Source organism: Mustela erminea, chromosome 11 (genome assembly GCF_009829155.1).
Source record: "Mustela erminea isolate mMusErm1 chromosome 11, mMusErm1.Pri, whole genome shotgun sequence".
NCBI classification, from domain to species: domain Eukaryota; kingdom Metazoa; phylum Chordata; class Mammalia; order Carnivora; family Mustelidae; genus Mustela; species Mustela erminea.
This window is the reverse complement of record NC_045624.1, coordinates 28899607-29033096: the sequence shown is the minus strand read 5'-3', so window position 1 is coordinate 29033096 and position 133490 is coordinate 28899607. Positions and strand designations below refer to the sequence as shown.

The 133490-nt window shown below is 40.5% G+C and overlaps 3 protein-coding genes across 4 annotated transcripts; 2 read left to right on the top strand and 1 right to left on the bottom strand.

The window, feature by feature from the left end:
• The first annotated feature begins 18541 nt into the window (after positions 1-18541).
• WNT16 (Wnt family member 16) lies at positions 18542-29187 on the top strand. Its single transcript, XM_032305516.1, has 4 exons — positions 18542-18759; positions 18951-19192; positions 21140-21426; positions 28374-29187. Exons 1-4 carry the CDS (start codon positions 18665-18667, stop codon positions 28836-28838), a joined length of 1089 nt encoding a protein of 362 aa, XP_032161407.1. The 5' UTR covers positions 18542-18664; the 3' UTR covers positions 28839-29187.
• Positions 29188-37978: 8791 nt separating this feature from the next.
• Positions 37979-91677, bottom strand: FAM3C (FAM3 metabolism regulating signaling molecule C). Of its 2 annotated transcripts, none has more exons than XM_032304451.1 (10): positions 91386-91677; positions 78829-78883; positions 74723-74827; positions 66223-66252; positions 64931-65054; positions 55808-55866; positions 54649-54699; positions 52301-52385; positions 40964-41090; positions 37979-40355 (listed from the first exon to the last, which is right to left on the bottom strand). In XM_032304451.1, the coding sequence occupies exons 2-10, from the start codon at positions 78839-78841 to the stop codon at positions 40266-40268; spliced, it is 684 nt and encodes a 227-aa protein (XP_032160342.1). In that variant the 5' UTR covers positions 78842-78883; positions 91386-91677; the 3' UTR covers positions 37979-40265. The 2 variants fall into 2 exon arrangements, with proteins under 2 accessions (XP_032160342.1, XP_032160343.1); XM_032304452.1 differs by lacking the exon at positions 91386-91677 and adding an exon at positions 90880-91054 and having other exon boundaries at positions 37982-40355.
• On the top strand, positions 87258-94479 carry LOC116568739 (translation initiation factor IF-2-like). Its single transcript, XM_032304410.1, has 3 exons — positions 87258-87301; positions 90935-91302; positions 94121-94479. Exons 1-3 carry the CDS (start codon positions 87258-87260, stop codon positions 94144-94146), a joined length of 438 nt encoding a protein of 145 aa, XP_032160301.1. The 3' UTR covers positions 94147-94479.
• The last annotated feature ends 39011 nt before the right edge of the window (positions 94480-133490 follow it).

Below are 133490 nucleotides of genomic sequence, written 5' to 3'. Positions count from 1 at the left end.
TCATCAGGCTCCCTGCTCTGTGGGGAGCCTGCTTCTCCCTCTCCCTCTGTCTGCCGCTCTGCCTACTTGCGCTGTCAATAAATAAATGAATGAATAAATAAATAAATAAATAAAATCTTAAAAAATAAAATGAACATAAATTTGAGTCAGCTCATAGGGGCTGATAACTTCAAAAACGTATGTCCAAGTGCGAAATGATACTACAGCCAATTCCACCATTTTGACTGGATCCGGGAGTCCTTGCTCCACAAATACTACTGTAGCCTTTTTCCTTTCTTAATGCGTACTTAAAGTTCAAATGATTTTGATTGCTCTTGGAAACTAAGGCATTTTGATAGATCACTTTAACTTAGGGGGATTAACCAGAAGTTGTCAAAAGACCCGAAGACCTCCTAAAGCCAGCAGGATCGTGCCAGGGCCTCCAAACTCGATTTTGCATTTGGCAAGGCTTCCAAGGTTTCAAACTGTCAAAGAACCTTTTATCATGTTTTTATTGCTGTAGTAACTGCTATTATCAACTTCCATATTTCTTTTATGATTCTGTCACTTGGTGTAGGGAGCAGTAGAACTCGTTTTTTCTAACTGATACAGAACATGCAGTCCTCCTAAAATGGGGCTCCATTTGTTTTCTTTATGCTCATCGAAATATAAAGAATTGGTTTTACAGCTCTATCAAATGTTGGATCTCTATGCTTTAACACACCCAAGACACAATCAGAACACTAATTCTTAAACATATCAAGAATATTTACGATTTTTAAGCATATTTGCAATGTAAATGAAGATAATTGCTTAAACCCAACTAAGAGAAAGAACAAAATTAAACAACTGCCTTTAAAGAAAGCAACAATAAGGGGGCTTTCTATGCCTACGAGGTCGTCGTATTTAGGTAGATTAGGTTTTGAATTTGATCTATGCCGACGGGCTGGTTATGAGACATGTAATATATCTAACCAAGACATTCTTCTTAGGAAATTTATGTATAGGGTCATATCATTATTTTTATTACATGAAAAAGTAATTCTTATAAAACTTATTAAAATGTTTTGATATTTTTAAAAAGCAGAGTAATTATAATTGATTATTCACACATCAGAATTCAGAAGTAATGTGGTGTCATAAATATCAAATGAGTTCAATTGATTCTTAGCTATTTAGTGAAAAATTTCCTTGTTTTATGGTTAGCTGGTGAAATATATCAATTTGATGCAGGTTTTAGTGGCAGGCTAAATGACGTAATGATGATGGTGTACGATTTATGTATTTATATATTTTGTTCAATTGGATTTCCATTTTTTCCCTGTAATTAAAACTGTTCCAAATATAGACTGAAATCTCAGTGTATGGCATCAAGGTCCACATTTTTAATTTTCTTTTCACTCTACGATCTGATTTTTTTATTTGATCTATAATTTATATGCTTTTAAAATTAAATAATGAATTTGAATATCAGGAGAAACTAAGAACATTCGAGTAAAATGAACATATGTTGTAACATCTCATCTTGCCTAGACATAAGAAGTGGTTTGGTCTCCAGGAGAGCTGACATTAATAGCTGGGCTTCAGAATCCTTGACATCCCTCCACAGTGAACACATTGAGCTAAGAGGATTGGTATAAAATGCCAACACTGAAGCAAACGTGGCTTAGGTTAATTCATTGGGCCCATCGCAATCAGAGCACCTTCTCCAGCTGCCTTTGACAGGTCTTGCTCATCTCTTCAAACCTCTCCTTAGAGACACAAGTCTTCATTCCTAAGGAAAAAAAATAATAATAATTTTCAAAATTCAATGGACCAAAAATCATCACCTAGATTAACCAAAGAACAGTGCAGTGTATCTTTAATGATGCTTTCTTATTTATAGTCAGGAAAAAGAGAAAATGACCTCTAACCTTCAGGACTGTATATCCTCTGGAGAACTTGAATAGCGATTCATTTTGGCCCTGGATTCGTTCACCCACCATGACGTTTTCTGCTTGTCTTTAGCCTTGTCCTTGAGGTGAAACTCGCGCAGTGTTTTCTGTGTGTATTTAATGCGTAATACAATATACATTTTTAGACTTACGTTTTTATGTTTTCCTCCTTGCCTAAATTATATGTAACCTGAAGCGTAGGTTTTAATGCGCATGAGCTCTCCAGCTTTACAGTATCATAAAAAGAGTTTTATGAGCCTTTTGTTAAAAATCTGTGCTTATGTCATTGGCAGGGCATGAAATCATTTGCAGCTACCTCTTCTACTTATAAGATAAAATTTGGTCTGAATTAGGAATTGTACAGAGGGAAAATAAAACAATTCCTTTGTGGACTAAAATGAGTATGATCATCAAATGGCACAGATTTGGGTTCATCAGTTCCTACCACATGTGCACACCCCCCAGGGAAAACCTGGTCTCTGTTCATACTTGTCTCTAAGGACTCTCCCCATTTCAACGTTCATATTAGTTATGCAAAATCAATGGCATGTTTTTAAAAGGGTGTGGATACAACCCTTAGCACAAGTATTCCTGCCAAGAACAGGAATCCTTTCACTAGGATGAAGTTCCAGGGCCATGTTATTGGTAAACATCTGGAACTCTCTCTTGGCCACCTGTCCTATAAATAAATTGATATTTTCCATGAATTATTTATGGACTCTGAGATGAGCCTGATAGGGACATTGAATCTCAGGTTCCTGTTTCCCAGAAGAATGGGCAGTTCCCAAGTGGGCGATTGGCCTAACTGGTATTTTTCTCTTCCCCTGGGGTCATGGTAAGTCTTTGAAGTACTGAGTTTCTGAAAGTCAATTTCTCTTCTGATGGAAGCCTCCCTGGGCATCATCTTCAGTAAACTGTTATCAGATACAGTGAAAATAAATGCCTTTCCCTCACTGAGTTGTTATGTTGCCTCTGTGGACATGAAAGCTTGGGGAGCCAAAACCAAACCTTCCTTCATTTGTGTATAGGGAAGAGTGGGTATCAATAAAGGACTCAGAAAATGGGAATTCTAGATTATTTTAAACAAAACTCACAATGGATAAAATACATACACACTTCTGGTGTAAGTATATGTGTTTGTACACACACACACACACACACACACACACACACAATGTAATAAATAATAGAGAAGTACCAAATGCATTCATTTCTTTAAAATGCATTCATTCTTTAAAACATTCTTCCAATGCATTCATTTCTTTAAAACATTCTTCTTATTTTTAAATTTATAGCAGCATGTGAAACCTTTAGAATAACAGGTTCTCTGGATGCCTTAAGCAGGCGCTCGTCTGGGCCTGTGGGGAATGTGGTCGGAGACCTCTGCCAAGCAGAGCCAGGAGAGATGAGTTAGAGGAGGTGTCTGGCAGATGCTTCTCTTGAGAGGTGACAAGCCACCAAACTGCCAGAAGTCATCAGAATGGGAAGATGCTAGCAGTTTCAACTACAAGGAGAATATGCTGGAAGAAGGACTTGGCAGCTCCGTGCGCTACTGGAAAACACATGGGTCACTGGGGCTCTCTTGGGGGACTTCCTCTGGGCCGGGCTTCCTGGCTTGCGCTCTGCCTCTCGGCGCACCCCTGCTGTCGGAGCTTTCCTGGGCGGCTCTGACGTCACAAGGCTGCCCCATGGGTCAATGCCGACATGGGTGAGAAGCAGGAAGGCTATGCCGGTAAGGGAACCCTCTAGGCACTGACTGGGGGCGCCACTGGGTGGAAGGACTTGGCAAGATGGTCCATGAGGTGAAACCGGAACTGCCCACCACAAGGTCTGAGTTTTTACTCAACCTTCGCCTCCTGGACAGGATTTGTTTCCCCTTTTTGTTATTTCTGCAGCCCCTGGGCCCATCTCTGTTGTTGTGTGACCACATTACGTAATAGTTACCTGTAATTACCTCCTTCTATGCCACCCACTAGCCTTAGCCCATCAAGGTCTAGCACTGAGTCTTCATCTTTCGATTTCTCGCCGTCTCTTTTCTCTGTCTCCCTTCTCAGCTCAGATGTCATCTCCTCTAGGAATTTCTCTCTGATTCCTCAGATACCAAAGTGTCCTTTCTTTGTGCTCTAAGTACCCCCGCACCAGCCTTTGGCTTTCTTTGTTTCATACTTTGCAACCCCTGGAATCTCAATTCCAGGAGGAAAAGACTTGCTGTTTGGTTGGTTGTGTGTATTTATTATTTCTTTTTAACTGTGCTCTGGAGATACAATTTACATGCTATAAAGTTCACTTATTTAAAGTCTACAGTTCAGTGGGTTTTTTAGTATATTGACACAGGTTTGCAGTCCTCACCGTAATCTAACTCTAGAACATTTTTGTCACCCCCAAAAGAAAGAAAGCAGTCACTTCCCACAGTGCCCCTCCTCTGCCACGGCAGTAAGCAACTGCTGATCTACTTGGTGTTTCTATAGATTTGCTTATCCTGAACATTTCATATAAATAGGATTATACAATATGCAGTCTTTTGCCGCTGGCTTCTTTCACTCGGTATTTTAATCTCTGCATTTTCAGTTTGGAAATATATTGCCTAGCAAAGAAAAGACACTCAATGAATTTTTGTAGCAAGAAAAAATAAATGCCCTAACATAACTCTAGCATCTTCTGGAGATAGAAATTGTTCTCAAAATAGAACTTGTCTAAGAGGCTTTGAGAAAGTTAGAGATCACATTGTCACTTCCTCAAACCCTCTCTAGCAAGTGCCAATTCTTTGTTTATTCCTCTTGTGCCCCGAGGGCTGAGGTGGGGCACAGAGAGGTGGCTGGAGAAGGTGTGAGCCACACTCGAAAGCTGCCTGCCTGGATTCTGGGGAGGATGTCTGGCTCTGGGGGCGCCGCGGACAGCAGGAGCAGGGCCCGAAGACTTGGGGTCCACACGGATGTCAGGTGCTTCAGACTTCGTCTTCACTGTACCCCGTCATCACTCATCTCAACACTTGCTGACGCTCGCTGCCCTGCCCCTGTCGGAACTGGAAAGGGTGTCATGCCACGTCAGGCCCAGGGCTGGTGAATCAACAGGCCTTCGACCTCAAGCCCTCACAAGGGTAAACGGAAGCTTTCAAAGAAGACAAAGGAAAACATTTTTTAGTTGTGAAATTTCGGACAGCAGCAATCCAGAAATGGGGCCATCGAAGGAAGCAGGGAGTATCCCATAACTTATCCCGAAGGTTCTGTCATTCCCAAGAACAGAGGAGACAAGAGAGAAGCAGAGTGATGGCCAAAGGCTGTAGTTAACCAAATCCTAGAATGTGTGACAAGAAGTCCGCACAGGCCCTGCTCTTCAGGCATGCATACCAATGGGGCATGACTTCTGATCTGTAGAAACATTCTATTAACTTTCTTTTTCTACCGTACTATTGTCAAATGCAATATTAATGTAGCATCAAAATTCATCATTTTTATGTCATAAATCTTCCTATAATTTTATATATAATAAGTGCTTACAGATGCAAATCATGTTTAAGTGGAAGGAGGCAATGGTTAAAAGAAGTATTGGCCATATTGTAGTAATTTTGCAAACAGCTGTTTCAAGTTAACATGTGTGTATTCCCAGTCTTGTGTATATGAGATACAAGTGAATGTCAACAGTACATTAACAATGCAACTGAATTTAATTACAGAACTGAAAATGCTATGGGTAGAGGATCACATTTTCACTGAAAAGCATAGGTAGGGAGACATCTGTTTCTGGTGCGTTTCAAATAGGTACTTGCAGCCTTTACACACTCTGATTCCATAATTTTTTTTTTCTTTTTTTTGCAACAGAGAATTAGCTAAATGATTTCCTTGCATATTTTTTTCCTAAAACAAGATAGCAGATATGTTCATCAGCAACTTAATTTTGCAAGTGGTATAATATATGCCTTTTAAATATGACTCTGGGACATGTAAAGAGATCTGTAAGCCATGAGAAAGATACTCTTTCTTTAAACACTAAGTTAGGACTGGAATAAAGAGCAAAAAGAAAGCTTCCTTACTTTCTTACCAGATGGCTCCCCACCGTGTCCACAGTTCTTTATTTTACTAGATTCTTCTGTTTGAAATCCTTTCAATTAGTGAAATCACTTAACGTTAACCTCCAGGGTCTTTTAACATGCTAATGTCCTTGGAAAGTTGGGGCTATTAGACATTTGCAGTATGAGTGAATTTAATCACAGTTTTCTCCAAGCAGTTAGCAAATTCAATGCACTGAGTAAATACAAAGATGCTGTACAACTCTGAAGGGAACACTCTTGCAAAGAACATTCCTCACAGAGAAAGGGGGCCTGAGAAGCAGAGGAGACATTGGTTGCCAAATGGTCATTATGACCTGCCACCATGCTCACCTCTAGAGGGTAAACTTGAAAATCACAGTCAGGGTGTGGCCTTGGAATATAGCACTTGCTTGGAATTGCTAGAGGAATCTAAATTATTCACCTGGAGTGGTGACCTGATGGGTCACTCCCATTACCCATGGTTTTGCATTTTACCCATTCCGCTCCGTTAGAAGACCTAATAAACATCATTTGTTTTCCCCTCTCTCTCCATTTGCTGGTTCCACTACTGCCCAGAGCAGCAAAAGATTGTAGGTTACTGCACTGCGTGTAAAAACAAGCTTCTTTGAGGGTTGCCAAGGATGTCAAGCATCCTTAAAGTGAGAACAATCAGTCATCTGCTTAACTCTCGATGGAAACAGAGTATCTGCTATCTGTCCTTAAATCATTCAGAGGATTTGAATACAAGTGCAACCTGGCTGCTATGCCAGCCGTCTCAAGGATTGCCAGGATCAGCGTGGCAGTGCTGGGGTGTTGGGCATCCTCACCCTCTTGCTCATTCTCAGGGCTCTGTGCAAGTGCATTTTTCAGAAATAGGAGTTATTCAATCAAGTGTGTAAGTGATCCTTTCCCTCTGGAGCCTCCACACAAACTATTACAGGTCATTTACATGAGAACGTACGTTCATCAAGCTTCTAAGATGTGAATGGTCCCTGAAAAATGAGGAAGGTTAAAAAAAATTTGTAGTGAAAAATTCTACATTTTAAAGAATTTTACAGGATTTTGAAATGTTGCTTAGATACGCCGATGGTCTCTGGCCTCCAGAGAGGTCAGGTAGGTCAGGTATCGTTTGCAGGCAAACGATGAAAACTTCTTTTCTTCTGTTCCTTTCATGGACATAAACAGCCTAACTCTTACCTAAGCAGACGGTGGTCTACCTTGTAGCTTTGGTGTCCCTGCAGTGCTTAAAGTCGACCCCTGGCATATGTCTCCTTAGGGAACAGGATTCAAACACTTACACCACCCATTCTTATCACCCATTCTTATGATTTCAGAAACAACAGCTGTTTGTGTGCTTTGTTTTTGATCTAGAATGCCAGTTGGGAAGGCAAGCCAGCCAGTTTTGTCCATCAGGTTAAAGGAAGAAAAGAAGAAGGAAAAAGGGTGGGGGGGGGGGGGGTAGGGAAGGGACAGCACATGAGAAGAATACAGAAATCGAAGAAACGAGAGCAAGAGGAATCAAGGGAGGGGAGAAAGAGGAGGCTCAGAAACCTTAAGAAATGGTGGTGAATGTCAGATGGTATCATGATTATCTCTCAGCTAGCACAGGCTACAATTTAACTGCAGAGTCAGTACGGACATCTTAGAGGACACGCCACAAACAAACAACGAAAGGTCATCGTCTCCGGCTGAAAACCAAAATTTTCAACTATCCAGCTGGGTGTTTGTTTTCACGGCCATTAAATTACTACATAGCTGATGGAATACAAAAATGTTCTTAATCAGAGAGAGGATAATTGTAGTCACAATAGGAAAATGTCTGATTTTGTACTGACTAATCTGATTAGCGCTACTTTTGAAACTGCTGTTTGAAAAGGACTAATCCTTTTTTTAGCTCAGTCTTCGGAATCATGAGTTTTCTTGTTTTCGGAATAAAACTAGCCACTGTTGCTCACTTGCTAATTGTGTTTCTCACATTTCCCAATAATAAATATTGTCCTTTATTCTGATTCAAGTGTTCCAGTGAAAAAACTTAACTCTTGAAGTAAGGAAGTTATTTCGGTGAGGCCTACATTGGATTTTCGGTATAAGGCTGTCTATACTAAAACAAAAACAAAAATAAAAACAAAAGTTTGACTTAGATAGCAATTACTACAACCTCTCAAGCCCCCGCCCTACCCCTACCCCTGCCACTAGACTGGAGAACATTCCCCAGTATCGTCAAAATGGGAGACTGGAATATTCTTCTCTGGGGAATGTGACCAGCCTAAGAGATAAGACATAAATATACCTTTATTAAAGATCCACCAATAAGATGACCCCTTGAGATTCCCCTAAAGTAAAACTCAAATCAGGAGTTCCTACCCATATACTCAGAGCTTCTAACTGGTTTTAAGTACTTCATGCATAATCATAAGCAACATCTGAGGCAGACATCTGAGGCAAATAGAGACAAATAGAGACCAGGCAAACAGAATAAAGCAGATTGGAAGAAGTGGGGGGAAGAAAATTGCAAAAAAATATCATTCATATACTATGTGAAACAGAATAACCCCCCCCAATATGTGCATATCTGTACTGGTTTTCTAGGGTGGTCATACCAAAGTCTCACAGACAAGGCAGCTTACAACAACAGAATTATATTCTCTAACATTCTGGAGGCCGGAAATCCGGAAGGCGTCACGGGGCTGCACTTGGAAAGGCTCTAGGGAAGAACATTTCCTTCTTCCAGCTTCTGACAGCTCCCAGCATTCCTTGGGGCCTCGCTCCGCTCTCTGCCTCCACCTTCACATGGCCTTCGTCTCCTTCTCTGTCTTCTCCTCTTCTGTCTCTCACAAGGACTCTTGTCGTTGGGTTTAGGGCCCACTCAGATAATCTAGGGTGATACTTAAGAGTCTTCATTTAATGACACTTATAAAGATATATAATTTGGAAAAATCCAAATAAGATCACATGCACAGGATCTAGGTATTAAGATGTGGACATATCTTCTGGGAGGGCCATCACTCAACCTACCACAAGGTCCTAGTCCTCAGAACCTATGCATCTGTTACCTTTCAGAGCGAAAGAGGTGTTGCAGGTGGGATTAAGTGAAGGATCTTGAGATGGGAAGATTTTCCTGGATTATCTAAGGGGACCCAATACAATCACTAGGGCCCTCCTAAGAAGGAAGCAGAAGGGTCAAGGTCGCCGAAGGAGATATGACAATAGAAGCAGAGGTAAGAATGACAACAAGAGCCGAGGATGGCAGGCAGCCTCCAGAAGCTGGAAATGGCAACAAAATAGACTTTGTGTTTCTTCTACAGATGCAAGAAAAATGTGACCGCTGGGGTGATGGTGAACCAGATCCCAGATGACATGGGCAACAGATGTGGAGCTCCCCATCCCAGACTGGAATAGTTCAGGGGACACTGGGGGACACTGGGTCAAAAGCTGATATTAATAGAACTTCTAGTGCCCATGGGGAGATTCAGGAACTGGTAAGAATTGAAGCCGGACTTGTGATAACCACACAGCATCCAGACAAACAGGGGGGAAATGCAAATGAGAAAAAGGAGAAGAATCACAGTATATTTCATAGCTTAGCATGAATAACATGATGTGTCAGAACAAAATAAAAACTGACAGCTGATCTAACCACAGTTCGAGACTTCCATTCTGGGAGCATAAAGGATACCAGAGTACACCATGTGCAAGGGGAGGGGGAGAGGGGTGAACAGAGCAAATCCTCAACTTCCACAGCGGAAAGGGGCAGATGATGCCTAAAATTTTAAAAATTCAGAAGTAGCGGTGTAAGTATGATATTTAGCAAATTTGTGCAGAATACCAAAAGAATTCAGCTGAAAGTTATTACTTCTGGGGCTGGGTAAATGGCCAGTGTGCAAGTGGGGAAGTGCTGTTTTTCATTACAAGACTTACACAATTGTTTAATTCATATATATGATTTTTCAAAAGCCTATGGTTTCGTGAGAATTTTAGTTGGAGCGCCATTTTATTTAAGTTGTTTTGCAAATTTCCATTGATTCACTGTTGTACCCCTTTGATTAGATTACTGAGCTGGACATTTAAATATTAGGAAAGGGGGCACAGAAGGATCCCAAGACTTGCGAGGGCTATTACACAGAACTAAGCCAGAAAGATAAATGCTGCATGAGCTTAATCTTTTTAAGTGGTTCTTCTGATTTCTCCAGCTGTGAAATATATTTATGACTTTTGAATTCCAAGTCAAGATGCACCTTAAAGCAAGCAATTAACAAAAATAACCCTCCATCACAGGTGCTATCAAATGAATTACGTTATCCTGAAAAATTACAGCCTATTTCTTTATAAGCAATCACAAGCAGCTATAACATGTTTTGTCTGGTCTGAAAATGTAGGCAATGTATCAACAAATAATTGGGCATATTATATATATAAAATATTTTTTCAGCACTTTTACCCATATCTCTATACATCAATATTACAGTATATTTCTCAAATGTAGCCTATGAGTTTCAAGCCACCTGTTGATTATTTTGTGATTCAACCTCATCCACCTTTCTAAGCTCATATTGATTACTCCGGGACACCCAACCTGCTTCTGGGCCACTTGCCTTGAGATGACAATGTGTGAGAGAAGATGCATTCATTTTAATGTTATCAAGGGAAACCACAAGCAGAAAAATAAGACAAATAATGTGTTCCAAGGTACAAGAAGTGGAAGAAGACATTGTTTGGGGATACTGATTTTTGGGGGGCGAAATCATCCCTCTGCCCCTCTGGGTTAATGAGTAGAGTCAAGAGTGATTGATAAGGAGACACGAATCTTGTCTTACCATGGCTTCCATGGGCAGAAGTGGATAGCGTCCCAGTGAGCCCCATGTGCCCTCTACAGAACCCTCCCTACACTGCTGTGTCACTGCCTGACTTGCTTTGCCTCAGAATAGATAGTCCAGAGCATTTGTGTCATATGTATCCTGCCTAGAGCTTCCATGGAGGTTCTTAACTGGCTGGCACATCTGTTTTGAGGGTTTGTGACACTACGTTTTACAATTGATGAAAGATTGATGAACTTGCTCTCTTTGCCCAAGGAAGCCAGGACCCCCTTCAACATGTCTGTGTTCTCATTTCTTGGCTCTATGATGAGGAAATCTCTCCCCTGGGGAGAAAGAGCAGCCCATCCATGGGTGCCCATCACCGGCGGCGGGTGCTCCAAAAGCAGGAGAGCCCCGCCTCCCTCCCCTCTTCCTAGAGCTGGACGTCTTCGAGCAGCATGAACTCCCTTCTAACTTCCTGCGGCCTCATCCTAGCCGCCTCTCTCAGGTCCAGCTTCTCAGCCTGCGACTAGGTGACAGTATTGGATCCGGATCCGCCTCACTTTGTCAAGCTTGCGGTCTTCCATTCAGGGGGAAGGAAGAGGAAGCTTCACTTGGCATATCTAGCTCGGTAGGAAGCCTTACGCTTCATGAAGCCGATCCTTTGCCCAAACTGGTTCAGTTCTCTCTGTGCATGCTTTATTCATCAGAACCCCTGGGGCAGGGAGGGGAGCGGAGTACGAAGGGTAAGATTCCAGGACCGAACCCCACCCTAGGCTGCCAACAATTCCTATAAGATTAAGATACGCTGAGGGCCAAATCAGTTCCTGAAGGAAAACTCCTTCCAGCCGAAACCGGCCATAACTCAGTCACCCTATAAGGCAAATATTAGTTCTCTCCCCAAAACAGCATTAAAAAGTGGCTCCACTGTATTTATCTGGTGCTGCTTTCATGAGTGTGCCCCGGGGACTGCAGACAATACGCTGGTGCTAAAGTAGCAACTGGAATCTTTTACCCCGTCGGCTGGACTCAGGCTCTGTTCTGGCACGTGGCCCAGTATATCAATATTGTGGTTTTCAGCCCATTCTGGAAGCTGCTTCCCTAAGCCATGTGACAGCCCCCAAAATTGGTCTGGCACCAGAAGACTTCATCAGATTGCGAACTTGAGAGCCTCCAGTCGGCTGTTTTTGTAGTGATGCCTCCCTTCGTAATCATTAACAGAAGTGAGAGGCTGCGGTTGTAGCACACCTCACACCTAGTGTGCAGTTTGTGTTTATGTCTCTGAGCCCTCGTAAATCTCCTCGGCTTGGAGCCCTTGCAAACTCAAATGCAAGTATTCTCCGGAGGGAGACTCCAGGAAGAGTCTGAGTTATTAGCCCGGCTCCACAAACTTACCTGGAAGGAGCACATGGCACACTTACAGATGTGTCAGAAAGATTTAAGAGTATCCGTCTATTTACTGATTTTAACGCTCGCAGAGACTGAAGCTGTGAGTGCTCTAGACGGAACCATCTGGTGGTCGCGGCAGAACTGGTGCGAATCACGTGGCACAGGCGAACGCAACGTGCTAGGTACAAGTCTTGGCAAATTTCCAATTGAAAAGTGGTGAATTAGTAGATTATGTCAATGCTGACAGCTCTTAACGTAATGCTTTATTGATTCCACTGTTATGAGAAATTCCTTGTCTGTTAAAACAGCAACCACACAACCATTATTGAATGCCCAGTACATACTCAGCCTTGTAAGCAAGGGTGGGGCGGGGTGGGGGAAGGCCACAACAAAATTACTCATACACTTGGATTTGAAGACATTTACAGCCTATCTGGTGACTTACAATTAAAGCACATAAAAATATCTGAGCGCAAAAGTAAGTCATGTGACAAATTTCCTGGTAGGCTCCTCAGATGATATAGGAACCAGTCAGAGAGGGGCATCAATACTGTTCACTGTGGAAGGCTTCCTGAAGAAGAGGTAGGTGGGTTTAGGGAACTGAAAAAGGGAAGAGAAGAAAATTCTAGGCATGGAGGCAGTGCTTCTCAGGAAACTGAAGTAGGAATATGCAGGCCCCGCTTATGGGAAAGGGGAGGAAGAAGTTGGGCTGCCTACGAAGACTGAATGTGCCGAAATCAAGTGAATTTAATCAGAAACGACTGCTCTGGTCAAATCCTGAGTGAAGGATTTAGAACTCAAACCAAAGGATTTGAAACTTAAGTGAGAGTAACTAGGAAATCGTGAAGGATTTCAGTCATGAGAGTGAAAAACCAAAGGTCAGGTTTAAATGTGATACACCTCTGTGCGGACAAGGACCCGAGTGAACCCCAAACACTGTTAGTTGCTTGGCCAGACTTAACCGCCACTCGAACACGTGACCCACCCACAAGGAGGCCGGTAGCCAGTGGTGGAACGTGAGCAGCAACCTTGAATACAAAAGCAACTTTGGCACGGGCTGATTTTTAACTGGTCTTTTACCGGCAGGGATATTTATTACGTCAGATCAAGTTTAATCATTTGACCCAGCAGTAAGAATAAGATAGACACAGGCAAATCTTTCTAAAGGACTCTTCCCTCCAAAGTTTTCTCCCTTAAAAGTCAAGGTTGCTCAATTTTACTAAAAAGGAAAAGAAGAGACAATTTGTTTTTTCCATTATAGACAACCCAGGGATCGCTCGTATCAATAGTAATTTAAAAATGTAAATTCCGGATTTTTTTTTTAAGATTTTATTTATTTTTTTGACAGAGAGAGATCACAAGTCGGCAGAGAGGCAGGCAGAGAGAGAGAAGAAGGGAAGCAGACTCCCTGCTGAGCAGAGAGCCCGATGTGGGGCTCTATCCCACGACCCTGAGTCCATGACCTGAGCCGAAGGCAGAGTCTTAACCTACTGAGCCACCCAGGCGCCCCAAATTCTGGAATTTTGAAGTAGTTTTCCTGACAACTTATTAAAATCAATAATAACTCACTCGAGTTGCTTTGTTTTACAAAATTCAAAAAAAAATTTTTTTTTTTTTTTTGAAAAGAGAGGTTGAGAGAATCAATATTCTCCAGGTCTTTCAGTTTTGTGTGTTTTGCTTCCCTGTGCCCTCTGGCAATAGTGACCTCTCTCTCTCTCTCTCTCTCTCTCATTCGTCAGGGATGGTCTTTTATTTCCTCATTCCGAAAAGATAGCGTCAATCATACAAATACCACTAGAGATAGGTCACTTCTCTTCTTCAGCCTCAATTCTTAGGACAAGTAGACAAAAAAATGTTGGCTTTCATACTTGGGAAGATTTAAACAGAAGACAACATCCTTTTCAACTTCCGCTCTTCCTACTGATTCTGCCCCTGGTGTCACCTCTGCAACTCCAAGTCCGTCACTGTTGCTGGCTTTTCAGGCCACCAAAGGACAACAGGACATCCAGAATGCCATTCTCTGCCCCCCCCGCACCCCCCCGCCCACAGCCACAGTCACAAGCCTGTGCTCTGTTCCACACACTGATAGCCTCCAGGTGAAATTTAAAATAGAATGGATGGGGACCCAGTTATGTAAAAAGTCACCTCTGGTCTTCTGTTCTATCGTGGGAGTTAAGACCAGCTGGGGTGCTTCTGGTATCAGTTTCCAGAACATAAGTCTCTGTGATCTGCAGCAGAAATTCTTACAACGGGGCCCTTAGAAGTCTCGTTCTCTGATGGATTGCCAGAGGCAGAGTCCAAGGCATATCTGTGCAGGCAGACTTTTTTGCTGAGTTTCCCAGGGACGGAGAGAAGACTACCAGAAGGAACAGGCTCCTCTGGGTTCTACAACTAATAATCTACAACTGCACTGAGTGGGCAGTAGGATTTATTACCAGCCAACGCCTTATCAGTGGGCCCAGCTCGTCAAAGATGACTCCGGTCACGACAGATTCAGTCCCTTAAGAGAGCCCTTTGGGATGAATGAATGAGCTTGAGATCTGGCTTTCTCCTCCTAAATATCCTTTTCCAGAATACAGCTCAAAACTCCTTACCCTGCTAGGAAAACAGGTTCAAATACACAATCTCCTTGTGGAATCAAGAAGCTGTAGAATCTCCGGTGACCTGTGCAAACTTGGAGTCCCATGGTGCTTTTCTTAGCATTGATCAAATTTTAGGTAGCTGGGATCAGATCATGAGATGACATAGTATCAGTTGGTATTTTGAAGGATGAATGGTATGATCTTTGCAATGTTTTATAGAGATGGGTACCTGAAGCTTGGAAATGCGCAGAACACAGTAAACCATCAGGTCATATTCTATTGGCTGGTTAATATTTTGTCCTCCCTCCAAATTATGAAATTGAAAATAATAAATAGGAAAGAAGGCTCCTGCCTGCTACTTAAAAAATTAAAAATTTGAAATGTGCATTTATGCATATGTTTGGATTTCACCCATCGTTTACTTTCTCTCTGAGTAGTATAAACCTCACTCATGATAGTAGAAATGAAACACTTTATATTAGAGATATAAATTAGATTATGAAAGACCCCTCACTTTCTTGTCCCAGAATAAATAAAATATCTGTGACTTCCTTTATCCTTTAATAAAATTTCGTATAACCTGACAAGATTATAACGTAAAGTTCAACTGTTTAAAAAGATTTCTGCAATTAAGAGAATTCATTTTCACTGAAATTCAGAAAGAAAATTTGAACTGAAGCCAAAAACTGGGGGTTTAAAAACTCTAGCTTGTGCCATCCTGGAAACTGGGCCATCACTCAGGTGGACATGCCTTGTCAATGACTAAGGTTTCTTCCTTCTGGGAGTGCAAATCCACCAGCAAATCCACCAGTCACCTCCCCCCATTACCACACACCCACACAACACAAACACACACACATTGAACCACACACACACCACCTCCCTCCCTCCAGCCCTACTGGAACCTAGTAGGAGATTGAGATCTGAAAGAGAGTTTGTTGTCCTCTTAAAGGTGAGAAAACCGAGGCTCAATGGTGACATTAATTGCCTAAGATTGTAACTGGCTGACAGGTGGGCACCCAATTCACCCATTGCTGTCTGCACGGCTCCTACTGGCCCCACAGAAACCAGAGAGCGAAGAGAGGGCAAAGGGCAGAAGTCTGTGTGGACTGACATCTGTCTCAGTGAGACCCACATAATAGAGACCCACTGTGGGGTTTATCTTCAGAGAACAGAATTTCTCTCTTTTCTTTTTTTTTTTTTTAAGATTTTATTTATCCATTTGACAGAGAGAGAGATCACAAGTAGACAGAGTGGTGGACAGAGATAAGGAAGCAGGCTCCCTGCCGAGCAGAGAGCCCGATGCGGGGCTCCATCCCAGGACCCTGGGATCATGACCTGAGCCAAAGGCAGAGGCTTTAACCCACTGAGCGACCCAGGCACCCCCAGAACATCTCTTTTGATGGAGATATCTGTAAACTGTGATGTAAAGAACCATGGGGCACAAAAGAGAAATTTAGATCCCGAGGCCTAGTGATGTGGGATTTAATCAGGGAAAAAAAAAATTGTGAGTCAGATTAGGCAGCAGTCTATGGTGGTAGAAAGAACAAAGGCCTCTAAAATAAGAGTGAATTTTGATTCTCCAACTTCTTAGCTGAGTGACCTTGAGAAAGTGTTTAACCTTTCCAAATTCATTTTTTTAATCTATAAAATAGTACCAGTGGGGTGGGGTAGGGTTGAAATTTTATGTGGAGAGAAAAAGAAGGAGATTGAATGTTGGAGGCACTTGTGAGGGTTTCAGTGCATGAGTTCACAATGCCTGGCAGGGGAAAAAAAAAAAAAAGCCCCCAAATGTCTGTTCATTGAATGAAAAGGGTATTTCTTCAACTCTACCCACTCCTGGAAATAAGTATCCTTTGCTTTAGAAGTATGGACAGAATAATCCCCAAGTATTAATGGTCTCCCCTCCCCCATCTCCCCAAAGAGGAAGTCACTTCTCTTGTTTCATTGTTTAGCCCACTTAGCTATGTGCCCAGGGCGTTCCTCGTCACATTAATCCACTCAATAAATTGTGTTCAAAACCAAGATTTCATGCACTGGGCCCAATGGCGGGGATACAGCACAGAGTGCTCCATGATCCCCCCCTGGAGAGACTCACAGAATAAAGTGAGCTTGGATGAAAGTTCTGATTTTGAGCGAGGCCACTAGCCATTAGCCAAAATATTTCTGGATCAGTAACTACACCCTATCATCAACTTGACTCTCTAAAAATTACAATGTGGCTTTAGGACCTGGTACATGGTGTTCACTCAACAAATGTTTGTTGGATAAAGGAATGAATGGGATAGGATGGGAATTTCAGTGCGCTTTTCCTGCTCTGGACTTCTATAGGAGCTGTGCAGCCAATAAAATCCTTTATTTGAGGATAATGCAAGCAAAGACAATCTTTTATTTGAATAAGTTTGGATTATGGCACCCACTAAGCTGGTATGTCTAAACTGAGAATTGACTGCCATTTCAGAAGTCCTGTAGGGAGCAGGTGACCACTCTCAGAAAAGTTCTGTGTCACCGACAAGGAGAGCAAGGCTTCCGGATACCACAGCTAAGTGACACTTGCCGTCACAGTTCTGGCAGAGGTCTTCTATCCTGAAAAACACTGGTTAGCTAACCTTCCTAAACCGCCAGCCACCAGACATTCTCTGGCTTCTGAACTCTCTTTGGCTCCAAAGAGTACCTCACTGGATTCTATCCTCTCCTGCACTGAAATCTCAAATTCTTTCGTTTTAGACTTGTCTCTGTGGCTGGCTTGTGAACTTAAGGGAAGGGATATGGTCCTTATAAATTCCACCCACCCCCAGCACTGGGCACACGTAGGCATTTAGTAAGTCAGTTTCTAAAACGTGCCTTCAGTGTGTAGCCCTGTCCAAGGTCTCCACGTGAGCCATCATGTGGACTCGAGATAAGGATAAGGACGCAAGCCTCATCTCTTCGAAAGCTCTCCGAGAAGCTCTCTCACGCATTCCTTCTCTGCCCTCCATCTTCTGACAGTGCTCTCAAAGAAGACTGCCGAAAATAAGACAAACCGGGAAAACGAAATCCCGTAACACAATTTAAATATGGTAGATTAGACACTAGGCCAGAACCTTCTCTTTCGCTAAAAATAACTATTTAAACGACGACAACCCCAAGCTCGACAGCATTTCCCCCGTCTCAAGTCTCCTGACACATGGAGACCTCAAGCAGAGTGTGGGAAGGTCAACTTGTTTGTATCTGACTCAAAACGATTCCTCTCCAGCGAGGTGAAGGAGAGGAAAGAAACGGGGGCAGTGAGATTTTCCAGCCACTCCACCCAGAGGGTAATTAATCCGAAGGCGAGCAGGGTGGGTGGAACGCAAACATCTCCCATTCGACCCACGCCTTCCCCCAGGGTTGCTAAGACAGAAGCGGCCCTAGCCGTCTTCTGGTTGAATCCATACCCCTCCCGCAGGGCCCCGCTCGCGGAAGACCGTGACAGGAGGAAAGGTCGAGAACACACCCGGGTCTGGACGCGCCGTCCGGGAGCCGCGGGCCCGGGCGCCCCCCGCGGAGCCCGCTCGCAGCCAATGGGAGCCTGAGGTCCGGGGATGATGAGATGCGGGGCCGAGGCTGGGCCAATCAGGCTCCAGGCGCGGCCGGGGGGAGGAGATGGGAGGAGAGGCCGGGGGCGATGGAGACAGAGCTACATCAACACAAGTTTCTCACCTACTCCGGCGAGGGACGCTCCCGCACCTCCTGCACACCTCCAGCTAGTCGCAGGAGGAGGGCCCCAGGCTCCTTTCTCCACCTCCTCTCACTGCTCCCTGCGAGCCAGGGGAAGGCTGCGGAGAGCCCCTACCACCGCTGGCCTTCTTTTTATGTTGTCTGCAGGGGGAAAGAGGGCGACGGACAACTCGGTGCTGGGGAACTGACCTCTGGCTCGGCGGGCCTCTGGGGAGGGAGAGCAGAGGAGTGGCTGAGGCTGGGGGACTCCATGCGGGGGCCATGGACAGAGCGGCGCTCCTGGGACTGTCGCGCCTGTGCGCGCTGTGGGCAGCCCTGCTCGCGCTGTTCCCCTGCGGAGCCCAAGGAAATTGGATGTGAGTATGGGGGCAGTAGGGGCGCACGCGGGTTGTGGCAAAAGGGGGGCCCAGCTTCAGGGAACTTTCAGTTGAAGAGGGGGAGCAAGATGGGGGTTCCTAGGGCGGATGACCCAGTTTTCGGAAAAACATCTGGGATTGGAGAGGAGAGCTGGGGAGCGGCTCACGCTAGGGACGGCGGTGTCTTACAGGTGGTTGGGCATCGCCTCCTTTGGGGTTCCGGAGAAGCTGGGCTGCGCCAACTTGCCGCTGAACAGCCGCCAGAAGGAGCTGTGCAAGAAGAAACCGTACCTGCTGCCGAGCATCGGAGAGGGCGCGCGGCTGGGCATTCAGGAGTGCAGGAGCCAGTTCAGACACGAGAGGTGGAACTGCCTGGTCACCGCCGCCGCCCCGCCGGGCACCAGCCCCCTTTTTGGCTACGAGCTGAGCAGCGGTAAGTCCCGGGACCCTCCGGGATGGCGCGGGATGGAGGGCGACAACTCCTCCAAGTTACAGTAAACAGAGTAGCGCTTGCGTGGTCCGTCGCTCTCTAAATCCCAAAAGAGGTCCTTTCGTGGACGAGAACTGGGGGTGACGGAAGCCAGGCCCGGGTGCAGGTGCGGTCCTGGAGGGGGGTGACCCCCCGGGTCCGGAGCCGGGCGCTAGGAGCTGTAGCTCTTCCTCCTTCCCGCGGCGCCGGGCGGGAGTTACAGAAAAACTGACACTCCACCCGGCCGACCCCTCGGACCCCGTAGCGCCCCCCTACGTGGGTGACCAGCTGGAGAAACATGATGTCGGCAGCGGGGAATGCTGCCGCCGCATCTGCTTTGATTTAAGCAGCGCCGCTGCGCACCGAGCCCTGGACAAGGGGCTAATTGCAGCGAAGCCTCGCGTTTGTTGGCACCTCGGAGCGCGGGGTGGACAGAATAATGCTGGTTTCTAAAGGGAGTGTCCTGGGCAACTCAACGTGCGGCTCTCCCGAGCACGACTACTTTGGCTCTCCCCCTCTGTTCTCTTTCCCTTCTCTATCTTCCCTCCTCGTTGCACACCCGCGGCGCGGGAAGCTGCAGTAAAAGTTCCGCTTCCACGTGCCTGGTTACTCGGTAGGGATAAAGGCACAGGGAACCAGGATTGTTCTAGGAATCTCAGCAGATTCAGAGAGTTCTAGAACCTGGGAGCCGAAAGATTCGTTGTTGTTTTTCGCATTCGTTTCCGTTCTCCCTCCTCCTTGGACCCTTCTCCACGCGTCCCCTGCACACATCGCCGCCAAAGCATTGCGCTTGCCCCGCTGCGTTTTGGGCGGCACGCCCTTCCGAAGGAGCCCTGACCCCCGCGGCAGAAAAAAGAAGTGAAGAAGGAAGAAGGGGGGAAAAAAGGAGGAGGAAGAAGGAAGAGAGATAAGGAGGAGGAAGAGGAGAAGGAAAAGGAGGGAGAACAGGAGGGGGAGGAGGAGGAGAAAAAGAAGAAAAAAGTTTCAGTTGCTGAAATGCAGAACATCAGCTGTTGAAAAGGTTTATTGGACAACGGGCATGCAACTCTACTCTAATCTTAACATCTCAAAAGAAAAAAGGTCACCTGCTGAGCCTCTTCTAGTCCATTTTGCTAATGTTTTGATGGGACTTTAATTTGCAAAGAGTTTAGCTCTCTTTATTGTAGGTGTGCTAAATATGTATTCAGTGATTGTCTATAATAATTCTTTTTTATTTTTCTGGTGACATTTCAATCCTTTCATTGTCTTTCAGCCTGTAAAAGGATGAGCTAGTAATATATAAGATATTTAACTGTTTAATATTAATATTTGTGATTGTTATTTATAATATCTTCCTTTAAAAAAAAACGGTCTTTGATATGAAAGTAAACTGTAACATCTACTGATTGCTTTGGCCTTTGCTTAATCCTAATTTGCATACCAGCGTACAACATACAAACAAAACTCACACCAAATTTTTCAGCGTGTGTTTCATGAGAACACATTCAAAATGATAAATTTTTAAAAAGTAATCTGGACTCTTTTGGGCATTGTATTACCATTTGCGGTATCCATGTAGAGAATTTTAAATTCGACACATATTTATTGAACTTTTATTGTCTATTAAGCACAGAGCTAGCTGTTGGCATATTTTTTAATTTTAAAAATAAACAGATGATTCTAAGGTGTGAAGACAATTTATGATACACAATATATAACCCCCCCAAGTGAAATACTGAAAATTAATGTTGCTTTTTTGAAAGATTGAAACACTATGAAATCGTCCCTCCTAAATATGTCCTCATTAAAAGTATCCATTGAAAGCAATTGAAAAACAGCTTCCCTGCTAAGAGGATGAACAGGAAGCTTTGTTGTGAACATAAACAGACAGAGGTTTGGCTCTTTCATTCAGCAATTTATGTTTTGTTCTAGGCACCAAGGAAACAGCATTTATTTATGCTGTGATGGCAGCAGGCCTGGTGCATTCTGTGACCAGGTCTTGCAGTGCAGGCAACATGACCGAGTGCTCCTGTGACACCACCTTACAGAACGGCGGTTCAGCAAGCGAAGGCTGGCACTGGGGGGGCTGCTCCGATGATGTCCAGTATGGCATGTGGTTCAGCAGAAAGTTCCTAGATTTCCCCATCAGAAACACTACAGGAAAAGAAAGCAAAGTACTTTTAGCAATGAACCTGCATAACAACGAAGCTGGAAGGCAGGTACGTATCAGAAAATGGAATGAAATCTAGTGCCTTTAAGTAAATAACACTAGTATTACACTTCTGAATGCATCTGTCCAAATGACTTGAAAAACATACAGTTGTAGTCTGAGAAATACATATGTCATATATATGTATAATATGTATGTGTGTTTATTATATATGGATAACTTCTACATTGATTTAGTTTCAGTTCTCCATCTGATAGGAGTTGAATCTGATTATAGAATGTATTGGTGATTTTGTAATTTGTACACCCAGAACACTAATTATAAAATAATAGGCGTAGACGTGCCTTTGGGGTCATTTTGTTCCATTTGTGAGAGAGCCAGACTAACGTCTATAGAATCTGCCTTTCTAATGGGACTGAATCAAATTCCACCTCAAATTTGCATTTTGATTTTTTAAATCTATTTTTAGTGAGCAATGACTCCCAAACATGTTATTGATATGTCCTTACATTCTCTAGCAAGCATTCTTGAATACATCCGGGAATATATAACTCTTAACTAACATTTTGGTAAAACAAAGTTTTTAAAAAGATAATTTGTTATTTTATTATAAAGTGATATAGATACATTGTAAAAATGATAACTGCAGATAAGAATCTAAGATATATTATATGTATGAATACTTAAATATATGTAAGACTGAAGGGTAGGCAAATTTGAAGAACCACCATCTAATTAAACTTTTTTATGAATTCTGATTTTTCATATTAAGTTTTCTCAAAATGGAATCAATTTGTAACTTAATTTACCTTTTACATATTTATTTAAATGACTATTGACACCATAAAGTTTGAGCTCTACAACATAGCTGAATTACTTGGCAATTCATAGCGATTTTCCTAAAACAGTCCAAACTTTCTTATGAATATACATTTTCTATGTTGTAATAATCTTTTCAAGACAAGGAATATCAGCACATGTCCTACATTATTGTAATATCCAATAACCTGTAAAAGTCCCAAAGTAGTCATTGCAATCCTCCACAATCTCCTGAAATAAATTAAAACAAGTTGCCGTGTCTGTCAGGAATATTTAAAATACATGTTGCATTTGTTTTACATTTTTGGAATAAATGGAACCCACTTAGAATAGGTGCAAGTTTCAACCAGCTTTCTTTGCTTAACCACTCTGGTTTATAATACAAAAACAGAAAACTCCATAAATGTTATTATCACCATAACACTTCAAATTCAAATCTGAATTTTCAATTCGATTTGAATATTGATATAAAATAGCAAAATAGAAAGTAGGAAAGTCAGTAAATATCTAGGTAGGTTTTTCATATTTTTATTTAGAAGCTTTAAAAGTTAGCTGATCACACTAGAGTAACTCTTGTTTAACATGTAGTTATGCACGTATCTCTTCTCCTTAAGGTTTTGCATGAAAAAAAATTTGATGAATGGGGTCTGCTTCAATTTAAATATTCTCCAATAAAGGATTTTTAAAATTATTTCTAACATATGACTATAAAAGAGGGTTAAATATATGTTTACATTTTTTAATGTATGTTCTTTAAAACTTTAGAATTAAAATGAGAAAAATACTAAAATAAGTCAAATTAATATATTTTAAAAACAAAAAATGAATATTGATTATCGATTTAGATCTTAAATCTTCTTTAGCCGTTCTTTAAACAATTTGGTAGAGCTTTTTAAAAATTTAACTAGAAAACAAAACTTGGAAATTGATGTCATAATTAATTCCCTTGAATAAAGATTATCCCCATACTTGTGAGAAGGTCGGAAATATTCTGTGTTTTTATTAGTATCATTAGGCAGCTATTTAGTTTTATTCTGTCTCATGTGTTGTTTCAAATTAGGTAGCAGTATTTGCCTCTGTAACTATTTGATCTTAAACTATTATTTATATTCTGAGTTTATTAAAAACATACAACCGTTTAGCATCAATTTTAATCCACTGTGTTTGTTGGCAAAAAACAATCTTCTCACATTACCGGGATTTCTGCCATTTTAATTATGCAGAAAACAATTCAGCCTAAACATATACATTCAGTTTTTGTCAATTTCAGGGTTCTCCCTACTGAATCTTTTTGTTCCCCATTGGTCTAGATGGAATCTTAAAATATTACAAAATATTACCTGGACTGCTGTTTTTGTTGGTCTTTTTTCAGGAAGTATTACAACTCAAACATTTTTGTATTTTTCTTTCCACTGGTGGCCCAAAAAAAAAAAAAACCCGCCACCACCACCAGCACCAGCACCACAGCAACAACAAAAACCAACCAAGTTTGCAGGCTATTATCTAACAAGGAAGAACAACCAACTCCATTTTTAAGATTGGCAATTAAGATTTTAATCTAATAGGCATATTCTTCTGGGTAAAGTTCAAGGTCTGCATTCAATTGAGTTGATTTTCTTGGTCTCAAAATCCCAAACTCAAAATGTAGGAAAGCGTTCAGAGAAATGTGGGTACTGGCGCTTAGTAGTGCTGTGAGCAGGATAGATGATTTTCTAACCGCTGACCTTAAGTACTCTGATTCCCACTTGGTTTCTGACACCATTCCTAAAGTTATGACTCCAAGAATAATGTTGCTGACTGGTGATTGGCTAACAGAATGATGTGATGTCTTCCAGGGGCAGAACTTCTGGGAATAATGTGACTTGGAATATTTATGGGTATTTCTTTTGGTGTGCTGAAAATATTCCCATTCTTCCCCTGTCCACCTCATAAACTTTTAAGTTTCCCTACCCCATAATTTGTTTTATGATGAGTAACTCCAAAAAGTGGGAGGGGCCCAACCCCAAATGTTCATTGACCTGTTTCAAGAATATTTATAAGCACTTGAACAACACATAAGTGTTTTGCCTTTCAGCAGGTTCAAATATATTTTTGGACTGAAAGAGACAACATGGGTCAGAGGAATAGGAATTCTACATATAACCATCCAACCTTATGTCACCGTTTTCCTAAAAACTTAACCAGATCATCTGATAGTTGACAAAATGAACTGCTTATAACAAAATGTTCTGCAGCAGTTTTTTGGGGTCATTTCTGTAAAGTTTGGATAAAACAATCATTGCCTGCTGGGTTACCTCGGAGTTAAAATGGTGGGGCCAGCAGTTCCGCAGCCCATTTTTCAAGCAGTTTCTATTTTTACATTAATATTAATGATACATCTTTCCTATTTCAGTTCATTAGAAGTTTATCAAACCAAAACTTAACGCAAAGAGCCCAGTAAATTAAATGCTACCCTGCTAATTGCTCTCCCATAGTTTAAAAATATTCCACCAAAATGTGCACATCTGTTTGCAATAGTTCACAAAACATTCCTCTGTTAATATCGTTATAAACCCTAACAACTCAACTAGAGTAGAGAAAAGAATTTTCTCATAACCACATGCTACTCAGATGGTTGCTAGCCTTTTACTTTTCTTGTTAGCAGGAAAGGACTGCTATCACTACAGCCCAGAAGGGCTATTTGACATTAATTAAGAATCCTAGCTAAAAAGCTCAGAATATACCTTTTTGTGGAGTGTTCGTGCAAGTTCCTTAAACATACTCCATTTTCCACTTTCACTTTTCTCTGTTCTACTAAAATTCTCCTGTTGGATACAAAGACTTTAGATCATATATCGCCACCTGTACATTTTATCTTTTTTTTTAAGATTTTATTTATTTATTTGACAGACAGAGATCACAAGTAGGCAGAGAGGCAGGCAGAGAGAAACAGAGAGAGAGGAGGAAGCAGGCTCCCTGCAGAGCAGAGAGCCCGATGTGGGGCTCGATCCCAGGACCCTGGGATCATGACCTGAGCCGAAGGCAGAGTCTTTAACCCACTGAGCCACCCAGGCGCCCCCACCTGTACATTTTAATGTAAAAGGCAAGTGTCTTAACCATGCTGTTTATTGTTGGTAAAACTGGAATAATATGTAAGTACATATTCACTAATGACCTACTGTGTGCAAGGCATTTCTTCCCACAAAACTAAATCAAGTAAAACAATTTATGAAGAGGTGCTCTGAGAAACAGCCAAATTCTACAGTGTGTGTGTGTGTGTGTGTGTGTGTGTGTGTGTGTGTGTGTGTGTGAGATCTGCCCTAGAACTCTGCATTTCATCAAATTCTCCTAGTGGTAATTACATTGCTTTATTTTAATCCCTATTTGTCCAAGTTTCTTCCTTAGAGTGTTTTGGGTCTATAATCATTTAAATTGCATGTCAAGTTATTGGAATTCCTCTCCTTGAAGTTTATTTGGCTTTCTGTCCCATATATATATATAATATATATGGTAAACTATATGTAATATAAAATATATATGATAAAATGTAAGATATGTAGATGATGAAAATGCCATTTTTATACTTACTGTTAAGGACAAAAAGATAATGGAACTGAAAGGTAATAGAATAAAACTTCAAAATATCATCCCTGAAAAGTTACAACCAACTCCAGGTATTTAAAAGATCCTAGTTTTCCTCTGGCAGGAAAATCTTCCCAAAATTCTGATACACATTCAGCAGGTGGTGTACCATTAGATCTGAAAATCAGTCTCTCTTTTTATCTTTCAAACCAAGTAATATGTCACTCTGGGGATTGACACAGTTGTGGACTGAGGAATGGCAGGAGAACCCAGCAGGATCAAGGTCTCCCCATACCATTGATTCTCCTGGCAGTGACTCTTTTGCTAAAGGTGGTTTTCAATTCTTCCTTCCAATTCATATGACCAACAGAGAATGAGTTAAAACTTGTTCCAGTGAGCTGGACTAACCATTCCATGAGTATTTGGTGAGCATCTACTCTGTCTTCCGTGCTTTGCAAATTGGCAACACCATACGTGATGTCTGAACTGGTTAATGAAAGAAAAAGTCCGCCCCTCAGTAAGATTCTGAGCAAGAGCCGGCTTTAAATCACCAAGTGATGACTGGAAGGAATGCTGATCAGGTTTAAATACATAAACAGACATTCTTCGATTTTTGGCTTCCTTTGGACAATTTGTTTTGTTATTACCTAGCATTAACTGAGCTCTCTTATTCTCATAGCCTTCAAGCCTTTAAAATCTGAACACAGATTGCGTTCATTTGAACATTTATTTGCCTGGAGCCATTTGAAAAAATTGAAGTCTTTGTGGCTATCGAATGCCATAAATTTAAGCAAATAAGCGTTTGCGCCATACTTTATTTTTTGTGTGTGCCATACTTTATAAATTGCTCTCATTATCATTGAGAGGTATCTTTTGCCCTGCGTTAATAAGAAATAGACATAGCTACTTGCTTCTCCGTTTTGTGAATTCACAAAAAGCATATGTGCTCTCTTCTGTAAAGGACAGGGTTTAAATATTATTCTGTTTATTATTTTAAACACTAATAAGAAGTATCAAATATTACACAAATCAATACCATATGCTCTCACTCAAGGTTGCAACTATGATAAATTGTCCGAAATATTCTGTCTCATTAGATAGTTCAGAAACTCTAATTTGTTAGGAAACATAACATTCCACAAACATGTCAGTGTCGGGTTTAGCATAAAATAGCCAAGCATAAACCCTTGTCATTTTATAGTTTTGATAAGAAGTGTAAGTGGAATTTAAGCCGTGAAGTTTTTCCTTTCTTTGGTGTGATTACACACATAATTTCCACGTTATGGAACAGACAGATCACTTTTTCATTTTACCCAGCATGTTGACAGACCGTCAACACGAGAGCTAGCCCTGGCGATTTATTAATCTGCTCTGCCATCCTCTGGGGACTGAAGGAAGCTGTGCTGACTAGCCCAGTGGTGTAAGACAGCAGAACCCTAAAGTTCTTGAAATCTCTACATTGCCTTTGCCCTGTTAGCCCCTTTTCACATTTTTCTCTCAACTCTTCCTGTACTACCTTCTTCTTCCGGAGAGGGGATATTTATTTAGATTCTAATGTGGGCCAGGCAGTGGGCTCTTATGGATATATGTAATTTCATTGAATTCCTTAGTCTGAATAAACCAAACTCTGCACTTTGAATTGAAAAGTTACATACATATATTACCCCTCTGCTACGAGGGGATGGTGCTACCGATCCATCAGGAATAGGACATATGTTTTGAGTTAATTTTCCAGAAGAGGGGAGGAATGTGCTGGGAGCAACCACATTGTCCAGCCCCTTCTCCTTATGACCAACTTAAGTTGATTAGTCAGGGTTTCTCATGTGGTCTGTGACCAGAGGATAACGCGGTTCCCACCCCCCACGCCCACGTGAACGTAAGGACTTTTACAGTAATCGAACCGGGGAGCTCTCAGTTCCGTAGATCTCATGCTTAGATGCCCGTTAGGATCATCTGAGCAGTTTTATGGAAGTGCCGCTGCCCAGACGGCACCTCCGCGGGTTAAGTCAGAATCTCAGAGATTAGAGCCCCGGTCATTAGTTAAATTCCCCTGATGCTTCTGTGCACGTGCGCGCCCACGACACCTGCCCTCTCAGTGCTTCTCCAACCTTAATGCGTGTAGGAGTCACCGGAGAATCTTATTAAAATGCAGATTCTGGTGCTGTGGGTCTGCAGTGGGGCCTGGGAGTCTGCATTTCCCACGAATGTCGGTGCTGCAGGTCCACGAACCGCGCACTCTTAGTTGCAAGGTGATTGGTGTCGAACAGGGAAGTATGCGTGGGCATCATCTCCCACCCAGAATTCTACAAAGATATGGAAATAGAAGTGGTTTCCCTCTATTGTCTCAGATCGCCCCCCGTAACAGTAGCAGCCCGGACCACCACTTCAAGACTTGGGAGTGTTTGCTTGGCAGGGTCAAGAGAAGAACAGAACACCTGACCCCTGAAGCAACTGTAATGAGCCTTCGCATTCAAAGCGATCACCTTTAGGCAGGACTAAGCAGACCCAGAAAGGGAGGGGATGAGGTCAAGTCGAGCTTCGGGTGCGGGGGCCGGGGGCGGGGTGGCGGGGGAACCCTTCACGAATGCTATTTAATACCATTACGGTTGGTTTCAGGCTGTCGCCAAGTTGATGTCCGTGGATTGCCGATGTCACGGAGTTTCCGGCTCCTGCGCTGTGAAAACGTGCTGGAAAACTATGTCTTCTTTCGAAAAGATTGGCCACTTGTTGAAGGATAAGTACGAAAACAGTGTCCAAATCTCGGACAAAATAAAGAGGAAAATGCGCAGAAGAGACAAAGATCAGAGGAAAATACCCATTCGCAAGGATGATCTCCTCTACGTTAATAAGTCTCCCAATTACTGTGTCGAGGATAAGAAACTAGGGATCCCCGGGACCCAAGGCAGAGAATGCAACCGCACGTCGGAGGGCGCGGACGGCTGCAACCTCCTTTGCTGCGGCCGAGGCTACAACACCCACGTGGTCAGGCACGTGGAGAGGTGCGAGTGCAAGTTTATTTGGTGCTGCTACGTCCGCTGCAGGAGGTGTGAAAGCATGACTGACGTCCACACTTGCAAGTAGCCCCTCCAGCCAGCCTCTCACCGTGCAGGCCTGGTGAAGCTGACCCCTGCCTCCTCTAAGTCCCAGACCCTGGCGCTTGGCGCTGAGCTCCCTTTACCCAACGGATAGCCGATCACACACAGAGCGTGTGGATTTGGGGGGAGGAAGGAGCAGAGTTGACAAGGATTAGGTTCATTTTTTGCTGGTTTAGAAATATATATTGACACACCAGGAAGATAATCTGACTCCTGAACAGGAAAGAACAGGAAGGAGCCTTCACGCGGGAAGACCTGGTCCATATTCAGGATAAGATCCTGGATTGTGGAACTCAGCTGTGGAACTCAGCAGTAGTGGGGGAATATGAGGCATTAAGGAACAGTAAACAGGATCTCCTTTATCCTCTCACCATTTTAGATGAAGAAATCATACAGTTTGCGCCTAGAAACAGATGCTGGAAAGTTAACAGAAGTACTGGGTGCTTAGTTTCCCTTTCATGCATTTCAAAAGGAGGGCAATTAAAACGAATTTCCCTTAGTGATACTGTGTGCCTAGAAAGTGTTTGCTAGAGATGTTTAGTGACAAAAGGGAAGAATCTAAACGTAAAAAGTAAAATGTATGGTTTGGATTTTAAGTGCCTTTTAACTAGGAGAATTTATCTAGAAAAATTTCAGTCAGATATACAGCACTTTTTCTATCCTTGGCTTCATTTTTTTAAAAATTTAAATTCAAGTTAGTTAACATATGGTGCTGTTGGTTTTGTTCTTTAATGATAGACCTGTTGCTACTCTTAAAACCCCAGCTCAGAAATAATGGGGAAGAGAGGGATCTTAAGAGCAGGTGGGAAAATTAAAGGTAAAAACATAAAGGGCTCTCATACATTGTAAGGGGAAGCACCCTTTAAATGTGTAAAAACAGTATTTTGTATAGTATTTTGCTAAAAAAAAGTTATATATTTTGTAAATACAGTATTTAAGTTATATGATATATATTGAAACTTAAGACACTTATTGCCAAAGCCCAAGAGCAAGGGCAATAAAATTATCTCAGAAATAAGATTAGCTTCTGTTTCTTTCCATACCTTTTTTAAACGTTGAAAAGAAGTTAATTGAGTAGTTAGTTATATGGATGTGTTTTTCCTGTCAAAATGACAATTTTAGATGTTATAGGTTAAAATATGCTGCAAAATACTGAGAATTGTGTTATTTCAGCAGATTAGTTAAGTTCTGCTTTTAATTAGTTATGTTTAACTTGTAAGGTTATTATAATAAATTATGCAGTAAAAGTGTTAACTGGTAAGAGAATCTAAATCAAAATAATGATCAATTTGTGGATTTGATATCCTGGATATTTATTATATTGTATGTAATGCTGCATTTCCACGTGAATGTTGAATGGTCTCTCTAAGTTTAGGATCCACGCATGTATATTCATCATATTTTACAAGGTTCCTGGTAGATATTACAGGGCTATATTTAAGGTTGTGTTTAAATGTAGATGCTTATGTTTTTTATGAATTGTTAAACATTTCAGTATTATATAGGGAAAAATTTCTAAATTCAGAAAGGACAAAGAAAGAATATTCTTTTTCTTATTATAAAGAAATGTTTCCTTGTCCACAGGTCTCATTCTTTTGCCTTTTCATTTTATTTACCAAGGCAGAGCAATTATTAGTGAAAAAAGAGAAAACCCATGGAAAACATCTCAGGCATGCGTAATATTAAATTCAAGGCAAACCATTTAATTGTGGCCCTTAAAGTCTAACAAAAAAAAAATTATTTATAAATGAGAAATTCAGAAATGATAATTGAATAATTATAGTACTTATTTAAAAGAGTGGTTTACCAATCTAGCGTCCACTGAGAGACACTTATTCTCATGTCTTTTATTTTATTTTATTTTTTTGGCACAGCAAATCTATTTTGTCTGCATTGAAAATAAGCAATCTCTCTCTCTTTTTTTAAGATAAAGAATAGTTCCCATTAACAACCGATTTCTTCTATTAACTAGACATCTTTTTTGTAATTACCTTACCAACCAATTGGAAGAACCAGACAGATGCTAATTCCCAAATACCCAATTACTGTTGAGCTGTTGCTGAAGAAGACAGTGATGCCAACTCAGACTCTCCTCTCTGGGATGCCTGAGCAGGAACTCCTAAGACCCAAGCTGTGTCTCTCACTTTTTTTCTTTTACTTCTCCTCCCTGGCTTCAACACGGAAGCCATCCTTGGATGTCTCCCCCGTTTTACTGACCGACAGCCTGGGCTTGGCTCATTTTCCTCCCACTCCCCATCATGGTTGAGGTAGCACCATGGAGCTCTGGGGGATACAAGTTGTGGAGCCCAAGTGTTCCTATCCATTCTGGATGATTTTGCCTGTGTTACTTAGGTCTCTTCATGTGGCAAGTCACAGAAAATGCAACTCAGACTGACAAACATTGAAGGAAATACACTGACTCCGTAACTGAAAGTCCAGAGTTGTGCCTGGTTCCTGTGAAGCTTGATCAAAAATCTCAATGCTGTACTCCCCATGGTTCAGGTCTTTCCAGCTCTAGCTGAAACAGCCTGGCTTCTGCAGTGTTGTCTTCTACTTCAGGCCCCACACGGTGGGGTGGACGCTTCCCACCCCCAGTGGCCCCAGGCTCTCCTCTTTTCTTAGCAACATGGCTGCCACATGCCCCCCAGACCTCGCCTTCTCCTACCACTCATTCCAAGGAAAGAGAGAGGTTCTTTTTTGGTTGCTCCCATAGGAGAGATGGAAAACTTTGTTTTTTCCTTCTTCACAGAATGCCCAGCAAAGGTCATTCTGTGTCCCATTGGCTCCAGTTGGTTAATATGTCCATCCCTGAACCAATCAGAATGGCCATTGGAAGCTGGGGTTCGGGGATAAATTCACTGATCATCTTAAGGTAATGGAGACCCAGGCTGGCACCTGGCAGTGAGGCCACTTCTAACTAAACCCACATAGCTTGAGAATAGGGAAGTGGTGAATCCACAGAGGAAAACCAGGGTTGATGTTACCATTAAAGTACCCGGGTGCTGGGCAGCGAAGACATTAGATGTCCTCAGCTCTAGTGATGTGTTTCGAAAGCAGCTTTCTGGCAGCACGTGGGTCAGGCTTAGAGTGGCACAAAGCAAGCTGTGGATACATGTATAGGATACAAAGTATCTTCATTTCTTTAAATGCCCTTGATGACCTTAAAAGGGGAGGGGAGGTGGATCTCGTGTATGAATTTCACACTTAGGAGTTCAACTATTTTGTAAATTGGGGGCTGCCTAATTAGAGGCAGTGGTAAGAGGCAATGATGATTGCGTGAAAATGCTACTGAGAAAAACCTGTCAAATGGCATTATCTGTAACCTCTGGATAAATAAGTTTGCTGATTGAAACATTTCCCTGCTAGTAGTATTTTACAAAACATTAAAAACACTTTAATTTGTTTGACTATAAACAATTGCATTATTTCCTTATTCCCAATCTGGATGATCATTGTTTTTGTTCTGAAAGAAACTCTGATAGTTGTATTTAGAATAACAATAGGATTTTATACAAGTTAGATGCTATGACCATGTGTATATTTGCAGCTTTATAATCATGTGACATATCCCATCGGTATTTTACAGACACACTTTAGGGGCGGCCAGGTGGCTCAGTGGGTTAAAGCCTCTGGCTTCGGCTCGGGTCATGATCTCAGGGTCCTGGGATGGAGCCCCGCATCGGGCTCTCTGTTCAGCAGGGAGCCTGCTTCCTCCTCTCTCTCTGCCTGCTTGTGATCTCTGTCTATCAAATAAATAAATCCTTTAAAAAAAACAACAAAAAGCCACACACTTTAACTTTCTGAAGTACCATCAGGACTGTTAGGTTTGGGTTTTTGTTTTTAAGGATTTTTTTTAAAAGATTTTATTAATTTATTTGACAGACAGATATCACAAGTAGGCAGAGAGGCAGGTGGGGGCAGGTAGGGGGGCAGGCTCCCCGCTGAGCAGAGAGCCTGATATGGGGCTCAATCCCAGGACCCTGGGATCATGACCTGAGCCGAAGGCAGAAGGTTTAACCCACTGAGCCACCCAGGTGCCCCGGTAGGTTTGGGTTTAAAATGAGGAATCAGAAAAGCTTTCCATCAAAATATTGATTGATAGGCAATTGGATGATACTTGTCACATCACATCCCAAAGACCACCAAAGACTGCAGAGATCCACCTGTTTGGAGTCAGTCTGTGACCCAGAGCACTGTAATCCACTTAGCTGACTTGCAGAAGAAAAAAATCAAATCCCATTTCCAGGAACCATGAATACTCCTCAGGACAAGCTCTTCTGAAGAAAGTTGGCTTGAAAGCCTTGATTTTTTTTTTTTCCAATTTCAGTCTCACAATAGACCAGATGTGATAAGTCATAACATTTCTTGGAGTAGGGTGATGGGGTAACCTGAGAAGGACAAATGCATGTGGCACAGCATGAAAGGGGGACATGGGAGAGGGGGACACCAGGGACTTATTTCCTTTAAAATAGAAAATAATAGCAGACACTTAGATGGTGCTTACTTTATACCAGGCATTGTTTCCAGTAACTTCTATGTATTCCTCAGAGTCTGGGCCCTTTGCCACTCTGTAATATTGTGCCTCACGCAGCATCAAGATTGTCACACACTAAGTTTACAGTACACCATTTAAAGAGTTTGGGGCATTTGTAAATATAATGAAAATTATGGGATGTTCCTTCAGGGTTTGGCTGTATCAACTTGGTTGAAGAACAGTAGTGAAGTGACGGAAGAATTGAGAGCTTAGAATTCACCATGAAATAGAATTAAAAGACACTGACTCTTGATTTCTAAGCTCAGAGTGATTTAAATTTCCTGCTATTTTAGATCCCAGTGTGGTTAACAGTTGGATTTTGTAGGAGCTTAACAATCATTTCCAAAAGGAAATGACTAGGGGTAAAGATCAAACTAATTTAGTACGACATTAAATAAATACTTACATCCTTTTTATTGTTGTGCTTACAGCCAATTGTTACATAAAGTGTCATTTTTAATACATGGATGAAACTTACCATTGGTAATGATTTACATTCATATCCGAAACAAAACCGCTAGAGGTGATTTGCATGATTAAAAAAACCCACTCGGAACAAAATCAGGTTCGAAAAAGCAGCCTCTCCCACTGATTGTAAAGGAAAGTAATAAATGTGGACTACGTCAACACAAACTGCAGTTTTTGTATGTGACTTTTTAATTTGCAGAGTAAGTGAAAGCCTCTAATGGATGTGCAAGACTGGAAAAGCAGAACGAGTTGCGGGGCATAGAGCTGCCCGGTTCCCTCTGCCCCCTCGCCGTTCTGAACCCTCTGGTAGGCTCACCTCCATGCTTCTATGGAAAGCCAAGGAGCCTTCTCCTTTGCATGCTAGTAACAGTCAAACCCTCATAGCCATGCCCATATCCACTCGGTCATGTATAGTTACGAAGGAAGGGTGGCCTCTTGTACCCCCAGTTATTCTTGGACAAAAGAGAAATGTCACCAAACTTAACTGCTCATTTAAATACACCTTGAACTCTTCATTAACTAAAGAAGGGGGTAAATATACAAAATGTAAGTCAGTAATCACCTTTGTTTCTAGTACATAATCCCCATTTTTCTTTTCTTTTCCTTTTTTTTTTTTTTAGTAGGTTTTTGGGTAAGTTGTGTCATTTTTTATTTTCCCTCCAGCTCTACCGAGATATAACGGACACATAATATTGTGTAAGTTTAATGTTTTATCCACAGAGGTTGCTTCAACTCAAGCTCCCGGGCACACAACCAACATGTATTCCGAATGGGCTTCTACGAGGCAAGCCTGCAAGGTGGAAAAACTGAAAAAGTGAATGTGGTAACGTCTCTTCAACATGCCCCCTATTTAATGGGTAGGGGCAGAGTATTTTTACAAGCTGAAAAATAAATTTCACCATTCAGTAGGAGAAGTTCTCTCCTTTTGCTGGCTTGAACACTTTTTCTTTCCCGGGATACCCACTTCATCATTTCTTGAGAAACAGAACTTCGTCGACAGAGAACTACAATCTCCAATTTGCAATGGTCACAACTGCAATTGTGTTCATGTCCGACACACCCAGTGCTATAGAACTACTAGAGGGAACCTCCCCCAAACGGCCTATTTCCCTGACATAAGTTTAACATGCCCGTGTAAGGTGTCAACAGTTCACTCCTGGGACAAACGTTTCAGATTTCTATAGAAGTACAAGCTTCTTTTTACTGAAGTTAAACCTATGGTCCTCTCCCTCAGGGCCAACGGAAAGCCACGTCAGGTGGGCTGCCCTCCCCGGGGCCCACAGCTTGACGTCACACCCAAGGAGTTGCTCCCCAGCGGCCTCTCCCACTTCTGCCACGCGGGGGCGTCCCCGCAGAACCGCGACACTCGGGCACCACCACCTTGACCACCAACCCTACCCCTAACCATAGCGGTCAGCATCGTTTCCCTCGGGATCTCCGCTCTGCTCAGAGCTGGGACTAGCAAGACATTATCCTCGAGGCTCCTTTCTGTGCTGGTCAAATAAAGCCCACTGCACTTCCCTACGCAGGCCCGCAGTCCTCGTGGGTATGCAGAAGCTAAACATTTTTGGAAGCTGAAACAAAATATTTGAAAAGAGTTCGGTGTTAAAATGAACATCTGTGAATGATAAACTGAAAAATTCACATGAAGTTTTAGGATGAGAGAACCTCTGCGGCTCAGGCTGGGCTCTTAGCTAAAACCTGACTTCCGGAAGCGGGCATTTCCTCCCCTCAGCTGTGAGGGCTCTACCTACAGGAAACAGAGCAATCCCGTCGGACCTTCTGCTGCAGACAGTGCGGCTAAGGCTAGGCAGGGAATTCGCTGGCTCTGGTGAATCGGGCTTGTCCACCTGAGCAGGCCAGATCCAGGCAGAGCAGCACCAGAAGGCACAAGGCATGGCCGAAAACCGGTTTGAAAGTCAAATGTATAAAGTTCAAATAATGAATCTACTGTTAGAAGTGAAGCGTAGGTCTCAGAAAGCAAAAAACATTTCAAAAAATCCATTCAAGAAGGTCTTGCCCACACCCCTTCCCCTACAGCGGGGACAGCTAGTGCAACTCTATCACGTACTTATTCGAACTACCAGCTGCCTGGAGAACCCCCAAAACCCGAATTCTGCATATGAAAAGGAGTCCAGTGTCCGTGCCCACTGAGTGGAAGGGCAGGTGTACACAGTCAGAGGCTTGGGGCCCGGAGAATCCGGAGGGGCTGCACCCTCGTCGCCGCCTTCCTGTCCAAGGCATTCAATGGCTCCGTGTTGGGCTTGGTGTCCTCGTCCATTCGGGTTGCTGGAACAAAACACCACAGACTGGGGGGGCGCTTATAAACAACAGAAATTCAGTCCTCACAGTTTTTAGAAGCTGTGAAGTCCCAAATCAAGGTGCTCAGTCATTTGGTGTCTGGGTAAGGCCTGCTTCTTGGTTCCTGTGCTTTCTCGCAGTGTCCTCACGTGGCTGAAGGGGTCAGGAAGCTCTCTGGGGTTTCTTGGATAAGAGCTCTACCCTCAGTGAGGGATCTACCCTTCAGACCTAATTGCCTCCCAAAGGCCCCACCTCCAAACACCATGGCACTGGAGACTGGGTTTCAACACAGGGGTGCTGGGGAGGACACACACATGAAGACCATAGCATTTGGTAGGATGGGGCTGAGAAGCTGAAGGCTGGCCTAGCTTTTCTCCTTGGCTGAAATCGACCAGCTTTCAAGAGACAGATTTAATCCCAACAGCCAGACAAGCAGTTCCATTTCTTGAGTGCGCACAGGCACCACGAACCCGTGCTAGCATCCGTAACTCACCGTGGTGAGGAGGCGGACCCCTCCCGTTCCTCACGCAATCAACAATGAGGTAGAGACATGTACTCATGCAAGTTTGACTATTACCCAGTACACTACACTGTCTCCATTACAGAATTCACTCCTCTTTAAGGTTTTAGGGCCCTTTTCTCGCTGGCGATCAGTAAAATAAATATGGGCTAGTTACTTGAAACACTAGGAACATGCAGTTCCTAGTTCCAAGACCGAGAGCCAGCCATGTGCCCCAGTCAGTCAGTTTAGTAATGGCAGCGAGTTGTACCTGTGAACTAGCTATTCTGGGAAGGTGGTCTTCTCTGTAGTAAGTTTGCTTATAAACTGCCCATAAAACAAGGCAAGAGGAACTTTTCTTCTGTCTCTACCTGAAGGGCCAGCAAGTCCCTTTTCCTTTCTAGAAGAGAGATCCTCATATTGAAAGCCTTTCCTCCTTAATAGAGCGGCCCTCCAGTGGCCTGCACCCTCGCTGGATTGCAGGAAGGTTCTGGTGGATGAAGTCTCAGGTTCAGGATGGCCTACCCCACATGCCCTCGGGCCACCTACCAGCAGACTGCCCCTCCCAAGCCAGGCCTGCCTGATTTTTGCTCTAGCTAGCTTTGACTTGACAGGAACCTCAAGGGAGGAGACACAAGCAGTAGGATGGGAGTAGTGAAAGTGAGGGAGCTTGGGGCTTGGGGCTTGACTAGCTATTGCAACATGACAATCAAAAACCAAGTATGTGGTAGAAAAATCATCCTAGGTAGAGGCACCAAAAGAATTCTGAGGGGTGCCTTAGAAAAGGTAAAATCGGGTACTTTTTCCTGTTAATCTACATGTTAATCTATATGTACCTGCTGCTGTCCAAGGCCTTATTAAAGAGGTTAAGTGACAAATCTTTGCCCCAATCAATACAAGTAATTTTTTCCTCTCATACTCATTTCAGAAAATATTCTAAATGCATTTCTACTTTTTTGTTGTTAATTTTTTTATTAACATATAACGTATTATTTGTTTCAGGGGTACAGGTCTGTGATTCATCAGTCTTACACAATTCACAGCACTCACCATAGCACATACCCTCCCCAATGTCCATAACCCAACCACCTGCATTTCTACTCTTGATATTCTAACTGAACATAACACATTTCTCATTCCTTCACTTAAAAATGGGGTATGTCAACTGAATTGAAATTATCATCTCTTTTGGGGACTTCAAACTGTAATTTGTAAAAACTATTTTAGTCTAAATGTAATACCAGCTAAATGCTTTGAGCTTCACCTGGCATAAAATAATAAAATAATAGCTGATCCATTTCAAAACAAATACAAAATGTAGACAGACCGTGATAAATTTTACTTTAATCAAATTAAAGTCAGGAATATAAAGACTCTGGCTCAATTTCTCTTTAATTTCCCAAATACCACTTATTTTCCTACTGTCTTAGCTTAATTTTAATAGGCATACTATGATACACTTGTTCCAGGAAAAAAAGTGTGATTATAAATAAAAAATATCCATCCAAAAGTCCTTATATGCCAGTTAGTACACCAAAATGTCAATGCCAAATTTCTGATTTTAATAAAGAAATTTCTTAACATGAAAGGAACATTGTTTCATTTATAATGTGGACTTTTAAAAGATATCTGAACATGAAATGTAGTAAAATTATTGCTTCCAAAGTTGGCACAACCTGTACAAGAAAGAACTGAAACAAAAGCAAACTGCACCAAAGCCGCCACAGAATCCGTCTCGGTCCCTCCTTCTGACAGTTAGTACAGCTTCGCAAATCTATCATTTTATAGTTTTTACCTTAAAAGGGATGTCTTGCCATCTGGATACTTAAAAGTTTACACATATCAAGATAGAACCTGAGGATATTAGTGTGTGTAGCCCCAGAACTGTCTTCAGTTTCCATGTGAAACAGTATGATAAATGCGTGACCAACATTAATGGGAAGTTCCGGAAGCATATTACTGTGACACACAATACAAAACAATTCACAATGCAAAAACTGAGAGCATTTTCATTATTTAAAAAAAAAAGGCAAAAAACATTTATTTCACCATACCTGGATCTGGAAAATAGCTATTCTTTTAATTTACAGAATCTAGGGAAGCATTTTAAATGTCAAAATACACATGCTGAATGTGACTTAGCATATAAGCACCAGAGATCTGAAAAGTTTACAAAAATTCTTTAAATGTGTAAGGTGCATTTATTCTTGAATTACATTCAGTTTGAGAACCAGTACCCCAAAGTTCATTAATATTTAAGAAACAGCTGAATAGCTTCCAAGTTGGTTGACAGCAAAACAAAAATACTGCCTTTAGTTTTTTTATACAAATCATCTAAAATTTCGATTCAAAATTTAAGTGCCGCCTTCTACTGTGAGTAGTTTGAGGATTAGTTTATGTTCTGGTTTAAGATACTTCATACACTCTAGGTATTTAATGCCCTAACACAAAACCAAAACAAAAACAAAGAAACTTGAGTCATGTAGTGAACATCTCAAGTGAATAAAATTTTATGTAGAAATCATCTGGACTCAAATAAAATTATTTTTTTAAATGTTATCAGTCCACATAGTAATTAAGACTTCTCTAAATATGTCATTATATCTTCAGGCAAAAATTGCTATTATGAAGTTAGATACAGAATTATATTTCTTGGTTTACCATCAAAATAATGGTGACATTAAAGCATGCCTCTTTCCAAACCACTTGGTCAGTGCTGATAACCATAAGGAAACACACGACAGCATTGCTCTAAACACAGCTGCGGCTGTCCTGAAGCCCCTGGTTAGGGTGCAGAAGGGTGGTGGCCCACGTCCCTGGCTCCATGGGGCTGCCACCCCCAGCTTCGCTCTAAGCAGCTTCTGTGAGATCCAGTCATTCATACTGCTAACACAAAACCCAGAAAGCTACAGTCCTGAATACCACCTACATTTACGCACTTCCTTTTTTACTGTGTACGTGAAAAAAAAAATTCTGTTGTGCTTTTCACATATCTGATATAGGTTTTCGTTATCATTTTATTTCTAGGTTTTTTTGGGAGGAGAAGAGAAAAACGAAGAAAAAAGGTACACTGGAGATCAGACTATAAAGTAACATTACACACACAACTAGCCAAGTATCTTTGGAATTTAAAAGATACTATCGTTAAAAGGCAACATATATATATACATATATATACTTGAATATGGGTGTGTGTGTACAATAAACACACACACACACACACACAAGAAAACAAAGTCTCCTCCCTAAAATCCATATTATTCCATAATAGGTTTTCACAGCAACCAGTATATATACCAATATATTTTTCATAATCTGTTCAATTATCCACTGGGTATGCTTTTAGAATTAAAAGATGTCACTACCGTAGCAGTCTAACACCATACTACTATCAGAGAAATGTGCTTCGAAATGGTTCAGTGATTTGCTCATTACGATGACTATTTACAGAGGCGTCTATTTACGTTAGCAATAAATAACCCAATATCCAAAGAGATAAATGCTCATGCGCACGCCAGATGGCTGCATGCTCCCGCAGTATTTACACATCACTCCTCGGTCACAGCGCGGCCATTAACCGGCAAAGTGCGTTTCCTTCAGTTTCCTCTGCATTAGTCTTGCTTCTGGGGGATGCAGCCTTCCATCTCGACAACTTCGGGCCATCCTTCATATTTGTTTGTGTCCTTATTGTTCTTTATGTGCTGTTGGGGTACAATAAAAGTACACAGTTAAAAAAAACCAAACCACCTTTATGAACTGCTTCTCTACCACAACATACTGTAGTGTACTTGTTTCAGTAACATTCATATCAATAATGAGTTCCTGCAAATTACTGTTCAAGAGAGTAAATGAGCAATCCCAGCTGCCAGGGAGACCGTCAAATACCAGCCAGCTGAAAGAACAAAACAGTGCAGGACTTTTTGGAAGGATCATTTGGTAGCCAAAAGGTAGTTTATAGTCTACTAAGTTCTAAAGTATTTCTAAACTTAACTGATTATACTACCAAAAGCTCGATTAAAATCTTTAATAATGAACACTTCCTAAACAGCTCATGATAAAAGCAATCATATGCCAATGCACAGTCATACAGGAAAAAATACTCCATGAAGACTAGGCCTATTTTCTAGTTTTGATTTAAAATATGCCATGATTATTTTAAATAACTGATGATCAAGAGCTTATGAAAAATACACAAACATATTTAATGGCTGCTTTGTTTAAGTTTCAAATAACTAGGATAGGAATATTCACTGTACAGTTTCACACAATTTACTTTTGTCCATTAATTATGAAAGTCTAAGATACTAACCTGTTCAAAGGGGCTTTTGGTCTTGATGCCTTTCCCACCACAGAAGACCCAGTTGTCTCTAAAACCAAGATTAGTAATAGATGTACTTCCCAATTCAGCAATGAGCCGCCGTGCTTCATCATTGAGTCTTAAAGAGGAAGAAAAAGAGTACTACAATAAGCACAGAGTTCTGTGTATTATCTAAGTAATAATAACTCACCAGTATATTAACATGTAACATGAAATGAGAAAATAACAGCTTAAATAAAAGAACATAATACAGGATTTTTTTCAGAGCAACACTCCTACAATTTGAATTCTCTAGTGAAAAAGACATGAAATCTAGCGACTAATTTTAAGTTTATTCTACGAAGAAATGCCTTTTAGATATCTTTATTTTACAATAATTCACTTTCATCCATATCCACCAAATAAATAAGGGATACTGTAGTTAGCAGATGCCTACCTAGATTAAATACGAGGTCTTAAGCAACCAGTATCTTCATAAAATTAAAAATCACTTTGATTTTCTACTAATCCCTTTGTGAATTACATCTGAATAAAGGTAAATGCTGACAAAAATCTTGGCGTTTGTGTCTAATACTATGGTTTCCTTAAAAGAAAATGAACCTTGAGAGTAAGTATATAAATTACACTTCAGTGATAACTGTCGAGCGGTTATTTAATAAAAACGAACCTTAACCAGACAGCAGTTAAGTACCTGCCAACGAGGAAAGGCAGTGGCAAAAGTCAAGTGGTAGGAAAACAGCTGAAAGTCGGCAGTAAGTAATTTTGTGTAGGGGGGCACCTGAGTGGCTCAGATGGTTAAGCATCTGCCTTCGGCTCAGGTCATGATCCGGAGGCCGGGGACCAAGCCCCGTTACTGGGCTCCCTGCTCAGTGCAGAGCTTACTTCTCCCTCGCCCTCTGCCATTCCCTCCGCTTGTGCTTTCTGGCTCTCTCAAACAAATAAAATCTTTAAAAAATAAAAAAAAGAAAGAATTTTCGTGTAGGTTATTATCCTAATGCTGAGCATTCTCAATGTCCCCTGTCTCACGAAGAAGAAGAAATTCAGCTGATACATGCTAGCTGTGGAGGGGGAAAAAAGGCAATAAGGCCTCTGTATCTCCCAAAAGATGGCCCTTATACATCAGTTAGAGAGGCTATGTTCTGGTAAAAATCTGAGGCAAGCTAAGTTTTATATTTGCAAATAGTTGGCGGGTGGGGAGTAGTCATTAAAACCAAATAGCATGAGAGTCAGTGAGGAAGGTCCTTTTTTATTTGACAGAGTTCTTTGAAACACCTCATGCTAGTATCAGCTCCTTTAATGTACTAATGAAAGAAACACCAGGCACAAGAGTGTTCTCTTAACTAACCTGAAGATGAACAAAATAATTTATATTTTAAAATAAAAAGTCATAGAACAAGAAAGAACTGCATGTATGTTAGAGACTCTCACAACTGATGCAAACCACATGCAGGGGCAGTAGAGCTATTTAAAAAAATTTTTTTTAAATTTTAATTCCAGGGTAGTTAATGTACAGTGTCCTGTTAGTTTCAGGTGCACAACATAGTGATTCTACAATTCCGTACAACACCCAGTGCTCATCAGAAGTGCACTCCTTAATCCCCATCCCCCACTCACCTCCCCTCTGGTAACCACCAGTTTGTTCTCTACAGTTAAGAGGCTGTTTCTTGGTTTGGCTCTCCCTCTTCTTCCTTTACTTGTTTTGTTTCTTAAGTGCCACATGAGTGAAATCATACGGCGTTTGTCTGTCTTTATTGACTGACCTCAGTTAGTGTTCTATTCTCTAGCTTGATCTATGTCGTTTCAAGTGGCAAGATTCCATTCTTCTTTAAGGCTGAGTAATATTCCTGTGCGTGTGTGTGTGCATGTGTGTACACACACATATATATACATACACACCACATCTTTGTTATCCATCCATCCACTGATGGACACTTGGGCACTTTCTGTGTCTTGGCTGTTGTAAATAATGTTGCAGCACACAGGGTGCTTGTACCCCCTCTGAATTAGTATTTTGAGGGGGTAAATACCCAGCAGTGGAGCTGTTTTAACTACAGCCTGGGCACTGCTGTCCTCCTGCAGAAAGTTCACTAGAATCCCTGAGAAAAATCACCTATAACCCTAGAATATTTTGACTTTCAGACCCAAATCTCTATCAAGGGATGTACTTATAACCTGGTGAAGTAAAAACAAATGAAGTAACTGTGTAAAGACCCCTGGAGTCTCATGGCCGCGTGCCTCCAGCTTGCGCCCCAGGTCCCGCTCCTGCGCCTGCCTCCGTCAATCAGCCGTCACTTCGCACTTGTCTGCTCACGTGATAAAGGAACACGTGCATTGGAGGGACACTCCCTGAAGGCTGTGCCTGAACCCCGGCTTCTTGTCTGCATATGGGGTTAGGATGCTGTGGGTCTGGAAGACTGTCAAATCCCACCCTTTCGTCTATCCCAATGTTCTGTTTTCTGGCCACATTCTTCTAATACTGTACTCGCTTCGGCAGCACTACGAGGTGAGTTTTGCAAGAATAAGCAGCATGGAAACGAGGAGTTTGGGCGGCAGGTTCTCTGGGCAGCCCAGTGTCGACCCCTGCAGAGGCTGTGGGGCTTGACTCACATTTACATCTCAGAAAAACCACAGACTGGAGCCTCGTGGGCTCTAGGGTCCCTCATAGATGGCTGAATGTGAAGTTCACAAACGCCAAGGGGCTGCTTCATATGCAAAAACTGCTTGCAAAGTAGGTGGCTTCTCCCAGGGCAGACCTGGCTCCCTGCAAAAAGTATGAATAAAACCTTTCTCATCTATGAATTTTACATTAATTAAGAAATATATTGAAGGGCAATCATTTTTACTTCTGTACTTCCGAATTTCAGAACTGATCATTTGATCTACATGAAAAAACTAAGCCCGGTTAGCCAGAGATCTGGACAGGACTTGAAAATTGCACTTCGACCCCTCCGTTCATCTCTTTCCTTCCTTTTCCTTTCCTGGGAGAGCGCCCGTAGGGGAACACAGCGCAGAAAAGGGGAACACGGCGGCCTGCAATGGCTGTCTTTAGGAAGTCCCAGCGCAAGTTGGGCCCTGGCTGGCAGCTGGCAGCCTGGATTTGGGGAGGGCTCCCCCATTCCCAGAACTGATCGGAACGGGTCACAGCGCTGCATGAGGAAGGCAGCTCATGCCGGGAGGCTGGCATCTGGGGATGTGTCTGGCGGAGGCTGCCTCTATGAGCCAGTTACATTCCCGGGCACGGAGTCCCTGAGACGCTTTCCCACTACCCAGACTTCACAGTGCTGTCACCATCTGCTGCGGGAAGAATGGAGCATCTCCTGTGTGACTCCGCTTGGAGAGGACTGGGAAACTGGGGCCTGGTTCCCTCCAGACTTCGCTCAGTCCAGTTTCCCCTTTGCTAATTTTGCTTTGTATCTTTTTTTGTTGTAACAAGTAGTAGCCACGAGGTGAGCAGGGCTGCACGCTCGCTCCTGCAACTCTTGCAAATCATCAGACCTCGGGGTGGTCTCGGGCACCCAGGCCACAGGTCCCTACATATATCTAACTACAGCTGTATAACAACGTACGTTTCTCAATAATTTCCAAAGTTTTCTGCTCTGCCTATATAGTCACACCTAGACTTTAGAGGATTTCATTATCTGTGTCTGAAATCTTTTATTTAAGCAGAAGACAATTTCATATTTCAAAAAGAAGTTAAAAATCATGCAACACAGCCAGTATTTCCTGCACTGATTCAATACATACTAGGTATCAAAATGTCCCATTTCTTTAAAAGCCAGCGTAACAGGGGCGCCTGGGTGGCTCAGTGGGTTAAAGCCTCTGCCTTCAGCTCAGGTCATGATCCCAGGGTGCTGGGATTGAGCCCCGCATCGGGCTCTCTGCTCAGCCAGAAGCCTGCTTCCTCCTCTCTCTTTGCCTGCCTCTCTGCCTGCTTACGATCTCTGTCTGTCAAATAAATAAATAAAATCTTAAAAAAAAAAAAAGTTAAAAAAAAAAAAAGCCAGTGTAACAAATGTATGCATGGTGTAAATTTTAAATAAAATTTCAAAGATACAAGCTTTTATTCTATATAGGAGCACTTTGAGTTTGTTACATAAAATTTAATCTCCAGTAATGGTCTTAACTAGCTGAGATGCTGGGGCACCTGGGTGACTTAGTTGGTTAAACATCAGACTTGATTTCAGCTTAGGTCATGATCTCAGGGTCATGAGATCAAGCTGGGCTCTCTCTGTCCCTCAGCAACCCCCAGCTTGTGCTCTATCTCTAAATAAATAAACAGATAGATAGATAGATAGATAGATAAAAATGCTATTAAAAATAAAAAATAAAATGCTATTAAAAATTAGCTAAGATGCTGAAAAATTTTACTGAATATTTTTAGTTAAGAATTTTCTTTAAAATGAATAAAAAATTATCATGTCACAAACAAGACGGCAGACAGAGAGAGGAACCAAGTTTTCCTAGAAGAGATTCTAAAGCTGCACGGAGGTAATCGGAAGTAGCAATGGAGGAAGAGGGAACGGGCCCGGGGTGACTCAGAGGTCTGCTTCCCCCTTTGCTGGGGAAGGAGGAGCATCTGAGACCCCACAGTCACACCATCATACCAGGTCAATGCTCCTTTCTGGAAAACAACATGGAGAATTAATATTCTGGGCCCCCCTCTAATTAACAGGGAAGAACCACTTGGGAAGTAGAAGTGTGAAGAACTTCAGAAGAAAATCGCTGTATTACTTCAAGAGGTTAAAGAATAAGCAATGCTGGGCATAGGTGACCATGTAGCCTAGACTTTAAAGAGAGCATATTACAAAGAGTTCAGATCAGAAGCTCTTCTGAGAATGGGATTCTTAAAAAACAAACAAACAAACAAACAAACAGTAATTTTCACTATGTAATTTCTAACAATCCTGGCAAAGAAGAGGATAGGTTACAAATTAGGGCCACTACAGGAGTGTTCTGTGATGGGCTCAAGCTCACAAGTGTCCAAAACTACAGGGTAAATCATATGACTAAGGAGGAAACGGAATGCTACTGCCAGGAAGGCCGGCAGATGAGACTCCTCGAACTCTTACAGGCCACACGAAGAACTTTTGCTACAAAGTGCAAACAATGAAGGGATCCACTGTTTCACAAGAATGATATAATATGGAGATCAAAGCATGCCTGCCTTTTCCAAGGGAGGCAAACACTCCGATCGACATAAAAAGGGAAGAGTAAGTAGTTCAGGAATGTCTGTGTAAGTGCCGTAAAGTAAACTGAAACCTCCAGGCCCACACATGTCACACAGTTAAATTCTAAGGAACTTTAATATACTCTTCAAGGTAGAGTCCGTTATTTTAGAAACATCATGGAAAATGAAGACGCTAAATCATTAAAAGTTAATTAAATATTCCAGTCTTCAAAAAAAGGCAAGGAAATTTTTAGAAACAATGGGTCAATAAAGCTACTTCCAATTATTGGCAAATTCTAGGATGGATTACAACAAGGAAAGCCTGTGAACAAAAAAAAAGGGGGGGAAGGAGGAGGAAAGAGAGGGGGTAGTGAGAAGGAGGGAGATACAAATCAAGCCAAGTTAAGGTCATGTAAGCTATTTCAGCATCTGCACAGGTTTGTGGGCAGGAGATCAGGGCACTGTAATTAGCATAGCTCATGAATTTCAAGTGAGCATCTGAGAGTGTCAGAAAACAGCCTCTATGAAGAAAATAATGAAACAGCAGCTGGATGGTATGTCTATTAGGGTTCCTTGGCAGCTGTTTAAAAAACAGTTTCTGTAGTTGATTAATAGATGAATCCCTTGGAGGAGGCCCCCGGCAGGGTGGCATGCTGCCCCTGGTGGGTGAACATATTTATCAATGACTTTGATTTAGACACAAGAATGACTTTGGAGAAACTACAAAGCCTGATCATGGAAATCTCACAGGACAAATGTCAGCATCATAACCTAATGGGCCAAAATCAGCAAAATTAAATTTAACAGGGATAACAAGGACAAATGAACATAAAGTCCTTCATTTAGATTAAACAAAATCAAGTCCAGAATAGAGAGAATGACCTGCCTTGGCAGTGGCTAATAAAAAAAAAAAAGTCTGAGAGCAAGTGATCTGAGAGTTTAACTTAGCCAAAATTGGGATGTGACCTTTTAAAGAAAACTTATATAGTACTAGTCTGTATAAATATTCAAAGAAACGTAACCCCAACACAGTAAAAGCTAGTATCTCCACTGTACCCCGTAGCGGCCCGACCCCATCAGGAACCCTGTGTTGGACTGGGGCACTCATTTTAAGAGAGCTGAAAATCAACCAGAGAACCAATGCCCAAAAAATGCAGCCAGGAGAGTAAACCCACCCAGAAACTTAGCATGACAGAAGGTTACAAGAGCCCTGAGTACTGAGCAGGCAAAGGGAAAACTGAAAGACCAATGCTCTTTAGTATCAAACGATTTAGGGAAGATACTTACTGTTCTATTTACCCAGGCTAAGACTACTCAGACTACCAGGGGGAATTCAGAGGGAGACCAACCCCGAGAACGTAACAATGACTTAGGGATAGTTTTTTGCTTTGTTTTGTTTCAAATAGAGAAATTATGAGATACTGTCGCCCTTCAGAGGGGGTATCTGTAGAACAGTTCCTGGGAATTCTGCCTGGGCTGGGGACTGGGGCCAAGGACTTTCAAGATTTTTTTACTTCAGGACACCCACATTTACCCTTCACTTAGCCAGGAAGTGCGCATGTCACAGAGTGCTGTCTCCAAAGGGAGGAAAACAATAGCAGAATTTAGCTTGCTCATTCAAACTATTATAATTCCTCATTAAATAAACAAAAACCAACTTATTTTAGAGGGGTCTAGGTAGAAAGTAGGCATCATTGGAGACCTGCACTCTAAAATACAAGTTTTCTTATAGTTTTTTGTTTTGTTTTGTTTTTTAAATGGGCTTCCAAGGCTACCTGGGTGGCACAGTCAACTAAGCATCCAACTCTTGAGTAGGGCTCAGGTCATGATCTTAATAGGGTCCTGAGATCCTAACCTCGAGTAGGGCTCTGCGCTCCGTGCGGAGTCAGCTTCTCTCTTTCTCCTTCCTTCCCTTCCCCTGCACACTCTCAGTTTCTCAAATGAATAAATAAATCTTAAAATAAAATAAAATGGGCTTCATTGTTAAAAATCAAGAACTAATAGGATAAAGAAAGGTAAAGAGGTTTCCTTAGGGCCAAACTTCAGGGCCTTGCATTGTAAATCCCTGGAAGGAGCAAAATGCAACGCGCCATCTCCAAACTTATTCCCCTAGGACAGGTTCAGGGACTGGGATCCCACCAGAACACACTTTGGGAAATGCTGTGACAGAAACCAATCCCAGACATTCTCAGAAGTTCCCCGTACAGGGGCACCTGGGTGGCTCAGTCGGTTAATTATCTGCCTTCAGCTTGGGTCATGATCCTGGGGTGATGGAGCCCTGCTTCAGGCTCCCTGCTCAGCAGGAGGTCTGCTTCTCCCTCTCCATCTGCCTGCTGCTCTCCATGCTTGTGCTGTCAAACAAATAAAATCTTAAAAAAAAAAAAGTTCACAGTCCTGCCAAGGAGCTCATTGCAGACAGTAGTACCTGGGATCACAGAGGAATGACTACAGAGAACCAATACCAACTCCCTGTCGGAGATGTCTATTTCATATTCTAAACTCTTCTGGGTACGGGCACCTGGGTGGCTCAAGTGGTTACATGCTTGCCCTTTGGCTCAGGCCCTGATCCTAGGGTTCTGGGATGGAGCCCCTCGTTGGGCTCCCTGCTGGCTGGGGAACCTGCTCCTCCTTCCTCTGCCCCTCCCCCTGCTTGTGCTTGTTCTTGCGAGCACATGTGTGCACTCTCTCTCTCTCTCTCATGAATAAAATGGAATCTTTAAAAAAATCTTTTAAAAAATTTAAAAGATTAAAAAAAAATCTTTAAAAAAAATGGAATCTTTTGGGTATAAGAGGGAGAACAAACATTCCTTATGAGGGGAAAACCCAGCAGCCTTATGTCAAGAAAAGTGCTAACACGTCAGATGAAGCAGAGCTTCTATTCCCATGTAAGACTGGGTGTTCCACAACGAAGGAATCATTTCAAATGTTTCACAGACAGGTATCTGCCAAGGGGTACATTTATATTTTGTTGTATTTCACAGATGTATATGGCCATTTATAAAGACTGCTTGTCCATTTTGGCATAAAGGACATGATACAATTTATTTCACCTGTGTCTGGAAGAAGGAAGTATTTGAAAAACAACTTCATGTGCCCCAAACTGGAAATGCACATGACTGAATGCATTTAACCGCACAGTTGAATCATATACTGGATAAACGTACACAAGGATAAACACATCGAGTTTAGATTTCTGTTTTTGCCTTTCAGGCTGAACATCTTCTGAGGCTGCTTTTGGTATCTGGGATGGGCACCAATAAATAGCAGTTAAAGAACAAACATCATCCTGCCTCAGTTCTTAGGTATGGCCACAATTTCTTATTAGAAAAGAGAAACAGGTCTGAAGCCAAGCAGGTGTAATAATGAAATTACATGATGAAAAAGATGCCATGGGTGTCTGTCTATTCAGAAAAGTAGGGTTTCTAAAAATCTTAAAACCTCAAATTATACATGTAATATCCTATTCTATCAGCAAAAGCAAACATCAAGCTATTTGGTTTTTTGCTAAGGAGAGCCTAATTACATTCCACTTAGTTCTGTGTAGCTAAACGGCAATGGATGCAGGTACTAGTTTTCTTGATCTATGGATTTAACATATCCTTAGTTGATCCAGATGTAAGACATGTAAAAGAAAATATTCCAGCCTTAAAACAGTCACAAAGTAGGGGTGCCTAGGTGACTCAGTGGGTTAAGCCTCCACCTTCAGTTCAGGTCATGATCTTGGGGTCCTGGGATCGAGCCCCACATTGGGCTCTCTGCTCAGCAGGGAGCCTGATCCCCCCTCCCCCACCACCTGCCTCTCTGACTGCTTGTGATCTCTCTCTCTGTCAAATAAATAAATAAAATCTGAAAACAATAACAAAAACAAAAACTACCACCAACAAAAAAGAAAACCAGTCACAAAGTAACCCTGTTTTGTTTTCTTTTTTTTTTTGAAGAATTTTATTTTTGAGAGAGAGACTGTGTTTGAGCATGAGCAGAGAGAAGGGCAGAGAGGGAGAAGCAGACTCCCCACTGTGCAAGGAGCCCAATGCAGGACTTGAACCCAGGACATTCCGATCATGACCTGAGCCAAAGGACGACACTCAACTGACTAAGCCACCCACACACCCAGTAGCCCTATTTTCTTAGTGCAAATCTGCAATAATGTAGTTACACACTACATACCTGTAGAAAAAACTCAATAAATAGAAAGACATGCCATATTCTGAGGTGGAATTTCAAGGCTTTTCAATTAAAATCTGTAAAGGATGTCTTTTATTCTTGTTAAAAGTATCATACTTTTCATCTGGATAAAATATCATAGAAGGGATTTGAGAAATGCTATTAAAGGGGTCTTAGCTACCCCAGAAAGGCAGTACACTTAATTTTTATAAAATTATAAAATTTTATAATTTGCCTCTGTTTTATTGGGGCAGGAAGAAGTAGATGAACAGAACAGAACTTCTAAAAACAAAGTCAAATCCACATAAAAATGGGCACTGTAAGTCACTGGAAAATGATACAATTTTTTTTAAATACATGAAAATAGTGAAGTCACTGGAAGAAGAAAATCTACTAAGTATTTAATTTGGAGATGGGAAAATACTTCTCAAGTATAAAAGCAGAAGAAACTTGAAACGAAAAATCCATACACTTGACTAAGAATTAGTCTAAACTCGTAAAAGTCACAAAGCACCATAAATTAACAAAAATAAACACACAAAAAAAGTATTTTCATATGAGAAATGGTTAATATTTTTAACATACCAAAGGCTCTTACACATCCATAGGAGTCAACCTAAATGGTCAAAAGATACTTACAAGAAAAAGAGCCAAAAACACTTGTGAAAAAAAAAAAAAAGCAATCTCATCAGTAACCAAAGAAAGGAACATTAACAAAACCCCTTTCCAAAACTTCTTAAAAATAATCAGTGTCCTGGAACTTCTGAGAGACATGTTAAGTTGGTACAAACTTTAAAAATTCGTTTTTAGAAACATATACATCCTTTAATTCAACACCTTACCTCAAAAAAATCTGTCTTAAGGAAATAAAGATGATTATTCAAAATTTTTAAGATAGTACGTTTTTGCTAAGTATGAAAATTTGGAAATAGCCTGAGGGTCCAGCAGTAGGAATTTTATTAAATAAATTTTAAAATCATGACGCATGCTTAAGAGTTATATGAGTATCTCATATAACTCTTAAGCATGCGTCATGATTTTAAAATGAACATGAACAATTTTGTTATCAAAACTATTTAGTGTTATGGGAAAATATTCACCACATAAATAAATTAAAAATGCTATAACTACTAGCATTCCAAATATTTAAGATGAAGAAAATATGTATATTAAGAAAACTAGAGATGGAGGGGCGCCTGGGTGGCTCAGTGGGTTAAGCCGCTGCCTTCGGCTTGGGTCATGGTCTCGGGGTCCTGGGATTGAGCCCCACATCGGGCTCTCTGCCCCGCAGGGAGCCTGCTACCCTCTCTCTCTGCCTGCTGCTCTGCCTAGTTGTGATCTCTCTCTCTGTGTCAAATAAATAAATAAAATATTTTAAAAAAAAAAAGAAAGAAAGAAAACTAGAGATGGAAACTAAATTATCAGTGGTTATCACTGAATAGATGAATTTATAACTTGTTTTTCTTTGTGCTTTTATGTATTTTCCAAATTTTACAACATATACACTTTTAAGAAGAAAGTTATAAATTCGTATTTACTAAACATTATGAAAAGCATATCACACTTATTCTTTCACAGTGAACTCCAATTCTAGGAACTTACCCTAAGGACATAATCGAAAGTACAAAAGCACTTATGGAAAAGGGTGTTATCAAAATGTTATTTGTAATACAAAAAAATGTGGCAATAATAGGGAAATTTTAGATAAAGGGGGGGACATATGATCAACTGTTGGTAGGTCATGAAAAATGCTACTAGAAGAATATTAAAGTTAGAGAAAACAATTCAAGGTTGTTAAAAACAGAAAAGAGTGTAACAAACTTGAGGTATGTGGATCTTATGTTTGACAAACATACAGAAAGAAGGAAGCAGATAAAAAAGGTTAATCGTGTTTATCTGGAATTTGATTACTTTGCTCTATTTTTTTTTTCATTGAAAATGTATTGCTTTTGTAATTAATTATAGTTCCAAAATAATGAATTTTTAAGTTTACATACTTGGTTGCTCCATCATCGTAAGTTCCCATTAAGACTATTGTTCCGTCTTGTATGGACTTCAGAAACTCAATAAATGGGGCCACATCTGAAGAAAAAAAGAAAGGATCGATGGCTTTGAGTTTTTGGTTTTTGGTTTTTTGTTTTTTTAAGTGACTAGCCATCATGATAACCTCTTAAAAGTTAATATTAACTAAAATATAAAGCATTTGCAAATCAATAATTTCAAATGGAGAGTAACCAGAAGGGAGATAAATCTTAGGAACAGGTTAAAAACTGAACTTTGTCCTTTAATAGGATTGATCCCACCACCAACTTAGAATTTCCCAACCCTGACTGATCCTATGTGTCTTTTGTACTGATATTCCAGAGGTTAAATGAAAAAACCACAGCAAAGTTGTATTAAAGCATGACTTAAAATTTGAAAAAAGAAACTTGACGGGGGATGAGGGAGGAGGGTAGAAGAAAAGCTCACGGATTCTCAGAGCGTATATAAAATTGTTTGTACGGGTACTTATCTAAGTGGAGGATACAGAGCTTTTATCTAATTCATAAAAGGTTCTGCAATTTCTTAAAAAATTATATAAATATATACACACACACAAACACACATGCATACATATGTGCACTTTGATTTAAGGGATCCTCTGGGCATATCTAATTACTGTAAACTAGGGGAAGGAATGAAGGTTATATCTAATTATGGCAAATATTATGTTCATTACCTGCTTTGTCTAGTGCACCAAGATACACAAAAACATAAAAATAAACCACTTGGGTGACAACACACTGGTGATACCAGGGGGAGATCACGTAGTACCGACTGTTTTATGTCTTGAACTCTCCAATGTCAGGTCTCCATGTCATCCCCAAATCTAACACTGCTTCAGAACTGGGTCACGTCAAGCTTCAAATTTACTCAGTTTCTTTCCACAGCAAAAATTCCAAAGATGTTCTCTAACTGAATTCTATTTTGTAATAACAGCATTTTCAATTCTGAGAAAATTTAACAAAGCAGCTAACAAATCACTTCCTTTTAAATGCAAAGATGGAAGTCAACTGTGGCTATCTCTTCACTTGAAGAGACTTTTTGGCATAATTAATCTATCCGTGATGAAGCAACAGAGCTTCTGGCCATTTCAAGAAAGGTTTTGCAAGACTGTCTCCAGGTTTCCAGTGTTTCCTAATAAATGTTGGCAGGGCCAATTATGCCATTAGAATCTAAAATTGATGGCAGCATCTAAAGTTTGTAACAGCTTTTGACAGCTATGAAAAGGCTTCCTAATCTCATTTAAAAAATAGAGAAAACACTGCATCTATTACAAGCTGAAGAAGTATTAGAAAAGCTGAATGGTCTGAAAACTTAACATAAATTTCAAGAAGACTACCAGTTACTGGCTCCTAAGGAATGCATAAAAGAGCTAGAAACAGGGAGGTGCAGAGCTCAGCTTCATGCTGAGAAATATCCTGAACCAACAACTTAGAAAAGAATCAAAAGATCAAATCAGTTTTGGCCTTACATCAGTTTTGAGGAAGAAATTTCTTCTGGGCAAACTCCTGTTCAAGATGCTAGGTCCTTGCTTCTGCATGTGGGTAACTGACTTACACCTGCTCCTGCAGGAACTTCCACATTAGGAAGATACCTGTGAACCACTCTAAGTGCAATGAACTAAAAAGAAAATGCCTTCTCTCAAATATTCATCTACTTTCATAATAACCCTAATTATAATTTACTTTTGAGGCTAACAAATCATATGCAAAACAAAAACCAAAAAAACCCAGGGCTCCTGGGTGGCTCAGTGGTTTAAACCTCTGTCTTCGGCTCAGGTCATGATCTCAGGGTCCTGGGATTGAGCCCCTCATTGGGCTCTCTGTTCCGGGGAGCCTGCTTCTCCCTCTCTCTCTGCCTGCTGCTCTGCCTACTTGTGATCTCTCTTTCTGTATCAAATAAATAAATAATATCTTTTAAAAAAAAAAACCGAATTCAGTTAAAAATGCTTAAATGGCTTGTGCCCTTCTCCAAATTACTTATTCTTTTTAAAAAATTTTAGTCAGAGACTTAAAGGATCCAAGGCTTTCAATTAGTTGTCCTGCAGAAAATAGGACTCAGATTTTTACAATCTCAATTTTGTTAGTATTGCTCTTAATCACACACCCAATTTCTATAAAAAAGCAAAGTATATGCAATATGACCTATACTTAAAAACAGCTGGATATTTAGTGAAAAGTAAGAGAAAATGAACTAACACAAACACACCATCAATCTCTCATTAATGGGCTATATTAAATTGAGGAGGCTTAAGAAGTCAGTCAGTGCGAGCAACAGAACAGTTATGTGTTATCACACTTACCTCCTCCCCACATGTCAAAATATTTGGTGTCTAATACTTCTCCTGTTTTCCCTGAAAGAGATGGAACTCATGTCAGATTATGCAACTGAAATATACACTGTATACCACAAGTGATCTTATCCAGTGACGGGTGCGACTTAAAATCTGAACTGTATGCACCTGAAATATATCTCTAAGACTAACTTCTGGATAAACTGAAATTCTGGACTTTCTCATGAATCTATATAAGCCAAGGAGCAGCAAACTCAAGTTCACAGCTGAGCGTAGACCACTTAAATTCAGTTAGATAGGTTTCATCCTTACGTGTTACCGTCGTCCCTTATTTAGGAACTGCCAAAAAATGTGTAAACATTTTAAAACAAGATGAATTGATGACATTTTCTACCATTAAAGCCAACATTTAAAATTTTTTCAGATTTACCTTTTAAACTGTATTTTTTTGCTATCAATTAGACAAATATACGCAGAACCTTCTATATAAGAAACTGAAAGCAAAAATGCAGAAACTTATCTTTTGTTGTGAAAGAAATAAAAAATATTTTCCTATACTGAGAACTGGGTAAGGTGGCTGTGGTTGCTAATTGCCCTACACAGCCTTACAGGATTATTGTACCAGAAGAAAAAGACAAGCATGCAGCCAGGCCTTATTTCATGGGTTCATATTTTCAGATTTGATTTTGTAAGAACATTTGAGACCTTCAGGATTCAAAGAACTTATTTCCACTAATGAACATAAGTGACAAATGTGGACAATACTGAAAAGTTACAATTAATTCTTATTCTTCACCCCTCTCCCCACGCCGTCCATTAGTCCAGCCCCCTTGTCATTTACACAACCTTGTGCCACTCTGTCTTCATGGTGTTAGAATCCAACATCTTCAGAATTCGTCAATTTAATCTTAGATGGGTTTTAGCCTGACAGTCCCCTGGGAAACTCTCCACACACCGCACAGTGAGTGGGATGCTTCCACGAAAGCACACTCTCACACTCAGACACCAGGTCTCCATGTATAGTTGTTTTTTTTAGGAGGAAGGTGGGAAGAAGGCATTAGTCTCAAGTGTAGCACTTTCTGACCTGATCCCTTGATAATAGAGGGCATTTTACTTTGGGCCACACGAATATCCACTGATAACATTTGTAAGGTAAAATTATTCTTACCATTAACCAGGGCAACATTGATCCCTCTTCCAACATTATTCTTAACACCACTCATTAAACTGAAGGAGAAAAGTCAAGACAAAATTTAGAATTAGATACTCTAACATAAACATGTATCAGAGAAATAAAGCCATGCCCGGGAAAAAAAAAAAAAAAAAAAGCTGGGGATATTATATATACACATAATTGTTTAAGAAATGCAATGGAGATTAAAAAATCTCTACTACATCAGAGAAGACAGTCTAATATTAAACAATTTTAAAGCAATGTTCTTAAGTAAGATTTCACACATCAATATATTAAAAAGTGTCAGGGCCCAAGTACTAGACCATTTTTTGCCACTTGGTGTCAGGTTATGAAATAGGATCTTAGAAAATCCTTAAAACAATGGTGCACAGATTTTGCGCCATTCTCAAAGGGTGATTAAACAATTGATAATCTCTTATCTATTTTTTGCAATATCCATGTGACATGAAACAGAAGTGAGATGTTTTTATAATCTGAAAGCAAGAAGAGTTTCACCTACTTCACCTAATTGTGAACATTCTTAGTGATTATCAATGTAAATTTTCTCTGTACCCAGAAGAATCTTCTATTCATTTAATTACTGCATCTAACCAGTCACTTGTATTGTTACATCTGAGGTAATTAACACCCAGTCGCAGCTTACAGACCACCATGATTCTATGAAATAGAAGAGTTGAGTGGAACACTTGCTTGTATCGGTTCAGTGTGCTGAATTAGGATTAGTGAACTAAAATTGTAGGTGTCTGCAATTCTAAAAATTCAAGGTAATGGTAATACTGCCAGTGATGTACTATTCAATGATTAACTACTGGTTTGAGATTGATGGAGATGGGGAAGGACGCATATATGGGAATACACACACAGACACACCCATGTCCATATAGGGGACATCCATACCTACAAACATACAGGTAGGTGCCTAAGTTTATTATAAACTTTACTGATATAAAGGATTCTGTAACACACAATTTCACAAATAATAAAAGCTATAATATTTCATTATACAGCCACAGAGCCAACTGATTCTCACACAGTATGTTGATTTTCAAAGAACTTAGATCGGCAGCAAACGTATGGTTTCAAGTGATAGTGAATGCTGTTCTAACAAACACTGGATGACATTTCATTTAAAGAGTAAGACACCACTTCATATACCCGTTGGCCATTTGCATTCCTCTTTTGAGAAATGTCTATTCAGAACTTTTAATCATTTTTTAATCAGGTTATTTGGTTTTTTGCTAGTGAGTGGCAGGAGTTCCTCACATATTTTGGATGTTAATCTATCAGATATATGGTTTAAGTATTTTTTTCCCATTCAGTGGGTTGACTTTCCATTCTCTTGATTGTTTCCTTTTCTGTGCAAAAGCTTTCTAGTTTGATGTAATCTCCATTTGTCTACTTCTGCTTTTGTTGCCTAGGTTTTTGGTGTCTTACCCAAAAAATTCATTGCCCAGACCAATGTCATAAAGCTTTTTTTCCTAGATTAGTTTTACGGGTTTCAGGTCAAGAAAGTTACTTTAAAGATAATGATACAGTAGATAAGATGTGAAAGAGTAGAAAAAGAAAAATCATGTAACCATTAATCAGAAGAACAGAGGATTACTACTCAATAATAAAGAATCCAATTTAAAAAAAATAAGCAAGGTTTGAATAGACATTTCCCCGAAGAGGATACACAAATGCCCAACAAGCAAATAAACAGATGTTAAATATCATTAATCATCAGTGAAATCCAAAATGAAATCACAACAAGATACCACTCCACACCCAGCAGGATAGGATGGCTGTAATCAGTAAGTCAGATAATAAGCAGTGTTATGGGGAAAATCGGGAACCCTCTTACACTGCTGCTGGAAGGTAAACTGGGGCAGCCACTTCAGAAAATAATCTGGCAGCTCCTCAGACAGCTAAACATAGAATTACTATATGAACCCAAATCCGGTCCTAAGTACGTATACAAGAAAAATGAAAACATGTCCATACAAAACTTTCATACAAATGTTTATAGAAACATTATTCATAATAGCCAAAAAGTGGAAACAAACCAAAATGTCCATCAACTGACGAACGAATCCACAAAATGTGATATATCTATACATGATGGAGGGTTATTCCGTCATAAAAAGGAATGAAGTACTGATACATGCTACATGGATGAACCTTGAAAACACTGTGCTAAGTGAAGAGGCTGATGACAAAGGAACCTCTACATATTATAAAATACCTTCTACATAGTATGTCCAAAACAGTTAAGTAACTCTACAGAGACAGAAAGTAAAATATGGCTACTCTGGGCTGGTTGGGGGGCGGGGGAGAAGGGAGTGGAACGAGATGGGGATGGGGTAGAAGGGCAAGACAACTAAAGGATATAATTTTTTTTTTGAGGTATAAAAATGTTCTAAAATTGTCTGCAGAGTTGGTTGCACATATCTGTGGATATACTAAAAACACGACTGTATACTTTACATGAGTGAATTGTATGGCATGGGAATTATATCTCAATAAAGCTGCTTAAACAAAAGAAAGCAGGAGCGGCTGTATTAACACCAATTAAACAGACCCCAGAGCAAAGAAAATTACCAGACAGAGAGGGAGATTACATAATCATCAAAAGGTCACTTCAGCAAGACAGAGTAAACCTGCATGTGTATATATCAGGCAACTGAGGTACAAACTGGGTGACTCAAAACCAGATAGAATGGACAGGAGAAACAGAAAATTTACAGTCACAGCTGGTTACATCAACAGTGCTCTCTCAACAACTGATCAATGGAAAATTACCAAATGTATGGAAGAACTCAACAGTATTAAACAACAGGGTCTAACTGACATTTAAAGAACATTCTACCCAACGAGAAAAGAATACACATTCTTTCAAGTGTCCATGGAGCATATACTAAAGGTAGACCATATCATGAGTCACAAAATATATTTTTTTAAAGATTTTATTTATTTATTTGCCAAGCAAAGATCAGTAGGCAGAGAGACAGGCAGAGACAGAGAGGTGGAAGCAGGCTCCCTGCTGAGCAGAGAGCCAGCCCAATGTCAGGGTCAATCCCAGGACCCTGGGATCATGACCTGAGCCAAAGGCAGAGGCTTTAACCCACTGAACTACCCAGACGCCCCCTCAATATTTTTTAAAGAAATTTGAAATCACACCAAGTGTATTCTTAAACCACAATGGAATCAGTAACAGAAAGATAACAGGAAAACTTCCAAACACTTGGAAGCTAAACAACACACTTCTCAATAATCCATGGGTCAAAGAGGAAGTCTGAAGGGAAATCAAAAAATACATCGAAAAGAATGAAAATACAATTTATTAACATTTGTGAGACATAGCTAAAAGAGTACAGAGAGGAATATATAACACTAAGTATTTAACTAAAAGGAATGCCATATACCTAAAGTAAGTAAAGGAAAGAAATTAAAACAGCAAAAATCAATGAAACAAAGCCTGTTGTTTAGAAAGGCCAATAAAATTAACAATCCTTTAGTAAGACTGACAGAAAAAAAGAGAAGACACAAATCACCAATATCAAAAGTGAAATGGGATAGCATCATAGACACTGCAGACATCAACTGGATAAAGGAATACTATGAAGGATTTACCCATGTAAATTTGACAACTCAGATTAATTAGACCAATTTCTCAAGAAGTACAAACTAACACAATTCATCCATTATGAAACAGATCATTTACATAGTCCGGTAACTACTAAAGACATTGAATTCATAGTTTATCAACTCACCTCTCTGGAAAATCCCCAAGCCTAAACAGTTTTATTGGAGACTTCTACCAAAAGTTTTTAAGAAAGAATTAACACTACTTTACAAAAACTCTTTCAGAAAACAGCATACCTCCAAATTTATTCTATAAAGCCAGTATTACAATATTAGAACCAGAGTAAGACATTACGAGAAAACTACAAACCAATATGCCTCATTAGTATACAGGCAAAAATCCTCCTTAACAAAACATTAGTAAATAGAATTCAGCATTATATTACAAAAATCATAAACCATGACCAAGTGAGGTTTAGCCTATGGATACACAGGTGTTTTAACATTTGAATAGTTAATATAATCTACTATATTAACAGATTTAAGAAAAATCACACAATCATCTTAATACAGAACATGCATTCTGACAAAATTCAACACCCATTCATGATAAAAAGTCCCAGAAAACTAGTAACAGAGAATTTCCTCAACTTGATAAAGAACATCTTCGAAAATCTACACCTAACCTCATACTGAATGGTGAAGGACAATACTTTCTCGCCTAAGATCAGCAACAAGTCAAGAATGTCCATTCTCACCATCACTATTCAACACAGCATGGGAAATCCTCACCAATGCAATAAGGCAAGAGAAGAAAATAAAGGCATACAAATCAGAAAGGAAAACTAAAGTTGTCTTTATTTGCAGATGACATGTTTGTCTGTATGGATAATCCCAAGGAATTTACAAAAACAAAAACAAAACTCCTAGCAGTAATAAATTAACTTAGCAAGGTACAAGACTGACACACAAAAATCAATTGTGTGTCTATATGCTAACAATATCTGAATTAAAAATACAATGCCACCGGGCATCTGGGTGGCTCAGTGGGTTAAAGCCTCTGCCTTTGGCTCAGGTCATGGTCCCAGGGTCCTGGGATTGAGCCCCGCATTGGGCTCCCTGCTGAGTACGGAGCCTGCTTCCTCCTCTCTCTCCCTCCCTCTCTCTCTCTCTCTCTCTCTCTGCCTGCCTCTCTGCCTACTTGTGATTTGTCTGTCAAACAAATAAATAAATAAATAATTAAAAAAAAAAATACAATGCCACCTACAATTGCTCAAAAAATGGGGGATACTTAGGTATAAATCTAATAAAGCTTGTATAGGACTTGTAAGATGAAACCCACAAAAATGGTAATGGAAGATAATGAAGAATATATAAAGAGAAATGCCATATTCATCAACTGAATAGTAAAGATGGTCAATTCTCTCCAAATTAATATACAGATTTCACACAATTCCTAAAAAAAAAATCCCAGGAGGATTTTCTGTGCATAGAGGCCAGGTTATCTAAAATGTAAATGGAAAGGCAAAGAAACTAAAGTACCTTAATTGGGGGGGGGGGGAGAAATTATTCTACCCGATATAAAGACTTACTCCATAACTAGTATAATCAAGAGCACGTGGTATTAGTGGACAGATAAATATACAAATCAATGGAATGAATAGAGAACCCAAGGCCAAGTGGAACCAAAAAATGCATCAGTCGAAATTTAGCCAACTTATTTTCTAACAAAGGAGCAAAACCAATTCAATGGAGAGAGGACAGTCATTCCAACAAATGGTGCTTAAGCAGCTAGATATTCATAGGCCAAAACTGAACCTCAACCTACATCTCATTCTTTTTTCAAAAATTAATGTAGAATGGATCATACATTTAATTGTAAAACATAAAACTGTAAAAATTTTAGAAAATCATGCAGAAGAACATCTTTGAAACCTATGGCTCCATGAATGATTTTTAGACCTGACACCAATCCATGAACAAACAACAGAGCACATCCATGAAAGAAAAACAAATAAATAAATTGGAACTAATCAAAACTGCAAACTTTGGCATTACAAAAAATCCCAGTGAAAATGATGTCTAGACAAGCTACAGGTTGGGAGGAAACAGCCACAAACCACGTATCTGACAACAGGATTCATATCTAGAATGTATCTCAAGAACTCTCAAATTGCGGTAATAAAAAAAAAAATAGATAAAAATGAACAGAAAAAAGCCAATCTCATACAGTCACATATTTTATGATACTATTTCTAGAACATTTCAAAGCATCAAAATGATAGAAATGATCAACAAATGAGTAGTTGCCAGGGGTCAGTGATTCTGGGGGGTGATGATATCAGGGTAGTATAAAAGAGATCTTTGTGGCAATAGGCGAATTCTGCATCTTAATTGCTGTACTGGCTACATATATCTACACATACGGTAAAATGACACACACCGTACCAATGCCATTTTCCTGGCTTTGATACTGTACTCTAATTAAGATACAATCATGGGGATACTGGTATAGAATACACAGAACTACTCCATACGATCTTTGCAATTGTTTGTGATTTCTATAATTATTTCAAAATACAGAGTTAAAAAAAAAACTCTACTTGAAGGTCTATTTAAAAAGAAGCATAAAAATTTGATTTTGAAAAGCTTAGTAGCACGTAACTATTTAACCATATGAATTGCATATCTGCCTTCAAAATCTCACTTTCCATTCTCTAAAATTTACATGTAATTAAGCATAGACTTTTTCCATGTGTATTCAAGAGTAGTTCTGAAAGGTGATCCAACTAAACATGGAAAGGAAACCACCTAAATGTGCCGCCCAAAAGAGGGGAGTTTCAAAATGCATTTGCTCTGCTCCTGTGAGAAATATATTCCCGAACTCCATCATTAGTGTTAAGAAGCAACAGCTATGATTAACCTGTTACATTAATAATTATGTACCCCGGTGTCTTAATAGTTAATAACTACAATTTCCCAGTGTCTTCCCCATCATGGAGTATATGCTGCTGAGTCTCAAAAGTAGAGAAACACACGCAACAGAGGCACAGGCTTCCCACAAGAGGGCAGCAGCCAATCAAGTTTTAAAACCTGGAAGGCAGGGAAATCCTGTAACTAGCAAATGACAAACGACCGAAGATTTTTAAATATATATTTATAAATATATAAACCGGTCTTATTAACACAAGTGGAAATGTTTTCTTTTATCTTTCATGAAGGTTCCCCCACCACCGTTCCACACCTCCAGACAAAAATCTAAAGAAAAAACTATATAATCTGTAGACAGATTCCACATCTTTGAACATAGTTTTGTTTCAAAGGCCTAGTTTATGTTTTAACTACCACATCTTAAAATGACTAGTTTAGAGCAGGGTTTAACAAACTACAGCCCTTAGGACAAATCTAGCCAACTGCCTGTTTTTTTTTTGTTTTGTTTTGTTTTATTATTTATGAGCTTAGAATGGTTTTTGTATTTTTAAATGGTTATACTTTAAATGGTTATATAAGTACTTATACACTCTCCCTGATTTTACCTCTTGATCCTTACAGTCAAAAACATTCTCAAGGTAAAACAAATGAATAAATCCATCAAAATAGTTTGCTATATATTCCTATACCAAACATTAATATTATAATAAAAGGTGAGGTATTATCATAATATCAACTTCATGTAAACTGAAAATCAAATGAATATATGCCTAAAATAAAAGCTGTATAATGGGTTCTCTAAAGCAAAATAAAAAGAAGCTACAATTTCTGTATTTGGTGACACTTGATGTTTATACCCAGGATTTTCTATTCCAAACTAATGAGAAGTTTGAAATCCATGTTAATCTCCAAAATATATCTGATGCATCTAATCTGTCCTTAAAACCATAACCACCCCTGAATCTTAATATCATCTTTTGTCTATATTGGGCTATCTCAAAATCAGCCTATGATGACATTATGGACGTAATAACTCATGTAGAAAGGCCGTCCTGCCACACTGGAGGAACACGTCAGAGCACGCCAGCCTTCCCAAGTACAGCCACTGTAGCTACGACCTTTCTAAACGCCTACAGACCTTGATAAATGCCCCCCGGGGAGAAAAATCATCCCCACTCAGAAGCACTGATCTGGACTGGTCATCCCCAAAATGAGTGTGCATGTACTCAGGGCATGGGCAGGAAAATATTAAAATTTCTACTTACATATTTTTAGATCTATTTATATATTTAGTGAATGTGCATGAAGAAAACTCTGTTACATTGTGGAGAGGAGCAGAGTCAAAGAGCTTTGGAAGCAACTGGCAAAGGCTTTCCAGTTGTTCTCTCTATTCTGCTTCTCAAATCATTTTATACATCAGTCAGATAATTTTTTCAACATAAATGAAATCATGAAAACCTTCGATGACTCAAACACTCAGAAAAAGATGCCATCTCCCTACCTGCAGGGCCCTTAAGTTCCCACTGGCCTGGCCGGGATTCCTCAACCTCATCTCACCCACGCCCTTGGCTCTGCACCACACCCGCGGCTCGGCACAGCTCATCCGCCTCACTCTCCAGGGAGGAGCAGATTCAGGGCAACCCACTAAAAGGGGGGCTTGTGATTTCAGACTCCGACTTCACATACAAGTGACAGTCAACCCTAAGGCAGGAGACTAAAAACTTAAAAATTGACTTGGTAGAGCATCTCAGTACAGAAAACCATTCCGGGAAGTGGCAAACAGCTGTGTGTCGCAACAGGGGGAGGTCAGCACTGGGTTATTTCACACACAGTTAAAACAAAGGGCTCGCAAGGCAGCGCTTTCATTACCAAGCGCAGCGCTGTCAAATGGGACTTCCTGCGACGGCGGAAATGCTGGGTGTTCGGCGGGGCAGGCACCAGCCACGGGCAGCCACCGAACACCTGAAATGTGGCTACAGTGACTGAGGAACTAACTTTTTAATTTTAATTCATTTAAATGAATTAACTTTTCCCAGATTACTTAAGAATCAGGATTAAAGCGTCGCACGTGACTATGGCTACCAGATGGGACAGCACAGATCGAGAGGATTTACACAGAGGAAATCCCTGGTCTTCAGAGGAAGCTGGATAAATGCTGCAGTCTTATGTCACTCTTCTATGAAATTTCAGAATTTTAAGGCTCTTTAAATTTGAGGGAGAAAAAATCGTATCATGAAAACTGAAATCACTTTTCTTTAAAATGGCCGCTCCGCTTGCCATTTTCTTTAAAATATGCCCAATACATTTTCTTTCTTTTTTTTTTTTAAAGATTTTATTTATTTATTTGACAGAGAGAGATCACAAGTAGGCAGAGACGCAGGCAGAGAGGAGGAGGAAGCAGGCTCCCTGCTGAGCAGAGAGCCCGATGCGGGACTCGATCCCAGGGCCCTAAGATCATGACCTGAGCTGAAGGCAGCGGCTCAACCCACTGAGCCACCCAGGCGCCCCACCCAATACATTTTCAAAAGATCCATTAAACTCAGGTTCAATTTGTTGTAATTTAACACCATACCATATACTTCCAAACTGATAAATACTTACACATTGTCTTCCAGACAGATTTTGGGTCCCACCACATTGGCCGCTCCGCTTGCCATTTTAAAAGCAAAATGCTTCTCAGGGCAAGCTTTTGAGATTCCACATTTATATCTGGGAGGTTTTGTAGCTTTAGGGAGAAATTTTTTTAAAAAAGTATTATTAGACTCTAATCAGTTTGTTTCCTATCTTAAACCACAAAGAGCATTATGTAAGAACAAATACATATCTTAAAATACATGCCTTTCTTTTCCCCTGAGGGTTTCAAAGAACCACAAAACAAACAAAACAAAAAACAGAACTTCCTAGGAAACAAGCTAATAATTGACATAAATGAAACAAGCAATTGATCCTGATGAAGGTAAATGTATTTTTCTCTAGTTTTTTTATTTTTTAAGAGTTTTAAATTTAATTTAGTAAACAAGGTTACATCAGTTCCAGGGGTATAACACAGTGATTCAACAATCCTCTATGTTATTATGCTACACTCACAGGTGTAGCTACCATCTGTCACCAGACAACACTAACAAAATAGAACTGATTATATTCTCAACACTATAGCTTTTATGCCTCTGGCTTGTTAATTTTTAAACTCGGAGTGTATTTCTCCTACTCCTTTTCACCCTTTTTTGCCCATCCTCCAACCATCTCCCTTCTAATTATTTTTAAGTTTATTTTTAAAATTCAGGATGGGGAGGGGCACCTGGGTGGCACAGTCAGTCAAGCAACAGACTCTCGGTTTCAGTTCAGGTCATGATCTCAGGGTCTTGAGGCTAAGCCCCGCATAGGGCTCTGCGCTCAGCCAGGAGTCTGCTTACGATTCTTTCTCCCTCTCCCTCTACTCCTCCTGCTCGTGCTTGCTCTCTTTCTCTTTCTCCCTCTTATATAAAGTACATCTTTTAACACAAATTCAGTATGGGGGAGGTTTTGAATTGCTGCTTGACATTTCTAGTCCATACACTCACAACGCATGGTTAACTCTAGAATGAGTAAAAAGCCTAACACATCACTGAATACCTGCTCATGTTCTACTTCTAACAAGGAATTCTTCTTTCACACATTTTCTGTACTTATATACCACCGAAACTAAAAACACTAATAAAACAAAACATCCATTATGAATACTGTTATATACCAAGAATGTTGAGTGGTCCAGTCAAACAGCATCCTTGTAACTTAAAAAGTTTTAACTCAATTTTGCTCAAGCTGAAATCTCTCCATTGTTTGAATACAAGTCCTCATATGCCTAAGATAAAACAGAATAAACCATGTGCAAAATATTTAAATGAAATACTTACAACGTGCAGCTGTGTCCAATGCTGACCTTGCTAGGAAAAAAAGAAAAGGTTTTCTTTGTTAGAAGGAATAAAGCTACTGTCAAGGGTTCACTTTTTAAACATATTTGGAACTAACAGACTCATAAAAATTAAAGTGCCTGAATTCCTGCTCGGTATACAATAAAAAAAAACCCAGAATATATCCCTCTAGAGAAAAAATGTGAAAGTAACTACAAAACTCATTACAAACAATTATTCAGAGGAATTACGGATGGTAGTATTTTATTACTGATAGAACATTTTATTCTTTCTTTACATTTTATTTTTATTTCTAGTTATAATTTAAATCCGAATCAGAAAGATACCTTACAAACTTAATTTCTTTTTAAATTTTTCCCAGCTTTCTTGAGACATAATCAACACAGAACACTGTGTAAGTTTAGGCATACCATATGCTGACCTGATACATCTATCAACTGCAAAATGATAACCAGTATAGTATTAGCTACCACCTCCTTCCCTTCACACAGTTACCAATTCTTTCTTGTGGAGAGAATATTTAAGATCTACTCTCTAATCAACATTCACATATATGATACAGTAATATTGGCTGTGATCACCATGCTACATTAGAGATCCCAAACTTATTAATCTTATAACTGGGAGTTTGGACCCTTTGGGCGAAGTCTCCCCCTTACCTCCCTTCCAACCCCTGCTAACCACCATTTTACTGTTTCTCTGAGTTTGTCCTTTTTAGATTTCACATGTAACTGATATCACACACTATTTCAAACTTCCCTTTAAATGACCTTAAATATATACTCAGTAACTAGTATGGTGTTGTGTATACATGCACATAAAGTCCTGGAGTATATACATGAACTTATCTCAGTGGTTAGGCTAGGAGATTTGGGGGATGGGGAACACAAGAGGGATGGTGGTAGTGAGTTTAATTTCTCTAGAATAGAAATGTATTAGGTATAATAAACAAAATAAGGTCAACTACTAAGACTTTTATAATTTATCAGTCCAAGGAAACCAGAACCCTATGATTAAATCTTAACTTCAATGCAATAGATCTCAACATGGCCATCTACACTTAGAGCTTTTTAAAAGCACTAACATCTGATCCCAGCCTAGGGGATAACAGTTCAGATCATCAATAATACTGTGGGCGGCCACTTCCTGATTTGGCTAATGAGTATGTGGTGTCACAAATATTTGTCAGCTGTTTGACTATAAATAGCCCCTGGGTTTTTAGTTCTGTACTATTTTAGATAATTGAGAACTTCCTGTAAGTCCAGAACTCAAACTGGAGAACAGAAAGTTAAAGCTGAAAAATAATATGTAAATGTTTAAAAGGGGTTGAAAATGATCAAGTAAATGAAGGCTCGTTAACTCTATGAAACACTCAGAATATTATGCACCACTGAAATCATAAAGACAATGGGGTAACATGGAGAAAGTCTAATGCATGAAGTAAAGCAAAAAAACACAAGCCTTATCTAGAAGTACAAAAAGTATTCATGGATAAGGACAAAGGCTTGAAGAAAAAAAAATTACTTAGTAAATTAGAGTGCTGGGACTACTAGGCTCATTCTTTTAATTTCCTTAATTATGTCATAAAAGTAAGGGAAACATCAATTCTAGAGATCTCCTGGTCCAACGCTCTCACTTTTGTAAACAAGAAAATAAAAGCCCAAAGAGCGATTAGCAGCATAAACACTAGATATTCTCAACTTCACTTTGCCCTGAACAAACACATATCATCAGACGCATGTGTTAAGATATTTACCAAAAAACACTGTTCAAATCAGAAATTCTGGTATGCTTAACTTATGGTAACAAGATACAAGAAAGACAGTGGGATTAGAACAGAGGTAATATAACAGAGCTCATTCATATATGCTGGGTGCTCTTACCAAGTATTTTTGCCTGTATTACTGATTCAATCATCATCCCTGTTTCAAAGAGAAAGAAACTGGGAACTGAGAGGTTTGCTGATTTGATTTGCTTCAAGTCATAATTAATAACTGGCAGAGATCGTTTTCTTTTTTTTTAAGATTTTATTTATTTATTTATTTGACAGACAGAGATCACAAGTAGGCAGAGAGGCAGGCAGAGAGAGAGAGGAAGGGAAGCAGTCTCCCTGCTTGTCAGAGAGCCCCATGTGGGGCTCTATCCCAGGACGCTGGGATCATGACCTGAGCAGAAGGCAGAGGCTTTCACCCACTGAGCCACCCAGGCACCCCCAGAAATAATTTTCAAAGTCCTATTTCACTCTAGCACCCAAACTCATGCTGCATCACAAAATGGGAAATGTCCAAGGTCCTCTGATCACATGCATAAAAACTGCTAGTTCTGCTCAGAGCAGGAAGCCAGAACAGGGAGCTTTCAGAACAACCTTTCTGATGGCAGATGATTCAAGACTCCCAGGGCAAAGGGTCCACAAGGGCAAGGATGCTGCTACAGTATGCAGCAGCTAGAACAAAGGTTAATGACTGTGGGTTTGAAACAAGTAAACCAGTTCAGAACAACTAAGGAAGCAACACTGACGGGACTTGTGAACAGACCAGACAGAGGGATGATGGAAAGGGAGAAATCAAGTTTACCTCTTGGACACTTGGCTTTAGAAGTCTTCATTTATTCATTCACATGAACCAATGAATAAAAACACCATGTCTGCACTCAGATGCTCATAGCTTAGTGAGGAGACAGGGGTAGGGAGTCTGTGTTGGCCCTGTTCATTTTAGATACTTGGAGAAGATCCAAGTGGGAAAGTCTCAAACCCAGCTCTAAATGAGATCTGGGATGAAGATACCAACAGGAAAGTTGACAAAGAATAAGGCTACCCAGAGAAGTCACTGGATTTAAAGTCAGGGGGCTGAGGACAGAATTCAGAGACATCAATAATCAGCTAACGCCCAGAGAAGAGTGTGGCTGAGCAAAGGGAGGTAGAAGAAAAGTCAGGGATGAGCCTGTAACATGGTCCAACTAGTTTGCTTGTAAAATTTGAGATTAAAAAAAAAAAGAAGAGAGGGATAAATGCTATTTAATTCAAAAAATGTTACTGGGATAGGATTTAGGGAAAACCAGTTTCTTAATCATCAGGCTTTTTAAATACATAACTTCACCTCCATTTACTTTGTGTAAGAGTAAAGAGAAAAGATGCTAAAGGTTTAAAAAAAAAAAAAAAACACAAGAAACAGGGGAACTTGGGTGGCTCAGTCAGTTAGGCACCCAAATCTTGATTTCAGCTCAGGGCATCCACGATCTCCTGAGATTGAGCCCTGCTGGGCTCCACACTCAGCTCAAGTCCTCCTGAGATTCTGTCTTTCTTCCTCTGTACCTCCGCCACTAGACCGCACACGCACGCTCTCTCTCTCTCTTTCAATAAATAAATAAATAAATAAATAAATAAATAAAATCTTTAAATAACAAACAACTCTTGGAAAGACTGTTCTTTCCAGACCAGATGAAAACTAATTTTTATCTTTTATCAAAACCAAAAGCCCTCTACTAAGCCTGCAATTCTGAGAATTTTAACACCTGAGAGCCAAACAAATCAATTTTCACAAATAAAACAGGATGTTCTCCACATTAGAGTACAAGCACAGCATGTCAGCAAAAATCCCTCTTTCCCTGCAACTTGTATTCCTCCAACTACCTTGACAGCTTTAATTCTTTTTTTTTTTAAAGATTTTATTTATTTATTTGACAGAGAGAGATCACAAGTAGGCAGAGAGGCAGGCAGAGAGAGAGAGAGAGGAGGAAGCAGGCTCCCTGCTGAGCAGAGAGCCTGATGCAGGACTCGATCCCAGGATCCTGAGATCATGACCCGAGCGGAAGGCAGCAGCTTAACCCACTGAGCCACCCAGGCGCCCCGACAGCTTTAATTCTTAATTTCTTTCAATATATACAACTTTTCACTTTAAGGAACAATAATAAACACTTTTTTATTTGGTTTGCATTTTTTTAAGTTTAAAAATTTTATATTTTAAGAAAATGAACAGCCAGGCACCATTTTATTTTTAATGTGGAAAATTTATCATAAATAATTCAAGATTAAATTGCATCAAGATAAACTGAACTTTTATATGGTTAAGATATAAGGTATCTTTGGAAAGCTAAAGAAGCTCACTGCTGAATTTTTTACGTTAACTCAATTTAATTTTAATTACCGGTTGTTTTTACAGCTTATATGATCATTGAACATTTCTTAAAAAATAATTTAAAATGACTGAAAAACAAAGGTCTCCAATATCTGTGAAATAAGTAACATATCAAGTAGAATCTGAACACTTACTTTCTTCAAGAAAAAGGTTAATGGCTTAATCATTACTATCTACTCCTAATCGGATAAGCTGAGAAAATGAATTCACTTAGAATTTTCTTTTCAGATTTGGGTTTCATCAATGAATACTGTTCAACAAGTCAAGCTACAGAAATCAGGACGATTTCATACTTTAGTTTTTAATAATGTCAAGTAATTGAGGTTTATACCATTTCAATGGTTTAAATCTGAAAAGGTAAAGATAAATCAACTCAACAGAACTTCAATAGAACAGTAAGTACTCTAGTTATATATACAAAAATAATTCAGAATGTGTTTAATACATTCACTAGTTAAGTATCTATGCTGAATATTAACACTGTTAAAATGTAATCATTACTAAAACACACATGTTGTTTCCACATTGATATCTTGGTTGTGACATTGTAGATCGCTTGTTTGCTAGATGTCACCAATATGAGAAACTATGTAAGATCCTAGGCAGGATCGCTACGTATTACTTCTCACGAATGCATGTGCATCTACCCACAATTATCTCAAAAAGTTGTGTGAAAAACTTGTTTTTTAAAAAATCATAATGTATTTTAATAATCTCAACTAATTGTGAGAACACTTTTCATTCTTCCATTCTAGAATTAAGTTCATTTTTTCTATAACAGCACTATCCAATCAACCTGAATCTAAATTTATAAAACTATCAAGTAAGCTATTATATCCACACAGGGGGGAAAAAAAAGGAAAAATTCACCACCAAAAGAACTATTATAGTTCACCTCACAGGAGGGGCAGACCCACCAGTATACTGATTATAGAAACAATTCTAATGTTGAGTTAAACTTATCAATCATCCTTTGGTAAATTGAGTTCGATGCCAAGCAAATGGCAAAGACAACCCTACCTCCATCTTTGCTCAATTAATTCTATGATGAGAATTAAAATATAACAAATTAAATTTTCAACAACTCAATAAATTGGAATCCAGTAAGGTTTTGTGGATACAGTGTATGACTTCAGCTATGATACCAAAATAAGCCATCTGCCCTAAGAAAGTGCAAATCCACTACCTAAAACACACAATATAACCTTACAGATTCCCAAAATTAGGAAAAATCAAAATGAAAATTAAGAGATAACTATCCTAGTTAAGTAGCTCAGCCTCTGTTCACAGCTGACTATCAGAGGCTTTTCAACTATTATAGTTTTAAATGAATCCCACTTTGGAAATACTGTTCCTCCCCACGTAAAAATCCTAATCCTCAAATAAAAATCCTCAAAAAAACTACATTCATTCTCCATTCGATCAGCGTGTACCGTCTATGTGCACAGCCCAGCACGAGAGCCGGGTGAAGCACCAAGGTGTTACTGCCCTTAAGAGTCATTCTCTAAGAAGGGTAAACAGATACATGGAAAATAAATGACATTATTCTACGTAAGGCAGAATAAAATCAGTGCCGAATTGAGACATAAATACTATGCATTAGGAACTAACAGTTCAAAAAAGAAGTTACACATTCTAATAGGAAAAGAGGGAGATTCAAATCTAATTTATCTCAAAAGGGGCATTTATGCAGTTCTGAGAAAGGAGAAGGATTAACGGAGGAAGGGGGAGCTGAGAAAGATGGGCGGAGTGAGGAACAGGCAGAAGCAAGGCCGGGTGTGTGTCTACGGACACTGTGCTGACCCGTGGCGCAGGGAGTGAGAGGCACGGGGTGAGGAGGGGAGGGGCAGAGAACAGGTGAGAAGGGCTGGGGCAGGTTGAGGGTGCGACATCCTAAGCAGAGACTCTGATTTTACTCTCCAGTCGTCGGAAGTGCTAAAGGTTCATGACTATCAAGAGAACTGCTCTGGCGGCGATGAAACAGGCAGATACCACGGACGAGACACAGACATGGAACGTCCCTGTGATGTTTCACCAGACGGTCTGGACTGGAGATGAAGAGCCAAACTAGGGCAAGCGCTGGCTGGGGCTTCACCCGAGACTCTTCTCTGAAAACAGTGGGCCTTTTCTCAAAGTAGATTTTTTAATATGCACCAATGGTCCCATTGTCTCCCTTCTTTTTTTTTCTTTTTTTAATTTTTTTTTATTAACATATAATGTATTATTTGCCCCAGGGGTACAGGTCTGTGAATCATCAGGCTTACTACGCACTTCCCAGCACTCACCATAGCACATACCTTCCCCAATGTCCATAACCCAACCACCCTCTCCGGACCCACCCCCACAGCTCCCAGCAACCCTCAGTTTGTTTTGTGAGAGGAAGAGTCTCTTACGGTTTGTCTCCCTGCCGACCCCATCTTGTTTCATTTTTTCCTTCCCTACCCCCCAAGCCTCCCACTTTGCCTCTCAAATTCCTCACTGCCTCCCTTCTTTCAAAGACCCTCTGTTTCTTGTTTGTTTAGTCTCATCCATGGACATGTAATTCCCTGAATCTTTGCCCAAAGCCTACAGACAAGTGAGTCTCTACATTACTTCAAAATAGAAAAAAACATTCAACGTGCTTCTGCCTCAAGCTACCACTCCATAATCTTCTTCCCTTACCATCAATCTTTCTTAGCTGACCTGGCCATACACATTGTTTCACCAGTGACCTTGAACAAGTCCTCTATGCCTTCAGGGTTTTTCCGCCCCATTATTCAACTGAACCAGCTGTGCCCTCAAAGGACACCAGACTGGCCTCTTCAGAGCAACAGAAATAGGCAGAAGTCAAATGTCACGGTACTTTGTAATGACTGCTCAATGCTGGATCCTAGAGATAGACAGGGAGATAGATTTTTTTTTTTAAGGGGGCGGATAGAGGGAGAGGAAGAGAGAGAATCTTAAGCAGGTACCATGCCCAGTGTGGAGCCTGACAGGGGGCTGGATCTCACGACCCTGAGATCATGACCTGAGCCAAAATCAAGAGTCAGATGCTTAACCAACTGAGCCACCCAGGCGCCCCCCGGATACATTTTTAAATGGGTGTTGAAAACAGATGGTTCAGGAGGAAAATAGCCAGTACACTGAGAGAAATGGTTCAAAATGGGGAATTCCATAATTGGAGAAGATGAAAACTTACAAAAAAAGATGGACTGAAGGAGGACTGCGGTTTAACTATCTGAGAGCTCGTCAGTATGGAAGAGCACCCCGGGAGACAGGAAGGAGGTCAGTGCACTGATACTACTGGGGAGTATAAAAGACAGAATTCAGTGCAATATAAAAAGTACTTTTAAGTAGTTATTCTAAGAAAAGTCACCTGAAAATGTTTATACAGAAACTGATGATTACACAACAGAATTGTCTACAGCCTTGATACTCAGTATGTTACGTGGGAGTAGAAACCTCAGCATCACCTGGGAGCTTGTTAGAAATACAGACTCTCAGGCCCCATCCCAGACACTGAATCCAAGTCTGCATACCGAAATCCCAGGGAGATTCCTTTGATCTTAAAGCTAGAGGACCACCGGTTCATGGAGTCTTGAAACTAGATGTGAGAAGAAGTGAACGAGGTTTTGGGATCCTTTCCAAATGCTAATTTATGGAAAGCAAAACTCACTATGCCAGAGATCTCAAAGCTGTTCCAAAAGATTTCTGACTCATGGGTCAAAATACTGTTTCTAGGTTTCATATTCTCACTTTTCATGCATAATTTTTTAATATCTTAAACAATGCTTCAACCAAACCTTATTCAAACGTTTCAAAAGTTAATTTCTTTTTCTAACTTAAGAATTTTATTTAAAAACTGAGTTAAAGTAGCTTACAATGGTATGTTTATAATAGAGCATTAAATAAATTGGTAAAGAGAGAAAAATGATGCAGGAGGAAATAAAGGTAAAAAAGCAAGATGGATTTCTAAGGCTGGTATTTAGAATGCATTATCATTACTCCACTTGCGAGGTGACAGCTAGATTTGGTTCCAAGTTTTCTAGCACCCGACTTGAATAGTGCGTGTTATCTTCCAGAATATTCATTTAGAATGCCATGATTAATGTCCTAGGCATGAATGAAATAGACCCCATTAAATCTACTCAGAATGTTGAATATAAGATTCATGCTTTATACCGAATTAATTTTAAGACTTCCTATTGTATATTCTAGAATATTCTAATGGGTCACACTTATTGATATAATTACATTTTCTTTTCTAGACAGACTAAACAGCAGAGTGACTCAAAGCTGATAACTGGTAAACATGTATAGACAACCAATCAAAAGTAAGACTTAAGAAAGGCAGAAAAAATGGAACTTACCAAATAGATTTCCTAAACTTGCATCCATTTTTATTTCAAATACTTGAGAAATAACATAAAATGTCAGTAAAAATACTGCCACAGCTACCACCAACTTCGCAGCACCTAGAAAAGGGCAGAAATAAGTCAGCATGAGCTTGTGAGACCACACAACTTTTATGAATGCATTTTCATAAAAAATTTAAGTTTTTAAAAAAATTTCTTAAAACTAATAAATTTTATCTATTGGATCTTAGTTTTACTGGAGTTATAACACAAACTGTACCAATCATCCATCAGGATCAGGGAGGATTTTCCTGATGAAAGAATTATCAGATTGGCTAGCAGCCCAAACACAGGACTGCTTGACTCATCTGCGTAGTTTTCTCATGAAGAAAACAAAACCACACCACCAACAACAACAAACCAAACCTGCTCTCAAGGGCCGGCTGACTACACCAAAGTTCCATGGCAAATGGAACACCATCACCAGCTACAGTCTTAATCCTTTCCAAATTTAAAGGTAATGCTCTACAGGGGTAACGCAAAAACACTGGACATTGTAGAGCTGCCATGGCAACAACCGTGATGCTAAGGAAGGAACTCTTGAGTGGAATGAAACAGGTTTACTGTCCTATCACCAAAACACCTGCCTCTTAGAGCCGACAGTGCTGCCGGGATGGTGCACAAGAGTACCCAACCTTCTCCTTAGCCTCCCCGAATCCCAGAGGACTTCATCTGGCACCTGTCACCTACGCTTCATAGTGCAATTACATGATACGCTCCATCAAGACACACTCGTAGACTTTCAGACCTTCCCATCTTTAACCATTTCTGAGCGCCCTACAGAGTTAGCACTGCCCACTGCCAGCTAACTGACTGCGTAACAGGAACCGATGACTAGTCTTTTGTTCCCACAGCTAGGCAAATCTAGGAAAGAAAAAAAAGTGTAAGACAGGAAAGGAAATGGAAAATGACAGGGAAGAAACCTCCTCCTCCTTCCCCAAGAATCGCAGAGCATCTCATTAATTATTCAGGAACAATACTAATATTTGCCTGTACCATCTCCATTGCCCTCTCTTACCAAAATTTTACTTTATATTGATCTAGAATAGGTAGGTGGGATCAACAGGCATCTCTCCACTCTTAAGGACACAAAAGTCCAGAGATCAGGCAACTGCACATGATAACAAGTAACTCAGCAGCAGCAGAAGGCCCAGGATCCAGGGATCCTGACAGAGCCCGGTGCTCCATTCTGACACCAAATTACCACATTCCCCTAAAACACTGCCAAAATTCAACTCAGTAGGTAAGGAAGAGTAAAGAAGAACTGTATGTTCATTCTAATTTCTTAACCCGAAACAACTAGGACAACATCCTTCAAGGAGCAGGAAGAGAATGGACTGCTGATGCTCGCCAACGGCCAGCGACACTGAGAAGTGCTGGTTTCACGGAACTCCTTGTTTCTATTTAGAAACGCTCCAAAAACACAGAAATGAGACGGTGGGGAAGAAGCTCACTACTAACCGAATCAACTCCCACACCGCCTGCTTCGATCTTCTCCCCTCCAAAAATCACTTATTTCAAAAGCAACTACAAGTTGCTTACATGTTTAGTGCAGAAGAGAGCAAAATACCAACAGGCTTTGAGCTCTTACCCCCAAGGATCTAGCAGAGTGCCTGGACATAGTCACACTCTCACCAAGTGTTTGCGAAACAGATGAATGGTGAGAGGTGACACATTGCTTCGTGATCACTTATGACCAAAGGCTTGAAGACTGTGTATCACATGAGTCTTCACCACTCATTTCCTAGCAATCACGAGCATGTGCAACCAAAGGTAACTTTTCCCTGTCCCTTACCACAAATACATGAAACTGTTACTGTTTAAGATTAAAATATTAAAATGAATAAAATATCAAGGTTATAATACATCAAAGTTCTAGACTAAATTCAATAACCAAGTGAGACCTGAGCCTACACTAGACAAGTTATATACACAACAGACATCAGATACATGCACATGTACATATATATATCCGCGTATACAACACACACACACACACACACCATTTATTGAGTGCCTTCCATAGAGCTAAATGCTATAAAAGCACAATTGCAGTTACACAGCTTTTCCAGGTATCATTTTTATTTTACAGAAAAGAAATCAAGGCTGAAATTTTTTAGGTCACTCGCCTATGGTCACATAACTAGTTAGTAGCGGAAGGGAGTCTTCAACCAAGACCTACTCACTGACAGCAGACTATCAGAGGAACTAGGAGGCTATAAAAGCTCTAAGGCAGGGAGAAGTTCGAGATGGGAGAAATGTGCTGGTAACAGAATAAACAGATGGTCCCAGAGAGGAGCAGGCAGGTGAAGACTAGCACAGACTAGCACCTCCATACTGGTAGAGTTCTAGAACTTCCGTTACATAGAAGTCTCCTCCAGAGCTAGTCACCATCCAACTCTGGACATAAAGGGGCCTGACCATACCACACCACAGTCCCCCCATTCTTAACTTTCTGTAAGATTCTCTCTTCCTTCTAGCCATGGACTGCACTAATCTGAGTATATCCCTATTTTTCACAAACCAAAAAGCATACTCTTTAGACACTATTGTCTTACTGTAAAAATAAAGGCTATAAGAATATTTCAAAGCAACCAGATTTTCTTAAATTAGAAGAGATTAATCACACTAACGGCAATAAATTAACTGCTAATCTTCTCTCTTTGCTCATCAAAACCAATCCCTTCAAGACCTACACTAGGAACAGTGCCAAACATAAAGTAAGTACTCAGTGAATAATTATTTATCAATTAACCTTGGAATTAATTGCCAGAATTGGAGAAATGAACCAAATGAAAATTTAACTTCAACAAGAATGAATGCAGAATTACATGAGGAAGAAAAAACTTGCTTTGATTATTTCAATCACCATGTTTAATTAATGTACTTTTTAAAAATAATGTGGAGACATGTGATTATCAATATTCAGTCTTGCCGTATTCGAAGATCATTTAAAAAAAAAAAGACACTGTAATACATTTTTTAAACCAAAAACAAGCTTTTAGTTTCTGGGAATATTTTCCTTCAACAACTGAAGAGCTACTCAAAAAAGGATAGTTTTGTAAGTTCATGACCAAAGGGTCCAGATTTCTAAATTTCCACAAGGCCATCTATGAACCCGGGTATCTCTGCTTAATGAGCATGATGTTGGATCACCTGCACCTGACTCTACAAAAGGACGGAAGCACACGGCCTCGTTTGTTCACCCACCCTGACGTTAGAGACTTCTAAGAGATGCTCCCCCCATAGGAAAATAACCTGATTTGCTGGTGAGAAGATGATAATTACAAGAAAGACTATCTCACTTTTGAGAAATCATGTTACCTTCTATGTTGGCAAAACAGGTAGTAGAAATTTCTAGGTAAAGTGTGCCTTTCCTCTGGGGTCTTGGCTGTGCTGAAGGACAGGCAGGGCTGGGAGAACACACACTTTTTCATGATCAAGGCAGGAAGAGGTCATCAGCCTCTCCCATTATTTATGCATCTTTTTATAATGTTTAAAGATCGTTACCTTAATACTATGAACATCAAGCTGTGTTTTGCAATTTCCTCAATCTGCTGCCTAAGGAACAGATGTTCTTACACATAACCTCCCTTGTGCAGACTGAACTCGAACCAGCAAATATTCCCTTAAGTAAACAAACATTTTACTGAATTGTTCATGTACACTAGTTTCTATTTAAGTACATATACAGAAAATATGTAGGCTTTTAAACTTCATGATTTCTTTCTCTCAAAAAGCTAGAATTTAGCAAAATAAAAAATCAGTCTCACTAGGTTATCAAAATTGTTATTTATATGGGCATTTTATTCTATTAGGCAAATAAACTTAATGTGCAAGAACACAAACATTAAAGCCATAACTTAAAAAAATTTTGTGAAGTTTGTCCAATTTGTGATGTATTGACTACATAAAAAAGGAGGTGAAGTAGTGATTTAGTCTGTTATATATATCAGCTTTGTTCTTATTTTAGAAAAAGATTATTTACTCTCTCCATTAGCCATTTAAATAAACAAGTTACGCAAAAAATAAAACTTTTTCTACTGAATTAAATATCTTACCTGCTACCCTCATGTTTCGTTTTTCAGTCTATGGCACTTTTCATTAAACAACCTCCTAAAATCAAAAGAAAAGGCAAACATCATTAGGTCTAGAATGAGCATTCCTGCCTAAGATTGAGTTGGATTTGAAGTATATATAATAAACTAATTAGACAAATGTCATGACATTTCTAAGTTTTCTACCAGTATGGACACAGGGCCTGGCTCCTTCCACTGGGACACAAAGCTCCTGAGAACAGGGTCCGTGTTTTAGACCGTTGTGTCTCCAGCTCCCTAACTTTGGCGAAGAGCTGTGAGAAATCCTGCCATCAAGCATGTGAATGGAAGATAATGCCCCTTATTACTCTCAGTGATTTTGCACTTATAAGGAACTTTTGATACTGAGTCCCAGACTTCCAGTTCGCAGGTGAGGTCCAAAGAGGTGACGCTGCTCGTCCAGGCATGGAACACGTTACTAGAAGAAAGGTCTGCTGGCTCCCCATCTCGGGCTAGCCTCAGTCTACGATGCTACTTCATTTTTCGTACAACAGAATTCAGGGGCACTGTGACAAGGACTTTACAGTAAAGGTTTATTTTAATACCAGGATCCTTTTCCTCTTCATGGTTTCAATTTAAGTTTGTAAAAGAATATATTCAAAAGTACAGGATTACAATTTTAAATATTCTGGTAATTACCATTATTGACAGTGTATGCTACACATCAAATAAAGAAACTATTCTCTAATATTATTCTATGAACAACAAGAAATAGATGCTGGAAAAAAAAAAAAAATCTTTGTCTATGTGTGTTTCCCTCCTAGGAAGTAACTCCAGACAGGTGAAATTTTAAGAAGAAAATGAAAAAGCAAGTGAATGAGTTTGACAGGAAATTCATGCTCAGGTTGAACTAGACAGCGGTCTCTCGCGGCCTCTCTCCGTCTCTCTCGGTCTACTCCACCTACCCGTCAGGAGAGGAATTCAAAAAGAAAGTTTTGATGAATGAATTTGATACCTTTGTTTTAGACTGATTGTATTTGATTCTGATGTTCCAATGTTGATGCCTGATCTAGTAACTGACACAATGTTTTAAATAAGAATAGCAGCGCATCCCTGAAGAGCACAGAAAGGGAGTGAAACACCCAGTTTGTTCATTCACCAGTAAGAGTCAGGCCAGGGTGGGGGTGGTGAGCGCCCAGGGGCCAGTGCTCTTAGGAGAGCTCCCTTCTTCTGCCCGATTTACCCTCAAGAAAATACCAACATTTAAACTAACAGCGAATGCAGCATTATTGATTTCTTTTCCTCTGCTAGTTATCTGAACAGAATATGAAAAGCCAGCGTTATCAACCTATTTAAGCTAACTACTTATCCACAGGCTAGGGAAATACTAAAAGAAAACAACAGATACTAAAGTATCCACAAGTCATCACATAAAAGCAGAAAAGAAAAAAAAAAAAATCCTTGGCTTTTCAAATGAAATCCCTGACTGGTTTCAAATTCTCCTTTGACGTCCAGCAAAATGGAAGACTACGCTCACAGCACACACAGACCGTTCCTCCCAGTTAATATTCCAAAATAACTTCGCTCTTCTCTGAATGTGGCCTAGAAAAGTTTTCTGGAAGCAGGATAAGCAGTTGGCCAGAAGCATGCTGTTCTTTTTCACTCTTTCCATCCCTGCTAAGGAGGCCACACCCTGTACCCTGTACCTCACCAGCCCGAGGGCCTCACCAGCCCGCGCCCTAACCACACTGTCCTACCACACTGTCCCGCTAGCCGGCTTCTACACTGATACTGACAGGACCACGAAAAGCAACTATAAATGTCTAGAGGAATTCATGCTTTACACTAATTTCTGAGAGAACATTTCGTAAAATCTCATAAAATCTCAGCCATAACACATTTTTAATTCATTTGCTTATGACAAATTCTTGATGCAAGAGTGCAGATCAGCCAGCATAAGGGAAAAGTACTGGATATATCTGAGAGCAAATCAAGGAACATGTTCACAGCACGCTAATTCCAAGTCATTCCTAACTTCTCTTCTTAGGATGATATTTAAAAACAAAGAAAATCATTACATATAATCATCTCAAGGAGAAAAAGAAGGAATTTAGTGGAATATACTTGGCATAAACCTCAGGCTGAACCTCCAATGATCAAGCAGGGATAAAACAGCTTCACAGAAAATTAACACAACAGCAAAGGGGTAAAAAGTCCTTCGAAAGAAATTCACAGCTCTTTAATCCATAAGCAACAGGTGAAAGAATTTATAGGTTTTCTGATACACTCATTAAAAATCAGAGCTATTGGGGCACTGGGTGGCTTAGCAGGTTAAAGCCTCTGCCTTCAGGTCAAGTCATGATCCCAGAGTCCTGGGATCCAGCCCCGCATCACAATGGGCTCTCTGCTCAGAGGGGAGCCTGTTTCCCCCACTCCCTCTCTCTGCCTGCCTCTCTGCCTACTTGTGATCTCTGTCTGTCAAATAAATAAAATAAAACCTTTAAAAAAAAAAAATTAGAGCTATTTTCCAAACCAGAATACTGGTGGCAGGCAGAGCACTTGCAGGATACACTAAAAAAGGAACAAAACCCCAAAAACCTTTGATAGTACCTTTACTGCCCAAGAGTGTAGCATCAGTCAAAACAAATTACAGTGTTATCAGGTGGCTAATGTGTAGAAGTGCACAATCACCTGGAAGTCCACTGCAAGGATGGGCCGCCACGGTGCCCCCGGCCAACAGAATAGTAAGTCTGCGACCCAGACTACAGAACAAGTCCCACATTAGGATCTCAGACCGACATCCTGAATTTCTTTGAATTCCTTGTCATTTAAACATTTCCTTTAACCCAACGACCGACTTTGCTCTAATCTGGTCAAGTTTTATTAAAATGAGGCCTGCATCAACAGGCCTCAGCCTAGAATCAATCAATTTGAGATCAACAGATAAACACACAAGCCAAGTGATACTTTCATTCTCTCCTTGAGAAGCAGACTTGAATTACAACAGGTGAATGACAAGACCATTTTATATCAATAAATTAAGCCATAATAGCAATTATTTACCAGAAGGGGAAGGTCTTGCCAATTAAAATAAACTAGGTAACAATGCATTCGGCAGTGTTTTTCGTACGCATGCTTATTTTATGTAATCTTTCCAGCAGCCCCCTAGGTGTAGTGTGTTTCGATGGCATTACAGATGAGGTCAAGGGATTGGTCTCAAGTCACATGAAGGCTGAGTAAGAAGCTGATACCACAAACACGCTTCTCGCACCTCAGCAGCTCGCTGACATGTTGTAATAGAAGCAACTTGCTGTCAAAACTCCACGCCTATCAATGTGGCTTTTGCAAACTGCTCTGGGAATTGCCAACCTGGGCTGCCAACTAGCCACTCCAGAGATGCAACATTCGTCAGAATGATTAAGCACATGTGTGAGAACACCCCTTGAAGACAGAAAGAAGAAAATGAAGCAGACAGAAACACCCACTGATGTCGTACTAACAAACGACAATCAACTAAACTGGAAGAAAGTACTGTAAGTCATTCTCCACAAACACAAAGAAACTATCTCTTAATCCAACCCAACTTTAACTTGGTTCTGGTCAAATGGCAATGTCACAGGCACCAATGAGGGAAGTTCAGAGGACTGTTAACTCTCTCGCAAACTAGAGCTTTTCAAGAGGACAGAGAAAAACAAAGGTCAGGGCAAGCAGATAGACAGAAGTACATTTAGGCCCTGGGATGGCTAATTGTTTGTGTCAACTTGACTGGGCCACGGAACACCCAGATATCTGCTCAACGTTATTGTGCGATTGTCTGTGAGGATGTTTCTGGCTGAGCCTGATACCTGAGTAAAGCAGTTCGCTCTCCCCAGTACAAATGGGCCTCATCCAATTGGCTGCCTGAACACAACCCAAAAATCTGAGTGTGGGGAATTTGCTCTCTCTGCTCACAGCCTGCTACCCGGAACATCATCTTCAGCGGCCTTTGACTTACACACCAAAACGTACACACCAGCTCTCCCAGTTCTCTGGATAGAAGAACGTCATTGGCTCCCCCAGCTGCCGGGGACTTCTCAGCCTCCACAACCCAACTGAGGCAGTGAATTCCTTATGATTATCCATCAATCTCAGATACCGTATCTCCTCTCAGTGCAGTATCTCTAGAGAACCCAGACCGACCACAGGCTTGCTCTAAATCACACCACAGGAGATTACATTTTCAGTCCTAGAGCAGTTAAAGAGGGAAATGAGCAAACCCTGAAAACAAAAGTACGCTACTTGGCGGGGGGGGGGGGGGGGGATTCTCATGTAGTTTACAAAGAGAAGTATGGCGTTAAAAATAATTTGCAAAAAAAATGTCTCCATTTATGCAAACAAAACAGAGCAAATGTTGGCAAACTTTTTCTGTAAAAGGGCCGGGCGGTAAATGTTTTAGATTTTGGGCCCCATACACACGGTTCTGCAGTTGTAGCTGCAAAGCAGCCACAGACATATGGAACCAAATGGGCCCACTGTGTTACAATAAAACTTTATAAATACTGAAATTGGAATTTCGTAAAGTTTTTAAGTTACCAAATAATACTTTTCTTTTGACTTTTTTCCCCAATCACTTAAAAACTTAAAAACCTATCTTGGCTCATGAGCCACAGTGACCCATGGGTGGTAATCGGACAACCTGAGACCGAGAAATCAAAAATAAAATTTAAACTAAAAACAAAGTTTTAAAATAGGCCTTGCACTACTATTCCAACATTTCTGGCAGGTTTATTTGCAGGACACAAGTGTCACAAGGCTTCTATTCGTCCTCTTGGAAGTGCTACTAGAGCTGCAGGACAGACTGAACCAGCCTAAATTTTGTGATCTGGACGCATCCGCCATACATTTTCACACTCACGCTGCTCTCCAGGGGAAGAAGCATAAACTCTATGAGGAACACAGTGGAGCTTCTTCAAAGGGAAGGAAAAAAATCCTTCCCTTCTTATATATGAAGCAATCCATCCACAACAAAGACAGGTAGAATCTAGACTCTGGAATGTTTTCCAAAGCAATCCCAGCAGGAATAAATAAAGAAATGGATAAAAGTGAATGTCATTACAACCCATTTCATTAACTGTAAAATTAATGTTGGTGAGGAGAATGGACACTGCTCTCTTCTTTACATAGGTATTTAAAAGGGATTATTTTTGTGATAGGCTTAAAGGGGGGGTTATATGTATCAGATGTCTGATCAACTTTTAAAACTGCAAATATTAAGCTCTCAAAAATCATTACTTTAAAAAAACAAGAGCAAACTATCACTCCAGTAGCTGCAGACTCTCATCAAGTCCCCTGTCTCACCACAGACTCTCCCTTGTCAGGCTGGAAACATTTTTGAAATAACAGAATGAAGAGAGGGGAGAAGACTGCATTCATTTGAAAGAACCAGGACATGTAAAAACGGATTATGATATCTGAGCTGCTCTCATTGTTATAAATATTATGAATTCAATAGAATTTGGTGTTATTAACACTAAATAGTTAATTTTTTAAAAATCCAGTTACTAAGTTAAGAGAGTATTTCAGTACTAGTAGGCCTCTCTTGATTCTCAACCCTAGAAAATGCAGCCAATTAAAAGAATCTTCCACTTTAACATCCACACGTTACACACCTTTTAAACACTGGGTAGGTATAACCTGGTAATAAAGAAATTTTTTTCCTTTTGCTTTGAGAGAGAGGTACATGCAAGCAGGAGTAGGGGAGAGGGGCAGAGGCAGGGAGAGAGAATCTTAAGCAGGCTCCAAGCTCAGAGCAGAGTCCACCACGGGGCTCGATCTCACAACCCTGAGATCATGACCTGAGCAGCAATCAAGAGTTGGACACTTAACCGACTTGGCTAGCCAGGTGCCTCTCAAGGAAAAAAGTTTTAAGTGACTACCCAACACATAGAAAAGTATCCCAGGTTTTTAAAGCACCAAACTAACCTTCCTTCAACTGGAAGAAAAAAGGAGCAAAAAATCAACATACCTTTTTCTTTGGAAATGGGAAGAGAAGATCTGCATGGATTCTATAATGTCAAGAACAACCACATTTTCAGACGATCAGAGGATTCAGAGGAAAAACATGAATGCAACTACTCCTTCTGCAAAGGGGCTTTCAAAAACGTACAGCAACAGACCAGAAACTGAAATAATGGCTCAATAGAACCAATAAAAAAAGTCTTCTGGAATGGAATTTTAATTTCCTACTGAAAACTTTGCGAAGAGAGGGATATAATCTATGCCTAGATTTCTTACGTTATTTCAACTACCATCAACTGGCTTTTCTTATTTTGTAATGCAGCATATTCAAATTACACTAAAAGAGGATTAGTATCTAATTATGGCTAAGAAACAAACAATTAAAAGTGTACTATGAAAAAGCACAAATGAGCCAGTTCTAACTCCCCTTTAGAATGCTAACCAGAGCCTAATATGAAGCGTACTGGGATTGTTCTGGGTGAATTCTGCTTTCCTCCACAGTCCACCGTAAGCAACTGTACCTTGTTTTTATTTGGTTCTCCTGGCAGGGAGTAGAGAGAGCAACCCTCTGAAAACTTCTACGTGATCTACAGCAGCTAGATAAGATGCCTTTCTTCTAAGAATGGAATATGACAAAGTATAAATATCAACCTGTCTCTCCACTTACTAAAACGAAAGGGTGGGGTACCTGGCCGGCTCAGTGGGTTAAGCCTCTGCCTTCGGCTCAGGTCATGATCTCAGGGTCCTGGGATCGAGTCCTGCATTGGGCTCTCTGCTCAGCAGGGAGTCTGCTCCCTACTCTCTCTCTCTGCCTGCCTCTCTATTTGTGATCTCTCTCTCTCTCTGTGTCAAATAAATAAAATCTTAAAAAAAAAAAAAAAAAGTGAAAGGTCCCTGTGAAGTAAAATCAGGCAGGTGCCTCTCCTAGACTAACTTCACCCCAAAGATAGAGGGAGAAGCAACCATACTTGGCAGACCACCCACGCTAATTCCCAAGAGCAGACATATTTCAACATGATTCATCCCAACTTTAAGAACTCCCTAGTACAACTCCATCAACCAAGGTGAATTAGCTAGACACCTAAAGTTCTTACCTCTTCAGAACTCTGAGGTATCAGATTTCAGAAATATTTCAGTTGTTCAACAAGCTTTTAGAGCAGGTTTTCTGTGAATACTTCGGGTGATTAAAAACTGAATGGACACGTGTTCTGCTTCCCCTCCCAAATCTAACAGGGCTAACCAACTTTTTCCTGACAAAAATATTTCCTTTTCGAAGATGATACCATTGAAGGAAGCATGGCGTGGGGCTGTTCTTCGCTGAATTCTCATTAGCGGAGAAAGAGTTGTTCGAACCCACAGGCGCTGTCACTCAGTACCTCAAACGCCACAAAGGCACTTCTTGAGCTGGCAGCCAGGGTCCAGGTTTTCTCAGAGAAAAAGTGCTGTTTACTCTGATTATTACCATGATACCCTGTAACCACTGAGGACAGGACAGTGGATGGCTGGTCTACACGGATATTACCAGCTGCCGGCATTAATGAGGGGCAGGGCCTCTAACAGAAAAAGGCTAATAAGAAAGAAATCAAACAATTAAGCCACCCATGATGTCAACGTGACATTACGTTAATATCTCAGTGATTTATAATTACAAAATGGAAATCACTGATGTACCAAAAAAACAGAAATAAGACTTCTGTCTGAACTGAACTACCAACATATAAATGGACTGGAAATGGATAGGGGGAAAATGATACGGGGCCATACTGGAGTGCATTACACCCTTCCAACCAGCTAGCCTGCCTTTTAAAACAAGTCATCAGTATAATCTTCATTACAGATAAATGCCAGGTAAGGACACCTTACATTAAATTGTATTGTAAACAAATACTTTACATGGTAAAAGATCTGAAGAAATGCTACACTGTAATTCTTGTATCTCATGGCTTCTATGACTCATACCTATCATTTTACTTTAACAGGGGCCTGTGGTTCCTGGGGCACCTGAGATGATTTTATTGATTCCGAGGTACACACTACTTCCCTCATTATAACATGTCTTAAACTGGGATGAGGTTTACAACCACATTTTCCCCCACAGTAGTATATAAAATAATGGTGTACCTTACAAATATCTTGGGCTCAATGAAACAGCATATCTGCTTCTTTGAAGCCCTAACTACAATGTAACTCACAGCATGGACGCCACCATTATTGGTGGGCTTTTTAAAATGCAAATTCCTGAGCCCAGAATCCCTAGGAGGATTAAAACTCCCGCATGTTAATGAGCTCCCCAGGTGGTTCTCACTCTCACTTGGATCTGAGAACTTCAGATCTATAGTACAGCAACCCAAACACACAGAGAAGTCTGGAGATGGGAGCAGGGGGTGAGGCAGATCTAGGCCACAAAAGCCCAAAGGTAAAACTCATAAAACAAGAATTTCATTCTTCCCTTAACAATGAATGGAAATCAGCCTGACTCTGGGCCAGGTCTCCTGTTGGGGTGAGGAGGGAAAGGCGGGCAGTGAATATATCTGGAGATAATGTACTGAGGAATAGAGCAAAGAGAACTCTCGTTTGCAATGGTTACAACAGTATTAGATTCAAAATTACCCAAATGTTTTCTTGCACTTTCTCCTCACCTACCAAAGCAGAATTTCCTTAAAAAGCTATAATCCAATGGAAAAAATTAAACAGTGATCAGATTTCTGTAACTGAGAGCACCAACATGCCAAAAACAGAAAACAAAATGACATTTAGTTCTGCCAGCTCCCTCAGAGTTCTACAACTGTGGATTCAACAGCTGTAATGTAAACCACTTAATCCTACACCTTCCATCCTGGAAAAGAAAGATGGACAGACGGAAACAGGTATCACTGAAAACAATGGCAGAAATAAAAACAAAATACATTTTAACTGTAAGAAGTTCCACATATGTAGGGTAAAGAAGTGTCCAGGTCACAAACTGCAACAACAAAAAAGATTAGAGAAAGGCAGGGATTTCCACACAGTATAACTATCTTCATCTCCTAAAACTATTTTACATTGTATCGGATGAGAAGTCACAAGTTCCTATTCTGAATGAATGTTTAAGAATTCCCCCACAGAGCTGCTGCACTGATGGTCTTTTTTTTTTTTTTTAAGATTTTATTTATTTATTTGACAGATCACAAGTAGGCAGAGAGGCAGGCAGAGAGAGGGGGGAAGCAGGCTCCCTGCCAAGCGAGAGCCCGATGTGGGGCTCCATCCCAGGACTCTGGGATCATGACCTGAGCCAAAGGCAGAGGCTTAACCCACTGAGCCACCGAGGCGCCCCTAAGACTGTCTTTAAATAGTCTGCGAATTTAACTGACCCAGAGCAGACATAGTGCTGTCGGTCAAACCTTCCACGTGAAGAAATGGAGGAGCAGGGCCTTTCTGTCTGTCCTGGATGGTGCACCATTTCTACCACAAAAGCTGAATGACAGCAGCCATTTGCAAAGAAGAGGTAGTAAGAAGGTTCTGGCATAAAAGTTCCTGAAACAAAGAAGTCCATCTTTGCTGATCCTTCAAAACACACTGAATGATCACTTAGTTGTAGATACTGAATGGTATCGATAATGTGCCTGATACCATACTGTGCTTTAAGTTGTGTAAAACTGATGATGAAAATCAATTCAGGAACTGACTCCCTGCTACAGATGTCCACCTAACTTTTTTTCCACAGCACACAAAAACTCACCAGGGGCCATCAATGGATGAATGGATGAACAAAATGTGGACTGCATCTATATGTGGAATATCATTTAATTGTAACGTGAATGAAGTACTCTTCCTTGCTGTCCTATGGATATCATGCTAAGTCAAAGAACCTAGACCTAAGAGAGCACACCTTTAGGCCTCCATTTATATGAAATATCCAGGACAGGTAAATCCACAGGGACAGAAAGCAGACTAGTGGTTACCGGGGGCTCAAGGGAAGGGGGAATGGAGAGTAACTGTTTAATGGCTATGAGGTCTCCTTCCACAACGATGAAAGTGTTTTAGAGCTAAACACAGGTGATGCCAGCCCACCACTGTGAATGTACTAAATGCCACTGAATTATACACCTTCACATGATAAATTTTATGTTAAATGAATTTCCTAAAGAAGGAAATCAGGAAAAAACAAAAACAAAAAAACCTGACCAGAGTAAGACTAGAAAAATCAAAAAGGGTAGATGAAAAAATTAATTGGATTAGAAATCAGGGAAATATAAGTCATCTTAGAATAGCTTCAATCAAACAGAGGAGGCCAATGAAAAAGAGAATGAAAGAATACCAGTGGGTATGCAGTGGAAACTTAGAAGAACTGGAATATTTAATTTCCTCTTCTGAGAGAAAGTCAGCTGACTGTATTTTAGAAGAAGAATAAAAGTCACGAAACCTCTTAAAGTTTAAATATCTTGGGAATCTTGCTCAATCTCCCCAAATTAAGAAAATAAGGCTCTGTGTGGAATTAAATAATTTGGTCAATGCCATTTACGAAGCAGCTAAATGCAGAACTATTGCTTAAAATCCAGATGTGTGATAGAAGGACAGGAATCTTTCCGGACTAAGTACAAAACAAATGTCTGCTACTGAACTAAGTTCTGAACTAGCTGGATCTTTATGAGACCTAGGGCCAAAATTTGTTGATTCCTGGGTCTTGCACCTTTCAGCTTTAAGAAATGGGTATAAAAATGAAGAAAAAAAAAAGAGAGAGTGAGAAAGACTCACTGTCTCACAGAAAATAGCTTTATGAAGGCCCAGCCTTATTCATAGTATCCATGATACCTATAATAACTGGCACATAGGAGGTACTTCAATATTTTTTAATGAATTTTTGAACACTAACACTCACCATTTAAGATTTAAAATAGATGGTCAAAAAAAAAAAAAGACTCTGATAATCCAAAACTTTTTGCCATTCAACAATCTCTTGCCTCTCTCTCAAATTACCTTTCCTTGTTAATGTATCTTCATCAACTATTAAATATTAATTATCAACACTTAAGGTAGCAATACAAATTTTGTAATTGTAACAAAATAACAAAATATCTTGAAAGCCTCTTTAACCCAGTGGCCTCAGTCTTATTTTGATTCCCTTTTGAAACACAAGTGCGCTCCCAACCATGGGGATTTTGGAGGAATGTGGCCTGTGGCCTTTTTAAAAAGCCTTATTTGTGTTCGGCTTTAATAGATCCCAGGTTGAGAATCACTGCATTGGACTCTACATTTCTCACTATCAAGAAATGATAATCTTTAGCGAGCTGAGAACACACTACATAGAATTTGTGAAAGAAAGCTTCTAACACCTGTATAAAGGGGGGCGGGGTGGTGGTAAGTTCGGTAAACAGCTAGAGAACTCAAGAGACTGGGGGCCTTTTGAAAGAGATACAATTAATGATATGACCTGAACTGATGCCAACAGCATAAGCTATTAACTTTATTTTCTAAGCGAAACGGAGATCTCTTTGTACTACATGATGCACTGTAAAAATATTAGCAACGTTTTAAAAAACTTGGTAAAAACAGTATACCCCTAAACCTGCAAGGCAGTCAAGGGTCCAAGGGGTCTGGCATCTTCTGTCACCATCAACCTTTACTTTACCTCTAGAGTTCACATTTTCATGTGTAAAAATAAGAAAGAGAAAAGAACTCTGGCTGGTGAGAATAAATGTGCATATGAAAGCATATAGCACAGTGCCCAGTAAGCAATATAATACTACCTAGTATCGTATCTTGTATCCATATATTTGACTTAAGAAAATAAAAACAAAAGGTTCCGTCGATTAGACAGCAGCTCTGTATTTTATGACACTTAAAAAGAGTGGGATCGGGGGAGAAGATGAAGAAATACAGCTCAACCTCAAATCATCAATGTGTCATTTATATTATTTAGATCTAGGGTCCCTAACCGTGGTACAGAGTAGAGAATTTTGAGGACAGTAGCAAAAAAAAAAAAAAAAAAAAAAAAAAAAAAAGAAGAAGAAATGGGGAAGAAAAAGAAAGAAGGAACAGTACATACATCAATGACAGCGAATATCCATGAGCTGGATGAATTTTAAAAATGAGAAGTACCTCCAGTTTAGGAGACGCTGAAACTTTACAAGTGAGCCAAGACGGCCCTCCACAGAGGACCACTGCAGCACCCAGTTCGCCGCCGCCTCCGTAGAGCCCTGGGCCCGGGTTTCCGACGGCGAGCCGGGGCCCCCCCGCAGGGCGCGAACCCAGGTGCAGCCCGGCCGGGGCGCCCAGCGGAGCGCCAGGTGCAGGCGCCGCCCCGCCCTCCGCGGACCCGGGCAGGGAGACTGCGAGCTGGGGATGCACCGGCGGGGCGGCGGCCCGAACCCCGGCCAACCGCACTCCGGGGGCCCCGGTCCTACCTGCGCCCGCTCCCCCCACCCCGCCCCCGCCGCGGGATGCGCCACGACGACCCGGGCGCGCGCTCCGGGGCCCGCCCCCAGCCGGCGGCGGCCGCGCGAGCGGAGGATGAAGGTGACGGTGGGTCCCCGACTCCCCCCCAGACGCCCACCATCCCTCCCCGCCCTCCGCCGCGGCTCCCTCCGCCTCCCCGTCCGTCTCACCGGCCTCGCGCCTGCCTTCCGGCCTCTGAGCGGTCAGTCCTGCCGGAGGCCGACGGGACCCGCCGCCGCCGCCTCCCGCGCCCTCCTCCGCTTTCTCCCGGGCTCCTCCGGCTTCCCCTCACCCCCGCGAGTGGCCTGGAGGAAGCCAGCTCGCCGCTGGGCCTCCTCCCCGCTTCCCCGCCGCGACCAATGGGCCCCCGCCGCCGGGAAGCCGCGCCCGCCCCCTGGCGGTGGAGGACCGAGCAGGCGCCCGGCCGGCGGCGGGAAGGGCCGGAGAGCGACGGGAGGGGTCGGCCCGCCAGCCCCCGCCCGGCGCTGAGCTGTCCGCACTTGCCACGTGGGTGCAGCCGAGGCGGCGGTTGGCGGCGGCTAACGCCCGGGAGTGGGGAAGAGGCGTCACGCCCCCCTTCCCCTTGTTCGTATACTTTCATAATCCTGACCTTAAAGGCAGAGATTTAAAATAACCGGTCCCATTCTAGAGATTCAGTGACTCCATGGTCTTAATCAACCTAGAATCTCGGGCAATTACCCTTTGACTCCTCAAAGGAGTCAAAGTTTTACAACAGCTAACCTGTTGCAAAACGCTACTGGCCTGGAGCACTAGATCGCTGGTAACATTTGGCTCAGGGAAAAAAAAAGCAGTGCGTGTATTTGCACGTCATTTTTGTTTAAATTACTTAGCAACACAGCAGTTAGAAATGCTCTTCTCCTCTACACACATTTTTTCCCCTACAGTTGTGTTGATAACTGGGAAGTCAATTCAAATCCCACTTTATGAGAGCTGATCCCACAACACAAAATTGTTTCATAGCTCATATCCACATCCCAGAACAATTAGTAACTATTAAATGTTACTAAGTAGAATGTCAGGACAATACACGGTTGTAGAAATTAAATTGCATTAAAGAATAATAGTTTACCATAGTTAAGTGTTCTACCAAGCCTCAGCTTTTCTCCAAAAATAAAAAACACAGAACCTAAATAATAGCTGTGAATTCTGCAGTTGGTATTCCATCATAGGGGAGGGAGGCAAGAAAGGCATTCTGAGAGCCTTCTTTGTGCCAAGTACTTTGCTGGATGTTTGCCAGCCTTTGGGTATGTGTTCTCATTTAATGCTCACAACTCAGTCGAAATAGATATTATTTGCTTATTACTTTGAACAAATCAAAAAATCAAGACTCCAAAACTGAGTTTAAAATAACTTGCTCAAAAATACAATGTAGTAAGTTGTGAAATTGGAATTCCAGCCTAGGTCCATCTACCTCCAAACAAATGAGGCACTTTGTCTCTTTTCTTTTTAAAAATTTTATATATTTGAGAGAGAGAGGGGCAGAAGAAGAGGGAGAGAGAATCCTCAACAGACTCCCAGCTGAGTAGGAAAGCTAGAAGGGGGTTCCGTTCCAGGAGCCTGAGATTACGACCTGAGCTGACATCAAGCTCAGATGCTTAACCAACTGAGCCACCCAGGTGCCCTGAGACACTTTGTTTCTTAGGGTACCTAAAAATCACAACATTTACTGTGCATGTATTTCCCCTAGTTCCCCCTATCCCACTGGAAGAATTTATGAAGCCTCTCAAATAGGGTGGTCAGGCCACGTTTATGAAATGACTTTCTGACCCATAGCTGAATGGGCCTGTATAGAAATGACATATGCCATTGTCTTATAGCACCACACTTAAAACGACTCGTGATCTGAGAATGTATTTAATATGCTCTGTGTCAATGGCCATAAAATATAGGTTAAAACCCATCAATAGGTAATGAAATTAATAATAGTGGGGCACGACCAACATTTTGCTGTTTTCAAATCACTTAAATAGGGCAAAAGCTTCAGAGTTTGTAGTACGACGTGGGAGGGTTAAATATTATTTCATGAAATATTTGTACAGTATTAAGTGTGGGTAAGTGTCTGGATTACAGTGTCCTGCGTTACAGTGTAAATTCTATTTCTTCGTAGGACTGCAATGTTTGAAAGTTGATAAGTGCTTCCTTTAGAATACGTGTTAGGCAACCAGTTGTTTCACCTACCTTTTTACTTGATAGGGAGTGTGGGAGGCAGAGAAATTCATCAAGATTAATGATTAAGTTTAATGAGACAATAGAGAACTTTGCAGCTCCAGGAGGTTTAATCCAAACAGGTATTGCAATGTTACATGATAATAAGCATTAATAATTTATATTTTTACAGCAAATATTGATTCTATATTTACTGCGTTCCAGGCTCCTTGTGAAGTCATTTAGCTATATTAACTCATTTAATCCTCACAACAATCTATATAATACAGAGGAGAAAATGTGAGAGGGAAAGGGAAAATGGCCTGAGATCCTATTGCTAATACCTGGAAGAGCCAAGATTCAAACCCACATGCTCAACCTCAAAGCCCATCCTGCCTTTTGTGTACTCGAAAAGAGAGGTTCATTTTTTTCTCTTTGATGATTGCAGAGATTTATATAAAACTCTAACATACTATACTATTTGCCATATAAGGATTACATAATATTGTTAAAGATAAACCTTGATGAAAAACCTCAGAACTTTAATTGGACCCATTCTCCAGCAGAATATTCCATTTTGCATCAGTTTCCTATATCTGCACTAGTAGATTGCCTGCAAGTATGGTTACCAACAATTCCTCTGGTCCGTGCGAATTCATGTCACTTACCATCAAGGGGTAGGGTCTGTATTCCCTGCTCTTGAACCTAGGCTGGCCCTGTGACTTTTTTTGATCCACAGAATACCTTGGAAGTGATGCTGGGTGACTTCTGAGCCTTGAAGCTTCCATTTTCACTGCCTTGGGAGCCAATCAACATATAAAGAAACTCTGGCTGCAGGAGGAGGAGAAACTACACAGAATGGAACCGAGACCTAGTTGGGCTCAAAACATCCCAGACACCCTACCTGAGGTCCAAGGTGTGTGAGTGCAGTGACCTTACACGTTCCAGCCCCAGCTAAGCTCCTAGCGGAATGTACCACATGAGTGACCGCAGACCGTACCACTTGAGAACCTCCTAGTTAAGACCAGCCAGCCCCCAGTGGGTTAAGCCGCTGCCTTGGGCTTGGGTCATGATCTCAGGGTCCTGGGATCGAGGCCTGCATCGGGCTCTCTGCTCAGCAGGGAGCCTGCTTCCCTCTCTCTCTCTCTGCCTGCCTCTCTGTCTACTTGTGATCTCTCTCTGTCAAATAAATAAATAAAATCTTAAAAAAAAAAAAAAATAAGGGGAGCTGGAAAGTCTTCCCACTTCACTTTCCAGCATTAAAAAAAAAAAAAAAAGACCAGCCAGCCCCACAGAATCCTGAGAAATAACTGTTTGCTGTCTTTGTAAGTTGCTAAATGTTGTGGTAGTTTTTTTGCACAGAAATAGATAGCTGAAACATGGAAAGAAAAGTTTGTTTAAAAAAAAAAAAAAAAAAGCTAACCAGCTTTGGAGTAGGTTTACTTTAAAATATTAAAGCATGTTTATATTGGACCATAAGGTCAATCCTATAAAGATATGGCCGGAAACTTGCCTCACTTTTTGAAAATAGCAGGGGGGGGAGGGGGCAGGGAAGCACAGTTAGAATAATAAAAACAAAAGTAAAAGTGTCAAATCTGATACTTTCACTGGGTAAAATACCACCCCCAGGTGCAATTTAAAAACTATTGTTCAGAATGTTCTCGGTAATGGGTGTCTGGAACTCTCAAATGTCATCCAGTCTTTTGGTCTAAGTCTCAGGACACTAACCTTACTCCTCTCATCCCACCAGCTCCTTTCCTGCCAAGCCAAATCTGTCATCAGTTGAACCAAGCTGAGTCCTAAGTATCTATGTAGACTCCAAATTTCCCAAATTCTCTTTTTCACAGCCTGTGTTGGCCCAGTAAGCTGGCTGGACCTTGGCTAAATGCCTCACCATAAATTCCCTTCCTTTTTCCTCTCACCCTGTGTTTCTAAGAATAGGCTGCATCCCCAGTCCATGTTCCCAGGGCTATCCCCACTCTTACTGTCTTTTATGTTGGGGCCCTAACATTCTTTTACTTTGCCGAAGTTGTTATGCAGAGTATAATGGATCGCCAAAGAAAGACCTGGTGATGACTCGGTGATACCTGAGCTCAGACTCAGTTATGCAGTAAAGGCTTTCCTCTGAGTATCCTTGAGACTACCATATAATCATTTTTGTATCTACACAGTAGATTGCACAAGGATATTGTGTGCAAGAGTGAAAGAGAAAGTGAAAGGGTGAAAGAGAAGTCTAAAGGTTATGGAAGGACCAGGTCTTTGGAGGAAAAAATGTCTTCCTTATTCCCTCAGTGCTAGGAGCTCCAAATCAGCTTTGGAACCAGTTAGGGGTTCTCAGCGTAGGGGTCACATTGACCCATTTTAACATGCTCTTTTTTGGTTCAGCTAAAACATAACTATATTTGTTAATACTATTTTTTCAATTTTCTAGAAATCTGTAAGGGCAAAAGAGTAAAGCTTAAAAAAGCTGGAACATCCACAGATTTCACAGCACATTTGATACTTTTACCATTTTAACACTCGTTTTTTTTTACCATTTTAATCATTTTAAATACACCTTCCAGTGGTATTAAGTGCATTTATGTTGTTGCGTGACTAACACTACCATCCACCTCCAGAACTCTTTTCATCTTAAAAACGGAAGAGTACACTGGCCCAAGTCCATGGTCCCTCCAGTCCATGACATCTACCACCCTACTTTCTGACTTTAGATACCTCATATGAGCAAAATATTATAGTTTAAAAGCTAGAACACTCACAGATTTCATGACATTATATTTGAAACGTAAGCAACATGGTCTATACAAAATAAGAGGGTTTTTAAATTATAAAACCTATGTAATATACAATGAAATCATATTATTACATATGTATCTGCATAAAGAAATACTCTAGTTTTTCATCTATTACTACTTTTCTACCAACATACAAGAAAATTCTAAGTATTATAAAAATTTGGATTTTTAAAATATCTTTTTGGGGTGCCTGGGTGGCTCAGTGGGTTAAGGCTCTACCTTCAGCTCAGGTCACGATCTCGAGGTCCTGGAATTGAGCCCTGCATTGGGCTCTCTGCTCAGCAGTGAGCCTGCTTCCTCCTTTCCTTCTGCCTGCCTCTCTGCCTACTTGTGATCTCTCTCTCTTTCTGTGTCAAATAAATAAGATCTTTTAAAAAAAAATCTTTTTGATTCTACTCCCTGGGAGATTCTGGTTTGGATTAGATCTTTTAATAGACCTTTTAGTGTGGCAGAATTTGGCACTTTTGTCTTGGTGATAAATCATACTAAATGATACACTGAATATGGTAACCCACATCTAAAGTATGTATTGGAACCATGACTACAAAGTAACTTCCCTTTTCCTGAAATTACGTACAAGCATGTATTACAAACAATTATTAAGATTATACTAGTGGTTTCTTCAGAGGAATAGTTTATTGTTCTGTCTTGTAAAATATTACCTCCTAGAAAAATTTCTGACTCAGCACCAGAATCTAAAAACTACTTTTTGAAGTCTCATATGGCTGTGTTACCTGTTTGTAATGCCAAGCAAAGATGAAGAAACCATGGATCAGCCTACACACACACACACACACACACAAACACACACATCCCTGCATATACATAATATACACACAGTCCATAAGGTACTTAAAAATATGTATTTATCAGACCTTGGGAGTAAGTATTTTCTTTTTTTTTTTTTTTAAACTGCCACAAAGCAAATGAGAAAATATGACTACACCACTGACATTCACAGAATTCTAAGTAAATGAATGAATAAGCCTCACATTAAATCATTCAAAAACACTTCTTTCTACATTCCATTAAAAAAAAAAAAAAAAAAAAAGTCCACCAGAAAACCTTCTAAGAAGAAGCAACTGAGCAAATACGGAGTAAAGTTTGTGTTTCCCTAAAACATAATAGCTTCAGTCTGTAACCTCAACTCTTGATTAAGAACTGATTATGGGAACCCTTCAGTCTAAGCACAAAAGGATTCACTGTGACTGGTGTTTTTATTAAACTTTAAGATCTCTAGTTACATCAAACCCAAACACATTGTTTGCTTTGAAAAGCAAAGTCATTGGAATATGAGTAACAAAATATCATCCAATTATTACTACTGCATTAAGGTCTGTTCTCTAGTGGATTTCATGGTCACTAAAGATAATTCAGCAACACTCCAAACGGCTCAACGGTTGCAGCAGGTCTAAGAAATACAATAGTATCATAACAAGCAAAACAAAACAAAACCTATCCCATGCACTATTGCCATCTTTGGAAAAATTCCAAAGAACGAGATAGAAACATCGGTATCCCGGACAGTGCCCTAGACTGTCAAGTCTTACCGGCTAAATGATTTCCCCAAGGTTGTATGGGCAAAATTCCTTTCCTTGATATATCTGCAGGCCAAACAGGGAACTGGAATTAGCCTACCCATCCAAATTTGTTTCCTTGACCATGTTTTCAATTTTAGGCCAATTTCTATTGCAGTTTCTTGACTCCCACCCCAACGCTTTGAAAAGATACCACATCTGAGCTATTCCGAGTTTGTGCCCTGATTCAATTTGAAAGGTTAGTTATGTGACCCTAAGCTGTTCATCTTTTGCGCTTTTATTTTGAAATGTTTCTTGTCGAATGGCTGTGGCCTCACTGAGGTTTGGTACATACTTTTAAGTGTAATTTATTTACCCAGAGAAGTTCTGTTCAAATAGAGCATCTGGTATTTTGTAGAGTTCTACCCAATAGTCAAATTTTCCATCTCTATTCATGAAGCAAAAGCCAGGGAAATTGCTCACTTCACTTAAAAAAAAAAAAAAAAAAGTTGGGAATTTAAACTTCAGTTTCTATAGATTCCAAGATAATGTCATCTCCCCAAATTCCCCTTCTCTTCTATCTGACCAGGACAACTCTCCCAATGCCATCATTGTTTAAGTCTTGGGTTGGAAAAGTGCTGTAGGATTTGGAGTCAGAAAGATGAATTTAGATCCTGGCTTTATCTGTTACTAGCTGCTAAGTGACCTCAGGCAAGTTTTCTAGTCTTTCCAAGCCAGTTTCCTCCCTGTCAGTCGGAACATGAACAATTCCCTCACAGAGTTCTGGGTTTTTTTCTTTGGTAGTGGCAAAGGTTTAGTATAATTTTTAGAAAAGGAGATGAAACTCATTTGCCACACATGGAACCAGAGAATTCTGCAGTGCTCTCACCTACTTTCTCCTGGCTTTGCCTGCCAAACGGGTGAGATATCTGCTTGTTGGGTTATTTTCTGTGTTGGTCATGACACGTAGCCTGTGCTGTCACAGGAGTCGAATCCTCATGCCTCCCCGCTCCTTGCCACCACTCAGCCCAGGAGATGAGTCTTCTCTTCCTGTCAGTGGTATACCTTCTAGGGGCTCAGACTCCTCCTCTAGTCCATTTCCCTCTTCCAGAAATCCAGAGGCCAGATGGTTTATCATGAACGGTCTGTACCCTTTTCTTAACCTAAGCTGCTTACTCTCCCAAATCCTTGACTCCAAATCCTCTGACAGTTTTTCACAGTTCCTTAATGGAGGCAGAACATGAATACGGTTCTGATGTGATCGCCATTGTATCTCCTCAACAGTCCCATCTCCCCCCATCCTTTGTTTTTGGTTTGTTTGTTGTTCAATTATATCCCATCTCTCTCGGAGCCTCTCACACATGGTGGGTCATTTTGCCCACCTTAACATGTAATTGCATTTACAGGCATCTCACTTGGATCTTAGTGCATTCCCTGAAGCAGAGACTAGGGATTCCCAGCATCAGAATAGAGCCAGGCTCAAAAAAAGATTTCCCCAAATGTTTACTGAAAGAAAAACTTAACTCACTCTATAGGACGTGACTCTGAGTCCTCTGACAGTATTTACATTACTTTCACTTTGAAGAGAATGCCCAGCCTCTGGCAACCATAATATGCTACCCATCTCTGTAATTTTGTCATTTCAAGAATGTTACAGAAATGAAATTGTGTGGTACGTAACCTTTGGGGATTGGTTTTTTTCCACACAGCGTAATCCCCTTGAGATTCACTAAAGTTGTTACCCTCAAGGACAAGGCTGGGATGGGCACAAAAGGAGGTAGATATGGTTCTTTTTTTTTTCTTTAAATATTTTATTTATTTATTTGACAGAGATCACAAGTAGGCAGAGAGGTAGGCAGAGAGGCAGGCAGAGAGAGGAAGGGAAGCAGGCTTCCCTCTGAGCAGAGAGCCTGACGTGGGGCTCGATCCCACAACCCTGGGATCATGACCCCAGCCGAAGGCAGAGGCTTTAGCCCACTGAGCCACCCAGGCGCCCCAGATAGGGTTCTTAAAAGGCAACACGAACCATCACTGTGGCAGTAGAGTAGTTCTGTATTTTTTCTTTTTGAGATTTTATTTATTTGAGAGAGAGAGACAGAGACAGCAAGAGAGAGCATGAGCAGGGAGGGGAGGGATAAACCCACCTCCCACTGAGGCGAGGAACCCGATGTGGGACTCGATCCCAGGACTCTAGGATCATGTACTGAGCTGAAGGCAGACGCTTAAGTTGAGTAAGCCATCCAGGCATCCCTAGTTCTTTTGGCTATGAGGATGCATCATATATATCCTCCTAGGATACATGTACATATACATATACATATACATATACATATACATATACATATGCATATACATATATGTGATACAGAAACAACATAGATGATCAAATTATGTAAACTAGATACATACATGCAAGTGAGTACAATTAAACCTGGAGAAATTGAAATAAGATTGTTGAATTGTATCTGTCAGTATCCTCTTTGTGACCTGACACTGTAGTTTTGTAAGATGTTACCATTTGAAGAAACTGGGTGAAAAGTATATGGGCTCCCTGTTATTTCTTACTACTACAAGTGAAATGACAATGATCTCAAAATAAATGTTTTAGAATATACATGAGGCATTTTTGACTTTTAGAGTAAGACAGCATTCCTGAAGAATCATGCAAATTGAATGTCTGTTTTTGAAAGAGCTTGAGGAATTTTGCACCTGCCATTTTAAAGAATTCAAACAGTACATTTTATGCAAGGAGCCTGGGGCAACTGTCTCTTTAGCTTCTAAGATAAAAATGTTTCTACCTATTATATACAAATGTGATGGGAGACAAATTTCTACAAGTAGCCCAAGAAAATGATGGATATATTAGTTTCCTAGGGCTGGCCGTACACATTACCACAACCCAGATTGCCGAAACAGCAGAAATGTAATCTTTCACAGTTCTAGAGCCAGAATTCTGAAACCAAGGTGTTTACAGGTCATGCTGCTTTGGGAGGCTCTAGGGGAGAATTCTCCCTTTCCTTTTCCAGCTTCTGGTACATCTAGGCATTCCCTGGCTTGTGGATGTATCACTTCAATCAGTGCCTCTGTCTTCACCTGTCCTTTCCTCATCTTTCTATGTCTTCTCTTCTGTGTCTTAGATGGACACTTGTCATTGGATTTGGGTCCCAATGGATAAACCAGTATGATCGCATCTCAAGATCCTTAATTATGTTAATTATGTTAATTATGTTGTCCTTAATTATTCATTCCCAAAATGGTCACCTTCTTAAGTGACTTTTAGGTCACCTTCTAAGTTCCAGAGGTTCAGGCATGGACACATCTTTTTTTGGGGTACCATTCAACCTACTACAATGAGCAATAATCAATCTATTCATTCATTCTTTCAAGAAAGATTCCCTGAGTTCCTAATGGGAACATAATAGCATTCTAGGAAAGACCACCCATGTCCCATGGCATCTGTGGATACCTCGTAATCACATTGTGGAGAAAACACATGCCGAAGCTTAATGACAGTAGATACAAGGAATGACTTGTTAACCTTAAAAATAAAACTGCTAGCTATTTAACGATCAAAAATGAGTTTATTCAGGAATCGCAGAGACTGAAGTCCTGGACAAGCAAGTTATAGCGATAGCATCGGTGTCTCCATAGAACAAAGGAGAGGAACACTCTTTTATAGAGGAAAGGGGGCAGTTGGGAGGGCTGCTATAAACAAAAAGTCCAGGGGCGCCTGGGTGGCTCAGTTAGTTAAGCATCTGCCTTGGGCTCGGGTCACGATCCCCAGGTCCTAGGATGAAGCCCCCCTCCTTGAGGCGGGGGTTCCCTGCTCAGCGGGGAGTCCGCTTCTCCCTCTCCCTTTGCCCCTCCCTGTGCCCATGCTCCAGGAAGCAAGCTCTCTATCTCAAATAAATAAGTAAGATCTTTAAAAAACAAAAGAACAAATGCAAAGGTCAATTGGAGTAAACTAGGAGTTAGGAGTACAGCGGCTCTTCATAGGCTGAGAGGTGGCAGTGTCTTGTTGGCTAAGCCCATAAGGGCATAAGGGAAAGCTCTTCTTTCTCCCATTGACACAGTAAAGTGGTATCCACGCTCAAGGTCTCTCTCTTTCTATTAGGTCTGCAATGGTCAAGGAGGGTAGGGCCAGAAAGCTCCCTCTGCCGCCTTCCTGACTTTATGCTAAAAGAGGTTTCCTTTTGTTTTCGCAGCCTCAGTACAAAGGAGGGTAGGGGTCAAGGACAGGAGATTCCAGGAGGCTTTAGGTAGATTTGTCTTGGGCCTTATGAAGGAAAAAGAGCTTCAGATGGGCATTAAAGGGTTGTATGTTGCTTTTCAGACTTGGGGAATGATGTGGGCAAAATGATGTGGTGGAAATGACCACTTTGCTCAAATGCTAGTGTGCAGGAAATAGAAGCCACTAGGACAAGTGGCTGATATTGAGGAACAGGACATGAAAATTTACATTGAGACTAGAGCCCTGATGTAATTCAGGAAGCTGAAGGTAAACGAGAATAGAATGTTTCTTAACAGAGGGTGGCATTAATTGATTGTATTTTACAGGACTCTTGACAGGGAAGTGCCCCAAAGGAGAGAGCAGCTCAGAAGTTCTGGCATAGAACTGGTGAAAAGGAATAAAGTTCTGGTGATAGTGGGAATTGAAAGAAACTGGAGGGTTTGGGGAAGGCCCATGGCAGGCTTCCTAACAGGGCAACCAGTCATATAGGGCTTATTTTAGTCATGGTTCTCCAGAGAAACAGAACCAATAGGATAATACTAGGAATCAGCTCATGCCATTAAGGAGGCTGCCATGTCCCCAGATCTGCAGGGTGAGCTCCCAAAGCTGGAGACCCAGGGGAGCCCATAATGTACTTCCAGTCCAAACGCCAGTAGGTTCAAAACCCAGGAAGAGTCTGAAGGCAGAAAAAGTCTGATGTCCCAGTTTGAAGGCAGTCAGGCAAGAGGAGCCCTCTGTGAAGCCTTTTCGTTCATTCGGGCTTTGACCAATTGGATGAAACCCATATACACTGGAGAGGGCAATCTGATGTACTCAGTCTACTGATTTACATACGAATTTCATCCAAAAATACCTTCACAGAAATACCCAGAACAACGTTTGACCAAATATCTGGGCACCTGGCAGCCTAGTCATGTTGACACATAAAACTAACCATCACGGGGCCCCACACTTAGAAGGACCCTGCTTGGGCCTTAATGCTCTGTGGTTCCTGTCTTAAAATTCTTAATAATTTTATCTTTGCCCCTGTGTTTTGTAAGTGAAGTCTGGTGGACAGTGAAACATGCTCTGGAGGCTGGGAGGTGATGTTCCCCTGCAAGTCCTAACGTGAGTTGCTGGTCGGACAGGTAGGCAGTCAGGGCCAGGGTCCTCAGCAAGAAAAAAATGGAGTCAGGGCAGCTGAAATAAAATAGCACTGACGTCCTATTCTGCAGCTCAGAGAGGACCACACTAACATTCTGCTCTGCAGCCTTTGCAGAAATGACTTCTGCAGAATGTCCTAAAATAAGGCAACTAACCACAAGGCATTTGTCAATATCATAGGCAGGGGACAGTTAAGACCTAAGCTCCCAGATATCAGAAAGCCAAAACCAAAACAAACAAACAAACAAAAAATCAGCTCGTGGACATGAACCTAATAGGTAGACAGATACATGACCAAAGCCCTGATTGGCACAACTCAGCACCCTGATCACTGAAGACAGTGCTGCAAAAGAGCTCATAGAAACCCCTAAACTTAGAAACCCCAGGGGCAACCCACTCGGGGCCCCCTCCCTCTCTGGGAGCTTTATACTGTTGCTGAATAAACTTTGTTTTGCTGCCCACCGTTCTTCATCCGGTCTACCTCTTCATTCTTCTAAGCGGCATGACCAAGAACCTGGGCGCCAAAGGCAGAGAAATTCAGCAACAGTACCCCTTTCCTGCACCACACCCCTCCCTGCGGGCTCCCCATCTCCCCAGGAGGAGTTGTCTACCCTACCGCCGTCTGGTGTCCTAAGCTCTTCCTAACTTTCTCCCCCACGCCCCAACTTAGTGGCCACTCTGCCCTCTCCCCCAGTGCAGTCTGGTGCAGGCCTGGGAGGACTAAAGATGGGTGTGCTTGCCCCGCTGCGTCTCATGGACGGGCCTGGAGGCACAGCCCCAGTTGGCAGGCCCAAGCTGCATTCCGTGGGAGTGAGTTTCTTACCCTTCCCAGTCCAGGTGCGAAGCACATCCCAGCGTGGAGGCTGCCATCTTATTGGTCACCGCCCACTGGAGATTTGCGTGGAGGACTTCCCTGACCCTAAACAGAGCCTGGAAAGTGACCTGACATCTGGCAGGAGAGGGAACCTGGCTGCTGTCGTCATGTGACCCTAGTGACCCTGTGCCTGAGGGAGTGCTGCATTAAGTCACACACGCACACACACAAAGCGGGACAGATTGAAAGGGAAAGAGTCTTTTGTTTTTGTTTTTTGAATAAGGGTTCCGAATGCACTGGGCCCCACAAATTATGTAGATAGTCAAGAAATGCCATAAATTAGGGAGAATAGGCAGCCTCTGTTATGGAGTGATGCCAACATTGCAGAGACTGGGTATATCGAGATTATGATTTTCATTGACAGAGAAGGTGAAAATCTCTATTGCCAGGAATTGCTGATCAGAAAGGGAGCTAATTCCTGAGGGAGGCAACCAATCATGAGGTGTGTTAGTGGAGGATATGAAAATGTCAACGTGTGTGTCGGTTGAGCTGCCAGGACTAACGTTCAGAGCCCCACCTGCGGAGCGGACCCCAACCTGCTCTTCAGTCTTGGCTTTCAAGCTGTGGAGATGCCACCTTAGCGCTGGGTCCTCCACCTTCTCAACCGCCCCAAAGCTGCTCTTTGCATGACATGTGGAGAAGCTGACTTAGCTCAGCTGAGGGCACGTGTAGATGTCTCAAGGATGAGGAGAAACCTCAAGGGGCTATGGGGACATCAGTTTGTTTCCGTGAAGCATTTCAGCCTTCATAACATGGTAATGCATTTGTTTTAGTTTGGGCTCAGCTCTAGAGCCATCAGGGCCCTAACCAGAGACTCTCAGCTTGGGCATTATCGGCTCACCTTTAAGAAAGGCCACACCCAGGGGGTGTGTGGGTGGCTCAGTGGGGTAAAGCCTCTGCCTCCCGCTCAGGTCATGATCTCAGGGTCCCGGAATCGAGCCCCACATCGGGCTCTCTGCTCAGCAGGGCGCTTGCTTCCCCCCTCTCTCTGCCTGCCTCTCGGTCTACTTGGAATCTCTGTCTGTCAAATAAATGAATAAAAATAAAAAGAATAAAGCCCACAATATGTGACCTGTCTACCTCTCCAGGCATTTAAAAAAAGAAAAAAAAAAAAAAAAGAAAGGCAACACCTGGGACTCCCGGCTAGGTCAGTGGGTGAAGCACAAGACTCTTGATCTTAGGGTTGTGAGTTCAAGCTCTGTGCTGCGTGCAGAGATTACTTAAAAAAAAAAAAAAAAAATTAAATAAACTCTTTAAAAAAAGAAGAAGAAGAAGAAAGACTGCACCCCAGAAGCAGCCATACCACAAATGCCACGGGTGCCTTTTTACCTCCCATGAACACCACGGGCTTTGCTAATTAGTACAACAGAATTTAAAATCGAGTTCACTCACTGGTAAAATCAGTGGTTTCGTGATACACGTATTAGAAAAAATGTTAAAATAACATTCAGAACATTCCCTCCCCACTGTATGAACAAGGTTTGAGAATGTAGCCAGCTTGTGCCCTAAAGGGCATCTCTGGAGATACTGGCTCTGGAAGGTCCCCGGCTCCAGAGGATTGTGTCAGAACCCAGTGAACGTCTTTTGCAAGTTATGTTCAAACCTCTGCAGGGTACTGGGATTTTAAAGAGTTCACCAAAATGTTTATAGGAATGGCTTTATTCTGCTTTGTGCCCACTGCTAATGAATATTTGCTTCATAAATGCTTACCTTCATTATAAACTGTTAGAAAATTGGTAGATACTGGCTCACTTTCAACCACCTGTATTGGCAATGGCATTCATCTATCACAAATAATCCAGACGTTGTAATGTGCAAATTGGCTTAGGACAGGTTTAAACCCTTCCTGAGCTCACATACCGGCTACGTCCAGATACTCAAGGGGCAGATGCAGATGTTATTCAGATGGGTGTGTTTTGAGTCCAGAACTAATGGAAATTTGTGAGATGGGTTTCAGAAAGAAAAGGTTGAAAATTTATCTTTGAAATTTATAAGAGAAACACAAGGAAAGCAATGGGTCATCTTAGCTCCAAAATGATCTTTGCAGTGAGGTCAAAGTACACATATCTAGAAAGAAGAAAAAAAGGAAATGCCACAATGAATCTTAATTTCCTGGAGATGTTGACATATCTTTGTAAAAAAGAGACACACGAAGATTTCAAAAGATACAAAGGAGTCCAGAAATATGCAATATAAATTTACTTAAAAAAAAGTTTTCTTCTCTATTAGTTTCTTTCCTTTTAGATTCCTTTGCCCATGTGTGCGGATAATTATCTGATAGAATTATCTGATAGATAATTATCTGATTCTCTTCCTGGGAAAAAATCATTGTAAGAAAAAATCCAGGTGTCTAGTTGAATAAAGGGACCACCTATTCTGAAGCAACATCAAGCATTTTCTGAGACCTTGTGGTCTCCTTTAGCAGTTCCGACTTCCTACGAGGTAGTTACGGTTCAAAACAACATTTTCCTTCATTGATATGCTTCAGAAGGTATATGGGCATTATGAAGCCCATCCATGCACATCAGATTACAATCACCTGAACCACCCTATCAGCTACAAAAAGGCTGTTAAGCAATTCACCCATTGGCCAGATTCCCTTCTCTGTACCATTATTTCCTTTCCAAACACTAAAATAGCTTCCTTAAGGTGAAATGAATTTAGTGGGCTAGAAAAAAGACTGTTTCTTTATAACACCATTCAAGTACTTCTCCATAACATATAATGCAAAGAAAATAACTGTGTTTGGAATTTCATTTTATAAGGTTAGCATTTTATGAGATCTTTGGTAAAGGCCATATTGCAAAGGCTAAGTGGTTGGTTATTTACATTTGATCTTCTGTACTAGAAAAAAATATTACTAAGCACACCTGACATGTTTAGTTTCTTAGATAAACTTGAAGTCTTTTAAAAGTCATCCCTTAACACTTCTGTGTACTATCTGCATTGTCACTTTCCACTGCGAAGTTTCAGTAACCTTAAGCGGTCATTTGAATTTGGTTTCGTGTGCTTTTAACAGGTCCTATTGGTAAAAAGGAAAGAGGGTAAATAGGAAAGACAGTTATTGGAATCCCTTCTTGAAGATCTAGTTCCTGAGGTTCATTTTACCACAATTAACTGCTATGTTCTCTACAAGTCCCACTCGTCACTTTCCTGTCTGGACTCCAGGCATGATGGGCACTACTGTAAATCAATCTTTAGACAAGTTTGACTCCTTACTTTTATCGGTCTAGGTAGGAGAAGAAAACATCCCTTTCACCTTGGTTACTTCTAGCAAAGTGAATTCACACACAAAAAAAATGGGAATAAAGAGAAGTAACCGAAAAACATAGGAAGGACATCACAAAGCAAAATGGCTGTTTTGAAGTAAATGAAATCGGGACGCCTGGGTGGCTCAGTTGGTTGGAGGACTGCCTTCGGCTCAGGTCATGATCCCGGAGTGCCGGGATCGAGCCCCGCATCGGGCTCCCAGTTCCACGGGGAGTCTGCTTCGCTCTCTGACCTCCTCCTCGCTCATGCTCTCTCTCACTGTCTCTCTCTCAAATAAATAAATACAATCTTTAAAAAAATATATTAAAAAAAATAAATAAAGTAAAGGAAATCAAGCTGCACATGGACTTCACCGGAAAAAGTTTTCAGGACAGACACCCAGACCTACAAACAAACAGGCACTGAGACACCTAACCTCTGTCTGGTATCTTTGTGTTGTTCCCAAAGCAGGGAACCTTGCTTTTTTAGTTTTCTTTTTGAGTTTACACTTTTATCTGTCGCTGGTCTGGTCATGGGCTGGTCTCCAACTGTATATGACTCTTGCTTTCTTAAGATCTCTGTGTCCCATCTGGTTAAGATAACTCATATCACATGATTTTAGGTTGCCCTGTTTTTGGATTTTCTCCTTACTTAGAACTACATTTTAATTTTTTTTAACCTCTTTTAAGTGATTTCTCCCTGCCACTACCAAAATACTTTTCCTACATGCCAACTAATTCAGAGCCTGGGGAGAGGAGGAGCCCCTATTTAGGAGAACTGCTATGTTGAATATTAACATGATCTCACCTTTCTGTGATCTGGCTTTTTCACTACTGGCCTAGAATCATTATCTTGGCCTAATCTTGGCAACCACATGGTCTCTGATGGTGGTGTCTTCTTTTAAAAGCCTGTTAATCTTGGGGTGCCTGGGTGGCTCAGTGGGTTAAGCCTCTGCCTTCTGCTCAGGTCATGATCTCAGGGACCTGGGATTGAGCCCGCATCAGGCTCCTTGCTCAGCAGGGAGCCTGCTTCCCCCCACCTCTGCCTGCCTCTTTGCCTGCTTGTGATCTCTGTCTGTCAAATAAATAAAATCTTTAAAAAAAATACAGATTAAAAAAAAAAAAGGCTGTTCATCTCACATCTGTCTTGCTCTCTGCCTAGCATAAAAGTACTTCCTTTTTCTTTTCCCAAATTGCCCACATGCTAATGCACTCACCACTGAGTTCTGGTTTCAGATTTCAGTTGTGTACCTTTATCTTTGGTGGTTTGTGGGATAGATGGCATCGATCAACGCACCCAACCCAGTAAGGATCCAGTCTATCTTCCCAAATGCTGATTGAGGACTCCCCTCCTGAAAGTGGTTTATTATTCTAACAGGACGGATTTTCTGTTTCCTTCACCCTCTTTGTCTTTCCCATTCAGATCCCCCATGTTCTTCAAGCAAAGCGTGACCAATATGGCATGAGAAAGTTCTTTTCATTACTCCAATGATGGCTGGGAAAATTTATTCACTGATCACATGCTCATTGAATACTAACTGTGTGCCAAGCATAGTTGTAGGAACTGGGGGTTTGGAGAGGAATATGTAAAGTCCATGCCCTCAAAGAGTTTACAATAAGATTAGGGAGGATTTGGGGTAAGAGGGAAGTTGAGACAGCAAGGTTCCAGGGCGGAAGATTTTGATCAACTTGGCAAACTCAAGACCAGAGACCAAGGCCAATACGCAGAGAAGATCTAATGGTAAATGAAGGAAAAAGAGTGGCTCAGGGAAAGAGAAATACTTCTGGACAACTCAAATAATGTGTACTTGGCCTTGACTGAAGTGTCTCCTAAAGAAAGAGTAAGTATGAATTTGTATCAGCCTTTGGATTCCAAGTCTGTTCTTGGTTGGCCACAGAATGTTTAAAAAAAGGTGACGGATTAAGTGGATTCTGTGTATCTTTCTAACCATCATGAATCAAAATCAAGAGGGATTACACAATTTCAGAAAATAATAGATTTCAGAAACAAACAAAATGAAGATTGTTACCTCACAGTATGTGTGTACTTGTAAGAAAGGACGAAATTAAGTTTAAAGCGTATAATTGATCAGAAGGCCTACCCTAATATTGAGTTATGCTAACTTATTATAACTGTTTGAAATTATGATTTCTATAGCTTTGTTTTCTATTTCATATGAAGGAAATTTTAAAAAGGAGGAAGAGAAGTAAAGGTCAATAACATCTACATTTTCCTTTTAATTATAAATGTCTTTTAATTCATTACTAAAATACTTCGGTAGATACGTTTAACTCCTGATCCTGTAATTCACGGGAAATAAGTGAACATAATTCAGATGTGTAATTTCATCTTAGCTGGTTTGTAGGATAGATGCAATCAGTCAATGCACCCACACCCCGTAAGCCTCCGATCTATCTTCCCAGATGCTGACTAATGGCTCCCCTCCCAAAAGTGGTCACACTTTGTCAGTTCCCAGCCTTTGTCAATAATATGTAGAAAACAGACACGTGTGGCCCAATTCTCTCAAAGACTCTTAACGAAATTGACCAAACATACCTATATCGCTAAGATAATGAACAAAGCAGTGATAGGTTTATGTTCTTGATAATGTTTCTTCTGTTTGGACAATGTGTGCTGTCAATTATTCATGTGAAGTTTCATTATTTAAAAGTTCAACAAAGGAACGTGGGTAAAATTTTATCCTCGGTCTTAAAAATTAATTGGTTATCATAGCGGTGGTGTACTTTTTTTTTTCCAATGCACCAGATTCATGATTATATTTATATAATCTTGGGTCTGTTCCTGAAAGCATTTGCTTAGGGAAATACCTGGCATTTACTTAGGGAAATAAAAGTAAATCTTACTTTTGTTTCCTTGCCCTGATTTTGTTATTTACTCACCACAGCTTGCTCCGACCTAAAGGAACATGTGACCAGGTAGCTCCTTAGCAGAGCTTGTTTCACTGACCTGGTGCATAAACCCTCTCTAGAGTGTGGAACAATACCATTCTCAGAGACGTGTGCTCCCTCACGTTGATGTGTATATGTGTAAGGAAAGAATAAGCACTGGGGTGCCTGGGTGGCTCAGTCGTTAAGCGTCTGCCTCCGGCTCAGGTCTTGGTCCCAGGATCCTGGGATTTAGCCGGACCTCAGGCTCCCTGCTCAGTGGGGAGCCAGCTTCTCCTTCTCTCACTCCCCATGCCTGTGTTCCCTCTCTCACTGTGTCTCTATCAAATAAATAAACAAAATCTTTAAAAAAAAATTTAAACAAAGGATAGAAAGAATAAGCACCAAAAGCTACCTTTAATCTGGAAGAGAGAGCAAAAATAAGGAAGGGGTTATAGATGGAATGGGTGTATGGCTTCTGGATCCTGGAGAAAGGATGACCATGTATTTTTCCGTTGTTTGGACCTGAAACTAGGAGAATTATAGATTGTGTTTACATATGTGAACTTCAGGTCTTTTTTTAAAAAACACCAGCAGTGGGGAAATTGTCACAACAGCTTCCATTTTTAATATAATCTGAGATGGTCTGCCTCCGATGACCTGAATTTCCACTCTTTTGAGGTTGAAATAACAAACAAACAAAAACTACACAAAACGGTAAGGAAGGTTTCCTTTTTCATTTTCAACAGTCCCTTAATCCAATTCAAATCCCTCGTGAGAAATACCACCACTAAACGGTTAGTGAGGTTGATTTATCAGATTTGTTGTAGCCCAATCTTCATAAAAAGAGCAAATCCGTATGAAGACAGGAGGAGAGAAGAACCATGGCGGTGGTGGTGGTGTGTGTGGACTGGAGATCTCTGAAAATGCTGAGAACCAACCTTTGTACATATATTGTACACTGACATAGATCTGCTAAGATCGATTATCCGTATATCAATATTTATGTATACATTTCCCTTCCCCCAGTCACAGAAGCTGGTCAATTGAAAAGAGGACTGGGGGTTATTTTCATATGTACCAAAGAGTTCGACTGAGTATCCTGGCACCCTTAAAGCCTGCTTCCTCACTGCCCATCCCAGGTGTATGTGTCTCTGTGTGTGTTGCCTTCCTACCCCTGATATTCATTTTTTTTAACCAGTATTTGATATATAATCTCTTATTATATATAACATTTGTTAGGGTAGCCACTGGAAACTGATAACCTTTACTGGTTTCCAGTGACTACCTTAACAAATCACTACAAACTTGATGGTTTAAAATAACAGTTTAGGGGCGCCTGGGTGGCTCAGTGAGTTAAAGCCTCAGCCTTCGGCTCAGGTCGTGACCCAGGGTCCTGGGATCAAGCCCTGCATCAGGCTTTCTGCTCAGCAGAGAGTCTGCTTCCTTCTCTCTCTCTCTGCCTGCCTCTCTGCCTCTCTGTGATCTCTGTCTGAATAAATAAATAAAATCTTAAAAAAAAAAGTTTAATATGACAAATTTATTCTCTCACAGTTCTGGTTGCTAAAATCCAGGAAGTCCAAAATCAAGGTGTTGGCTAGACTGCACTTCATCTGGAGGCTCTGGGACAGAATCCTTCCTTGTCCCATCCAGCTCCTGCTGGCTGATGGCATTCATTGGTTTTATTGGCTTGTGGCCACATCACTCCAGTCTCTGCTTTTGTCTTCACGTTTCCTTCTCCTCTATGTGTCTTTTACAAGGACACTAGTTATTTGATTTGGGTCCCTGCGTAATCTGGGTTAATTTCTTCATCTCAAGACCCTTAATTACATCTGCAAAAAGTCCTTTTCCAAATAAGGTAACATTCACAGATTCTAGGGATTAGAACATAGGCACATCATTCAACCTCTTATACCTTAATATCAATTCAAATTTTTGTTTCATAGATAAATCTCAGTGTTTATATCAAGTATCTCAGATTCAAACTTTTCAAGATAAAAAAAAAAACAACTCTTTAAATCTATAGTCAAGACCTGTGTTACATGGAGTCTGTCAATAGTCAGACTTTCCTACATCTTGGCAGCTATCAATGACTGCTCAATTTTCTGGATGCTATATTTTTTTAAATCTTTCTTTCAAAGTCCAATCCTTTTTTTTTTTTTTTTTTTTTTTTTTTTAATACAGCCTTTAGTCTCCTGTTGTTGTTCTTAGTATGTCCAGTTAAGAGCACAGAGTGAATACCTCAGCTAGATTTTAGGCTATTTGGCCCATGATCCTTGGTTTGCATTTTGTCAGAAAACATTTTTGACAAGCTTGCTGCAACCTTAGCATTCAAATACAATAAGCAATAATTCTTCTTAAAAACAGTGTCACCACTAACTACTAAATTTTCAACACTTAGCTATTTCTTCTGGTATTAGGAACCCCAATCCCATCCTGAACAGGCACACACGAGTTCATTTCCCTGTATCATCCTTTTATAGCCATTATCAGTTTGGTATTTTATATATAGTATCAACTTTCCTACTTGTTTAAGACAAAACTTACTGAAATACAGGATACCTCTTCAACAGTGATAGAACGAAATCATATTCAGTGTTCATGACTATGTACATTTTGTTTGACACTCAGCCAAGTTTTATATATTTTTCTTTTTTCATTTTTCTAGGTAATAATTATCTTGTTTTGAGGGCAGCTGGGTCACTCAGTGGGTTAAGCCTCTGCCGTCAGCTCAGGTCGTGATCTCAGGGTCGGGATCGAGCCCCGCATTGGGCTCTCTGCTCAGCCAGGAGCCTGCTTCCCCCTCTCTCTCTCTGCCTGCCTGCTTGTGATCTCTGTCAATTAAATAAATAAAATCTTTAAAAAAATAACGTTTGTCTTGTTTTTTTTTTTTTTTTTTTATTTGCTTTCCAACTTTCCTAGGGAAGTATGAATCTCTGATCAATCCTGTACAACACATAGGATTCTGGATCGGTTTCCATTTTTTATGGGCACCTTCATTCCTTCCACGCTTCTATCCTTCTGCCCCAGGCTGCTGCACTCTTGTCGCGGGACTTTACTTCGCCACCACCCTGAAGACTCGAATGAAATTTTTAAAAATAGAATTTCTCCTGTTTCTGCCTTATCTTCTTTCTCGTCTATATTTGCTGTGATCTCTGCCTTTCCAGCAGGGGCTTTCCTCAGGTGCTGGAGTCCCTCGGCTGTCAGCTTCTATCTAAGAGTGGACCACTATAAAGCTTGGAAGTCTTAAGAGTAGTTGGGTCTCGCAGGTTTAGAACCTTTGCTCTAGGCAAAGGTTGTAGACTCTCTGAGTAACCACAACAATATTTACTTTCCATGATCTTTGCATAACTCACGTCCGCTTTATCTAAACTCCCATCCAAAGTTTACACAACTCAATGTAATCAGACAGTTTCTTATTTTCATGACCTCACTCCTACCTCTCCCCTGTTCACTCTGCTCTGTGCATATTGGCCTTCTTGCGTTCCTCCACCTGCCAGGCTGGCTCCTGCCTCAAGCCCTTTGTACTTGCTGCTATTAACTACCTGCACTTTTCTTCCTGGGGATCTTTGCACAGCTGCTTTATCTCACCATTCTCTGATCAGTTCTCAGTAGGCAGGCTTTGCCTGACCTCCCCCTCTCAACATTCAACAGCCCCTTACTTTCCCCCATTTTCTTCAGAGTATTAATAGTAGGCTTATGTTATTTGCTTGCTTACTTGTTTATTGTTTATCTCTGCCGTGAGAATGGAAGCTCCACTTTGTCTTGTTCAAGCCCTCTTTCCTTAGGATATAGAATAGTGCCTACCACCCAATAGTACTCAATTAATTTTTGTTCAAAGAGAATAGGACTGAATAACACCTTCCCTGGAGGATAAGCATTTCAACAAAGAAAGTACAATCAGAGATGACAATAAAATTGCTTTTCAAATGCTTTATTCTAAATTTCCAAGTTAAATACCCTCTAAAGTGCTCTTCTCCTATGAGAAGCCAACTCCATCGACATGTACAGTATGTGTAGAAAACTAATTTCATCAGCATGTATCATATGGACAGAAAAAAAATTTTAATGATAGAAATATTATCCATTTAATACCTCAGTTCAATTAAAAAAAATGTGAGAAACTTCTACATACCAAGCATTGTATTTGCAACTCAGTTTACCAAGATTATAAAACACCAGCTTATGCATGAATCAAGTCACTGAACCAATCTAGTGATAAATAAGTCAGGACTTAAGTGACCTTGAAAATATTTAAGAAATAAATTAAATTTAAATAAAGTAAAATTTTAATCAAAAAATATGTTGCTAGATTATCGATACCAGTGAGAGCCCAGTGACACAGTATATGGTGTGTCTAAGAATACAAGAGAGAGAGGAAGAGGGACAGAGAAAAAGAGAGAAAGAAACTTTTAAGGAATTGGGAATTGGCTTACAAAATTATAGAGGCTGGTAAGATTAATATCTGCAGGGTCTGTGTGGGAGGGCTGGAGACCCAGGGAAGAGTTAAGGTTGCAGTCTAAATCTGAATAGGATTGAGTGGCAGAATTTCCTCTTCCTTGGAGGAGGTCAATCTTTTCCCTACTTATGCCTTCACTTGATTGGATGAGGCCCACCCACATTCTGGAGGGTGATCTGCTTTACTCAAAATTAACTGATTTAAACATTAATCTAATCTAAGAATATGTCCACAGAAATATCTTGACTAACATTTGACCAACCATCTGGTACTGTGGCCTAGCCAAGTTGACATTAATATTAACCATCACAGATAATAATAATGATAATGATAATAAAAGAGTTATGACCTGAGTAGTCTTATCCTGATATTACTGCTAGTTGCATTCTTGATATTGGATAAAAGTGATTTACAAGGGGCACCTGGGTGGCTCAGTTGGTTAAGCATCTGCCTTCAGTTCAGGTCATGATGCCAGGGTCCTGGGATTGAGCCCTGCAGCAGGCTCCCTCTCCCTCTGCCCCTTCCCCCCTCTTCAGCCCCCTCCCTCTACCCTTTCCCCTCTCCCCCACTCATGAGCTCGCTTACACATACTCTTTCTCTAATAAATAAATACATTCTTTTAAAAAACGTGATTTATGAAAACTTTAATTTTCATTTATGTTGTGAAATAGTCTCCATTAATTATGCCAAATAATTAGAGGTTAAAAAAATCTTAGCATCCATTTAAAGAGCTTGTCTACTTGTCAGTTTTTATACAAGTCAAAGTAAACAATTAAAAAGCTATACCATTAAAATATGAGGCAAGAAAGTTCTTATCCAAAAGGGGTTTTGTTTTTTGTCTTTTGCCAGATAATTGTTTTTTAACCTATGAAGTCTGATCAATTATGAGCTGGTTATTATCACCACTTGCAAAGAAGCAGAAGAAAAATTCTTGCAAAACTGTGGGTAGATTGTTATTTTCTCCCATCCCACACTGTTTATTTTCGTCCCATGGGAGCTGTTAACAATCAGTCTGCATTTATAAAAGTACAGAATTTTATATCTATCAAATTTTACCACCTTCTGTGGAAGCGACAGATAAGAACACAACCAGTAACAGAAATGAACTTTGCACAACAGATCCATTGCCTATTACTGTGTCCATACTGAAATAGATGTGAAGAAGCTAACAGTAATCCTGCTACAAGGGAAGCCTTAGTTGTTCTAGAAACAGAGCATCATGGTAGTGCATTCCATTTTGACCCCAGAACCCAAACAGGAAGTGACTTCTTTCTTTACCAAAAGGCACCAATTACAACTTACCCTAATTCAGCAACAGGGTAGAGAACGTTCTACCCAGAGAGGGAAGCACAGATGTAGGAGAGACAGCACTCAGAAAAGAGGCAGAGCCTCAGGGCTGAGCCAAGAGAAATATTAGACATGCAAGGGCCGCTTTCTCTGTGTGAACTTGGGCAAGTTATTAACTTCCTTGGCCGTCGATTTCCTCTTTAGTAAAATGGGAATGATACCACCTGCCACACAGTGTTCTCAAGATTAAATGAGATAATGTGCTTATCATGGGGAACTTGTGTTTGCAGTCATGCAGCATCTCATCTCTGGAGGCCCTGTTTTCCACTATGATCTGTGATTCTAGAGGGTCGTAGGACCCCACCCCAGGATTTCTAGTATGGGCATACCCTACCCATACCCCAGGCTAGGGTAATCAGAATCTCTTTCTAGAAATCTGAATCTTAAGTGGAGACAAACTGAGATGGGTGCATTCTGAGGTCTTCCAAGACTCCCAAGTCTACTGAGATCTTAGGAACGATTTTGTCGCCTATTTTTCTTAAAACTTGATTGCTCAGTTTTTCCTTTGGTTCTCTTAGAAGTACAACATTCTTGCTTAAATTGGCCACATCACTGTCTATTGCTTGTAGCCAAAGAGTCCAGGATATAAATTGCTTAACACCTTTTCCAAGTAAGTGTTTAAAAATAATTTTTATTATTACAGCAATATTTGGGGAGTTCAGGGTGGGAAAAGCAGTTCTAATTGCAAAATGCTCTCAACAAGCTTTTTCATTTTTTGTTTTGTTTTGCTTTTTTTCTTTTTTTCTAGTGGGGGATGCTACAGTCCTCTCTCAGAAAAGTAGCATGGTATAGTAGAAAGAATGTTGGATTGGCAGGGGGAGGGGTGTTGGGAGAGTGGATGACTGGGTTTTAGTATTGGGTCTTCAATGAATTCCTTTCATGTCTTTGTTTTCTTTTGTTTTGTTCTTGTTTTTAAAGATTTTATTTTTAAGTAATCTCTACACCCAACATGGGGCTGGAACTCACAACCCAGAGATCAAGAGTCACATGCTCCACAGACTGAGCCAGGCACCCCTCATCTCATAACTTTGGAAAGTTCTACAGCTTCTCTAGGTCTTTATCTAGAGCACTGAGTGTGTTGGACTGAATAATCTAAGGTAATTCTAAACTGAGTTGTCTGCACATTTAACTTTAGTATTAAGCACATTGTTTTGCAGAAAGTGATAAGCTGATGTAAAAATGTATATGGAATTGCCAGGGACTTTAAATAGCCAGAACAATTTTGAGAAAAGAATGAAGCTAGAGGACTCACATTCCCTGATTTCAAAACTGACTACAAAACTACAGGACTGAAACAGTGTGGTACTGGCATAAAGACAGACATATGGACCAGTGCAACAGAATAGAGCGCACAGATAACCCTTGCATATGTGGTCAAATGATTTTGACAAGAGTGCCAAGACCGTTAATGGGAGAAAGAATAGTCTTTTCAACAAACAGTACTGGGAAATTGGATAGCCACCTATCCAGTTAAATAGAGAATAAAGTTGGACTCTTATTTAATATCAAATTAAAAAATTAACTCAAGGGGTTCCTGGGTGGCTTAGTCAGTTAAGTATCTGACTCTTGATATGAGCTCAGATCATGATTTCAGGGTTGTGAGATATAGCCCCAGGTTGGGCTCTGTGCTGATAGAGGGCCCTGCTTAAGCTTCCCTCTCCCTCTCTCTCTGCCCCTCCCCACACTCCCTCTCTAAAAAAAATTTTAAAAATTTAAAAATTAATACAATAGATTAAAAAAACCTAAATATGAGACCTAATGCTATGAAGCTATTAGAAGAAATCACAAGGCAAAATCTCATCACATTGGATTTAGCAATGACTTCTTTGATATGGCATGAAAGGTATAGGTAATAAAATGAAAAATAGACAAATTGGACTTCATAAAAATTTAAAAATTGGGGGGCACCTGGGTGGATCAGTCAATAAGTATCAGCCTTTGGCTCAGGTCAGGATCCCAGGGTCCTGGGATTGAGGCCTATGTCCCACTCCCTGCTCAGCAAGAAGCCTGCTTCTCCTCCTCCCACACCCCCTGCTTATGTTCCCTCTCTAGCTATCTCTCTCTCTGTGTCAAATAATAAAATCTTTTAAAAAAATTAAAAATTCTGTGCATCAAAAGGCATTCCCAACAGGGTAAAAAAGCAACTCACAGAATGGGAGAGAATATTTACAAATTACATATCTGATAAGGAATTAATCTCCAGAATATATACAGAACTCCTAAAATTCAATGACTATACCAAACAGTACAATCCAAAATGGGCAAAGAACTTAAGTAGACATTTCTTCATAGAAGACATCAGATGGACAATAATCACATGAAAGATGCTTCACATCACTAGTCCTTACAAAAATGCAAATCAAAACTACAGTGAGATATGACCTCCCATTCATCAGGATGGATGGCTACTATGAAAAAACAAAAACAAAATCAATAACAGAAAAGAGCAAGCATTGACGAGGGTGTGGAGAGATTAAATCTCTGTGGCACTGTTGGTGGGAATGTAAAATAGTACCACCCCTATGGAAAACAGTGTGGCAGATCTCAAAAAATTAAAAACAGATTTCATATGATCTAAAAGTCCATTTCTTCATATATACCCCAAAGAACTGAAAGCAGGATCTCAAAGAGATATTTGTACATTCATGTTGCTAACAGCATTCCCAAAAACTAAAATGTGGAAGCAACCTAAGTTTCATCGACAGACACATAGATAAGCAGAATGCAGTATGCATACAAGGAAATATTATTCCGCTAGAAGGAAATTCTAACACATGCTACAACACAGAGGAAACCTGGAGACATTATGGTAGGTGAAACAAGCCAATCACCAAAAGAAAAATACTGCCCCTCCCATTCATGCTTGCTCTCTCTTTCATAAATAAATAAATAAATATTTTTAAACAAATGTACAATGTGGTGATTTGATATACACATACACTATGAGAGGATTTTTCTCATTGAAGTTAGTTAATGTGTCCATCACCTCACATATTTCTCTTTTTTTTCAATGAGAACATTAGAGTTCTAATCTCTCCGGGAATTTTAGTCATACAATACAGTGTTATCAACTATGTCACCATGTTATACATTAGATTCTTGACGTTATTTATCTTATAACTGAAAGTGTGTACCCTTTTAGCAACCTCTCCCTACTTCTCCCACTCCAGCCCCTGGGCAACCATTCTTCTACTCATTTTTCCCTATAAGTTTGACTTTTTCCTTCTTTTTAAAGATTCCACATGTAAGTGAAAGAGTAAGCATTTCTTTTTCTCCCTCTGGCTCACTTAGCATAAAGCCCCCCTGGTTCATCCATGTTGTTGAAAAGATATTTTGTCATTCTTTTTTAAAGGCTGAATAATATTCCATTGTTAATACACATATACATATTTTTACCCATTCATTTTTTGGTGGACACTTGGGTTGTGTCCATACCTTGGTTCTTGTGACTGCTACTATAAAGCATGAGAATACAGAGATTTCTTTGAGATAATGGTTTTGTGTCCGTTGGTTATGCATCATACATTATTAGTTCTATAATTTCTTCTGGAACCTCTGAACTGTTTTCCATAGCAGCCATACCAGTCAACATTTCTATCAACAGGATTCCTGTTTTTCTGCATCCTTGCCAGGAGCAGTTATCTCTTGTCTTTTTGGTAATAGCCATCCTAACAGTTGTGACATGATAGTTTATTGTGGAACTGATGTGCATCTCCCGAATAATTAGTGATGTTGAGAACCTTTTCATGCAACCTGTTTGTCATTTGTATGTGTTTGTTGGAAAAATGTCTACCCAAGTCCTTTGCCCATTTTTAATTGGGTTATTTGGGTTTTTGCTATTGAGTTGTATGAATTCCTTGCATGTTTTTTATATTAACTACTTATCATTAATTCAGGGTGCAGATATCTTCTCTCATTCCATAGGTTGCCTTTTCATTGTTAATGATTTCCTTTGAGGTACAGAAGCTTTTTAGTTTAATGTGTGTTTTTATTTTACTTGTTATTTTTACTTTGGTTGCCTTTGCTTTTGGTTTCAAATCCAAAAGTTTGAAGACAAGATTGAAGTGACCTCTGCTCAGTCAACAGTTGGTTAGAGTCTGGGCCAGAGACAAAGGGAAATTAAAAAAAAAAAAAAAAAAAAAAGTGAGAAGGTTTCGTGGAAACAGAGCCTTGGTAAGACCTCAGCTCATTTTCATCAATTCATGATGTATAGGGGCTGGTCTACTTTTAAGAACTAATGATGGGATAGAGTGAAATTTACTCTTGGGTCTTCATCTGATAAGTAGCAATTGATGTTTGGTCTCTTGTTCCAAATCTCAGGTTGAGATAAAGGTCTGAACTGAAAGAAAATTTGCCCACAATAAAAAAGAAAAATGGTTTTACAATATAATCATTCCAATGTTCCCTTCATCCAAATAACTGGTGTGGGTCCCTGCCGTCTTATGTGCTTCGGGGAAGAAAGTGCCCTTCCTCCTCCCCCATGTTTCCATGTCTTTCTGATCTCCTATTACTCATAGTTTCTGTTCTTTCTCAATTCTTAATACATGCTTATGCTCTTGACTCCCGCAGCGATCACCTTTGCCCTGCATCATGCCACGTAAGGCTAGTGCTCTTCCTCCTGCCCTCGCCAAAGCACCACCACCAGGCTGTTTCATGTAACAGATGTTCCGCGTAGGATTCGAAGATAATAGGGCCATATGAACATTCATTGATTCCATTTAGGAAACAGATTTTAGCACCATCCACCATCTACACATTTTTCTAGGCGCTGGGCATAAAGCACTGAACAATAAAGATAAAAATTTCTGTCTTCATGTTGCTTATGTTTTGTTTGAGACCAAGATAACAAGTAACCTTTTTTTTTTTTTTTAAAGATTTTATTTATTTATTTGACAGACAGGGATCACAAGTGGACAGAGGCAGGCAGAGAGAGAGAGGAGGAAGCAGGCTCCCTGGCGAGCAGAAAGCTCGATGCAGGCTCGATCCCAGAATCCTGGGATCATGACCTGAGCTGAAGGCAGAGGCTTTAACCCACTGAGCCACCCAGGCACCGCAAGCAACTTTTAAAACTACATTAAGGTTGCCATTTACTTTCTTTGTTAAACCAGTAGTTGTTCTACTACTACTTAAGAATCTAGGGGGGAAAACTGGACTTGGTTTCTTTAAAGAATTGCTTATTCTTCCCCATAGCCCTGTTTCTCTGAAGAACAAAAGAAGGAAGGACAAAAGGAGGGAGGAAAGGGCATATGGGAGGGATTCCTAAGGACACAGGGCATCTCTGAGCAGCTCCCCTGCCCTCCTACAGCTAGGAGTAAAGAGTAAAGAAAAGCTCCCCTCACAGGATTTTGAAGCGGAAAGAGTCTGTGGATATATGCTATCTTGGGGCAGTTTGTTCCAGGTTTTTATCTCCTCAAGGGAGTGTAGTCTGACATAGGAAGTTACTCTCTACCAGTACCAGCTGGAACCTTCCTCCAGGGTGGAGTTCCTTTCCTCCTTATCTGTATGAAGAGGCTCCCTTACATGTTTGCACTGGTAGACAATTTTTACATAGTACTTAGCTCTTTTTTTCTGGAATGCTCTCAGATTTTGCCAACTCATAATTAATATTTTTTAATGAATGTGCTTGCTTTTCATTATCTTTGTACTTTACAGAGATGAACTTTTCTTCCTATGTTGTAACTATACAGATAGTTTTGAATTTGGTATATTTTGTTACAAAATGGTGCAGAAAAGGGAGGTTCTCTGGCTAGATAAAAGTTTGTGTCTGTGGCGGGGGTGTTGGTGCTCTCTGGTCTCTGACCAGAGAAAGATAGATCCCAAGCCCCTCTCAAGATCCACAGATATCCTCACCAGAAGGATAGTCTCACTTGTGTTTTTTTTGCTTAGCCTTTTCTCACTTTCCATTTAAATCTTTTTTTTTCTAAAGCTTTTCTTGCATTTCTAGGACTCCTAATCCTTCTTCTCCCCTGACTTCCGAGGAAAATTGAAATTAAAAAAAAATCCCTTAATTACGCAGAGAATTTTATGTCTTCATCATCCCAATGATTCCAATTCCAACTGAGCTCTAAGGTCTATCTTCATAATAAATAAATAAACCTGAACAAAAGAACCGTAATTTAACCAGCTGCCCTATGTTACAGAAGCCAGTTTGAGTCATCTTTTCTTAATAGCAATTTTTCTTTCCTGTAACAAACACACTTCAGCCAAAGGGAGTAGCAGAGGGAAGGTTTGGCGTGGGGAAAGATGGGTTTGGGATGGACGAATATAAAATTTCAGAAGATACTGGGGTGATGGGCTTTTGGCTAGAGCAGTAGGAATGAAGAATAAGAGATTATGGGACTTTTTCAGCTGGAGGTGGATAAGATTTCTTCTGTAGTCAGAGGGGGGATATATGAGAATAAAAAGAAAAGAACAGTTTACACATATATGGTTTTTAGAGATGCTTAGGTACAGACCTAGAAAAGAGAAACTACCTGGTTCCAGATCCTAAATGACATATCTGGGGGGAGTCAATATAAAACTTACACAAACTAATTATACCAGATATATTCTGGAAAAGCCACACTGATTGACAGTGTCAATCCAGGTTATTTCCCTGAGACAACAGGCCAGAGCAGGACGTCCTGAGGACCCCGGCTATTTTGCTGGACGGGTAAGGCAACAATCAGGGGCCTCATTTTTCTCAACTACAAAATGCAGGCATTGGCCTAGATTATTTGTAAGATCCTCTTCATTTCTTACCCTCTATAAAAGGTAGCAAAAGTGAAAGTTTCTAAAATGAGTGTTTTCGTTTATAACATTCTAGAGGACATGGAACAAGTGAAGAGGCAATTTGGTGACTAGTTTGTTCGTGGTAGACAGCCAAATGGAGTAAGTCGATCCCAAAGTGGATTTTTCAGCCTAATTTTCCTATTTGGCTGTCTGGCAGGGTCAAAATAACTGCTAATTGCCAAATTTTTCTCTTGCTTTTCTGTACACGGAGCCCAAACTCTCCAGTGCATAAAAGCATGTGCTATCATTGCTCAGATCACCTGTGTGTATCCCATTGATTAAAAGAATGCATACGTAGGAGTTGGGGGGGTGCTGGCATGGGAGGGGGGATTTCCACAAACAGGGAATGGTCATGGGCTGCCACTAAATGTCTAGCTCCCAAACTTACTGTGTAACGGTTTCTCCCAAGCAACATTTGGGACCATGGGATGAGCTTTAGCCTGAGACTTCCAAACTGAGCATCAGTCAGTAGTTCCCAAATTTTACTGCATTTGAAATCACCCAGAGAGCTTTAAAAATAAGGACAGTTGGTTCCTCTCACCCCCACTAAACATTGCAATTGAATTAGTATGAGATAAGGCTTTGGTGTTAAGAATCATAAAAGTTCCCCAGATGATTCCAATGCGGAGCCAAGTTTGGGAACTACAGCATAAATTGATAAAGGGAGACAATTTAGCTTTTGTACATTCCATTTCTTTCACTGCTGGGGCCTATGACGGTGTGGTCAAGGGCAAAGCATGTGCCCAACCTGCTTCTGGATCTTGCTCTATCTTTTCTGGCTCTACGCATGGCCTCAGACTGGCCAATTAATGTGGTTTAGCTTGTCTTCTCCTTCATATGATGAAGATAGCATGCCCACCCCATAGGTTTATTCTGAGGAGGAGATGAGTTTGATAAACTGAGAGTCTGGAACCCAGAACTTGATACATTGTAGCCATCATTATATTCTATTAGAATTCTGAATCTAGGTTTCTCATTTACAAGAAAGAAGTAGTCACCTGAGAAAGTTACCAAGGACATCTCCTTATTTATTACCTAAAGATTTCATAATGAATACATATTTCTTGTTTTATTACAAAATTAATTTCTGAAAAAGGAAAAAAAGATCATGGCCGAGACTCTCCTTCTCTCCCTCATTCTCTCTTTATTGCTCCTTCTCTTCTTTTGTTCTATAAAATGGGAGTGATTTTGTGAGAATGCGATACGACAGCAATCACAAACTGGCATTGAATTTAATTATCTTTATAGCATCTTGTACAAACCTAAGTCAGTAGAGGTAATGAACAGAAAATTTAAGGAATTTTATTAATCCTCTAAGTAACAGCAGAAACACTTTTTTTTTTTTTAATGCTTAATGCTTTGTTGGGCTTTTTGATTAGAGATACAACTCAAGTCACATGAAGGAGAGCCCAGTGAGAACTAATAGGTACTTCTGATGGCAGATTAAATACAGATTTTGAAGGTCAACAATTTTATTGACTATCCCCCATGTAGGTCTACCTCCAAAATCTAACGTATAGTACAATAATCTCACATTAATGTGAAATAGTAAAATTCTATTTTCATCTGATATTTTCTTTTGATTTTTAAAAATTATCAAACCAGTGTAAGTGTGACACTGCATATGCTTAGCCCACCTTGAGCAAAACAAGTTTTTTTGGAGTGTGAGGTGGGGGTAGATGGGCAGGTGCACTGATTTGGAAGAGGAGTGGAAGGAATTTTAGGTAAGTCTTCTACCAAAGCCTATGCTGCTCCCCAAATTTGCCCTACTTGGGTGCCCTGTAACCTCGGTGCTGTAATCCTGACCCCATCCGCCTCCGAGGCTCCTACCAGCGCTGAATTTGTTGCCTCTGGCTGACAGCAGCCTCTGCAGCTTGTTTACCTCTGTACGCTATGCAAATACTATCATTTTCCCTGTATGTCAAAATGAGAAAAAGGTGTGAAGCACTGCTTAGATAGCACTATTTTTTTTCAGAGTTTTGTATTATTATCATTAGAGTTTCCTTGGGTATAAACTTGGATTATTCTAATAGAGAACAAAAAATAAAGAATTCCCAACCATTTCCAAAAGCCATCCAATTTTTAAAGCATCCTTTTTAATTATGGAGGAAAACAAAATTAGAGTTTGTTGTCCAAATTCTATGATAGAGAGATGACTCTGCAGTACAGTATAGTATCAAAAAACCTGGGCTTTCTCAGCTTGGATGGGCTATTATTATGGATGATTCATTTAGGTCAGAAAAATCCCGTTTCAGGATATCCTTGAAAAATATAATTAATATAACTCATAGATTTAGGAGCATTTGGTGTGCTTTTAGCACAAATAATGTCTTCTACACCAAAAAAGAAACTATATCCTTCTTTCTCTTTTCTAGGTTTCTATGTTGCTAGGTTTCACTTGAACTTTCCTTCAACCTTGAAAATAAATTGGGAAGAAGAAATATGTTTAGGGTGGAGACTGAAATAAGTAATGTAGGATTCCAAGTCAGGGTTAAAATGAAATAATTCATTGGTTTGGAGGCAGGATGTGGTATAAATAGGAAGACTATGGGAAGATTGTCCAGAGACCAGAATTGGGGTTTGAATACTCAAATTTTAGAACTTGAAACAACCTTGGACATTTTAAATGAGAAAACTAAGGGCCATAAAAAATTGTAGATTATAACTCAAGAGTAGAGTGAAATTGTGTGTTTTAGGAACAGTACCTTCACCAGACAAGCTCCCCCGCCCTTAGAGATGGGTAAGTGTCTCCAGTATTAATCCTGCTAAAATCCTGGGATTGTAAAGAGACATCTGGAAACGCCAGTGTTCCAGTTTGGCACCAAAAGTCTGATTACTTCCAAATATTTCCTCTTGATTCAAGTAACCGCTTGCCCCACCCACCTCATCGTCCTCTTCTTTCTCGCCTGCCCTCCTCTTTCAAAAATGTTTCTCCCCTTGTATTTCTTAGCCTACAGATGGCTTTTCTTGAAAAGGCTGAAATGTCTTTTGATGCAAGATTTGGATCTTTATCGTTGTATTTTAGGACATAACGTAGTCCTTTGAATCTTTTGGTTGGTTGGTAAATATTTGTTAAATAAACAACCAAAAAAATGTCTAACAGAGAAGACCTGAAATCAGTCCAAAAGTAAAAAACAAAATAAAAACCAACCAAACAAGGGAACCAACAGCCAAACAGACTTCTATATCACTCCCCCTGAGCTAGGGGAAAATTGAAGTTGCAAACGTCCACAGCCTGGATCTCTTCCAGATCCCAGCAAGATCTGATCTCGGACCTCCTTGAAGTATTAGCCATTCCTCTGATACGCAAATCCACAGTGGGTTTCCAGAGCCACTTGAGTAAGAGCATCCTGGCGTTTGCCACTTTGTTCATGACAACAGCTGGCACACGTTACGTCTTGCTTTAATTCTCTTTCTTTCTCCTCCTGCTTGTTCCTTCTTCTTAGGTACTGTGGCTTGTTCTCACCATAAAAGTCACTGAAAGATGAGGGGTGGACCAAGTACATTTATCTCCCTCCTCAGAGCACACTGAAATGATGCCAAAGGGGGGAAAATACTGAAAGGACAAAAAGACAGGAGTCAGGACATCTGTGGCTGGGCAATTTCGGTAAATGTGTAACAAGAGGAAAGCATAGTCTCTTGGTAACTGAGTTAAGGGACAGAGGGCCGTTTTGGAGAATCTCAGAAGCCAAAGAACGGCAAAGAGGAGATGGACCCCTGGAGGTGGGAGTGTGTTGCTGTAAAGTAGGGGATGGACCGAGGGTCTGTGTACTGCAAAGTGGCCCATCACTTCCTTCTACTCCTTCCCTACCTCGGCAGCTACTGTGTTGCTAACCGTCTCTAGCTGCTTGCTCCCTGGCAGGAGCTCAGATGCATCTGAAATGGAGAAATTGGAAGTATGTACCTGGGAAACTACTGCTGTCCTCTCCACGCAGTGGCCATCCACCCCGGGTCACTACAAGGAGGCGTAATTACCTTCTCCCTCCTCCAAACATCACAAGAGAGATTCTCTGCTCCCACTAGTTTAAAAAAAAAAAAAATATCTTGAAATTGGGTCTCATTGGATTGACTTGGGTTATTTGTTATTTCTGAACCAACCAATATCTCCAGGAAGGATTGATGCACTGATTAACTGGACGCGGGCTGCATGGAGTAGGTCATGGATGATTCCATAGGAAAAACAATGGGCTCTGTGATAAGAAGTGGATTCTGGGGCAGCAACAACCTTAACCTCTGTATTGCTCCCAGGATAAAGCACACGGGCTGGCTATAGGTAGCTTGATGTGAGCCAGAACCCATCTCTGGGCCAACCAGCTGGGACCATATTTGTACAGGACACAAAACATGGGAACATATGTATAATGAATTATATCCGACTGCTTTCCTCAGAAGGAGTCAATGGCCAGAAAACATTTTTCTGAGGCCTTTTCCAAAAACATGGAACTTTTTCTGCTTTCAAATATTTTCAGAGAAGGCTTCTTAAATTTCCTTAATGGTCTGTGCCAGCACAGCCGCCATTATCAGAAAATTCCCTTTACACTCTTAACTGGATCTCATCTTTCTCTGCTGTGCACACTCTCTCTTAATGTAGCTGGACATAATTCTTGGTGCTATATATGTTTACGCTTGAAGGTAATTCTAAAATGCTCTCCCCACATGAATGACTTTTGTCTTTAACCACCATATTTTGTTTTCCAAACCTTTCATCATCATTGTGGGTCTCCTCTGAACTGCCTCCAGATTTTCTGCATTTGTGTCAAGCTCTGGAGTCCAATACCAAATATAATAATCTGGGGAGATTCCCACAACAAAGTAAGGGCAATTGCACAGGGAAATAGAATATTTTATTTTTGCCTAGCACTTCATAGATTTAAAAAGGCCTTCCCAGGCATTATTATGTCATTTTAGGTATAAGTGTTGCTTTATCCTCCTTCTAAACTCTGACGGTTGATGTGGGTCTCTGTGGAGTCAGGTCCAGACTGAGAAAGCTCAGAGCTCCAGCTCCGGGTCAGTTCCAAGGCGGTTCTGAGGCTGCATCAGAAGTTCATATTTCTTTATTCTTTCCTTGGACCAGAAGCAATCTTGAGGATGGGATCAATCACGACAGCTTCCCATGGTCCGGACCAGCGCAGTCCAATAGAACTTTCAGTGATGATGAAGTCGTCTCTATCTCTGCTGTCCAATGGGGTAGCTACTAGTCACATGTGGACACTGAGGAACAGAATTGTTCCTTTCTCTGCCTTTATTTAAACTCAAATTTAAATAGTTATACATGCCTAGGGGCACCAGCTCTGGACCATCCCTGAGTGTGGGTCCAAGTTGAACTGGTTTCTGAGACAGAGGTGCAAGGCACTTTGGTAGATCTTCGTATTTTAGAAAGAATTTGATGGCGAGAAGCATCTTACTGGAATCCCAGTGTTTCCCTGTCATATTCATTTTTATACATCTCAGTGTTATTTGATTAAATACATTTTTCCTCAGGAATGCTAGCACTGTATGATTAATATATATATATTTTTTTCAGAAGTAGGTTAATAGATACTTAGCACTGTGCTGGAGTACATTTACATGGGCACAGGAACAAAACCATGGGGTACCTAGATGGTGAATAAGCATGTTTTTGCAAAGGTAAGTCTTCAGCGAGGCTGAGTTCTAACTACCCATCTGAGACCCAGACCAATCCTGCTGACCCATGACAGTGTAACATTTCATTTATGCATGACACAGCTATTGGCATGAACATGTTACATTAAAGGATATACACAATATGAAACTTGACCAGTTCAACTCAACATCTGCTCCACCTTTGGGCTACAGTTTTTGCTGAGTTTAGTATTTAAAGCATCTCAAAAGCCAGAAGCAGTTAACAGATCAGCGCGGAAGTCAATGAGGAGTTGCTCTTCTATTCTTTTTTTTTTTTTTTTAATTTATTTATTTGACAGACAGAGATCACAAGTAGGCAGAGAGGCAGGCAGAGAGGGGTGGGGGGGAAGCAGGCTCCCCGCTTAGCAGAGAGCCCAATGTGGGGCTCGATCCCAGGACCCTGGGATCATGACCTGAGCTGAAGGCAGAGGTTTTAACCTACTGAGCCACCAGGCGCCCCTTGCTCTTCTATTCTTGCAGAGATAAACTCCCCAAATTGCAAATGTGTGGAGAGCTTTGGCTGTATGTTCCCTCTCTCTTATGGGCCTTTAATAATCACAAATAAATACAGCTTTATTTTTCTTTAAAAGTCAAGTAGCTTCCTTTATAAACATATATTTGTTGACTGAATTATTGCTTTCTTCTTCTGATCTTTTCTTTCTTATAGTTTGTTTTTTTTTTCTTGAGGTAACCCTAAATTTCCAACATTCCTAACTCTCTTCAATTTTAGCTGATAGCCTTGCTTCTGATTTTGCTGAAAATATATAAGCTATTAGAAAAGCATTTTTCTTCCAAATTCCCATTGACACTAAACTATTTGCATTTCTACCCAGTACACTCTGCTTTCCCTCCCCCTTCATGTGCCTTTAGGATGGATAAGCAGCCCATGTTGTGATCCCAGGCCAGGCCTTCAGACATATCCAAGCCCATCTCTGCTTGGCTGCCAAGGGATGTTGCTTTGAAATTATTATCTCTTTCCCATGACCCTTTCCTTCTCCATTAGCTTCTTCCCATCCTCATTTTATGTTTGCTTTGATATAACTTGTACTCAAACAGCAACGGCTCTTATTCAAACCTTCTTAATTCTAACATTTCCAGCTACTGACATAGATCGCTGCTTCATTCTACAGCAAATTCCACAGAAGAGTTCTCCACACTCAATGACTCTGCTTTTAACCTCTATTCTCAGATACATGAGAATGAAATTTGGCCTTGCAAAAATGTGTGGTTTTTATTTTTTGCATTTTTCCCCAAAAACAGTCCACAATGAAAAGGAATCATTTAATGACTCTCTCCTTGATCAACTTAACAACAGAAAGTAATGTTTTCTAATCAGAAATGTATATTAAAGATAAAAGTATCATAATAGAAATAAATGAAGACATGAGCATTCTATACAGACAGTGTGGCAAAGTTTGGCCATCTAACACATTCGGTAAATTATGTCTGTCTGTCTCTCTGTCTATGTAGGCAAAGATAGACCCTTCTGTGCCCTTACTGCTGGTACAACAAAATATGGTCTTTGTGCCCCAGGCTGGGCTCCTCCTACTACTTTGTGTCCCTTCTTGCTTCAGAGCCTTTACTGAGGAATTTGAGATGGACCACACCTATTTTTTTCCATAATAATTGAAATTTAATGAGTTTTCCATGTCTTCCACTGTCCATTTCTTTCTTTCTTTTTTAAAAAGATTTTATTTATTTATTTTACAGCTAGAAATAAAAAGTAGGTAGAGAGGCAGGCAGAGAGAGAGAAGGAAGCAGGCTCCCTGCTGAGCAGAGAGCCCAATGTGCGGCTTGATCCCAGGACACTGAGATCATGACCTGAGCCTAAGGCAGAGGCTTTAACCCACTGAGCCACACAGGCGCCCCCTACTGTCCATCTTTGTGTCCATCCTTCCCCCTCAACCATTAATAATGAAAGTAATTTTTTATGTATTTTTCCATGACTTTCTCAGCATTCATCTAATCATATACAAATATGTACCATGAGTGTGTACATATTGGGATCATTTTAGTTTCAAACACTTGCATCATTTCATATCTACCTCTCTCCATTGTGATATTCTCACTTAGGGGGAAATACAACAGCAACTGACATTCTTCTACATATTCATTCAATATGTTTAATGATTGAATGATTGAATAATATTCTATGGTATGTGTATAACAGTGTTTTAGATCATTACCCTGATGATATACATTCATTTTGTTTCCAAGTTTGTAAAATCACAAGGAATGCTACAATAAATATCCTGCTATGATAGTGAATTTCTCACTGTCTGTGTTTAATTTCAGTTTTTGTTTCATATATTTGGAAGTTATGCTTTAGGAATGTAATGTGTAATACTATCATAAATTTGGGGGTGGGTTTTCCCTTTTATTTTTATGTAATTCTTTGCTGGTATCTATTACAGTATTCAAAAGTCTTCCGTCAGGCTAATTCATGTTCCTTTGTAAATGCTCTTTCTCTCTAATAGCTTTTAAGATTTTCTTTGTATCCTTGATGGATGTGCAGTTACATTAGAAAATGTCTAGGCATAGAGTCAGTGTTATTTGTATTTCCTTGATACTCAGAAAGTACTTTTAATCTGACTCATGCTTTTCCTCACTGTAGGAAAATTCTTAGCCATTTCTTCACATATCACTTCTCTGCGACTTCCTCCTCTTCTTCCATAATGCTTATCAGACAAATTCTGGAGCTTCTTAATTTCTAATCCATCTATCTTATGTTTTTTAATTTCTTTATCTCTGTATCTGGTGCTATTTTTCTGTCCTCAAGCAATCTTCTAATTCATTAGTATCTCCATTCTAGAGTTTTCCCCAGCTCTCAAGATTCTATTTCCTTAATTCTATTGTTTTCTTTTTTTAAAGGTTTTATTTAAATTCCAGTTAGTTAGGGTGCCTGGGTGGCTGAGTGGTTTAAACCCCTACCTTCAGCTCTGGTCATGGTCTCAGGGTCTTGGGATCGAGCCCCGCATTGGGCTCTCTGCTCAGCAGGGAGCCTGCTTCCCCCCCTCTCTCTGCCTGCCTCTCTTGCCTCTCTGCCTATTTGTGATCTTTGTCTGTCAAATAAATAAATAAAATCTTTTAAAAAAAAAAAAGAGTCTGTTTCTTAGTTTGCCTCTCCCTCTCTTTTTTTCCCCCTTGATCATTTGTTTTGTTTCCTAAATTCCACAAATGAGTGAAATCATATGGTATTTGTCTTTGACTGACTTATTTTGCTTAGCTTAATACTCTCTAGGCCAATTCACATCATTGAAAATAGCAAGATTTTATTCTTTTTATGGTTGAGTCATATTCCAGTGTGTGTGTGTGTGTGTGTGTGTGTGTGTGTGTACACGTATATATGTGTATCTCACATCTTCCCTATCCAAGTTGACAAACACCGGGGCTGTTTCCATAACTTGGCTATTGTAGATAATGTTGCTGTAAACATCAGCATGCATGTATCCCTTTGAATTAGTATTTTTGTCTTCTCTGTATAATACTTAGTAGTGCAAATGCTGGATCATAAGGTAGTTCTATTTTTAACTTCTTGAGGAATCTCCACACTGTTTTTCAGAACAGCTGCACCAGTTTGCATTCCCACCAACAGGGCAAGAGGGTTCTCCTTTCTCTATATCACCTGTTGTTTCTTGTGGTGTTGATTTTAGCCATTCTCACAGGTGTGAGGTGATAGCTCCTTGTAGTTTTGGTTTGTATTTCCCTCATGATCAGTGATAGTGAGCATCTTTTTATATGTCTTTTGGTTCATTTCTAGGATTTTAACTTATTTTTGTAGCTATTTGGTTCTCATTTTGTGTATGCTTATTTTTGTTATCAGAATTTTTTTTTTTAAGATTTTGTTTATTTATTTGATAGAGAGAGAGGAAGCACAAGTAGGCAGAACGCCAGGCAGAGGGAGAGGAAGAAGCAGGCTCTCCACTGAGCAAGGAGCCCGATGCAGGACTCAATCCCAGGATCCTGGGATCATGACCAGAGCCGAAGGCAGTCACTCAACTGACTGAGCCACCCAGGGCCCTGTTATCAGAATTTCTTATACTACATGCATTTCCAGCATAAAATAAAGAGATATGTTACAATAGTATACGGTAAGTAAAGGAAAAAATTTCCCCTCCAACCATGATATATGGATGCAACACTGTATCAGGGAATACTTCTTCTTTACCTTGAGCCTGCTAGTGTAAGTCCGCCTTTTGAATTTTCAGAAATCTGGATCTTCTGAGTAATATGGCACTTCCTAGGCCAGGTTTTTCTACTAGAGTCCTTATTTGGTTCACCTTACAAATCTAAAATTTTCGTCAGTTAAAAACTGGAATTCATCACATCAATTCCTTAAGCTTTTTCCAATTCAATTCACAAAACTATAATATTTCTTCGAATGTTTTCATGCTCATATATTATAAATATTTGCTCATGTCAAACTTACTCAAATTTAATTTAATTCTTCAATATTCAGTTGTCTTCTTATCAAATCCCTTAGTTTTCAACCATTCATACTTAGTAATTGCAAATGGCTCTTTTACTCATTAAACACAAAAATCTCTTGCTTTTTTATATCCAGATTAGAATTACATCCCAAGTAATAGGATTATGTTGCCTCCCATAAAGTGTAACAGCTTTTGGATTTAACCATGACAGTGTTCAGGTAATAAGGACACAATTAAATAACACGAATAGTATAGTAAAGTTGCTTTCTCGAAGTTGAGAGGCTGTAGCCTGAGAAACTTGTGTTAACCCAGGACTTCCTGTATGTTTTCTCCCCACTCAGATGAAAAGACATTCAGGACATTGTTCTCGCTTTGGCTTTGGTGCCAAGAGTCTGCATTATTCTTTCTCATGAGAGTGATGGGAAACCTAATACAATTTGGGGAATTGAGTCGTTTTGCCTCAAAAACTGCCTAACTCACCAACGTCTTTGAAAGACATTACTTAGATTCTGAAGAGCAAATGAACTAGAATGGGATACTTCAGTGTTTGATCACTGCTCAGGTTACAGAACACCTGAAAAACTCAATTTCCTACTGTTTGCGATAGTTTTTGAAAGCAACTGCTTTCCAAAAACTTCCTACAATCATTCTGTGATTCAAAAGTTGTATATATGAAGAAGGCAAAACAGATGACAGAAGTTTATTTCTAACTTTTAGAGCTCACGAAGAGAGCCACTTTGAAAGCCTGAAACACAAATAAGCATT

Bases quoted from the DNA above. Each gene is read 5' to 3' on its own strand.
- FAM3C (XM_032304451.1), bottom strand. The intron at 66,253-74,722 runs GTAAGTTCCATT...TTTTTTTCCTAG, and splicing joins AAGTTTAGGAAATCTATTTG to CAAGGTCAGCATTGGACACA. The intron at 65,055-66,222 runs GTAAGTATTTCA...TTCTCCCTAAAG, and splicing joins ATTGGACACAGCTGCACGTT to CTACAAAACCTCCCAGATAT.
- WNT16 (XM_032305516.1), top strand. From the start codon at position 18,665: ATGGACAGAGCGGCGCTCCTGGGACTGTCGCGCCTGTGCGCGCTGTGG. The intron at 18,760-18,950 runs GTGAGTATGGGG...GGTGTCTTACAG, and splicing joins GGAGCCCAAGGAAATTGGAT to GTGGTTGGGCATCGCCTCCT. The intron at 21,427-28,373 runs GTACGTATCAGA...GGTTGGTTTCAG, and splicing joins ACAACGAAGCTGGAAGGCAG to GCTGTCGCCAAGTTGATGTC.
- LOC116568739 (XM_032304410.1), top strand. From the start codon at position 87,258: ATGAATGGAAATCAGCCTGACTCTGGGCCAGGTCTCCTGTTGGG. The intron at 87,302-90,934 runs GTGAGGAGGGAA...GGCCCTCCACAG, and splicing joins GGGCCAGGTCTCCTGTTGGG to AGGACCACTGCAGCACCCAG. The intron at 91,303-94,120 runs GTGGGTCCCCGA...TTTGATCCACAG, and splicing joins AGCGGAGGATGAAGGTGACG to AATACCTTGGAAGTGATGCT.